Raw genomic sequence first — 107,270 nt, 5'->3', positions numbered from 1 at the left:
CAGCCCAGAAACACTACCCAGATAAAGGACCAACAGAAAGATATTTCTATTCCACAAAAGCCAATATAAGAAGGAGTTTATTCCACAGACACTGATATAAGGAAGAAAAAAATCTTACCGGGTGGGGTCTGTGCAGGTCTAGGAAACAGGCATCGATGTGGTAAATGACCAGCCCTTGCCTGCTGCTCTGACGGCCTTCCCTACCTCTCTGCACCCCTTGCTCACTGCGCCCCAGTAACCTAGACTTTCTTCCTATTCTCTGCACAGCCTTACTGGACTGTTATCTTGGACAATCCCCTGGAGGAGGGCATGGCCACCCACTCCAGTATTCTTGCCTGGAGAATCCCCATGGACAGAGGAGTCTGGCAGGCTACAAAATCCCTGGGGTTGCAAAGAGCCAGACACGACTGAGCGACTAAGCACAGCACATTCTTGTCCCTGGAATATCCTTCGCAAAGATGTTGTATGATTGGCTCTTTCATATCTTCCTAATTTAGCTTAACAGTCACTTCTTCAGTCACTTTCATATCTCGTGAAACCCACCTGCCCACCCCATCATTGCCTGAAATGATTTATCATTTACTCAACACATTCACTTGGAGAAATGGCAACCCACTCCAGTATTCTTGCCTAGACAATCCTGTGGACAGAGGAGCCTGGTGGGCTGCTGTCTATGTGATCGCATAGAGACACAATTGAAGCAATTTAGCAGCAGCAGCAGCAGTAACACATTCACTGAGCACCTTCAGGGGGCACTATCTTATGCATGTGAGCTACCTCAGGGTAGGAACAGACCTGCTCCTGGCCCCTTGGAGCTTACAGATCTCTCACCAAACCTGTTTACATATTTATGTCAGCCTCCCTGACTAGGCTATGACAGCAGAGACCTTGGTCAGCCTTCTTCACTGCTTTACCTAGTACACCATTGATGGTCAATCAGTATTTGTTGAATGAATAAGCAAATGTTCCTATTTTTTATTAGGGTACGCAGAATTAACATTTTAAATTCCTATCATTGAGATCAAGTTAATTCATTTACCATAAAAATGAGGCAAACAAGAAACCTAACATGGTAGCCACCGCTGCTGCTGCTAAGTCGCTTCAGTCATGTCCAACTCTGTGTGACCCCATAGACGGCAGCCCACCAGGCTCCCCCATCCCTGGGATTCTCCAGGCAAGAACACGGGAGTGGGTTTCCATTTCCTTCTCCAATGCGTGAAAGTGAAGTCGTTTAGCGTGTCCGACCCTCAGCGACTCCATGGACTGCAGCCTACTAGGCTCCTACATCCATGGGATTTTCCAGGCACGAGTACTGGATTAGGTTGCCATTGCCTTCTCTGAATATATAAAGCAAATTACGTATTACTTTATTCCTTTAGTGTTATAGCACCTTAACACAGTTAATGTTATAACCTCTGTGTTTACCACACAGTAAATCCCTACCTACAAATGAGTTCCATCCTGAGAATGCACTCATAAGGCCAATTTGTTCATAAGGCCAATTTGTTCATAAGGCCAACAATGTTAGCCTATTTACCCAACTAACAAAATGAGCTATATATGAAGTGTAATAGGGATATAATAATTTTCACACAAACAATATTCTAAAAAACAAACCGAAAATAATTTTCAATCTTACAGTATAACACCTTGAAAAGTACAGTAGTAGAGGACAACAGCTGGCATACAGGGACACATTCCCATCTTTGAAAGCTCACAATTTGAAGATTCGTATGTAGGGGACTCACTGTGTTTTATGTACAAATGTAATACATTGTTGGAGTAGGAAATGGCAACCCACTCCAGTGTTTTTGCTTGGGAAAGCCTGTGGATAGAGGAGCCCAGAGGGCTGCAGTCCATGGGGTCACAGAGAGTCAGACATGACTGAGCATACACAGGCACACAGATAATACATTATATCCTCAAGAACATCAAAATGACTTTATGAAAGTCAGAGTATAAACTTCTGGTTTCCGATCTTTCTGACTACTCAGCTTTCTCCTCTGTCTCTATGCACCAACCCCCAACATTTAGTTTCAAAGTGTTAGGTTTGCCTTTTGAACTGGTCTTGCTCCAAGTTCGTCTGATGCTGGTGGTCTTTGCTGGAGTGAGAGCTCCTTGGGGATGGTGGTGTCGGGGTTCCTCGGGGATAGTGTGCGGGTCACCCCAGCCCCCTCCTTGGTGGAGTACCTCAGAGAAGGGCAGCTGTGTTTCTTTCCTCTGCATCTTTCTTTCCTCTGCCCCCAAGCACCCTCTTCTGGTGGCGTGTCACCTCCTTTGGCTCCCCAGACAATCTCAGGGCTCCTCTCTTTTCTGTAACACATTCTCCTTCATGTGGAGTCATGAGAACCACTGGGAAACCTGTTGCCCTGCACCAGGCCACTGTCCCTTCAAACCAGCAGGCCAAGCCCCGCCACGTTCAGAATCTCTGAGAAATAGGCACCAGTCCTCCTGTTCGTGAGACCCTTGAACTCCAGCTGTCCCAAGACACACCCCAAGCTCTTCTAAGATCATCGCTGAGCAGGCTGTGCTTAGCTCGGCTGGGACAGTAAGTGCACCGCAGAGGGTGCAAGATTGGCAGCTCAACCAGTAGCCAACTGAGGGGAGAGCCAAGTGGATTCCCTTCAATGCCTTGGTGAACAAAATGATTTTGTGAAGAGGAGGAATAGGCTTCTTGACACAAGCCCTGCCCTCTCCCTGCCGCCTCTTCCCCAGATGGCCTCTGAAATACTTCACGGCCATGAAATACTTCTCCCTTCACCTACTTAGGGGCTTCCCTGATGGCTCAGCAGGTCAAGAATCCACCTGCCATACAGGAGACACAGGCGACGTGGGTTCAATCCCTGGGGTTGGGAAGATCCCCAGGATTAGGAAATGGCAACCCACTCCAGTATTCTTGCTTGGAAAATCCCAGGAACAGAGAAACCTGGTGGGCTACAGTCCATGGGGTTGCAAAGAATCGGACCTGACCCAGCGACGAAGCACGCAGCACTCAATCAATTCCTCTCTTGGTGGAAAAGGAGGCTGGAATGGTAAAGCCTAGTGATGGATGAGGAAGCAGCAGGCTCTGCAACCTCTTGGTTAACCCTACAAGGAGGTGTTATTAACCATTTTGGTAACTCTCTGTAGAATGCCCTTCCCCTAAGTACTGACTCTTAGCATCCCATTGGACAAGATAAATCCTACTCAGCGCCCTGTTATACTTTTTGGCGTTAAATCACACATGTAATTTTAACCCCATATTAAATGATTTATACACACAACCTCCCAGATATACAATATAAAGCCTTCTTTCTTTGGTTGTCTTGTTTGTTTCCTAGAAAGGGATTCTCAACAGGAGAATAGAGACAAACTTCAAATCTCCCATTGACCACAGTGACCAAAATACATGAGAGAAAAAGAAAGATTTAAGAGCTGTGGGCTGGAGACAATCTAGCGTGACAGTTGCTAAGGCAACCATCTGTCATCATTTCTGTCACTTAGCCTGTTCTGGTTCATGGTGACCAAACTAGGAACTGCTCTTCCAGATCTGATGATGAAAATATATATTAAGTCCCTGAGCTGATGGCAGCACTTCTTTGGCAGTTCAAGTTGTATTTAATGTTTGTTGACTGAAAAATTGAAGGTATGCACCTGATGGCTGTAGATGTGAAGATGAGAAATGACAAGAGGAACCTGCAGGAGAAAATATGTTCATCTGATACTGCTGATAGTTTGTATTTCAAAGGTAATAGAACCAATGATAAGTATCTTTTACAGCTTTTAATGATTGAAATAGAAAAAATAAACATAAAAAGAAATCACCTTTACAGTTATTTTATTTAAAAAACATATATAAAACGTTCATAATGCTTACTTTGGATCATTAATTTGGTAAGTGTAAAAGATTTGCAAGTTTGGTAATGTTTTCCATTTACTATGAGACATATTATTGTTCCTTCTACCTCTCAAGCCGTATTTTATGATCATTTTTTAAAATGGTTTTAATCTTAGATCTAACTGAAAGCATCATCAAAGAGTATGCATGTGGCCCTATGAGTTAATAATTGAATACTTCTCACATTTAAAGCAAATTAGCCAGGACTACCCTGGCAGTCCAGTGGTTAAGACTTCACCTTCCAAAGCAAGGGGTTTGGGTTTGACCCCTAGTCAGGGGAATGCCTCATGGCCAAAAAACCAAAACATAAAACAGAAGCAGTATTGTAACAAATTCAATGAAGACTTTAAAAAATGGCCCACATCCAAATATTAAAAAAAAAAAAGGAAATAGTCTTTAGAAAAGTATCCATTGGAGACAGGCCCAGGTGTGGGAAAAGACACATGTGTACACATGCGCCCTCGTGTGCACACACACGAGAGAGAGAGAGAGAGAGAGAGAGAGAGAGAGAGAGAATTCTACAACAGTGATGCAATCCAACAGATTTACACACACATACACACACACACACACACACGAAAGAGAGAGAGAGAGACTGTGTACACCAGCAAATCTCTTACTGGCAAATTTTACAACAGTGATGCAATCCAACAGATTTACACACACACACACACACACACACACGAAAGAGAAAGAGAGAGAGAGGGAGACTGTGTACACCAGCAAATCTCTTACTGGCAAATTTTACAACGATGATGCAATCCAACAGATTTATTACAAAGATTCACCAGGTAGTGACGAAAACCCACCATGGGCCAGGCCCTGGGCCAGGCAAGGCGCCAGTCACGACTTCCGGGTTTCAGTTGCAGATCACTGAGTAGATTAGAGACCTGAGAATTTAGCAGGTGGCTCCTCCCACCTCCTGGCCCCACCTCCCAGCATTTCCTCCTTTATACTCCCGCAGAGCCAAACTGCTCTGGTTCCCCAGATGTGTGGTTCTGCTTGGTAGCTCTGTACCTTCAGACGTGGCCTTCCTCCATACCGCACCCGCCTCTCCCCCGGAATGCTCAGCCCATCTAGAGCCGGCATGTGTCATGTCTTCTGGCTACTTGAAATCGTTTGAAAACCCTGCCTACATTCAAAGCATTTTCTAATAAGTGGGTCTTTCCTCTCTCTAAGACAGAAGCCAGAAAACCACCACGTTCCCAGCCCCTTTTCACAGGTCAGGGTTCAGGCACGTGACCCAGGCTCCAACCATCAGCTGCACCCAAAGGAGAAACTCACTGAGAAACAGGAGGCCGCGGACAGGGAGTGGCAGTGGCATATCAGGCAAAGCTGGGAAAGAAGATGCTCGCTTTGGAAAAGCAGTAGCAAGAAGGCCGAGGCCCTGACAGAGATGGATCACAGGGACAAACTATACCATCAGATGGGACAGTGGGACCAACTGTAACGTCTAGAGCTCTTAAGGAACTGCAGCATGGTTTCCACGGCTGACCTGCTCTGCAGTGGGTTTGAGGACTTGAAACAAGTCCTCGGGGAGTATCATCTCCCCATTCAGCTGTCAGGAGAGTCACCCAGAATCTTTTTAACTGGCTGCTATTTTGCTCTGTCGGAGAAGGCAATGGCACCCCACTCCAGTACTCTTGTCTGGAAAATCCCATGGATGGAGGAGCCTTGGAAGGCTGCTGGGGTGGGGTTGCTGAGGGTCGGACACGACTGAGCAACTTCACTTTCAGTTTTCACTTTCATGCATTGGAGAAGGAAATGGGCAACCCACTCCAGTGTTCTTGCCTGGAGAATCCCAGGGACGGGGGAGCCTGGTGGGCTGCCGTCTATGGGGTCGCACAGAGTTGGACATGACTGAAGCGACTTAGCAGCAGCATTTTGCTCTGTCAGCTAGAATTAGCTTCTGCTGACTGGAGGAGCCCTGAGTGCTACATCAGCAGACGTTTGTTCATCTTCTTAAAAAGGAGACTCTGCCTTTCAAAACATACCCCGATAGGGGGTCTCCTAGAGGCCTCCCCTGAGATTCTCTTTTCCATCTTTTATTCATGCCCTTCTCTGAGATGCCACACCACTCACACCCCTTTGCCGCACACCTTCCCTGAATTATAATTGTTTTTTCCTCTTCTGCTTGGACTGAGGGCTCTTTGAGGCTTGCCATTGTCTCTTTCTTTCTTAAATATTTGGAAAACCTGAATGAACTCTTTTGACTGACCCAATATTTATCAGCTGGTCCTTTTCAGAAGTTTACTGAAGCCTGTTTTAGACCGGTCATGGTAACTTCATTCTCTTCCCAATGTTTATGTTTGGGGTAGCATGACACCCGGGCCAATGAAATATAAGGAGAAGTTTGACAGAGGGCTTCTAGGAAAACATTTTTTTTTCTCTGATAAAAAGTTGGTATGGAGAATGCTTCCTGACTTTGGATATTGTGTGTGAAAATGTGATAGGGAGAGCTGTGGCAGCCATTTTGTGATCATGAAGAAAAGAAAAGACAAATATAGAAGTCGACCCAGATGCTTTTGAGCTGTTAAATTAACCAACCCTAGAACTTCCTATCTCTAGAAATATTTTTATATTCAAAGTAAATGTACTGACAGCTGAACATTCTATTACTTGTAGCCAAATGTGTACTAAAACATATATGAAAATATGATTTTTTTATATTATGGCATAGTATTTCCTCTTATTGATAACCCATTAATGTTTAACCATTTAGGGGCATTTCTCCTAATTCTTTGCTATAATAAATTATCTTTCATTTTTAACATATGTTTTACCAATTCAAACCTAAGGATCTTAAAACATGTACCTTAGCTGATTTTATTTTTGCTTGTACCATTAAAAAACTGCCAAGGAAAAGATAAATTAAAAAACTGTCCCCCTTTAAAACATTGCCCTAACAGTGCTTTCACAGGACACAAATTACCCTCCTTTACCACACTGATAGAAATCCAAACATATTAATTTCAAATACAGATTCTATCTAATTCAAAACAAATTTGAGGGTTTTCAATAAAAGTTACATCAGCAGCCAGAAATATTCAGTGGGAGTTAAAATTGTGTGATCAAAGCAGTTTCTTCTTTCTCATTAACAAAAGGTACCCTTGAATGAGAGATAATTTATGTTTCTGAATTATTTGCAGCATGGTATCAGGGCCCAAAGGCCTCAAGTGGTGAAATTATTTCTTCTTTTAGTATCATTAACTAGCACATTGTGAAATTCTGTTGAAACAGCAGAAGCTCCCTTTTCCATGCAGCCACTCTGTCTGTCCCCTCACCTCTGACCTGCGTCATACCTGCCCTCTCACCCCAGAGCCAGCTGCACTGATGTTCCTGGGTTATGCAATCCCAAGTGCTGCACACAGACGCCTGGAGCAAAGAGGTCAGTGCATTGACTTCTTTGCTGTTTTGAACCTGGATTTGAAATATCATTGGGTTGACCAACCTCTATGGAGAGCAGTGATGCATGACTATAACTTTCTTCTCAAGAGGCCAACAGGTCCCTGGGGAATAACCCTTAGGATGAAAACTTTCATGATTTAATGGCAGTCAGGTGATTTTTCAATCCTACTCTGAGCTCCTGCGAGATGTTAAACCTTTTCATATCTACATATGTCTCTATTCCTAAAGCAAAGATAGCATATAGGGCCACCAGTGTAAGAGGTGATTTTTAATAAAATATTATGAAGGGAGATATGATGGAACTCTTTCCAGGAGAAAGGGTTCCTGCAACCCTCTTGCTTTTCAGAGGAGGCCATCTGGGAGGTATTACTGTAGAGCATAGCAGTTAACAATATGAACTCTGAGTCCCGGCTCTCCTCTTAGTAACTGTACAACATCAGGTAAGTCACTTGACCCCTTTAGGCCTCAGTTTCTTCACCTGCATCATTTTCCAGGCCATGGGGATAGTAAGCAAGACAGCAAGTGGAGAAGAGAACAGGTGAGAGTTTGTGCAAAAAGGCAACTTTGTAGATGAGGGGTTAAAAACTTGCACAGAAGTTTCCTGATTGCTTCTTAGTTTACAGAATTGAGGCTGAGGGTTGTGAAGAAGAGGTGAGGGAGAGAAGAAATGTAAAAGCCTTGGGGAGAGTGATGAGAGTTAAGGCGCTGAAGCAAGACGATACAATGTCAGGAGACCCTGATCAAGAGTAGTAGTACGCCACCCCACACCCCCACATACTGGATTGCTACTGCACGCTCCCACAGCAGCGGGATTCAAAGGAGACCACGACGCTGTCATGTGATAGCTGAGGTTTAGAAAGGTTAAATGACTCACTAAAGGTCACTGAGATTTTAACACAGGTGGCCTTGCTCCAAGTCCAGGGCTCTTTCTAATCCGTAACAGGAGGTCTAAGTCTGCCTCTAGTTAGCGTCTTTGGGCCTCATATTTCTGGTTTGCAAAAGCCACCAGGCCAGGTGCCACGGAAAGTGCCAATCCTCCAGGACATTATACTGAAGGTTCTTCTTCTCACTGGTTATGCTACATGTCACTGGGCAAGTCGCTCAAATGCCCTGGCTTGTTTCTGTAATTAAATTAAGCTTCAGAAGCTTGAGTTCTAAAGTGCTGATTCTGCGAGATGACGATGGTTTTGTGCCACATTGAGAAGAGCCCCCATGCATATATCAGGAGGTCTGACACCCTCACAGCACTTCCTCACCATCCCCCACTCAGGTCTATTCAACTGGGCATTCATGTTTAAGCATTAACACGTATTCAGTCACTCAGTTGTATCCAACTCGTTGTGAACCCATGGACTGTAGCTCACCAGTCTCCTCTGTCCATGGGATTCTCCAGGCAAGAACACTTGGAGTGGGTTGCCATTTCCTCCCGCAGGGGATCTTCTGGATCCAGGGATCGAACCTGTCTGCTGAGCTGCAAGCGGATTCTTTACCCACTGAGTCACCTGGGAAGCCCTAACATAAGTCACTTCAAATACTTGTCACTGGCCTTCACCAAAAAAAAAAAAAAAAAAATCAGGCTTCCCAGGTGGCGCTAGTGGTAAAGAACCTGCCCGCCAATGCAAGCAAAGAGACATAAGAGAACCAATAAGAGACACAGGTTCAGTCCCTGGGTTAGGAAGATCCCCTGGAGAAGGAAATGGCAACCCACTCCAGTATTCTTGCCTGGAGAATCCCATGGACAGAGGAGCCTGGCTGGCTACAGTCCATAGGGTCACAAAGAGTCAGACACAACTGAAGCAACTTAACATTTAGGACGCAGTCACCAAAAATCACTTAAGTTACACCGGCAGTAGTCCAACACCACATTCAAACGGGGCAGAAAGTTGTAAAAGAAAAATGATAACACAGTTTAAAGAAGAAAACACGGTATAAGAAAGGAAAATGAATTCATGAGGTCTGAACCAAACCACCAAGACCATGACTGTTAATGGAACAGCTGTGAGTCACAGATCAACACCCTCCCAAATGAATGAGTCTTTGCCTGGGATACTAGAGAAAATTCCTCTACTCCTGGTGCGCAACAGAAACCTTGAACTGTGCTTTTCAATAAAATGCCAGAGAGGTGCAGAACTAGTCTATAATTCATTGTGCTTGGTCATGCGCTTAGTCGCTCAGTATTGTCCCACTCTTTGCGACCCCAGACTGTACCCGGCCAGGCTTCTCTGTCCATGGAATTCTCCAGGCAAGAACATTGGAGTGGGTTGCCATGCCCTCCTCCAGGGGATCTTCCCAACCTAGGGATGGAACCCAGGTCTCAGCATTGTAGGCGGATTCTTTATTGTCTGCGACACCCCTTGGAAACTATTCTTTAAAAGACAGAGTTACAGTTTCCATTGGTGGGTGTGCTTTTCCCAAATGTCTTCGGTGTAGATTTCCTCGCGGAATGCGGAATGAGAAATGTTTGGGGTTTTGTTTTTACCGGCAATAAGCGAATGTATTTTTCATTTCAGTACTTTGGTCCTCAATTATAAAATGAAGGCCTTGAGCCCCGAGTCCCAGCCAAGTCAACACCCTGCAGACTTCGGTCACTCGTCTAACTCCGGGCACCCCCAGCGCCCGCCCTGAGGTCGAGCTAGAGACGAGCCTACCGCGGGCCTCCGGGAACCGAGCGGGCAGAAAAGCGACGTGGAGGCCCCGACTCCCGGCCGGCCCTCCGGCCCCGCCAGCCCGGCCAGCCCCGCCCGCTCGCGGCCCCCGGCGGTCCCCGAGCCCGAGCGCGCCGCCGCACCGCGCCGACTTCCGCTTCCCCGGCGGGCGGGCGGGAGGCGCTGCAGCCCCGGGCCCGCGCCGCCCGCCCCGGCCGCAGGGGCGCTCCGGAGGCCCGCGGGCCGCCCGCCGGCGGCAGTCGGGCTCAGGAGGCGGGGCTGGAGGGCAGGGCCGCGGCAGACGTGGGTGTTAAGCGGCCACCCCCGCCGCCGAGCCAGAGCCGAGAGCGGGCGGCGGAGCGCGAGCAGGACGCGGTGGTGAGCGCAGCGCGGTCAGGCGCTCGCGGACTGCGGGGAACCTGCCGGGAGGGAGCGGGGAGCGGGCGGGCCTCGGCGCCCGGGCGGCGTGACCTTCCGGGGCGGCGGGGGTCCGGAGTCCCCGGGCCCACACGCGCCGCCCACGTGCCCGGGGATCCCGCGGGCGCCCCTGTCCCGCGCTCGGCCCTGGACTTCCCCGTAGACCCTCGGGCCCCGCGGCCTCCTGCGCGCCGCGGTCACCGCCCGGGAAAGCTTGTCCTCCTTTTCCCCCTAGTCGTGTCACCCAGCCTCCTGGCTCCGCGCGGCGCCGGGCAGGGCGGAGGCGCGGATGAATGGGAGACCCGGGCTGGTTGCTGGGTAGAGTCAGCGGACGTTTAGAGTCGGGAAGAAGCTGGAAGTCGTCTCCCTAAGCTACCCTTTGGGCAGACCGGGATCCCGAGGCCCCAAAGCGGGAGCTCCGGTGTCGGCTGCTAAGCGGCGAGACTGGTTTGCATCCTTGCGCCCGTGGGGCGCCCCTCTCTGGGCGCTCTGATGGCGGGCGGCCTCCCGTCACCCCAGCTTCGGCCTGAAGCTGGAATCTTCCCTAAGCTGTGATCTGGTTGGGGAAGGCGGGGGTCCTCGGATTCTCCCGAGCAAGAAATGAATTTCCCTGAGGAATGGGAAATGTACATGGTCTTCTGGAGTGGAACTCCGCGGTAGTTTGAAAGAAGGATAAAGGGACGCCGCAAGGTTCAGTTTTTCTGTTTCAGTTGGTACCGAAGGCTCATAAATCAGTCTAACTCAGGTTGGTCAGCCTTGCCGCCCTCCAACCATATGTCTTCCTCAAGCGAAAGCCATGCATAGTTTGAAACAGTTGCTCACATCTTCTGAGTTAATCTGTCAGTTCCCATCACCGTTAACAGTCCTAATAATACTACAAGTAGTTATGCGCAGGAGTTGATGTGTTTAAGTCGAACTTGCCTAAAAGGGTTAAATTCGCGTTGGTGACATAGTAACATCTGCTATGCCTCTAAGAGAAATGTACCGCCCTCCCCCACACAAATGAACCCCTTTGGATCGCCACCATCTGTGGCTCCTTTTCCCTCTAAAATGCAGGGTTCAGTGCTTTTTCTCCTTTTGACCAGATGGGGATACTCTGGAATTAAGTATTGGTTGATAAACACAGACCCAAAAGGTAAGACTTGAGTTGAATGCTGTCTGCCGCAGACTTGTTGTATGACCTTGGATGAACCATTGCCTTCCTCTGGCCTCAGTTTTTCCATTTGGAAAAGGAGGAGATTGGATTAGGACCCTGATATCCTTCTCTCACTACTGGATGGTCCCCGTCTTATCAACATTAGTCATTGTCACTGCCTCTCCAGGCCTATAGGTAACATAAAGTCGGTGGTTTTTATGTCTGAGTTAGTTGCTTTATAAAATGCTGTACTTTTGCTGTTGCTAGTTTTAAAACTTTTTTAAAAGGGAGATTCTTGGTGTCTGATCATTGACAACATACTTTAAGCTGTTGAAAAACTTCTTGGTGGCTAAAATTATTTTCTGCTGGTGATTAGCGTGAGGTTGGTATTCATGGATCATTCAGCCACCCACCCCCTCTGAGAGGTGGCCTGACTGGGTGTGGTGTCTTCGGTGTAATGGTTAAAAAGCGTTCCTTGTTATTTATACGTAAGAATATTCTGTTAAAGAACCACCTCTTCTTTTCTAGTCAATATTTATTTAAGTCAATTCCATAGCAACGGTTGATTTTTTTTGTTTATTTGTCTAAAGCTAGGAAAGTAGACTCTGATTTTCCCAAACTTCTAGACTCCAGCTCAAACCTACTGAATCAAGATCTCCAGGAGAGCGGCCTGGTTATTTGAATATTTAACAAGTGTCCCAGCTGACTCTTATCCAGCAAATTTGGGGGGGCAATGGACCAGGTGTTGCTACTGAAAACATGGTTAACACCAGGCGTTATCAACTTCACCTAGGAGCACGTCAGGCAGGCAGCGTTTCTGGTCCCTCTTGAAGCCAATCACATCAGAATCAGCCTTTTAATAAGGTCCCCAGTGTGATCTGTGTGCACGTTTATGTTAAGCTCTGGAGGGAAGTCTGATGACGGGACTGTTTGCTGCTAATGTTTTGTAGTTCTAAGAACTCCTGGTGCATATTCACAGTTTGTCATTGTGTTTGTCCAATGCGGCTATTTCTGATTGCTCTCAGATTATGATAGTATAGACAGAGACCTTGTATAGACAGGGACCTCCAGCTTTACGGGCCCAAGGGGCCCCCCTGCTGCTGGCAGAGAAGGCATTCAGACCCAGGCAGGTGTCAGTTGGCAGAGCTCCTAACTCATTCCTTTTCAGACCTCCTGTTTTGTGGCATTCTCTTAGAGTCTCAGGCTGCTGTCTGAATTTGGAACAGAGCTTACTGGATTGAGAGTTCAACCTAGGCCTCTGAAAAACTGGTTTGATGGGGCTTGTGATGTCTGCTTGGCTTGCTTGTTTGGCCTCTGTTTCTGAGAGTTTCAGAAAAGTTGGTTGAAGTGCCCCCACCTGTTGATGGAGCAGTGATACTCAGACAAGGTTTTCAATCTCTGTGCTTTTTATGGGGAGGTGGTGGGTGGGGAGAAGGGGAGGCTGATGACTGAGCTGCTCTGACCCCCTTAGACCCCTCCTCTGGAGCCACACAGAGCCAGTTTCCCAGTTCTGTGAGGTTCAAGCCCAGTAGCTGGGCAGCAGGCCTAGAGAAAGAGGGGCTGCAGAGGCCCGACTGATGGTGAGCTCTGGCTTCCTCCCAGGGATATGAGGTGCCCATCATAAGCTCCAGAGAGTCACCCTCCACAGAGCCCAGCAGAGGAGCGGGAGAATATGAAATCCAACCCTGCCATCCAAGCTGCCATTGACCTTACGGCTGGGGCCGCAGGTAAGGCCAGAGAAAACCCCGTTCTCTGATCCTCAAGTACCTTCTGTGAGTGAGATCCAGTGAGCACATTGCCTCTGTCACTCCAGGACCTTGTAATGAATACACTTAATGGGAATGTAATACTGTGTTGCAGGTACAGCAGAAGGTAGGCGTTACATATATACATACAATGGAATGTTCAGTCGCTCAGTCGTGTCCAACTCTTTGCGACCCTATGAATCGCAGCACGCCAGACCTCCCTGTCCATCACCAACTCCCAGAGTTTTCTCAAACTCATGTGCATCCAGTCGGTGATGCCATCCAGCCATCTCATCCTCTGTCGTCCCCTTCTCCTCCTGCCCCCAATCCCTCCCAGCATCAGAGTCTTTTCCAATGAGTCACCTCTTCGCATGAGGTGGCCAAAGTATTGGAGTTTCAGCTTCAGCATCAGTCCTTCCAATGAACACCCAGGACTGATCTCCTTTAGGATGGACTGGATGGATCTCCTTGCAGTCCAAGGGACTCTCAAGAGTCTTCTCCAGCACCACAGTTCAAAAGCATCAATTCTTTGTTGCTCAGCTTTCTTCACAGTCCAACTCTCACATCCATACATGACCACTGGAAAAACCATAGCCTTGACTAGATGGACCTTTGTTGGCAAAGTAATATCTCTGCTTTTCAATATTCTGTCTAGGTTGGTCATAACTTTACTTCCAAGGAGTAAGCGTCTTTTAATTTCATGGCTGCAATCACCATCTGCAGTGATTTTGGACCCCAAAAAATAAAGTCAGCCACTGTTTCCCCATCTATTTCCCATGAAGTGATGGGACCAGATGCCATGATCTTCGTTTTCTGAATGTTGAGCTTTAAGCCAACTTTTCCACTCTTCTCTTTCACTTTCATCAAGAGGCTCTTTAGTTCTTCTTCACTTTCTGCCATAAGGGTGGTGTCATCTGCATATCTGAGGTTATTGATATTTCCCCTGGCAATCTTGATTCCAGCTTGTGCTTCTTCCAGTCCAGCATTTCTCATGATGTACTCTGCATAGAAGTTAAATAAGCAGGGTGACAATATACACCCTTGACGTACTCCGTTTCCTATTTGGAACCAGTCTGTTGTTCCATGTCCAGTTCTAACTGTTGCTTCTTGACCTGCCTACAGGTTTCTCAAGAGGCAGGGCAGGTGGTCTGGTATTCCCATCTCTTTCAACAGTTTATTGTGATCCACATAGTCAAAGGCTTTGGCATAGTCAGTAGAGCAGAAATAGAGGTTTTTCTGGAATTCTCTTGCTTTTTTGATGATCCAGCAGATGTTGGCGATCTGACCTCTGGTTCCTCTGCCTTTCCTAGAACCAGCTTACTCAGCCGTAAAAAAGAACACGCTTGAGTGAGTCCTAAGGAGGCAGATAAACTAGAGCTTATTATACAGAGTGAAGTAAGTCAGAAAGATAAAAATATCATATATTAATGCATATATATACATACAGAATCTAGAAGGATGGTACTGATGAACAACATATTTGCAGGGCAGCAGTGGAGAAGTAGACAGAGAATAGACTTATGGACACAGTGAGGGAAGAAGAGGATGGGACACATTGAGGGAATAGCCTGGAAACATATGCATCATCATATGTGAAATAGCCAGCGGGAACTGGCTGTATGATGCAGGGAGCTCCACCCAGTGCTCCGTGACAGCCTTAGAGGGGTGGAAGAGAGTTTCAAGAGGCCGGGGACATATGTATGCCTGTGGCTGATTCATATTGATGTATAGCAGAAACCAACACAGTATTGTAGAGCTTTTATCCTCCAATTTAAAATGTTTTTTAATTGACAAAAATAAAAAGACAAAAAATAAGCCAACTAGGAGTCAGGGTAAAGGGTGGGAATGTCCCTGGTTCACAGCTGGAAGACTGTGAGATCACAGCTCAGAGCTGAAGCCACGTGTCCGTTGCCACGTGGCTGGGATACACAGGATTCTACTCCTAGCCTGGCAGTCTCGAGAGCCCTTGTGTGCAGAAGTAACGCTATACCATTTCTCCAGGAAAACCCCAGAGACTGTCCTTACTACCGCTGAGGAGAGAAAGGAAACCCTTAGAAATGTCTTCGGTAAATAAAACTGACTTTTGACTGTGTCTTAAAGCCCTGAAAGGAAGGGAGAGGCCCCAGGCCTGGCCGGGGAGTGGTGGGTGGGGTGGTGCCAGGGCAGACTCTGTCCCCCGCCCCCGGTGCCCCAACAACTCCCCTCCCAGGCACTGGCAAGTTCTCAGCCGCGCCTGCCACGCAGGCCACTCTTCAGAAAGGCCGCGTTTACTCAGTGAGAGGCAGATGACAGAATTCCAAGTGCCTGAGTGATGACTTGGTTCTTTGAATTCCTGAATGATTTTACGGCTGGAGAAGCGCGCTGGAATGCCCACCACTTCCCAGTGGAAACCCTGACTGCTCCTCCTCTCCCTCACCGATTCTTGTCACCGCTCCCTGGGGCGGAGAGGCCAGGGGAGTGGGTCTCCCCTCATCCTCTTATCTGGGGGGGCCCTCCCAGGTCAGCAGATGAAGGGCAATCAGAGGGCCGCCTGCTCTCAACCTGTCATCTTAATTGTGAGAAAGAAATCAGGGATTCAGGGAAGCTCAAAGTATTTTTCCCTGAACCAGACATTGGCCACAGTAGGCTCATGAGGAAGTCTGGAGACAGTATACGCTGCAGGCACTGATAAGAAGTGCAGGCAGGGGCGCTCCCAGGTCAGAGGCCACCGGGAGGGGAGGGAGTGGGGTGGGGTGGGGGAGGGGGGCACTAAGGGCTGCCTGGGTTCCGTCCCTCTCGCAAGCTGAGTGCCCTGGGATTGAGCCCCAGGCCCTCGCACTGTCCCTTCTCCATCCCTTTAACCCCTCCTCCGTGTCATTCCCTGGCAGAGGATGCTGCCCAGCTGCCTGCCTCTACCCTCCCGTGAAAACCTGTGCTCAGTTCGTGTCTCTGCAGTAGGAGTGCGTTTCATCCCATGGGGGAAGCTCAGCTTTTGGAATTCTGTGTCTTTTCAGTCTGTCAAAGGTGGAGGATCTGTTGTGATAGAATTAAAGCATTTTTGCTTTTCCTGGAAAGGACAGGCGTTTGAGTACTGCATTCATAACTGTATCTGCATTCATAACAGTAATCTGTAAAGATGTAAATTGCAACAGTATTGTCCGGAGTCTGGCTGTGTAAGGCATTCACCAGTACACGTGCTTGCCTTTTTTTTTTTTTAACGTGTATCAGGCCTGTGTAGTAATATTTAAAGATGTAAATTGCAACAAGATTGTCAGGAACCTGGCTGTGTAAGGCATTTGCCAGTACACCTGCTCTTTTACAGTGGTATTAACATGTATCCGGCCCTTATACACACTAGCATTTATTTTTTCTGCTAACTGTGGGTAGGTGTTCCTTCTTGCACTGCAAACCCAGGGTCGCCCCTCACTGATGTAATACCACTCTGGTTGTCTTGACATCTGAGGTCAGCAGGCTTCCTGGGTGCTAAGCCTGTGAGATACCAGGCGGAGGAGGTCCCTCGTGGTGACCTGAGAATTCCCCCTGTATGAATGGGAAGCAGCCATCCCATTTTTGACAGGTTTCAGCCTTTAAGTGATGGAGCTAGAAGGGCCTTTAGAGACCCTTGACCCTAATGCTCTTGTATGTGTAGAAAAGGGGCCCAGGGAGGGATAGTGGATTTGTTTAAGGCTGCACAGCTGTTAATAGAGGTGTAAACAAAGACAGGGTGAGGACCTTGGCTGCCTGGTGCCTTGCCCCGTTCTGTCATCTTTGTTCTGATGCTACACGGTGGCCAACAGTGTCCCCCAGAGGTGGGGATTCCTTTGGAGGCTTCACTGCCCCAGCTCTCTGGATGGGGAAACTGGTGGGCTTTGGGATTTTTCTGTTGCCAGGAGCAGAGGACCCCTAGTGCTTTGTAGATGTGGACCACCCACGGAAGCGATGTGTGTGAGAGCAGAGGCAGCCGTGGTTGGAGGTGATGTGGGTGTAGGATCTGCGTGTTCTTCTGTGTGTGTGTCTTCTAGACAAACCTCCTAACAAGCAGTGTTTCAGTCCAGCTCGTCTACCCTAAGGCACAGCTTCTGTGTCTGAAGCTGCTGTAGGAGCAATGCCAGGGAAAGATCGATAGGCCTAGGTAGCTGGTTGGGGAGGATTTGAAGGCAGTTGGTTAGGTAATTGGATAATTATTGAAATGAGGCAGCTTGGATCTCAAAAGTTAAATCCCCTTAAAGGGAAACCTTAGTGGCACGTGAAGGTTTAGCAGTTTAACAACTATCAATATAAAATGATGCTTTCTTTCCCCAGACTGCTCTGTTGCAATGTGCCTTGCTTAAGCAGTCAGGAAAGTGGCATTTTATTTTATTTTTTGGCATGTGGGATCCTAGTTCCCCAACCAGGGATGGAAGCCACACCACCTGTTGTAAATGGTGTTAGTCATTCAGTCTTGAGTGCCTGATTCTTTGTGACCCCCTGGGCTGTAGCCCACCAGGCTCCTCTGTCCATGGGATACTCCAGGCAAGAATACTGGAGTGGGTAGCTATGCCCTCCTCCAGGGGATCTTCCTGACCCAGGGATCAAACCCCAGTCTCCTGCATTGGCAGGCAGATTCTTTACCATCTGAGTTAGGACATTCTAACAACTGGACCACCAGGGAAGTCCCCAAAATGTGGCATTTTTAGATCATTGAGGTTTATTCTTTCAAATGCCACAATTAACAACAAACCAAAAGCGCTCTTTGGTTGGAATATTTTGAAAATGACACGCCTTTCTGCACCACTAAATGGAGCATTGACTGCCCCTAGTGGGTTGGAGGCTCTCCCTTCCGCATGGGTGGCCAGGTGGCCAGGTCCTTCCGGGTGAAGGCCTGCTTCTGCGTTTCCACCGTGGCCCTCCCCGAGCGCTGCCCATCACCACCATCACTGTCTCAGCCCTGGTGGATTTCCTCAACCGTTTGTCACCTGCTGGCTCTACTGTGTGGAGGACTGAAATCCACACCCGCAACCTTGAGAGGATGTAGGTTGCAACACGTCTCCTGCAGAGGAAAGTGCCGTGGTGACACCTACACGAAAGTGCAGAGAATGGGTCTCTTTCTTTTTGGGGGGCTTTGCTGGGTCTTTGTTGAAGCACACAGGCTTCTCTAGTTGTAACCTGTGGGCTTAGTTGCCCGACTAGGGATCAAATTGTGCCTTGGAATCTCAACCACTGGACCGCCAGGGAAGTCCCCCTTTTGTTTCTTTTTTTTTTTTCTTTTTAATGAACTTTTAAAAATTATTATTTTTTTTTTGATTGGAGGAACCCCCTCTTGTTTCTTATGGAGAGCAAGATGATCAGAGGTCTGAGCTCTAGGCAAATAGGGAAAGAGATAATTCCTGTAAATTATTCAAAGCTTCGTAGACCCAGCAGGTATGAGGACTGTCTTGGTCTTGGGTTAGTGCTGGTGTTCGGAATAGTTATCACCTCCTTGCGCAGGCCGGGATGAGTGCCGTGACTGTGTCATCCGTCCGAGCTTCCCTGGTGGCTCAGTGGTACAGAGTCCGCCTGCAATGCAGAAGAGGCAGAGATGAGGGTTCGATCCCTGGGTCAGGAAGATCCCCTGGAGGAGGAAATGGCAACCAACTCCAGTATTCTTGCCGGGAAAATCCCATGGATAGAGGAGCCTGGCAGACTACAGTCCACCGGGTTGCAAAAGAGGTGGACGTGGCTGAGTGACTAAACGACAGCCGCAAGTTACGTAGGAAGTTAGCTTGCATCAGTGGATCAAGGGAGAGAGTTGTAGGTAGCATTGGAAGTACATTAGCCTCCTACTTTCTCCCTGTTGGAGATGGAAACTGTTATAGATAAGCAGCAAATGGGTACTGTAGCAACCCAGATGTCTGCGCTGTTCAGGATGGTTGGGTGAAAATATGGAAAACTCCTGGTTAGGATAGGATTTTAATGCTCTGAATTAAATGCTTTATTCCATGTAGCCCCATCTAGGCTGTCAAGATTATGAACCCACTTTAAAAATTCTGACAGTCACCTTTTCTTTTGAAATGATTATTTTTGACATGGGTAGGATCTTATTTCATCCTAGCCCATCAGTACCTGGGAGGGAATGACTAATTACGGTAACATCTTATTAAATTATATTCCGCTAATTCAGGACTGGCGATGGTGGGGCAGGACAAAAGCAGAAACGTGTCATTGCTCTCCTAGAAGGGAGGAACAATGGTGACAGGGTCACGGAGACCATACCCGTGCTTGCTTAACAGTTCTGTTTTCAGACTCTTGGGTAAATGTTCATCTACCAATAATTGGGAGTTATTCCTAACAGCCCTCCCTCCATCTCTACTTTCCACAGCGTAGTTGAAGTAACTTATTATGTCAAAGTTGTGAAATTACATTTCTGAAGTACTTTGTGTCAGCCTTCTCCGGCTTTTTTGTTTTGTTTTGTTTTTAAATTGGAGGATAATTGCTTTACAGTGTTAGTTTCTTCTGTACAACAACATGAATCAGCCGTATATCCCTTCCCTCGTGAGTCCCCGTCCCACCCCTCTAGGCCATCACAGAGCACGAGCTGAGCTCCCAGCTATCAGCAGCTTCCCACCAGCTCTGTCTTTTACATATGGTGGTGTACAGACATACGTGCTGCCCTCGCAATTGGTCTCACCCTCCTGTGTCCGCAAGTCTCCATCTGTGTCTCTATTCCTGCCCTGCAAATAGGTTCATCGGTACCATTTTCCCAGAGTCCGTATATATACATTAATAGACATTATTTGTTTTTCTGGCTTTATCCACATCGCTGCAAACGACTCAGTTCCATTCCTTTTTGTGGCTGAGTGATATTCCATCACATATATGTACCACTTCTTGCTTATCCATTCCTCTGTCTATGGACATTAGGTTGCTTGCCTTCTCTTCAACTTTGCTGAGGCTTTAATAACCTCATCCAATGGTTGTGTGTCCTGGCACAGGTAGGGGACATCCTGGCCCAAGGGGAGGTGGAAGTGTTCACCAGGGACAGTTCCCCAAATGCTGACCCAGCCCAGGGTCTGGGGATATCACAGGGTTCATGTTGTTGTTCGGTCACTAAGTTGTGTCCAACCGTTTGTGACCCCATGAACTGCAGCACGCCAGGCTTCCCTATCCTTCACTATCTCCTGGAGTTTTCTCAAACTCATGTCTATGAGTCAGTGCTGCCATCCAACCATTTCATCCTTTGTTGCACGCTTCTCCTCTTGCCCTCACACTTTCCCCAGCATAAGGGTCTTTTCCAATGAGTTGCAGGGTTTATAAATCATTCTCTTCCTCACATCAGAGTTGTAATTGAATGCAGTTTAGATTTTGCTGTATTTAATACTCTTAACAGTATAAAAGCATATAAATATGTGTGCTAAGCTATAAAGAAAGGTAAGTGCAAAAGAATTGATGCTTTTGAACTGTGGTGTTGGAGAAGACTCTTGAGAGTCCCTTGGAGTGCAAGGAGATCCAACCAGTCCATTCTGAAGGAGATCAGCCCTGGGATTTCTTTGGAAGGAATGATGTTGAAGGTGAATCTCCAGTACTCTGGCCACCTCATGCGAAGAGCTGACTCATTGGAAAAGACCCTGATGCTGGGAAAGATTGAGGGCAGGAGGAGAAAGGGATGACAGAGGATGAGATGGTTGGATGGCATCACCAACTCAATGGACATGAGTTTGGGTAAACTCCGGGAGTTGGTGGTGGACAGGGAGGCCCGGTGTGCTGCAATTCATGGGGTCGCAAAAAGTCGGACACGACTGAGCAACTGAACTGAAGCAAGGTAGGTTTCAATCCAGCTCCTGTCTGAATACAAGTCATTGGAGTCCAGATAAGAGGTTTTCCCATAGGGGCAAACATTCAGCTCTTTGGGGACTAATTCGGCTCTTTGTTTTCCTTCTCTGTGGCCTAGTCTCCTGTTATTTTTCTGATAGTCATCAGGACCACTGGGCAACAGAGAGAGGAGTGATGAACTCTTTCCAGACCATTCCTCTCCCCTTCCTTTTATGTGGACGCACACACAGTTAACCCCTATCAATTAACCACTTGTGTAGCAACCGTAATGTTAGACCCTTATCCTAATCCTCATGCTATCCCAGTAGGGAACTGCGGCTCAGAAGTCACATGGCTTGTCCTGGATCTCATAGCAGAGTCAGGCTTCAACCCCGGGTGCCTCTGACCGATGCTCCTGAACACACATCCCACCTTCACATCAGTGGCTCTGATTGCTTAACACGCCCTTCTCCCCTGCTGAGTGTGAGCTCCTTCAGGGCTGGGCAGGGGACCCGGCACACAGGGAAACCCCTGGAAGTTTTACTGAACTGGGCTAGAAGGTCTTAGGGGGAGAAAAAGTCAAAAGGAGATGATGGAGAAGTTAGCCCGGGGGTGGGCTGCCTGGCCCTCATCTCCAAGGGTCCCCGGGGCTGCAGCCTGCCGTGAATCCATGGACTCGGGCTGGACGAGGACTCTGTCCTGGTTGCAGGGGGCACCGCGTGTGTCCTGACCGGGCAGCCATTCGACACCATGAAGGTGAAGATGCAGACGTTCCCCGACCTGTACCGGGGCCTCACCGATTGCTGCCTCAAGACCTACTCCCAGGTGGGCTTGCGGGGCTTCTACAAGGGCACCAGCCCGGCGCTCATCGCCAACATCGCCGAGAACTCCGTCCTCTTCATGTGCTACGGCTTCTGCCAGCAGGTGGTGCGGAAGGTGGTTGGACTGGACCGGCAGGCCAAGCTCAGGTGAGTTGAGCGCGCCGACCCTCTTTGTTTGAAAACCAGCACTTATTTGGTCAAGAACTTTAAGAGACCTTATTGGGAAGAACATTTCCTTTTTTTGTTTGTTTTAACATTAACCACTTTCTTGATTCTGAAGTGATCCATCACTGTCATAGGAAACTGGGCAAGCACATACATATGTGTTATGTAAAAGAGTTGCCCACAATCCACCACGGAGAACCAGCCACCCTCACCTTCGTCCCATTCTTCAGGAAGATGCTTTTCTTTCTTTTTTTTTAAGGATTATTTTTCTTTTCTTTTATTATTAGTATTATTTTTTGGTTCAGCTGGGTCTTCACTGCTATGCATGAGCTTTCTCGTTGCAGAGAGTGAGGGGGCTACTCTTCATTGCGGCACGCAGGCTTCTCGTTGCAGTAGCTTTATTATGGAACACAGGCTCCAGGCACATGGGCGTCAGTAATTGCGTGGACTCAGTGGTTGCAGCACACGGGCTTGGTTGCTCCATGGCATGTGAAATCTTCCTGGACCAGGGATTGAACCCGTGTCCCCTACCTTGGCAGGCATATTCCTATCCACTGTATCACCAGGGAAGTCCAGTTTTTTTCCTTTTGATTGGAGTATAGTTCATTTACAATGTTGTTTCAGCTGTACAGCAAAGTGAATCAGTTATACATATATCCATTCTTTTTCAAGACTATTTTCCCACATAGGTTGTTACAGAATATTGAGTAGAGTTCCCTGTGCTATATAGTAGGACCCTGTTGGTTATCTATTTCATATATAGTAGTATGTGTATGCTCATCCCAATCTCCTAATTTATCCTTCCTGCCACCATTTCCCCTTTAGTAATTAGAAGTTTGATTCTACGATCTGTGAGTCTGTTTCTGTTTTGTAAATAAGTTCATTGGTGCCATTTTTAAAAATTAGATTCCACCTGTAAGTGATATCATGTGATTTTCGGGGAACACGCTTTTCAAATGCTGCTTATGGGTGCCGCTTCTCGAGACGGAAGTGCAGAGCTTAAACCAGAGATCCGACTCGTGATCCGAGTTTTGGGTTCCACGTCATCAGGAAAATGCAGTCAAAGAGGTTTGAGGAGGAAGTTGGAATCTTAAGGAGGATCAGAGCATCTGAGAAGATGCAGGTGGGGGTATGTTTCCTGGGCCACGTGTGCCCCAAACATCAGACTTTGGCGTGTGCTTGGTCGTCTCTTGGGTATTTATTATACAGAGATGAAAGGAATTTGGAAAGCACTGGGACGTTAACCCTTAGCTCTTTTGAACATTGATTTATTTTATTTTATTATTGTTTTTTAAAATTTTCCTTTGGCTGTGTTGGGTCCTTGTTGCTGCGCACAGGCTTTCTGTAGTTGGGGCAAGTAGGGACTACTCTTTGTTGAAATGCACAGGCTTCTCATTGAGGCTGCTCTTGCAGAACATGGGTTCTCTGGCATGGGGGCTTCAGTAATTGCAGCTCCAGGGCTCTAGAGCACAGGCTCAGTAGTTGTGCTTAGTTACTCTTTGGCAGGTGGGATCCTCCCAGACGAGGGATCAAACCCACATCTCCTACCTTGGCAGGCAAATTCTCCACCAATGAACCACCCAGGGAAGCCCTCCTTGCCTTTTTTTTTTGGAACTTGGGGGACAGGGACCTGGTGCCTTTTTTCATTCTGCAGAGCAGTGTTGCTCATTACCGTTGAGCATATACTGCCTGAGAGCTTGTAAAGCTCTGACATGCATGCCATGCTTCCCTAGCCCTCACCCCGTGGTCCTGTGAGAGCATCCAGGCAGGCAGTGGTCTCTGTTTCATAGGCAGGGAAACTCTGGCACAGACACTGACACGGGCTAATATGTGATGCAGCCGGGACCCCGGCCATGTCTTCTGCACCCTTCAACCAGCACTCTTCCCATCAGACCACTGGCAGGCTCTGGAGTACTTTGTAGGAGGTCAGGTCCAGAGATAAGATTAATAGTTACGCAGATGCAGCAAAAGCAAAGACCTGCTTGTGGGCACCTGGTGAATTTCTGCAGGACTGCTGTAAATATTTGTCTGTTCTCAGTTTGAACACGTCCCTGAGTACTGTTCTCTTTCCATCCTTGGCCGGAAGGAGTCTGACACAGCAGGAATACACAGGTACATGTTTGTTGAATGGGTGACAAAAACAGTTGATTCTTACCAATCCCAGCCACACTGACTGCCACTTGAGCTCCAGGTCTAAATGTTTATACTGTGGGCACAGCCTGAGGCCTGTGTCCCTCACCTGTGCAAAAAGTATTTATTAGAAAGCCAAAGTCCACTGCAGATCCGACTTGGCCTTGAGCTGCCCTGTGTCAGCATGCTTGGGGTTCGTTCAGGCGTTACTGCCTCTTAGATTGAATAGCCGTCTGCATTTATCAGTGCCACCTTTGTTCCAGCAAGCTTGGCCAACCCTGGTCAATGACCCTAATTGACTACGGCCTGTCAGCAGGTTGACAGAGAGCCCCAGAGGGAGGCCAATTACAGATCTGCAGGCTAGCCAAGAGACAAACCATTTAAGCTTTGGTTTTGACAAACAAGCCAAGCAGGAGTGAAGTGGGAAGGCTGGAGGGGACAGTGTCTGGCAGTCCCCACCCCTAGAAAGCTGGGTGCCAGTGCAACTGTGGAGCTGGCTCTTCTGGTAATGCTCTGACATGTCAGTCTCTAAAAGGAAGGCCAGCATCTCCCTCCTAAAAGAGAGCCCGCTCCAAGTCAGCTCTTTTGAGGCCTGGGTGTGCAACAGGCTGGCTTGGCCCTGGGCACCCACTTCACAGTCACCTAAGGCACCAATGCCAGGCCACCAGAGGCAGGAAATCAAATTGGAGAGGGTAGACGGCCCTTGGCTTTGTGCAGGCACATGTCAAATATTCTGGGTTTGGTTCCAGATTGGTTTCCCAGTGCATATAAAGTTAAGTTTACACCATATTGTGGGGTTCCCTTGTCGCTCACCTGGTAAAGAATCCACCTGCAATGCAGCGTGGAGACCCGGGTTTGATTCCTGGATTGGGAAGATCCCCTGGAGGAGGGAAAGGCAATCTGTTAAGTATGCAATAGTATTATGCCTCAAAATCCAATGTACCTACCTTAATTTTAAAATGGTGGTTTAGTCACTAAGTCATGTCTGAGTCTTGTGACCCCATAGACTGTAGCCCACCAGGCTCCTCTGTCCATGGGATTTCCCAAAAAAGAATTCTGAGTGGATTGCCATTTCCTTCTCCAGGGATTCTTCCCAACACAGGGCTTGAACCTAGGTCTCCTGAATGTAGGTAAAACCTAGGAAGCCCAATTTTAAAATACTTCATTGCTAAAAAATACTAGCCATCATGTGACAACTTGGGATTGCCACAAACCTTTGATTTTAAAAAATGCAGTATCTTCAAAGTGCAGTAAGGTGAAGCACAGTAAAGTAAGCTTTGCCTGTAGTAATGTTTGACTCCAGTTTCTGCAACCATTAGTTTATTGTAACTTCTTTTTAATGGTTTCCAAAACACTATTTTTTAAATTTAATTTTTATTTTCTATTGGTGTATATTTTATTTACAATGTTATTAGTTTTAGGTGTACAGCTAAGTGATAATTAGATATATAGATATATAGATATATAAAACCATCTCCATTCTTTTTAAGGTTGTTTTCCCATGTAGATTAATATAGAATATTGAGCGGTGTTCCCTGTGCTATATAGTAGGCCCTTGTTGATTGACTGCAAGGAGATCAAACCGGTCAATCCTAAAGGAAATCAGTTCTGAGTATTCATTGGAAGGACTGATGCTGAAGTTGAAACTCCAGTACTTTGGCCACCTGATGCAAAGAAATGACTCACTGGAAAAGACCCTGATGCTGGGAAAGATTGAAGACAGGGAGAGACGGGGATGACAGAGGATGAGATGGTTGGATGGCATCACCAACTCGATGGGCATGAGTTTGAGCAAGCTCCAGAACTTGGTGATGGACAGGGAAGCCTGGCGTGCTGCAGTCCATGGGGTCGCAAAGAGTTGGACACGACTGAGCGACTGAACGGGCTTGATTATATATAGTAGTGTGTATATGTTAGTCCCAAACTCCTAATTTATTCCCATGTTTCCCCTTTGGTAACCTTAAGTTTGTTTTGGAAGTCTGTGAGTTTGTTTTTGTAAATAAGTTCATTTGTTTAATTTTTTTTAAGATTCCACATATAAATGATACTGTATGATATTTGTCTTTGATTTACTTCACTTAGTATGCTGATCTCTTGGTCCATTGACGTTGCTGCAAAAGGCATGATTTCATTGCTTTTTTATGGCTGCATAATATTCCATGTATGTATGTATCACATCTTCATTATCCATTCCTTTGCCAGTGGACGATTAGGTTGCTTCCATGTCTTGGCTGTTGTAAACAGTGCCTCAGTGAACACTGGGGTACGTGTATCTTTTCAAAGTATGGTTTTCTCTGGACATATGCCTAGAAGTGGGATTGCTGGATCATTTTCTATTTTTATTTCTAATTTTAGTTTTTTAGGAACCCTCACACCGTTCTCCACAGTGGTTGTACAAATTTACATTCCCACCAATGGTGTAAGCGGCTTTCCCTTTCTCCATACCCTCTCCAGCATTTGTCTGTAGGCTTTTTGATGATGGTTGTTCTGAGCAGTGTGAGGTGATACCTCATTATAGTTTTGATTTGCATTTCTCTAATAATTAGTGATGTGAAACATTTGCCATGTGCTTTTTGGCCATCTGTGTATCTTCCTTGGAGAAATGTCTGGATCTTCTGCCCATTTTTGGATTGGGTGGTTTTTTTGATTAGAGTTGCACAAGCTGTTTGTATATTTTTGGAGATAAATCCTTTGTTGGTTCCTTTGCTTGCAGATATTTTCTCCTATTCTGTGAGTTGTCTTTTTGTTTTCTTATGGTTTCCTGTGCTGTGCAAATGCTTTTAAGTACAATTAGGTCCCATTTGTTTATTTTTGTTTTTATTTTCATCACTCTGGAAGGCAGATTCAGAAAGATATTGCTGCAGTTTGTCAGTGTTCTGCCTGTTTCCCTCTGAGTTTTATAGCATCTGGTCTTGCGTTTAGATTTGTAATCCATTTTATTTTTGTGTGTGGTGTTAGAGAATGTTCTAATTTCATTCTTTTCCCTGTAGCTGTCCATTTTCCCCAGCACCACTTATTGAAGAGACTGTCTTTTCTCTATTGTATGTTTTTGTCTCCTTTGTCATAGATTAGTGACCACAGGTGTGTAGGTTTATCCCTGGACTTTCTGTCCTGTTATATTGATTCATATTGGGGTTTTTGTTTTTTTTTTTTTGCCAGTTTTTTGTTTGATTAGTGTAGCTTTGTAGTTGGAGAAGGCAATGGCAACCCACTCCAGTATTCTTAACTGGAGAATTCCATGAATGGAGGGGCGTGGTAGGCTGCAGTCCGTGAGGTCACTAAGAGTCAGACACGGCTGAGCGACTTCACTTTCACTTTTTCACTTTCACTTAGTTGCAGCATGTGGGATCTTCACTGCCGCTCACAGACTCTAGTCGTGACACGCAGGCTCCAGAGCACAGGTCTCTGTAGTTGCAGCTCCAGGGCTCAGTTGCCCTGCAGCATGTGGGATCTTAGTGCCCTGACCAGGGATCAAACTCATGTCCCCTGCATTGCAGGGAGGGTTCTTAACCACTGGACCACCAGGGAAGTCCCATGTTAAAAGCCGTTTAATCATTTTCAATTTCAGTACTTGTTACTGGTCTGTTCATATTTTCTATTTCGTCCTGGTTCAGTCTTGGAAGGTTGTACCTTTCTAAAATGGACTTTGTCCATTTCTTCTAGGTTGTCCATTTTGTTGGCATATGGTTGCTTGTAGTAGTCTCACTCTCTCTCTCATGGGCCTCCCTGGTGGCTCAGACAGTGAAAAGAATCCACCTGCAATGTGGGAGACCTGGGTTCGATCCCTGAGATGGGAAGATCCCAGGAGGAGGGCATGGCAACCCACTCCAGTATTCTTGCCTGGAGAATCCCCATGGACAGAGGAGCCCGGCAGGTACAGTCACAGAGAGTCAGACATGACTGAGTGACTAAACACAGTAGCCTCTTATGATCCTTTGTATTTCTGTAGTCTTGGTTGTAACTTCTCCTTTTTTATTTCTAACTTTATTGACTTGAGCGCTCTCCCATTTTTTCTTGATAAATCTGGCTAAGCTTTTAGTTTCATTGATCTTTTCTATTATTTTCTTCATCTCTTATTTATTTCTGCTCTGGTCTTTGGTTTTTTTCCTTTTACTAATGTTGAGTTTTATCTGTTCTTTTTCTGGTTGCTTTAGATGTCAGATTAAGATTTTTTTTTTTAGATTTTTCTTGTTTCCTGATGTAAGATTGTATTGCTATAAAATTCCCTCATAGAACTACTTTTGCTGAGTCCCATAGGTTTTGGATTGTTTTGTTTTCATTGTCATTTGTCTCTAGGAAATTTTTTTTTCAACTTATAAGATTGAAGTATAGTTGCTTTTCATATAGGTAATTTTGTATTGCCTCCTTGGTTTTTTCAGTGGTCCATTGGTTGCTTAGTAACATTGTTTAGTCTCCACATATTTGGTGTTTTTTGTTTTTTTTTAAACAGTTTTCTTGCGATTGATTTCCAATCTCATAGCATTGTGGCTGGAAAAGATGTTTGATATGACTTCAGTTTTATTAAATTTACCAAGGCTTGATTTGTGGCCCAGCATGTGACCTATCCTGGAGAATGTTCCATGTGCTCTTGAGAAGAATGTATACCGCTCCCTGAGGGAATGTTCTATGAATAGGAGTTAAGTCTGTTTGGTCTTACGTGTCATTTAAGACCTGTGTTTCCTTACTGATTTCCTGTTCTGATGACTGTCCTTTGATGTAAGTGGGTTGGTTTATTGTAACTTTAGGACAGCTGAATGTGGTGTGTCTGTTAGGCATTTACTTCTAGATGGGAGATGAATCATGAGGGGACCTTTCTACCTGGCAGGCTGCCCTGGGAGTTACCTTTGGGGTCTTCTGGAGGTCTGTGAGTTGCTCTAGTTGTCAGTGACAGCCTTTTGCTGGGATTTAACAGGTCAGCGTCATGACCACGTGTTGCTGTGAGCAGCTCAGTCCTTCAGCCCAGCTAAAGACTGTCCCCACACGCACCAGAGGCGCCCTCGTGACAGAACCCTGCCCTGCGGCTTGGAGACGGCCTCCTTTGCTCATGTCCATGAACCCTCAGGAGTCTTCCTGACAATTTGTTCTGCGTACTTTCCCCCATATTCTGGAACTCTTAGCGGGTTCCAGCTTCACAGCCCTGCTGGTGCCTCAGGCTGGTGGTGCTAAACCCATGTGAGATGAAGGATTCAGTGAATTCTTCTCTTTCTGTATTTGTGTGCATTCATTCCTCCATCTAGATTTCCAGCTTTGCCATCTGCCCTACAAGCATCCAGCTTGCTGACTCACACTGGCTGCCCCCGTCCTGTGGCACCACTATACCACACCCGTGCCCCTCTGTGGCTGAGCTCCAGGAGGTCATCAGCTGAGCTGGAAAGTCTTTTTGCAATGAGCAGCTTTTTGCTTCAAAGTTTATCCTGTGTTTTCATCAGTTCAGTCGCTCAGTCATGTCTGACTCTGCGACCCCATGGACTGCAGCAGGACTCCCTATCCATCACCAACTCCCAGAGTTTACTCAAACTCATGTCCATTGTGTTGGTGATGCCATCCAACCATCTCATCCTCTGTCATCCCCTTCTCCTCCCGCCTTCAATGTTTCCCAGCATCAGGGTCTTTTCCAATGAGTCAGCTCTTCGTATGCCCTGGTGGCTCAGACGGTAAAGTGCCTGCCTACAATGTGTTCAATCCCTGGATTGGGAAGATCTCCTGGAGAAGGAAATGGCAACCTACTCCAGTATTCTTGCCTGGAAAATCCCATGGACGGAGGAACCTGGTAGGCTACAGGCCAGGGGGTTGCAGAGAGTTAGACACAACTGAGCAACTTTACTTTTTTTTCTTTCTTTGCATCAGGTGGCCAAAGTATTGGAGTTTCAGCTTCAGCATTAGTCCTTCCAATGAAAATTCAGGACTGATTTCCTTTAGGATGGACTGGTTGGATCTCCTTGCAGTCCAAGTTCAGTTCAGTTGCTCAGTCATGTCCAGCTCTTTGTGACCCCATGAACTGCAGCATGACAGGCCTCCCTGTCCACCACCAACTCCCAGAGTTTACCCAAACTCATGTCCATTGAGTCAGTGATGCCATCCAACCATCTCATTCTCGGTCATCCCCTTCTCCTCCTGCCCTCAGTCTTTCCCAGCATCAGGGTCTTTTCCAGTGAGTCAGCTCTTTGTATCAGGTGACCAGAGTATTGGAGTTTCAGCTTCAACATCAGTCCTTCCAATGAACACCCAGGACTGATCTCCTTTAGGATGGACTGGTTGGATCTCCTTGCAGTCCAAGGGACTCTCAAGATTCTTCTCCAACACCACAGTTCAAAAGCATCAATTCTTTGGCGCTCAGCTTTCTTTATAGTCCAACTCTCACATCCATGCATAACTACTGGAAAAACCATAGCCTTGACTACAAGGACCTTTGTTGACAAAATAAAGTCTTTGTTTTTTAATATGCTGTCTAGGTTGGTCATAGCTTTCCTTCCAAGGAGTAAGCGTCTTTCAATTTCATGGCTGCAATCACCATCTGCCGTGATTTTGGAGCTCCCCCCACCCCCCAAAAAATATCTGACACTGTTTCCCCATCTACTTGCCATGAAGTGATGGGACCAGATGCCATGATCTTCGTTTTCTGAATGGTGAGCTTTAAGCCAACTTTTTCACTCTCCTCTTTCACTTTCATCAAGAGGCTCTTTAGTTCTTCTTCACTTTCTGCCATAAGGGTGGTGTCATCTGCATATCTGAGGTTATTGATATTTCTCCTGGCAATCTTGATTCCAGCTTGTGCTTCATCCAGTCCAGCGTTTCTCATGATGTACTCTGCATAGAAGTTAAATACGCAGGGTGACAATATACAGCCCTGACGTATTCCTTTTCCTATTTGGAGCCAGTGTCTTGTTCCATATCTAGTTCTAACTGTTGTTTCCTGACCTACACACAGATTTCTCAAGAGGCAGGTCAGGTGGTCTGGTATTCCCATCTCTTTCAGAATTTTCCACAGTTTATTGTGATCCACACAGTCAAAGGCTTTGGCATAGTCAGTAAAGCAGAAATAGATGTTTTTCTGGAACTCTCTTGCTTTTTCTGTGATCCAGCAGATGTTGGTAATTTGATCTCTGGTTCCTCTGCCTTTTCTAAAACCAGCTTGAATATCTGGAAGTTCATGGTTCACATATTGCTGAAGCCTGGCTTGGAGAATTTTGAGCATTACTTTACTATCATGTGAGATGAGTGCAATTGTGTGGTAGTTTGAGCATTCTTTGGCATTGCCTTTCTTTGGGATTGGAATGAAAACTGGCCTTTTCCAGTCCTGTGGCCACTGCTGAGTTTTCCAAATTTGCTGGCATATTGAGTGCAGCACTTTCACAGCATCATCTTTCGGGATTTGAAATAGCTCAACTGGAATTCCATCACCTCCAGTAGCTTTGTTCATAGTGATACTTCCTGAGGCCCACTTGACTTCACATTCCAGGATGTCTGGCTCTAGATGAGTGATCACACTATCATGATTATCTGGGTCATGAAGATCTTTTTTGTACAGTTCTTCTGTGTATTCTTGCCACCTCTTCTTAATATTTTCTGCTTCTGTTAGGTCCATACCATTTCTGTCCTTTATCGAGCCCATCTTTGCGTGAAATGTTCCCTTGGTAGCTCTAATTTTCTTGAAGAATTCTCTAGTCTTTCCCATTCTATTGTTTTCTTCTATCTCTTTGTATTGATTGCTGAGGAAGGCTTTCTTACCATACCTTGCTATTTTTTGGAACTCTGCATTCAAATAGGTATATCTTTCCTTTTCTCCTTTGCTTTTCCCTTCTCTTCTTTTCGCAGCTATTTGTAACGCCTCCTCAGACAGCCATTTTGCTTTTTTTTTTTTCCATATGGATGGTCTTGATCCCTGTACAATGTCATGAACCTCCGTCCATAGTTCATCAGGCACCCTGTCTATCAGATCTAGTCCCTTCAAGGGACTCTCAAGAGTCTTCTCCACCACCACAGTTCAAAAGCATCATTTCTTTGGCGCTCAGCTTTCTTTATAGTCCAACTCTCACATCCATACATGACTACTGGAAAAACCATAGCTTTGAATAGATGGACCTTTGTTGGCCAAGTAATGTCTCTGCTTTTTAATAAGCTGTCTAGGTTGGTCATAACTTTTCTTCCAAGGAGCAAGCGTCTTTTAATTTCATGGCTGCAGTCACCATCTGCAGTGATTTTGGAGCCCCCCAAAAATAAAGTCTGACACTGTTTCCACTGTTTCCCCCTCTATTTTCCATGAAGTGATGGGACCGGATGCCGTGATCTTAGTTTCATCTGTAGTAGTTACATTACACTTGCTGTTGCTCTGGCTGGATGCAGGGCATATAGGGATGGCCTTGAAAACTGGTTTTATTTAAAGCTCAGCAGCAAACACAGGGGAGTATTAATATGTGTTTGGGGTGGTGGGACCTTGGGGAATTTTTTCTTCCATATTTGGTTTCTCTGTGTCACTTTTTGTCTTAGTTCTGACTGCTAGAACAAAATACCCTGGACTGGGTGGTTTAAAAATAAACACTTGTTTCTCACGGTTCTGGAGGCTAGGAAGTCTAGGAATGAGGTAGGTGCTGGCTCATTTGGTTTCCAGCGAGGGCCGTCTCCTGGTTTGCAGAGGGACGCCTGCCTGACCTCTCCCATGGTGGAGAGAACACCAGCCTGCTCTCCAGTGTCTTCCACTAATCACATCAAGACCCCATCTCAAACTTATTACCCCCCAAAGACTTTCCTCCAGGTACTATCACACGGAGGGTGAAGGCTTCAACATTGGAATCTGGGGGTGGGGTCCAGGCCATAGCTCTATGACTAGTAAAAGAAGCATGGGTTTGCCATCAGAGAGACCTGGGTTTGAAGCCTAGTGTTGCCACTTAGCAGCTGCGTGACTGAGCACGTTGGCATCATCTCTTAAGCATCATTCTCCCCGGGAGTCAGGGTGCCGCTATCACCCCCACAGGGTGGGGGCTCCTCAGAGGAAGCCGGGTGGGCGCCTGGTGGGCGCTGAAGGAGCGTTCCTCTCCACTGTGCTCTCTCTGCTTTACCATCCGTGTAGGAGCATGCCCAGTGCCGAGTGAATGAATAACTGGCCGCCTGTGCTTGCATCCTTCCAGTGATCTGCAGAACGCAGCTGCCGGCTCCTTCGCCTCTGCCTTTGCTGCCCTGGTCCTCTGCCCCACGGAGCTGGTGAAGTGCCGGCTGCAGACCATGTACGAGATGGAGACGTCAGGAAAGATAGCCAAAAGCCAGAAGTAAGTGCTGCCCGTGTACAAATGCCGGGTCTCTGTTGCCTTGATGTAAGGAATATTTTTAAATTTTACATTATGCTATAATTACGAGGCAAAACAGTTTATCTACTCCATACACTCCCCACCACCACCCCTGCCCCGTGCCCACCAATCCGTGAATCATTTTCTGAATGGACAGTTTGGGATGGTTGGACCCACCACCCACCCAAGAATGTAGGCAAAAGACATTTTTTAACAATGATTTATTATTTTTCCTAATTGAAAATTTTTTTTGTTGTTGGGGGGAGGCTGTGCCATGAGGTGTGTGGGATCTTAGTGCCATGATCAGGGATCGAACCGGCACCCCCTGCATTGGAAGCGTGGAGTCTTAACCACTGAACCACCAGGGAAGTCCCTGTAGGCAAATATTTCATATCCTAAAAGTGGAGAAGCAGGGCTTCTACCTCATTTGGCCTGTGGAGAGCCTAAGGCATGACCTCCATATATACCTGGAAACACATAGCAGCAGCTTTGGAACTGAGGCTGAGCTTTCCTAGGTGCCGATTTGGATTCTGGGATAAACATTTGCTCACTCCCCAGTTTCACATCGGTGCTCATGCTGATCACACCAGATCCTGGTAGTAACTTCCTTTACCCCTTCCCTAATCCTTCAAGTGCCCCTGGAGAAGGGAACGGCTTCCCACTCCAGTATTCTTGCCTTGAGAATCCCATGGACAGAGAAGCCTGGTAGGCTACAATCCATGGGGTCACAGAGAGTCAGACATGACCTAGTGACTAAACAAGAAGAAGTCCTGTAAGTATACCTACAAAGGAACATTCATCAAACCCTCGTAAGCTTAGCGAGTCTTCAGTGCTTCAGTTATCCCGTGAATGTATGAATCATATACACTATTATTTATTATTTGAATTAAAAAGCAATTTATTATCCTTATTCATCCCAAAATTTGCTTATTTAACTAATGAAAGGTTTGGTCATGGATTTTGCTGAGGTTAACTCAAAAGCCAATAAATAAACTGCTGGGACAAACTGGTAGATAATCTGACCATATTCCGAGTCGTCAATTTCCTTCCAATGAAAATGGGGTTCATAATAGCACCATATTTCCTGCAGCCAAGAGATTCATTACAACCTATTTGAATCTATTGTTCATAGCCTAGAAGTTCAAAAGTCTTTAATGCTTTTTTTCATTGAAATACAGTGTACACACAGTAACAAACACACCCAGAAATCATAGGAAATCTTAAGTGTGCAGTTCCGCAAATAGTCACAAATGAACCTTTTTTGACAGTTGGTGCCCAGATGAATAGTGCATTAACAGCACCCAGAAAGTTGTCTCTTGAAAGTCGTTTAAAGTATTTTTTAAAAAGTAATTGTTAGATCCAAAGGACTCTGGTAGATGGACGCCCTGTACAAAAGAAAACATGTTTCAGGTACAGCAGTGCTCAGCCGGGAATATGGTAGCTGAGGGTTGAGACCTGGATTGGAACTAGGCTAACTGTGTTGAGTTGAATTACTTTGTGCGTCCATGCATCAGTTGCTCAATCGTGTCCAACCACTTGCGACCCTATGGACTGTACCCTGCCAGGCTCCTCTGTCCATGGGATTCTCCAGACAAGAACACTGGAATGGGCTGCCATGCCCTTCTCCAGGGGATCTTCCCCATCCAGGGATCGAACCTGCATCTCCTGTGTTTCCTGCATTAGCAGCCAGGTTCTTGACCTGCTGAGCCATCAGGGAAACCCTGGATTACATTACTTCTTCAGTATAGAAGGGGAGGGCACTGCAGGCAGGGACTGGCTAGTGGATAATGCCTGGGAAGGCAGACCATCAATAAAAGCAGGTGGCCTTGCTACCTGGGGCCTGATCCCTCTCTGGTCCAAGCCAGGTCACCTATTGAGAACACAGTGAGGAGTGAGGGGCTTGCCAAGCCGACAGGCTTGGTTTCTGGTGCTATCAGGAACAGGCCTGCCCACCCCAGACACCATCAGGAAGAAGAGCCTGCACAGAGTGCCGTGTTCTGGCTGCCTCAGGCCCTGATCTGCTTCAAGTAAACAATTCTTACACACCTGCCTCTGTAAGAACTGAATACTGGGTGCATCTAGCCTGACGTAGTTCAGCTCTTGGAATTTCTTTTGTTCTTGCCTTTAAGTAACATGTAAGGCTCCTTACTCACTTCCCTGGATGGAAGCAAAACAAAACTGTGAACACCTGAACAACCAGTTCACTCGAAATATACCCGCTCAAAAGAAAGGCTGAGACAGAAATCGAAGGCGGTAAGGCGACTCGGCACGAACAATGCTATTTTATTCTCGCTGAGTTTGGACAATCTCATTGTAGTTTCACTTACTCACTATTGAAAAAATGGGTGTAATTGACTCTTTTAGATCTTTGATAATGATTTCTAGAAATATATGCATTCATTTTAATAAAATATCTTTACATGGACTAGCTCAAGTGATGAAATAAACTTGTTATAAAATAATTGTATCTGAGAGACTTCTTTCCCACAGAAGCCTTTTAGGGCTGGAATTCTGGTAGCTCTGTTTGCAAAACGCGCTGCTTGGTGGTCAGAGCTCCATCAGGCCTACAGGATGGGTGTGAATGTTGTCCTAACTCTCTGTCACCCTGTGTCTCCACCCAGCACAGTCTGGTCTGTCGTGAAGACTGTCTTTAGGAAGGACGGCCCCTTGGGCTTCTACCATGGACTCTCAAGTACTTTACTTCGAGAAGTACCAGGCTACTTCTTGTTTTTTGGTGGCTATGAACTGAGCCGGTCATTTTTTGCCTCGGGGAGATCGAAAGACGAATTAGGTAAGCCTGTTGGTGAGGACCACAGGTGGGTTTGAAGTGTTGGCTTCCTGGTGGTGGTTCAGTTCAGTTCAGTCACTCAGTGGTGTCTGACTTTTTGCGACCCCATGAACCGCAGCACGCCAGGCCTCCCTGTCCATCACCAACTTCCGGAGTCTACCCAAACTCACATCCATTGAGTCGGTGATCCCATCCAGCCATCTCATCCTCTGTCGTCCCCTTCTCCTCCTGCCCTCAATCTTTCCCAGCATCAAAGAAGTGAAGTTGCTCAGTCATGCCCCACTCTTTGCGACCTCATGGACTGTAGCCCACCAGGCTCCTCTATCCATGGAATTTTCTAGGCAAGAGTACTAGAGTGGGTTGCCATTTCCTTCTCCAGGGGATCTTGCCAACCCAGGGATCGAACCTGGATCTCCCACATTGTGGGCAGATGCTTTACCGTCTGAGCCAGCAGGGATTCCCTTCCCAGCATCAGGCTCTTTTCAAATAAGTTAGCTCTTCGCATCTGGTGGCCAAAGTATCCGGGTGGTGGTGGTTGCTATGGAATCTATGCACAGCGCCCCCTTGTGGTGGGTCCGCCTGGCCCAAGGCGCCTCTGGATGCCAGGGAGTAACCGTGGTGGCAGGTGGTAACTAGCACCTTCCTCCCACCTAGGTAATTTCCTCAAGGCAGGGACTGCAGCAAGACTTCCCAAACTTATTTTACTGGAATACCATTTGTGCATTCTCTCTGGGTCCATTTAAAGGAAGATTGCAGACATCATTTTTCCTGGGGGAAATCACCTGTAAAGAATCTCTGAATAAGCTTAAACTTCGTAGTAAATCCTGATAGTGTTGTTGTTTTTATTTTTTCCCCCAAAGATTTTTTTTGATGTGGACCATTTTTTAAAAAATCCTTATTGAATTTGTTACAACATTGCTTGTTTTGTGTTTTGTTTTTTTTTGGCTGTGCAGCAAGCATGTAGGATCTTATCTCTCTGACCAGGGATCAAAGCCAAGCCCCTCTGCAACAGGAGGTGAAATCTTAACCACCGGACCACCAGGGAAGTCCCCTTGATAGATAATATTTTGAAAGCAATGAGAAGGGTCCTTCCTTCTCGTGTATCCTCATTAGTGGCTTGACCCAATGCTTGGCTCGTGGGTGATTACATTTTTTTTCTTAAACACCTCCATTCAGTGTTTTGGACCTGTTCTGAGGATCATCGTGCTCCCAGGCTTAACTGTCATGTTTAATAAGAAAACTTCAGATTTTCACGGTAAAGGGAGAATCAGGGCTGTAGGGTATTAATATATTAAAATACTTAAGAGAAAGTTGAAAAAGATGCAGCCTGTGTTTCCATGGCCTCTGTTCTTACTCCTCGTGGCAGGGTGTTGCCATGCTGCTGGGCCTGATGGTTCTGGTTAGAGGTGGGGGGCAGGCCTCTGGAGGACAGGGCAGGAGGGCCACAGTGACCAGCCTAAATCTGACCCTCCCTGGAGCTGCCCCTGCCCCTGGCATCATGAGGGATGCCCCCAGGCTATCACAAGGACCCTGTGCTCTTAGATCATTGCCCCAGAGAACTGTGCTCCGCAGCTTCCGCGCTGGTAATTACACCCACCTGCAGTCCCTGCTGCCCTGACCTCTGAAAATGTCACATCCCCTGTGCTCGAGACAAAATACCGTTTGCTCATTTTCTCCTCTAGGCCCTGTCCCTTTGATGTTAAGTGGTGGATTTGGTGGAATCTGCCTGTGGCTTGCTGTTTACCCAGTGGATTGTATCAAATCCAGGATTCAAGTTCTTTCCATGTCTGGAAAACAGGCGGGATTTATCGGAACCTTTATAAGCATCGTGAAAAATGAAGGTGAGTCTGCCATTGGCCGAACCAGAGGTGGTGTGTACAGAGAGCGGTCATTTCGCTGCTAGTCTTGCTGAGGTTGATCACATGGATAATGGCTCTCTTTCCCCCACCTCATAACCTTTTCTAACTGTGTATATAACCCACACTTGTGGATTTGTTTTCAAACCCCTTTCTTTAGGTTCTTTCATTATTCTCAAGAATGTTTCAAGTTCCTGACTCCTAACCTCTAGGCCAGGATTTTTTTTTCCAAATAGCCTAGAGGGAATTTTTAAAGTATACACTTTTGTCTAAGAGGACGGATGTTTCGAAGTTAGCACCACTTGTTCTAAGCAATATTATCAGAAGCTGAGCTCTAATGGAATTGCTAAGACATTTCAAATAGTGTGCATCCTTAATGCTGAGACTTCTGGAATGAGAAAGGCACTAGGCCATTTCGGAAGGTTATTTGCTATCAGGTTTTGGTTATACAGGAGGATGAAGACTTTTGAAAATAGCGGTTGTCGATTTTATGCGACTAGTGAGTAAAGACCTGTCCTTCTGGCATTCACTGTGCATCTTAAAACTTGGCGCATGCATGTCTTGAGAGCGAGCACAGTAAAGATGCAGAAACTGATTTAACCCCAGATAGAGCACAAGACGTCTATTACTAATAGCAACCCCGTTTGTTGTTTTAGTTGGCTGCACCGGGTCTCAGTTGCAGCATGTGAGATCCTCAGTCTTCATTGCGACATGCAGAATCTTTAGTTGCGGCATGTGGGATCTAGTTCTCTGACCAGGGATCAAACCTGGGCCCCCTGCAATGGGAGCAAGGCTAGCCATTAGACCACCAGGGAAGTCCCCAGTAACCCCTTTTCAATTTGCATTACACTTCGTAGTTTTACAAATTACTCACACTTCCTTTATCTGATTAGATCTTCAGAACCGCCTTGGGCAGTACTGATACTACTAGAAACCTGATACTGCTCAGATTTCTGACTTCATTCATGATCTTACTCCTGGTCCACTGCCTCATGGTCCTCACCCCCACGTGAAGCTGCAGATCCGCTGCCATCTGTGACTCTGGTTGCCTTCTGTCGGCCCATGTGGCCCCGCTCTGCCACATCCATCTACTAGGAGTTAACAGGCACGGGATTGGTGAATATTCGCCAGCTTTACTGGGAGACCTGCCCTTGCCCTTAGTTCCATTAGCCCAGGGAAACCTGCTCCATAACTGTTGGGTTTTAGCTCTATTGTCTGGATTTGTAAGTGTAAAAATATCCATGCTGTGTGGGGTCGTGGGATTTCTGCGAGAAGAGGGGGGGAGGATCTCAGTCTTCGATCACCCTTTTGTCTTCTAGGAGTCCCGGCCTTATATTCTGGACTGAAACCTACCTTGATTCGTGCATTCCCTGCCAATGGGGCCCTCTTCTTGGCCTATGAATACAGCAGGAAGTTGATGATGAACCAGTTCGAAGCATACTGAAGTGTTGCAGCGAACCTCGATCCAAGTGCAGGCATTTGAGGACTGCAGTTCATCTCAGGGTTTCAAAGAGTACAAGACCAACGTGGAGTTATTTTGATTTCATGCAAATTATTATTATTTTTTTTGTCTTCCATTCTTCTACCTTAAACTTTATAGAAGAGCCTCTATTTTATAGCATATAATTTCTGCCCATAATTGTATTGAAATAGAAAAATTGCTGCTCTTGTCCATGGTGGGACATGCAGGGTAGGTGGGCTGCTGGTCCGAGGTATACCTAATCTGGAGGGCTGAGTAGAACTATATCTAGGGTATTTGCATAAACCTGTATGTGTCCATGCAGTTTAGATGGTTATGTGTCATGAGTGAAGCACAGTGTAGCTCCATGTTTTATCTCAGATCGCATCAGAAAAAAAAAAAAACCTGAGGTAACCATGTTTCATGAGGATGGTTATACATGCGTAATCCATTCTAGATCTAGGGTCTCTTTTTTAAAAAAAATCTGCGTAGCACGTACACTATACTAAGTGGGTACAGTTTTTAAAACGTTTTCCTGTGGTGCTTGAAAACTTAAGATGTCCTTCTAGATTTTTAAAAAGGAGAATGTACCGCATACTGGTGTGGCTTTCACGTTCTCGACTGACGTTTCAGAGGAAGCATGCTGGATTCTCCTAGGATGCTCCTCTGTGAAAATAGTGCCAATCATCTTCCAGGTAGGACCACATTCTGCGCCCCGACATAGGGCTGGGTGTGGTCCGGAGCCTTTGAGAAGCATCACGGGGCCGGCTTCTCCCTCCTCTCCCAAGGGACTCCCCTTTGCTGGGCTTGAGCTAGAGGAAGGGGCTGAGGGGACGGCGCCGCTGCCGCCGCCGCCGTCGTGGTGCTGACAGCTGGTGGCTGACAGCTTCCTTGAGCTGCTTTCTGTCTCTGGGTCCTGGCCTGGGTGGGGTTCCAGGGATTCTATTGGACTCTCTTTCCCTTTTGGGCCATGCCCTCCTTTGCTTCCGCCAATCAGAAGCCCCTTCAGGGAGCCGACTGCGGAAGCCCAGAGAGGCCCTGGCTCTGCATCTGGGGGATAGGCTGCTCCTGGGCGAAGCGCTCTCCTCTCAAACATCCTTAGGACTTGCCCTCCCCATGAGGGGTGTTAGGTGAGCTGGGCTGAATTTTTGTCTCAGGATCCCTCACTCCTGGTCAGGCTTTTCCAGCATGAGAGCCTTTTGACGTGGGCCTCTGGCCGTCGTGAATTTCAGCGACGTGGTCTCTGGTGTGTGACTTGATTAATAAAATGACTTGTTTCATTGAACTATGCCGTTTGTCTGCACTACTCACGAACCCTAGTTCTTTGAGTTTCTACAGACTTGGGAGGGGCAGCTATTCTCTGTCGTCTGGTGTAAGGGAGCTGCCCCGTCCGGTCCCAGGACCACCCAGGGCTCTGATAAAAAGGTCTTAATCGGCCTCAGCGGCTGATGTGTTGTAACAGTCCTCAGCCGTATGTCTGTCCCTGTGGGAAACCTAGTTTCTGCAAGCTTTTTGTTCTCCCTGAAGCCTCTGTGGTGACTCTAGCCACCTGCTGGAAGCCAGGAGGTCAGGAAGGCAGGATGCTCAGCGTTGTGCCCAATGGGTTCGTGTTATGCCTGGTCTTGAAAAGCATTTTTCTACCTACCTTTTCTCCATATTTAAATGGTCAGTAGCTACTGAGTAGTGCTTCCTCTAGACAGGCCTGGACTGAAGCCAAAATAATAAAGGGGACTGGTTCCCCCAAGAAGAGGCTTATTCCAGAGCCCACTGGCAGTACTACTTCTCCTGTGTTGTCCTGCAAAGATGTAACTGAATTTCTTCAACAGAAACCGTCTGAGGCAAGTTAAGAGTGAATGGGAGTAAGGAATGGGAACTTAAGTCAGAATTGTGTTTTTGTTTGTTTCATTCTATTCGCTTAACTCATGGTTCAGGATTTAGGTACAGTTTGTACCATTTCAGATGTGTACTCCAGACAAAAATATAGTAGCTTGAAATACTATGTTTAAAGAAATTCTTGTGTTCTGTCATTAAATTATTTGCCTAATAGGTGACTATATGATTTAAGTACATACATGCAAAGAACCGTCAGGAATGCTTGAGTCATGTATGGTGATATTTCAAGGTGGTGGTTTTATTGCAATGAGCATTGTTCTTTGTCAACAAAATTCCTGATGTAAAACAACTACTGATAAAAATCCATGTTATCTATACACTGCAGTGATGAAACTTGGCCCACAAAAATTACTTTCCCTCCACCAGGCTGTGGATGTGATGTGATTGATTTGCCAGGATGCTATGCTATTTTTTAAAATAAACTTCTTGATACAAGTTTGGATAGTTCTGTTCCAGGTCAGTAAATTCTTTTTGGCCACACCACGCAGCTGGTGGGCTTTTAGTTCCCTGACCAGGGATTGAACCTGCGTCCCTTGCATTGGAAGCGTGGAGTCTAAATCACTGGACTGCCAGGGAAGTCCCTCCAGGTCAGTAAATCCTATTCAAGAAAACCAATATCGTTCTGATATTCTATAAATTTCTCAAGTTGTTTAACAAATTATTAGCACTGGGTTCTAGGAAAGCAGGCCTGCAGGTGGCCATGAGCAAGTTCTCTTTATGAGCAAAAGCAGTATTAGGTGACCGCTCACAGTTGCCAGAAATTTTGATGCACTTTGGAGGGTTAGGGGAGAAAAACCCCCAACTGTAATTGCCTCTATTTCAAAAATCAAGATTCTGAAAAATTGGGGTTTCCCAACTTTTGCCAGTATTAAAGCTAGATCTTACTCGCCTCACTTTTCACCTCATCCACCTAAGCCTGCCAGCTGATCTTCCTCCTGCAGATGACGGCTGCAGGAATTTCAAAAGAAATAACCTGTCCTTAAACATTTCTGTAACCCAAAGTACAGGGAATAATGGAGACATAATGTAGAAGGAATTTCAAAGCCTTTTCCTCCAAGATCGGTTCCTCCAAGGGGGCAGGGCATTGGGGGGAGGGAGAGGGGAGGATGACCATTTTTCTGGCTGGGCAGCTGCACCTTTGTGCAGGACCCTTTGTGGGCTGTTTTAAGGGGAAAAGAAGCACCTGCAGGGCCTTCCACGCCACCACGTGGCAGCTCAGAGGTCTCCTCCCATCTCTGCTTGGTTGGCACCCACCAGCCCTCCTCTGTAAACCGATGGTCTAGTCTCCCTCAAATACTGACTGGGGCTGCCAGCCTGGGTGGTCAGTGTGCTGTTCCGACACTGCTTCATCGGAGTGGTCTGCCCCAGCCCCCCAAACCTTATTTGTGGCTCAGATGGTAAAGAATCTACCTGCAATATGGGAGACCTGGATTCCAACCCTGGGTCGGGAAGATCCCCTGGAGGAAGGCATGGCAACCCACTCCAGTATTCCTGCCTAAGAATCCCCACGGACAGAGGAACCTGGCAGGGGGTCACCAAAAGGGGTCGACTTTTTGCATCCATGAGGTCACAAAAAGTCGGACGTGACTGACACACACTTTCACTTTTAGCAGTGTCAGGTTTTCCAGGAATGGGTGTTCTGTGTTTTAGCAGAGGCGCAGGTGCTCACGAGTGCTCCCTTTCATCTCCTGATAAATTCAACCTGGGCTAGATTGTTGAGAGCCTTGCCAATAAAAGGAAAATTGCTCAGATAATAAAGCCAGCGTAGAACTGCTTTCAAGAACGGTTAGGCAGTGAAGGTACTTAGAATAAAATAGCACCTGGTACATTGGAAGGACTGATGCTGAAGCTGAAACTCCCAATACTTTGGCCACCTGATGCGAATAGCTGACTCATTGGAAAAGACCCTGATTCTGGGAAAGATTGAGGGCAGGAGGAGAAGGGGACAACAGAGGATGAGATGGTTGGATGGCAACGCCAACTCAATGGACATGAGTTTGAGTAAACTCCGGGAATTGGTGATGGACAGGGAGGTGTGCTGTGGTTCGTGGGGTCACAAACAATCAGACACGACTGAGCAACTGAACTGAACCAAAGAGAAAATAGTGATTCCCTGTGGACACAGGGCTAACCAGTGTCTATAATGAAAACTTGACCTTACTTCAAAGTTTTCTAAGCTTGGGTGAAGCTGGTTGGGGGCAGGGGTGGTGGATTTAAAAATCTAGATTGCTCTAGGCAAACGTTCCCTTTGACTTCAGTAATGACGGACAAAAGCAGAGGTTACTGAAAATTCTTTTACCCTCCCTTGATGCCCTGTGTACAGTTAAAGGAAGCTTGCCGAAATCTGTGTGGTGCTTGGAGTGTGAAAAATTTTTTAAAAAAGCGATTATCCACTTCACTTCCCCTGTTGGGGATGGGAGGCTGCTGGTGTGAACTTTGAGTTTTAAAATAGTTTTTGCTGCCATTCTGATCATTGTTAACAGTTTGTAAGTCAAATAGAGGAAAGAAATTACCTTCTAACATCTGAAGTTACAGATGTAAAACAAAGCAAGGAATAAATACTTGTCCAGAAATACATAAGTAAATGAAACAAACCCACAGTATTAGGGGAAACTGCAGTCTTTAAATCTTATTTTGGTAGGAAAGTTTTATTTCTTCAAAGTTCTTAAAAGTGATAACTAATGTTCTGTGTACTGTTTCAAACTTAATACAGACGAAAACTGTGATGTATAGTCCTTCCAAAGAAAATACTGCCATTGACATTCTTGTATATATTTAATAGATTTCTCAAGAACATATGTACATGTCTATAAATATAAGCATATCAGCAAGGACATAGATTTAAAAGATAAATATGTAGCAAGGATTGGGAAGAACATGATTCTAGCCTAGAAGGGGAACTGTACTTAATCAGATACCAGGAGCAACTTAAATGTCATCAAAATATACCTCGACTGCAAACTCCTGACTGTAAGTTTTCCATGCTTTTATTTTATGGGGATTATCCAATTCACTTCTTGAAAGATAAAGCCTAGAAGAGAGAAAAAAAATTTTTTTTACATTTTATTTTAGGGCTAACAGAAAAACCATGCTGTAGGGCACCCTTGTTTTAAAGGCTCGCTGGCCACTATCAGTCTCAGCTCCTCTGCATCTAGTTAGCTTTCTAAGCTCACCTCTCTATTAAGAGACAAAGTATAATAACCTTGAGTCACAATGTGTCACTGATTCTTTTAATATTGCCTTTGGAATTAACATCTGTACTTAATAAATTGTTATGGGACAAATCAGACTGGATGTATATTAAAACCCAGTATAAACAAGTGTCTTTTTAAATTATGAAGTGGGCATTTTGGATGAATTAAGTCTTATAATACAAACAGCTTCACTCAGTAGTATAGAAATCTAAATGTTAAATCTTGAGGAACTATATAAAAGCGAGGAGAAACGTGATGGAACTTGTTGCCTCTCTAATACAACCATGGTGTCTTAAAGGAAAAAACTGTCCCTCAGCAAGAACCGCTTTGCAGAAGTAGCACAAAATGAAATTCCACCCAGATGTCGATTTTGAGGGATTTTGCTCATGAGTCAAAGTTTTCCATCTGTGAAACGGGGGCTTCCCTGGTGGGTCCGTAGTAAAGAATCTGCTGGCCAGTGCAGGAGACTTGGTCAGCCAGGAAATTTAACATTTTAGATTTCCATACTACTGGGTGTAGTATGGATGTAGGAATGAAGTTCAGATATGATAGGGGTTCTTTGGCATAATCTTCAAATCAGTAGATTATCCAATTATTAGAACATTTTTTATGGGAGACTATTCATAATTTTTTTAAGCTGTCTTCATCAGTACTTACTGTGGATTATAACTTTTGCCCTACATATAGAAGTGTAAAATAGAAGTGTGTCAGCCAGCTTTTAAACTAGCCAAAGCCTCCCTGGGTGATGCCTTACTATGGTGTAGAATATGATATTGGTTGGTCATCAGTAAATCAGCATGTACTGAGGACCTGCCATATTTGAGGTGCTAAACAGATTCATATTGAACTTTCACAGGAAGGACTTGTTACCAGTCAAGATCTGGTTACAGGATGTTTTATAGCAGTCCTACGGCACGGATCTTGAGGATAATGCATCAGTGGATCTCAAGAATAGCCCCATTTTAAAAAATAACCAGATCACAATAAATAAGGCAGTAAAAACGGGGATTTAAAAGAATTTTTGGTATCTATAAACTGGGTTTGAGTAATTAGCAAAAGACTTGTCAGGGACTTCCCTGGTGGCGCAGTGATTAAGAACCTGCCTTAAAATGCAGGTTCGATCTTTGGTCGGGGAACTAAGATCCCACACGCCACGGAGCAGTCCCACAGGTGGCAACTAAGCCTGTGTGCCACAGTTAAGACCCAACACAGCCAAGTAAGATAACTTTAAAATAAAGGCTTGTCATTACCCCTTACGTAGTCATTGGAGACTAAGCCGTTCCTACTGGATTATGCCACGGCCATACCTGTTATTTTGTATAAAAGACATATGGAACCAGAAGAAGAATGCACAGTTGTCGTAGTATTTAGGAAGAGCCTAAAAAGACATGGTTTAAAACAATGATTAGTTCTCAGTATCCATGTAACTGTGAAAAATAGTCATTCCAGAGGGATTAAAATTTCTTCCTTCATTTGTGTGTTCATCAAATAGTTGTAGTTATTAAAATGCAGCACTTCTAGTCAACATTATACTCAAGACACCTAGGAGGAGACTTTAAGAGATTACCATTCCTTTCTCTTGTCGTTTCCAGCAAAATTTTCAAGGAAATGTATTTTCTCTATGACAGATATTTATAAATTTAGACACTGGTATTTTAATCTGGTTTGGATAGTGCCAAACAGAAGCTACTAAGGACTATGCGGATTTCTGCCCCAGCGTATCATCCATTTTTACAAAGAACAGCTACATTAGATAATTAACCGCTATCGATAATGATGATAGAAATAGCTAGAATTTCCAAAACAGCTTTCATCTCATGGGCCTGAAAATCACAAAGGCCAGATGAAACCAACATCCCCACATTAGCACTTCTGCTTAGAGACCACTGATGAAGAGAACTCAGACTGGCTCCATTACTCAAGGGGAACTTTCCAAGTCACTTGCTTCAACACATTTACTGCTTCAAACTTAGTCAGTTCTCCCCCAACGGGGAGCAACCGGGGGATGAAGGAAATAAGCTTTAAATTGAGCAACACAGTTATCTGTTGGCAGTTTGGTTGATGATATTATAGGAAAATGAACTGGCAATTGAGGCTTAGAAGTTTACTATATACAGATTATTGCCATATACAGAATAATCAGACATTTGCTAACTGGTCAACATAATTATACCCTCATGATAATGTAATGACTGTGGCAGACATTATATTTCATAAATATTGGATTAAATATACTATTTTAAATGAATTATACATCAATTCCGAGGAAAGCAAAACCTCCCTCCCGTTAAAGTATTTTATAAGTTATGGGGAGAAATGTGTTTTAAAGATACAAAGCAAAAATATGATCACTGCTATGTAGTAAGATATACATTGTTTTGTTTTTAACATCCTGGTTTTTTTTATTTTTTTCTTACTCGAAAATGAACACATGCAAATTGTATAGAATTTAGAAAATAAGCAAAAAGGGTTTCCTTACATATTTTCTGATTTTAAAAAATTCTTTATATTAATCTGACTTGTTTTCTTCCCCTCCCCAACTTGGGGTTGACATTGCCTGTCATCTCGCTTAGTGGGAATTATAGTCAAGGAAATCCCAAATCGGAATCATTCACAAGACTAGATGAGATGAACAGCATAGGTTGTTTCTTGATTACTCACCGAAGAAGACAAAAATTTCACTTTTACCTCATCATACAGAGGTGGGCAGTTAGAGAGCAAGATGATTACTCTGTCTGTTTCAGCATCATGAAATATCTGGATGAACACATAGAATTCAGAATTATCAACCTGATAATGAGACAATGAAGTTCATGTTCACTTTATGCAGCTTCTAATATTTAATCAAGTACTCTTGTCATGTAGCTCAGTGACTACATGTATAAATAGTAATCTTTAAAGTTGCAGTACTGTGGTTTACATTTTTAATAGGCCAATGTGATGGAAGGTTATGGTGCAGCACTGTTGTAAAGTGTCCAGTTTTCCATTAGACTTCAACCAGGTTAACATTACGGTTGAATGTCTATCATCTGATTTTCCTATGTTGAGAATACATTAGAAGTTCAATTTTAAAGCTAGTATGCACATTCAAAAAGCAATGCCTAACGGGTCACATTTTATAAAAGATGTATTTGCTGATGGGATTATTGGCCTTGTCTGTAGCAAACAGTTAGATGGAATAACCAAGGATAGGCCAAATTTCTGGAATGAATGACTTTGATGCTATACTATTTCTTTGTTCTTGATACACCCTTGGGTGAGGATGGCACCCATAGTGGGAAAGGTCTGTGCTTGGTCCTGTGGAAAAAATTACAAAAGGAGGTGCAGACTCTGATGATGAGTTAAGCACGCAAGGAGCAATAGCAGAATGGCAGGTAATCACGTGTCAAGCTGGAAGATAAAGACTGAGGGTGCCATTGTGGGCTTCAGGGAGGTTAACAGGAGGTGAAGAATGAGAGTGCTTCCCTGAGGCGGCAGATGCTGAGCTGGGCATGGAAGGATGTGTGTCGGTGAAGAGGAGCACTGAGGCAGGATCAAGATGGTGGAGGAGGAGGGTGCCCAGCTCACCGGCCCCCACAGACACACCAAAACTACAGCTACCTATGGGACGACTCTGCGAATGACCTGAAGACTAGCAGGACAACTCTGCTACAACTGCAGATATGAAGAGAAATCCACGCTGAGACAGCAGGGCAGAGATGGGTGGTCTTAGGAGACCTGTACACCCGGCTTGACTACTACCCGCAAGTGGGTGGGTGCTCACCAAAGTGGAAGTTCTCCCTGTGGAGAGGAGGGGTTCGAGCCCCTCTCATCAGGCACCCCAGCTCTGGGGAAGATGAGCCCCCAGAACATCCGGTTCCAAAAACCAGTAGGGCTTATATCCAGGAGAGCAGGAGGGTGGTGGGAAATGAAACTCCTGCTCTTCTGACCAGAGACGTAATAATACGTCTTCTGCTACCCAGATGTTATTGATCAGAGACGTTTCAATATTCATTTACATGACAAATCACCGGCCACAGGCATTAGTTATCTGCAGAAATCCCCCAGTCGATAATGTGTTAAAGGCCACGTGCACAAACTCCCTCACGAGGAACCCCAGTGCGGAGGCTGTACTTCGAAAGGGGCCCTGGCCATATGTGAAGTACGTGTATAAACTTCAGGGTGAGTGCCACAGGGGCAGAAGCTTCCTCTGGAGAACAAAGTGCTGGCAGGCATCGTGTAAAAAATTCCCCCTCCACCTAGCTGGCCCAGGTGGCGGGTGCCACTTCAAGCGTCTGCCATCTACCTGGCTAGCACCATGCACCCCACCCCGGTGTTCTCTTGCAGACCCGCCCTGCCCCACGTGCTCACCCTAGGGGCCAGTCCTCCAAAGCACCTCCCACCCTAAGGGACCAAGCTCATCACAACTGTATCTGCAACTGTTGTGGCTGGGCGCCAAGCCAGCCACACTGAGGCCCTCCCTGCCCACCAGTGAACCTGCAGCAGGCCAGGCCTCATAGGCAGCCAGCCTGGGGGCCAGCGCCATCCACTCGTGTGTCTGCAGCAACAGTGGCGCTACACAACAGGTGGGCACATGCAGCCCACGCTAAAAACATCCCTGGCTCTGGTGACGAGCCAGGATTGCTCTTCTCAGTCCCATAGGAAACCCTCTACCTAAGTCCAATTCTTCAAAACCTGATGTCGGTGATCCACCTAATTCATAGAAACAAACTCAGAGTCAGGGAAAATGAGGAGATGGGAATATGTCCCAAATGAGAGAAAAAGACAAGACCTCAGAAAAAGAACCAACAAAATGGACATAAGGGATCAACCTGATAAAGTATTCAAAGTCATGCCCATAAGGAAATTCAGACTTGAAAGAAGAATGAACACAGTAAGAACTTCAAAAAGAGATATTAAAAAGAGCCAATTAGCGCTAAATACAATCACTGAAAGTAGCAATACTTATATCAGACAAAATAGACTTCAAAACAAAGGCCATAGAACAGCTATGTGTAAAAGAACATTTTCTAACACCCTGTACAAAAATAAACTCAGAATGGATTAAAATCTAAATGTAAGACCTGATACTATAAAACTCCTAGAGGAAAACACAGGCTGAACACTCTTTGATGTAAATTGTGGCAATAATTCTTTGCATTCCTTGGATCTGTCTCTTAAATGAAAGGAAACAAGCAAAAAGGAATGAATGGGACCTAATTAAACATACATGCTGCTGCTGCTGCTGGTGCTGTTGCTGCTGCTAATTCGCTTCAGTCGTGTCCGACTCTGTGCGACCCCATAGACGGCAGCCCACCAGGTTCCCCCGTCCCTGGGATTCTCCAGGCAAGAACACTGGAGTGGGTTGCCATTTCCTTCTCCAATGCATGAAAGTGAAAAGTGAAAGGGAAGTCGCTCAGTCGTATCCGACTCTTCGCGACCCCATGGACTGCAGCCTACCAGGCTCCTCCATCCATGGGATTTTCCAGGCAAGAGTACTGGAGTGGGGTGCCATTGCCTTCTCCGAACATACATGCTCTTGCACAGCAAAGCACACTATCAACAATACAGAGACAACCAAAACGGAAAAAATATTTGCAAATGATTTGACTGATAAAGTGTTAATATCCGAAATATATAAGCAGCTCCTGCAACATTAAACAAGAAACCAAAACAAGCAACCTAATTAAACAGTGGGCAGAAGATCTGAATAGACATTTTTCCAGCGGACATCCAGATGGCCAACAGGCACACGAAAAGATGCTCAACATTGTTAACTACCAGATAAATACAAACTAAAACCACAATGAGCTATCACCTCAAACCCATCAGAATGGCTATCATCAAGATGACAAACAACAAATGTTGGTGAGGACGTGGAGAAAAGTGAAACTTCAGAAACTGTTGGAAAAGTAAACTGATGCAGCCACTGTGCAAACAGTATGAAGATTTCTCAAAAAATAAATAAATAAATAAATAAATAAATAAAACTATGACCCAGCAATCTACTTCTTGGTATATATCTGGGGAAAAAAAAACATTAATTAAAAAAGATACATGCACCCCAATGTTCATAGCAGCATTATTTACAATTGCCAAGATATGGAAGCAGGTGATTTTCATGGGCATTGAAATTTCAGAATCAATACAATGACCAGGAAGAACAGGACATGGCTAAAAGTGACCAGAGGCATGAATTTAAAACTCTGATAGGTTTCGGGGAACATGCTTAGCATCTGTGGAAAAGTGAAGGGCAAAGCACCACTCTGAACCAAAAGTGTATTCTGGAAAACACCCTGAAAACAATATTGAACAATCAGTTTAACACCTGACTCACATCCAAACTCAGGGACACCAAGTTGGATGGTAACCAGAAAGCAACACGGCCTTTCCCTATGGTGATAAATGGTTTGGGGAGGTCAGTGTGCCGATTTGAGATTTAAAACAAACACCAGACTTTTCAGCTCACGTGCTTTCTCTTACCTTACAGTTTTTGGAAGCAGAACAGAAAAAGACAGTCTTTCGTTGCATTATTATTTGTACTTTTAGATCGTGTCCATTGCCTTTTCCAACACCTGAATGAAATTAAAGGTTTAGACCGGTTAGAGCAAAGATCAGAATGTCTAAAAATCAACAATATGAATTAGAGAAAAAATGAACCCAGCTAACACTGCGTTAATATTGAATCATTTGGGTCTTGCCTGGATTTTGTCTTTGAAAGACAAAGCTTCGATCCAATTCTGTTCCCCAAGGCAGAGTTTATAAGGCTGGAGGAAAAAAAAACAAAACCCCAAAACAAAAAGGACACAGTTCAGCTTCTAAGACTTAGAATCTTACTGCTCACCTACCTAGCCAAATTAAAAAAAAAAAAAATTAGGGAAGGGGACTTGAAACTTTTCTTATTGATGTGTAGCTTTCTTCAGACTTCCAATCATGATGTTTCTTAATAATAAACTAAAATTCCTCTTGCCCTAATTTAAGTCCAGTTTATGCAAAACACAGGATAGCTGTATCCAAACATTCCTACTGTGTTCATTATATATTTACAGACAAATGGTTTTTTGCCCCACTCTTGTTTTTCTAATTTAATTGACCCACTTATTTTAGTATTTCCTCAAAGAGTTGGTTTCTCAAACCTCCAATTAACTTTTCTTGCTTTTGTTTCAACCCTGCATATTTCACTTAAAGATGCACAGAACCAAAGGCATAGAACTAAAACAAATATTCTAACAAAGTCATTTATCGATCATTCTTGATTATTTTCTCATATTGTTTCATGTTCATTTAATTTTGTTCTCATTGACACTGAAATATTCATTTGTCATTAGGAGTCATGGCTTTGCCTCAGTTCTCTCTGTCATATCCAGTTGCAGAACTCGTTTCGACTAATATTAACTAGAATTCAGGAAATGCAGAGCTAAACATTAAGATATTTATCAAGGGACAAGGGCTTTGTTTGATGAGCTTGAATTCCCACACATTAAAAAGTTTTAAAATACTGTAAGTATATCACATGATTTAAAAATAAAATATAAAGAAGATGAGAAGAGTGTCCATTTCACCTATCTCCCACCTGTTTAGTTTGCCAGCCCCAATAGATAACTCCTATTAGATTCTGTTTTTATGTATGTATAATCAAATTTATTTTCTCCGAGTTTTATATGTTTTATATGTGTATATATATACAAACAGGGCTTCCCCGATGGCTCAGCACATGAAAGAATCCAATGCAGGGGACGCAGGAGATGTGGGTTTGATCCCTGTGTTGGGAAGATCCCTGAGAGAGGGAAAAGGGCAACCCACTCAAGGATTCTTGCCTGAAAAGTCCCGCAGAGGAGCCTGGTGGGCTACAGTCCAAAGTATCACAACGAGTTGGACATGACTGAGCAACTAAGCATCATACAAACATAAATAAATATATATATATTGTTTTACAGAAATTGTTGCATACCATAGCAGGGTCCTGTACTTGCACTTTTTCAACACGTCAAAAATCTTAACTTATTAAAAAAAAAAGTCAAATCTTGTAGCTGGTTCAAAGTACTGCATTCGCGAGCAGATAAGGAAAGATGAAATTAATTTACAAATAGATACCAAACAGGTCAATAAGCAATTGCATTCTACTAGACACAACTAATTTGCATTTCTATGCCTAAAAAGTTTGCATTATCATCATTTTTCTATGACTTAGAGTGGTAAAATAGCTTAAAGACCATGAGCGGTGAAGACAACCCTGGAGAAGCTACGAGCCTGGAGGAGACGCTGTCTGTTCCTTTTTCCCGACAGTCTCCCCACTCTCTCTCTGTTATGATCATAATCTCAAAGGAAGATTATTCTTTAGAGTTCTTACAGGTTTTTTCCCTTGTTCTTTCCTCTGATACTGCTACCTCCTCATTGTGTTTAACTTGCTCTGTCTCTATGAAATCAGGTGAATCAGTTACCTATCCTGGTCTTGAAGGCGTGTCCTTGTGTGGAAGCATCCCTACCCAGCCTAGGTGTGCCCGGTGGCTTTGGTGGGACAGCTGGACCGGAAGCGAGCATGGGTCCCATCTCCCCCCGAGATGCTCTGAGAGTCACCACCTTGGTGGGGGGTGGGGCTGGAGATGGAGAGGCTACAGCCAGAGCCAGGCGCAGCCCCGTGTGTGTGTGAATGAGTGAGATGGCAGTCTTCGCCTTGGTTTGGGACACATCAGGGGCTCAGGGCTTGTGTGCACGCATGCTAAGTCTCTTCAGTTGTGTCCAGCTCCTTGCGACTCCATGGACTGTAGTCCCTCAGGCTCCTCTGTCCATGGGATTCTCCAGGCCAGAACACTGGAGTGAGTTGTTTCCCTTCTCCAGGGGATCTTCCCAACCCAGGGATTGAACCCATGTCTCTTATGTCTCCTGCACTGGAGGAGTTCTTTACCACTAGTGCCCCAAGGGCTGGAGGCCACAATTCTATGCTGGTTTCACATTTTTTCCCTGGTGAGAGGCTGGGTCGGGCTAGAGACGTTGGTGCCTCACTTCTGGGCTGGTTTCTGTCTTACCAGCAATGTCAGTCACTGCCCCGGAGTAGCTTTGCTCCTCCTAAATGTGGGTAGCAACAGAGTGCTGGCCAAGGTTGCCTTCTCCCTGGTCAGTTTCCAGGCTGCTGCCTCGGTTGGGATGGTGTATTAGCCACCACTTTGCTCTTTAAGAGCAGGGCTCTCAGTGTTTCACAGCCTCCCCTCAGCCCCACTGGCTTTCAGACCTGCTAAGGGGATACAAAAGTGTGGCTGACACTTAGCTAATATAGAATCAGATGCATCTAAGCATTCCAGCATCATTTGTGTTCTGGTATGTGAGTTACCTCTCTACTAACATTTTCAATTCCAGAGACCACAGTGATTTGTTATTTTCAAGCTATACCATTCCACAAACAGACTGCAGATGCAGGATGACTATGTGTAATGATGTGGTGAGTCAGCCAATTTGAAGCTGACATTAGCGTTGCTTTAATAGGATTTAATAGTTTTTTAAAAAAACTGATTCTCAGGTAATGACTAAGGATAATTAAGTTAGTATTGAATTTTACATAGAATGGTAAATTGCAAATCAATAAAACCACTAATAAAAATAAAATATTAAAAAAAAACAACCAGCCAAGGGGACCCATCTTCCTGGTGCTAGACCATGAGTTGGGGTGCAGCTCAAATCCCTCACTCCTCCGGGAGAATCCCTAAGCCCATGACACCACCCCCCTCCTCTTCTGGGTCTCCCACCAAGGGTGCAGGTCTTAATCAGATTGCTTCTCCTCCCCGCCAGACTCCAGAATTGTTTTCTTTACAGACTTGGCTGTAGAAGAGCTTATCTACCCTGGGTTGCTCCACAAGTTGTATTTTTGACGCGTTCTTGGCAGGGGGTGGGAGCAGGTAAACTCAGCACCCTCCTACTCTGCCATCTTGATCTCCCGCATAGGAGAAAATTCTTATTCCAAATGAGGGCTGGTGTCCCTGAGTTTGGCCTGCTTATTTATGTGGGCGCAGCAAGAATTTTAGCATGCCAGGCATGCCTTCCTAAGTCGGCACTGCCAGCCAAGTCCCACACCATAAGAACAGCTGTGAAGGGCACAAGCTTCTGTCTGGAAGCCTCTATGAGGGGTCCCAAAGTAGACTTTTAAAATCCACTACTTTATGTCAGCCTGAGAAGTGAAGTGCAAGTTGCTTAGTCTTGTCCAACTCTTTGCGACCCCATGGACCATATAGTCCATGGAATTCTCCGGGCCAGAATACTGGAGTGGGTAGCCTTTCCCTTCTTCAGGGAATCTTCCCAACACAGGGATTGTACCCAGGTCTCCCATTCGACATGCGGATTCTTTACCACTGAGCCACCTGGGAAGCCCTGAGATGAGGAAACTAAACCCATAAATCTCTCCACCAGTTTTTGCCCTGCAGTGCTTATAAATTTGCATTAGTTCCAGATCTACACTTAACAGTTTTAAGAGTATCTCCACAGAGGTTAAGTAAAACTCAAAATATTAAGAACCGTCCACAGTCTTAGGACATGATATCAGACTGAGACAATTTATGAAATGCTAGAACTTATTAAAACCATTTTCAAGCTTAGCATTTTGAGAAATGATTCCTCTTCTCATGGTTCATGTTTGAGCAATGCATCAAAACTCCATCAGACTAAATGCCTATTTGCCTGTTTGGAATAGCTTCATACTCACAGAGGTGTGTGCAGATACTGTTACAGGCATACCTCAGGGATACTGTGGGTTTGTTTCCAGACCACTACAACAAAGCGAATATCGCAATAAAGCGAGTCACGTGAATTTTTTTTCTGTTTCCCAGTGCATATAAAAATGTATATTTACACTGTACTGTAGTCTATTTATGTCTAAAAAACACTACATACATTCGTTAAAAAAAGACTTGATTGCCAAATTGCTAAAAAATGGTAACCATCATCTGACAATGCAGAATTGTCACAAACCTTCGTTTTTGTTTTTTTTTTTAAAGCAACATCTGTGAAGTGAGATAAAGGAAAGCATGATAAAATGAGGTCTTCTCGGATTCTCATCATGCACCGAGAGGGCCCTGAGGGAGACGAGACACGCAGGTATAAACCAGGCTCTCATGCCGCCAACTTGGTTTTACAGCCGAGTTTAAAATTTCGAGAGAAAGCAATTGCTCCACCAGCCCCCTGTGTTGTCTCTCACACTGCAGAGAAGAGCAGTCTGGCTCTTTCTGCAGGGAACGATGCGGAGTGAACCACCCCTGTCCCCTCCTGCCCACGAGCCTGGCTTCACCCCAGGGAGGTCTGAGGGCAGCTGGCATTCCGAGCGAGACTCCACTCCAACCCTGTCCCTCATTCATCACACACACATGAGACGGTCAGAATGGACCTGTAAAGAACTCTGCAGTCCACAGAGCCTTCTCACGAACAGTTACTCCTTTATACACAGAGGCAGGCTTGTGCAGGGACAGGCTGGGTTTCCAGGGTCTGCCTGTGCAATGCTTGTTTGGAAATCTAGACCAAAATTGCCTATAGAACCCCTGCTGCTGGGTTGAAGTTTGTTTCTAGAAGCCAGAAACCCACGTGATCTGCTTGTGGTTGGCCCTCACAATTCCTCACCACCACTAGGAGGTGGTGGTGGTGACGTGAGGGTGTGTGGGTAGGGAGGGAGGAATATATAAATAATCTGAAAAAAAGCTTTTTCTATTTAATAATTGTAATTTTAACTATGCAATTTTTACATATATTTTGAAGGAGTCTCTTATTACTGAAGAATTGGATGAAGCATTAAAAAATGTCTAGAGAGTATTTTAGTGAAATGTCAGTCGCTCGGTCGTGTCCAGCTCTTTGTGACCCCGTGGACTGTAGCCCACGAGGCTCCTCTGTCCATGAGATTTTCCAGGCCAAGAATACTGGAGTGGGTTGCCATTTTCTCTTCCAGAGGATCTTCCCAACCCCGGGATCGAACCTGGGTCTCCTGCACTGCAGGCAGATACTTTACCATCTGAGCGTCCAAGGAAGCCCTGATACTGGGGGAAATTGCAGGCAAAAGGAGAAGAGGGTGGCAGAGGATGAGATGGTTGGATAGCATCATCAACTCAATGGGCATGGATTTGAGTGAACTCTGGGAGATGGTGAAGGACAGGGGAGCCCAACGTGCTGCAGTCTATGGGGTCCTGAAGAATTGGACGCGACATAGAGACTGAACAACAGCAACAGACAGGATTTTGTGTGACTCCTCAGGGGACTAAAAACACGGGGCTGTCTGAGTGGAGACTAGCACCCTGGCCCCACACCGCCCGGGAGACTCTAGCAACACCGGGTGCTCAAGCTGGTGATGCTTTCGGGGATCAGAGCCAGAAACGTCCCCTCCTGTCACACCCCTGGCAGTGGGGGAGCCCCATCCCTTCCACTGAGGGGTCTCCGTCTCCTGCCTCCCTGAGACCGTGCGGTGCAGGGAAGCCAGGCAGGTGAGAGAGAAATAGAACATGGGGCTTGACCTCTATTCCTCTCCCCCTCCTTCAAGTCCCAGAGATGAATGATCCGACCAGTCTCCCAGGGCGACGGCAGGTCCCTGCCTTTCTCCTTACATTCGTGAAGCAGGTACAGCCAGCTCTTTTGAAATTTAAAAGGATTTTTACTCCCAGTGAGAACTGGTAAGAGCCAGGGTACTGAGAGACAGGCCCCCAGAGACCAGGTGTCTCTGAACCCTTTTCCGTGTTCCTGTAGGTTCAGGGAAGGAAGACCCAAGTGCTGTCCTCTCCAGGAAACTTTCCAACGCTGCTGTCAGCTCTCCATTCACGTACATTCCTCTCCTTTGCTTACCACTCACGGGCTCCAGAGAAACATGAGCCGGGGGCCTGACCCAAAGTAGTTCTTGGGAGTTATTCGTAAGAAAAAAAAAGAATCATGGTAACAAAATGCATCTGCTGTTCAGGTATTTAAGACATCCTGATGGAGTTTCTGGGGAGAGAGGGCTATAGGAGAGGAGGGTGGGTAAAGGGAGAAACTTTTGATGGTGAGCAGAAAGTCGAAGAAAACCAGGTGATGAGGGGAGAAAAAAAAAAAAGGAGGATCTCTGAATGGAGAAGGAGAGAATGATCCAGGGATGTCTCTGCCAAGACAAACCCTGAGCCAGAGATGAGGTGTGAGAAAGAAGTGGTCTCCAGCCTCACGGGCCCGTACTCCCTTTAATCTCAGAGGTCCTTCTCTGAAAAGGATACTCTGGGCTGAGCCCAGAGCTGCAATGAGAATAGGAGAAAGGGAAGGGGGTGGGTGGAGCCCCTTAAACTGGGAAAGGAAAGGAGAGGACATCTGAGTGGTGGTAATGTGGCCACAGGGCTTCCCAGGTGGCTCAAGGGTGAAGAATTCTCCTGCCATTGCAGAAGACGTGGGTTCGATCCCTGGGTCGGGAAGATCCCCTGGAGAAGGAAATGGGAACCCACTCCAGTATTCTTGCCTGGGAAATCCCACAGACAGAGGAGCCTGGCGGGCTGCAGTCCACGGGGCCACGAAAGAGTCAGACATGACTCAGCAACTGAACGATAGTGACAATCTGGCCACAGCAGTACAGGGCTAATGGGCAATTCCAGGGGGAGGAACTGTCTGTGTATATAACTGTGAGAAAACCCTCCCAAACAGTAAGAACACTGGCCCTCCTGCCCATTTCTCCAATTACACATTCAGCACTTACCATGAATTGAATAAATCACGATTTTTTTGATTGTGAGTTTTTTTATTGGAGGAAGAGTCAAATTGTAGATATTTTTCACCATTGCAAAATATCCAACGAATCTGTTCTGCAAAACAACAGAGGTCTCAATTTCAATGGAGGTGAAAATTCTAAAGTCAGTATCCCCGATTTTTTTTAAGGAAAGTCATGGCTGAAGGAAACATTGACTGGGGGCCATTAGAGAAGGCACTGTCATCTCATGGCTGTATATCGACCTTAAGGGGGAAAATACTGAACTAAAAGCAATGCAGAACAAGAAAGGGGCCCGGTGTCCTGAGAGGCAGCTGGGACCAAGAGCAACTAACCAGAACCAACAAAATAGCTACGACAGCATCACAGCAAGATGCAGTTAACTGCAAATGTAAGAGGGTAGCTTTGTGGTGGCTGAGTTACAGGAAGGTTTGTGCCCTGCAGGGAGAAGGAGCAGCTCTTCGGATAAGAGAAGAGAAGATGTAAAAACTCAGGGGGAGGACCCCCCCCCACCCCAGGCCAGCAGCACATACGCATTCTTCTCCAGTCCCAGTCAGCAAGCAGTTCCCCACTGGCCATTTCCCCAGTCCCATTTTTGCAGCAAAGCCCTGCGGATTCTCTCAGCCTAGTCCTCCTATGGCAAGTCACTCACAAGCGCTCCGCTTGAGCTTTTCTTCTAGAAGTCGAACAGTTCTGGATGGAATCAGCTGGACTGAAAAGTTCACAGGCTCTTCCCCACTCGTTGGGAAATATTAGTAAAAATTAACCACCATGCTCTTCATTGGAAAGGGCCAGTCAAGCTCTTCAGTCAGGGATGGGTGAAATGTGTGTAGTGCATGGAATGACCCACAAAGCAGGGCCAGGAGGGGATGGTGTCTGAGAATTACTGCCACACACACGCCCGAGAGCCTCAACTACTGAAGCCCAAGGGCCTAGAGCCTGTGCTTTGCAGTAAAAGAGACCATCACAGCATGAAGCCCAGGCAACGCAGCTAGAGAGAGTCTGCACGCAGCAACGACCCAGAGCAGCCAAAAATTATTAAAAAAAAAAAAAAAAAGAAAGAAAGAAAACAAAACCAGGAAATAGGTGCCAGTCTTAACCTAATTACCCAGAGTGACCCCTTTTAAAGAAAGAACACTTACCTGAGAAGGAGTCTCTACTCCCTGAAACTTACTGCTAGTGGATTTGTCTGTTCGCCGTTCTCCAAAATAATACAGGCTGTCCTGTAAAAGAGGGGACAGTCCAGTCATGGGTCATCTGCACTTTCCTTTCCTGTAGAAGGCATTAGAAAGTTTCCAAGGACATGCGATTTCCTAAGGTCAGCGGTCTCTGGGCAGAGGCTACCCAAAATAACAGAACTAAGAAACACATCAAGGCCTACTCTCATTCAAAGATTCATAAAGACAGGGACTTTTAGAGCTGGAAAACTTCAGAGATAATCTGGTCCTTCTTCCTTTCTTACTATTTTACAAGAAGAAGATTAGGACCAAAAGAAAATCAAGTGACCTGCCATGGAGATGTATGTCACTGATCAGTCAAAGATAGCACAGGCCTGAACACTGGCCTCTGGCTCTATCCAGGGCTTCAGACCAATGGCTTTCAAACTTTTCTTTTCCTTTTTTCGGCCGCACACCACGTGGGATCTTAGTTCCCTGGCCAGGGATTGAACCTGTGCCGTCTGTGCTGGAAATGCGGCATCTTAACCACTGGACCATTAGGAAAGTCCTCAGACTTTTCACTTTCAAAGCTACAATCCACTTCCATAAACCTGGGAGATGCACACACACTCTCTCATGAACACACAACTGAAACGAAAGTTTCACAAAACAATACTCACCTTTTCTAATCTATCCCATCTTATAGGTAGATTTGGTTGCAAGTCACAACCCAATGAGTTGATTTCACAACTCACTGATAAACTCTGATCCACAGTGTGAAAAACACTGTCCTAGAGTATCCATTGTCCTAACCTGTGCGTCTCAAATTAGAAGCAAAGAGGAGGGTGGAATCAGAGCCCTGGACCCAGCGCATAACCCTCAGCTTCTCTTATCTGGGCGGCAGACCAAAAGAGGCCCAGAGATGCTGGGAGCATGCCCTTCTCCGTAAGATCACGGCAGAAAAAAGAGAATGAGATCCCTGCTTTAAGACACAGCAGCAGCCCATCCTGTCTTCTCAGAAATTCCCAGAGGGCACAGACCCCACAGCTATTGATTGTGCAAAGATAGTAATGTCCAGGGGAGCTTTTGTTCTGGGTTGGAAAATGAAGACTTTTACCTACTGAGCACTTCCAAGGATGTTCAAGGTCCTTTACAAAATTTCCCTAACCCATCTTCTTATTCTTGTGAGGAAAGCAGAAAGCCAGGAGTTGGTGGGATTCTATCAGAGCAGGGGTGGGTCTGGGGGTGGCATGTCAAGTTTCTGGATTGCTGAGGGTTTTTGTACTTGCATAACTCAATCTTACTCACTTCACATTAACCCTTCTTCTACTGGGTCCTGTCTTTAATCAAAATACTGACATGGTACTCATGATGAATGTGGGTGCATTAATTTTGATTTTTTAAAAAATATTGCGTTAGAAGATTATTGATCCTAATTACTGAGATTTTTGGCATTCTCTTAAATTTTGTGCCCAGGGTGAGCATCTCAGCAACTTTACCCTCATCCCAGCCCAGAGGAAGAGGCACTGAGGTCAGTTACCAACCAGTGCCAATTAAACAAGAAAGTATCCAAGCCAGGTGTTCTAAAACCACCTCTCCAATAACAATTCCATGAAGTACAGTGACTCAATGGACATGAGTTTGAGCAAACTCCGGGAGATAGTGAGGGACAGTGAAGACTGGCGTGAGGCAGTTCATGGGGTGCAAAGAGTCAGATACAACTTAGCGACTGAACAACGCACACACACCATGACTTAAGGAATCATCCTAATATCCTACCCATGAGCTTGCAAAGCTAGCAAACTCAATAAGCCTAAGACAGAGTTTATAGGAGCATCTTTCATACCTCCGCGGTGGCAAATATCTCACTGGCAAGGAGGTAGGCACAGATCATAGTTCCAGTTCTTCCTAGAAAAGAAGTTAGTCCATGAACCATTGTTCCTGAGGGCACTTGATATAAAACTACTCTCCAGAGTATTGAAAGAGCTCATTGTGGATTGATTTTTCTTTCATGCTACAAGTACAGGTTCCAAATATTTCAGTGCAGAGACAGCCGGAGCCGGGACACTGCTTGTTCTGAGGGTCTGCCTAGAGCTCTCCGTTGCTCTTGAATCATGACCCCTGGGGACTGCAGTAACAGCCTCTGCTCTAGGACTCTAAAGCTAAAGTGATGCTCACTGATCAAGAGCTAATTACACACCCTGTTTCTCTCCTAATGTAAATAAAAGAAGCTATAAAAGATAAAAGATGGACAGAACCCACACCACCACTTAGCATTCGTAATACCCACTCCTTCTATTTCAGTGTTATTGTGTTGTAAAGTATACGTTAAAATAGGAAGAACAGCGTAATAAGCCCGCATACACCTGTGCCCCAGAGTCCATAACGATTCATTGTTTTACTTGTTTCTTTTCTTCCCTCATCCTTCTCCCCCTCCTTCTTTCTATGCCCTTCCTGTAGCATCTTACTTTATTATTAACTAATTTTTATTGGGGTATAGTTGCTTTACAATGTAGTGTTAGCTTCTACTGCCCAGCAAAGTGACCCAGCAAAACGTACACATATAGCCCCCCTTTGGATTTCCCTCCATTTAGGTCACCACAGAGCATTAAGGAGAGTTGCTTGTGCCACACAGTAAGTTCCCGTCAGTTGTCTATTTTACACGTAGGATCAATAGTGTGTATATGTCAGTTCTCCCAGTTCCTCCCAATCCCACCCACCCTCACCCACCTTGTATCCGCACATTTGTTCTCTAGGTCCGTGCCTCTATTTTTGCTTTGCAAATAACCTCATCTACACCATTTCTAGATTCCACATATATGCTTTCATCCCTGTACCATTTTAAAGAAAACTTGATTTCATGTCATTTCAAGCTCAAAGTCTCATGCTTTTTGTCCAGGCACACAAAGTGTGAGCTGAAAAGTACGTTGCTTCTATTATTTCTACAATGACCTATGACTTTTGTCTTAGCTAGCGTATGCTGAACTTATTTTATGTAATTCCAAACTTAACCTTTTACCTTGAGATAGACTTTATTTTCTATTCTGTCCTTCAAAAAATGAATGTTTAAATTTATTTTCCAATCCATAGTTTGAAAAACACTACTCTAAGCCAATAACTTCCAAAGAAGGCTACTGACCATTAACAACCTGGCTCTCTCTAGGTTAACATTTCAAATTTGTTGGACATCTATGAGTCTCCACAACCCTTATATAGTCCCATTTGAAAAAAGAAAAACAAAACCAACTTTTGTAGATCCATGTCCTGGTGGCTATGTATAAGCACACACACTCTGCCATAGACGGAGATGCCGCCCTCTCCTCCAAGCAAGGAATCATTAAAATGCTTTACATTTGTTTTCAGTATTTCAACTTAAAACATAGGTGTATATTTACTCACTAAAATTTTGCTATGGACAAAAGTTTTACCCCTTTAAGTATGATGAAAAGAATCTACGAAAATATGTACCAGGTTTACCATATTAATGATGAAACGAATATAACATTCCTTCTAAAGCCAGGGACTAAACAAAATGTCACCATTGGCTGTTTCTATTTAACACTGTGCTACATGGCTCAGCCAGTGTTGTAAGGTAAGAAAAAGAAACAAAACGTATATGAATAAAAAAAGAAGAAACAAACTATTTGAAGACTAGAAAAATCCAAGTAACTCTATAGGCTAACTCCTAAAACTGATGACAAGCGTTCAGGAAGATACAAGGTCAACACTAAAAGAACAAACAAGCAAAGAAAACCCCCAACAAGCTCATGGCTAAATAAAGGATGTAGGTTGAAATCTTTAGAGTAATTCCTAAGGAATATAAAAAGAGTATATGACTTCCAAGCAAATGGTGGGAGTGGAAAGAAGCGAAAAATTCAATCAAAGTATCAGTAAAGATATAGAATATGTGAATAAAACAATGAACAAACAACCTAATGGGTACATATTGAACCCTGTTCAGAACAATGCATAATACACTTATTTTTCAAGTGCAGAGAAAACATTTGATAAATTTGACCAAATTCTGGGCCATAAAGCAGGTTTTAGAAAAGGCAGAGGAACCAGAGATCAAATTGACAACATCTGCTGGATCACCGAAGAAGCAAGAGAGTTTCAGAAAAACATCTATTTCTGCTTTGTTGACTATGCCAAAGCCTTTCACTGTGTGGATCACAATAAACTGTGGAAAATTCTGAAAGAGATGGGAATACCAGACCACCTGACCTGCCTCTTGAGAAACCTATATGCAGGTCAGGAAGCAACAATTAGAACTGGACATGGAACAATGGACTGGTTCCAAGTAGGAAAAGGAGTACATCAAGGCTGTATATTGTCACCCTGCTTATTTAACTTCTATGCAGAGTACATCATGAGAAACTCTGGGCTGGAGGAAGCACAAGCTGGTATCAAGATTGCCAGGAGAAGTATCAATAACCTCAGATATACAGATGACACCACTCTTATGGCAGAAAGTGAAGAACTAAAAAGCCTCTTGATGAAAGTGAAAGAGGAGAGTGAAAAAGTTGGCTTAAAGCTCAACATTCAGAAAACTAAGATCATGGCATCCGGTCCCATCACTTCATGGGAAATAGATGGGGAAACAGTGGCTGACCTTATTTTTCTGGGCTCCAAAATCACTGCAGATGGTGATTCAGGCATGAAATTAAAAGATGCTTACTCCTTGGAAGTAAAGTTATGACCAACCTAGACAGCATATTAAAAAGCAGAGGCATCAGTTTGTCAACAAAGGTCCATCTAGTCAAGGCTACGGTTTTTCCAGTGGTCATGTATGGATGTGAGAGTTGGACTGTGAAGAAGGTTGAGCGCCGAAGAATTGATGCTTTTGAATTGTGGTTGGACTTTTGAACTCCTTGGACTGCAAGGAGATCCAACCAGTCCATCCTAAAGGAGATCAGTCCTGGGTGTTCACTGGAAGGGCTGATGTTGAAGCTGAAACTCCAATACTTTGGCCAGCTGATGTGAAGAGCTGACTCATTGGAAAAGACCCTGATGCTGGGAAAGATTGAGGGCAGGAGGAGAAGGGGACGATGGACGATGAGATGGTTGGATGGCATCACCGACTCAATGGACATGGGTTTGGGTAGACTCTGGGAGTTGGTGATGGACAGGGAGGCCTGGCGTGCTGCGGTTCATGGGGTTGCAAAGAGCTAGACACGACTGAGCGACTGAACTGAACTGAAACAAATTTCAAAGAACTGAAAAAATACATATGTTCTCTTACCACAATGCAATATAGACAGAAATCAGTAACTAGAAGACAATTACAAAATCCTCATGTTTGAAAATATAGTATATTTCTATATAGCCCATGAGGCTAAAGAAACAAACACAATGGAAATTAGAAAATATTCTGAACTAAATAATAATGAGTACATATAAAAACTTGTGTGATGAAGCTTCACTAAAATCTTCATTAATTCTGATAACTTATCTGTAAATTCTTTTGCATTTTATTGCACAAGATTATATTGTGTGAAAATAAGGAACTATGTTTTTTCCTTTTCAATCTTTTTTTTCTTTAGCACTGGCTAGAACCTTTGGTACGGTGTTGAATTAGTAGTGATGATCACAGGCACCCTTGTTCTCCTACTCTCAAAGGAAAAGCTTTCAATAGCTCACCAATTACTTTAGCGGGCGTGTGTTTTTTACCACATTAAGGCATTCCTTTAATTTGCTAAGAGTTTTTATAATGAATGAATGTTGAATTTTATCAGAAACTTTTTCTGTATCTTTAAAATAATATGATTTTTTAGCTTTATTAATCTGGTTGATTACATGGATTGATAGTAAACTAACCTTGAATTCCTGGAATAGACACAATTTTGTTGTGCTGTAGTATTTTTTAATAAATTGCTGGTTTCTTAATATTTTCTTAAGAATTTTTCTATCCATGTCATGGGTAAGAGTAGCTTTAGTTTTCAGACTTTGGCTTCATAAACTAAAATTAAGTTGCACTTACTCTTTTTTTTCAGTCTTTGGATGAATTTGTGTAAGCTGACGTTTTTCCTCTCCTTCCTCTTTCCTTCTCTTCCTTCAGTCTTTTTATTTTTTAATCTAATTTATTTTTTAATTGGAGGAAAATTGCTTTACAGTGTTGTGTTGGTTTCTGTAGTGCAACAACTCAAATCAGCCATAATTATACATTCTTCCTTCACTCTTGAAGCTAATTTTTAAAAATGTCAACAGCAATTATTCCTGGTTCATAGCAGTACATATCTTGTTGATGTCCCTTATTAAATGTTTCAAATTTCTTTAGAAAAAGAGAAATAAAAAGAAGAAGGTCTTTACCTTTTCCTCCTTTACAGTGAACCACTATGATATTGTCCTTGTCTTGGGCCATCCACTCTCTCACTTCCATGGAGAACGCCACCATCTCACTGATTTCAAATGAAATATTTTTGGTTGAATTAAAATGCTTCCAAAGAAAACCAAGCCCTATGTATTTGACCCTCTTCTGTTAGTCAATTTGGCATCAAACATACCTCAGAGAGGGGACGTTGTGATCATCAATCAAGTATCGATGGACCCTATGATGGAAGTACTTAGGATCATAAGCTCTTTCACCTGAAATAAATGATGCATAGGTCATATCACTAACTCTAATTAACATAGCAAATGAGCAAGGTGTGAGTAAGTTATACTTTTTAGAGACTCCTTATCTACTTTTAAAAAGAGATTTCTGACTGGCTCCTGCTGCTCCAAAAGGGTCTCAGAAACATAAGTATAAGTACTTTCTCCATCTTGAGTAACATAAGCCCAAATTATTTGGTTTGTTTTACTTTTGGTTTGCCTTACTTTTAATTTTCTTTTTACAAACACCTTTTCATTTTGTTTTGCAGTATAGCCAATTAACAATGCTCTGATAGTTTCAGGTGAACAGCGAAGGGACTCAGCCATACATATACATGTACCCATTCTCTCCCAAACTCCCCTCCATCCAGGCTGCTATATAACGTTGAGCAGAGTTCCATGTTCGATACAGTAGGTCCTTCTTACTTGTAATTTTCTAGCAGGCTACTCATTACTTTATCATAGGGTTACATAAGGCAGAAGCAAATGTGGCCACCAGAATAAACATTTGCCTCCTGAAAAATATCCATTTACTGTATAGGAAGAGGTGAAACTGGAATATAATCTGTTTTCTACAAGGATTTTTTCCATCAGGGCCCTGGTCTCCTCACACCTCATCCCTAGTGGGTTAGAGCATGCAATTGTTGAATTGTCTTCCAAACACAAGCTGGCAGGAAAAACAGAAAAACTTTCCTAAACCTACCACCACAAGAGCTGACTCTTTCTAAAATGTCTCTGCCTCTAGTCTCCTGCCTCTCTCACAGGGTACATTGTGCTGTTGAGCTTTCTTTTCCTACTAAATAGGGCCAGCATAAGATGGAGATTTTAAAAAATTCACTTCCTACCACCAAATACTTATGATTAAATGAAACGTAAAAACTCAATCATCTTCTTGCATGCAGTGACCTGTTTTCTATCATAGGAGCAAAACATGGAGTCGTGTACATACTGCAGAGGTTATAGACTTGATAGTGGTTTGGGTGCTTCGTGTCCAGGAACCGCACAACTTCCTAAAAAAGATGGACACACATCTTATACATGCCCATGGTGCACCAACATAAACCTTTCCCTCCTACTAACCTAGAATGATTATTACCTTTCATTCACTTGTCCCTCACTTAGCACCTTTTAGGGGAGATTCAATGACTAAAATGCATTCCAAGTTATATCCAAACCCTTTGTGAGTTTTGAAATAGCCCACAAAGTTGTACTTTGATACTCGCATTAGCGTTTACTATAAATACAGATTGTTTAAAGCTACCAGATAAGGAAATTAGATGGTTAATGAGCTTTAAGGAATTGTAATTTGTTCTAAACTTTGTAAGGAAGTAAGTGAAGTCACTCAGGCGTGTCTGACTCTTTGCGACCCCGTGGACTGTAGCCGGCTCCTCCATCCATGGGATTCTCCAGGCAAGAGTACTGGAGTGGGTTGCCATTTCCTTCTCCAGGGAATCTTCCTGACCCAGGTATCAAACCCACATTGCAGGCAGACGCTTTAACCTCTGAGCCACCAGGGAAGCCTAAACTTTGTATGGAACCACAAAAGAATCCCAAAAGCCAATCTTCAGGAAGAAGAACAAAGCTAGAGCTTTATTGCTCCCTGATTTTATCATGCTCCCTGGTTTTAGACTATTAATACAAAGTTGAAGTCATCAGAACAGTGTGGTACTGGCGCAAAAACAGACACATAGATCAATGGAACAGAATTAAGGGCCCAGAAATAAAACCACAGATATATGAATAACTATGCAACTTAAAAAAAAAAGAAAAACAATTAAAAATGGGTAGAGGATCTTCTCTAGGGGATCTTCCTGAACCAGAGATCAAACCTGCATCATCTCTTAAGTCTCATGCATTGGCAGGTGGGTTCTTTACCACTAGCACCACCTGGGAAGCCCCATATGGATAATTAACTTATGATAAAGGAGCAAAGAATATACAGAAAGGATGGTCTCTTTAACATACAGTGCTGAGAAAACTAGACAGCCACATGCAGCCATTATCTCACATTACACACAAAAATTAACTCAAAAAGGACTAAAGACTTGAATGTAAGATGCAAAAACATAAAATTCCTAGAAGAAAAAATGGCTGGTAACTTCCCTGACATTGGTCTTAGCAATATTTTTGTGGATCTGACTCCAAAGGCAAGGGAAACAAGCCAATATAAACAAATGGGGCTACGTCAAACTAAAAAACTCCTGTACAGTGATAGAGACTATTACCAAAACAAAAAGGGAGTCTAACTGAATGGGTGAAGGTATCTGCAACTCATATATCCAGTGAAGGGTTAATATACAAAATTTAAGAACTATACAATTTAAAAATAAACAAAGTCTACAAGCAATAAATGCTGGAGAGGGTGTGGAGAAAAGGGAACCTTCTTCCACTGTTGGTGGGAATGCAAACAAGTACAGCCACTATAGAGAACATTGTGGAGATTCCTTAAAAAACTGGAAATAGAACTGCCACATGACCCAGCAATCCCACTGCTGGGCATACACACCAAGGAAACCAGAATTGAAAGAGACACGTGTACCCCAATGTTTATCATAGCACTGTTTATAATAGCCAGGACATGGAAGCAACCTAGATGCCCATCAGCAGATGAATGGATAAGAAAGTGTGGTACATATACACAATGGAGTGTTACTTGGCCATTAAAAAGAATACATTTGAATCAGTTCTAATGAGGTGGATGAAACTGGAGCCTATTATACAGAGTGAAGTAAGCCAGAAAGAAAAACACCAATACAGTATATTAACGCATCTATATGGAATTTAGAAAGATGGTAACGATAACCTTGTATGTGAGACAGCAAAAGAGACACAGATATATAGAACTGTCTTTTGGACTCTGTGGGAGAGGATGAGGGTGGGAAGATTTGGGAGAATGGAATTGAAACATGTATATTATCATATGTGAAACAAATCTCCAGTCCAAGTTCATTGCATGATATAGGGTGCTCGGGGCTGGTGCACTGGGATGACCCAGAGGGATGGAATGGGGAGGAATGTGGGAAGAGGGTTCAGGATGGGGAACATATGTACACCTGTGGCAGATTCATGTCAATGTATGGCAAAACCAATACAATACTGTAAAAAATATATAATAAAGTCAGTTAAGTAAAAAAAAAACAGGAAAAATTAAAAATAAAGAAAACAATAAAAAATAGGTAGAGGATCTGAACAGTTTTTCAAAGAAGATATACAGATGACCATCAAGCACATGAAAAAACGTTCAACATCACTAATCCATAGGGAAATGTGCATCATCAAGATATAACCTAACACCTGTTAGAATAGCTATTATCAAAAATAAGGAATAAAAATTGTTAAGAGAGGATGGAGAGAAAAGGGAATCCTTCAACACTATTGGTAGGACTGTAAATTGAAGTAACTTCCATGGAAAAAAGCATAGAGATTCCCCCCCCAAAATGAAGACTAGAACTACCATATGATCCCAGCTATTCCATTTATGGGTATATACCCAAAGAACACAAAAACACTAATTCCAAAAGATACATGCACCATTCACTGCAGCATTATTAACAATAGCCAAGATATGGAAACAACAAAAATGTCCATCGATGGATGAATAAAGATGTGATACACACAACCACACGTGTACACACACACACACACACACACACTCCTATTCAGTTATAAATGAAGTCCATCATTTGCAGCAACATGGATGGACCCTGCAAGCATTATGCTAAGTGAAATTGTCAGGCAGAGAAAGACAAACAGCATATGATTTCATTCACATGTGAATCTAAAAAAATAAAATGAACAAACAAAAGAGGATGAAACCAAGCATGGATACAGAGAACAGATTACCTGGTTACCAGAGGGGAAGGGGTTTGGGGTGTGCCTGAAATAAGCAACGAGGGTCAACTGTTATGGTGATAGATAGCAACTAGACTTGTGGCAGTGATCACTTTGTAGTGTATACAGATGTTGAATTATAATGTTGTACTCCTGAAATTTATTAGAAAGAGAGAAAGAGGAGAAAGAATAGGAGTGGAACAGAGGGAAGGAGGAAGTAGTAAGGGTTTGCCTGAGAGCACAGTCAGCAAAAGTTTTGACCAACTGATAGGATGATGAAGACGAAGATCACAGTGACTGACATCTGGATCAAAGGATTCCTCAGTAAGCCGTATAGAAAATAAACTTCCAAATGAAGATGGTCTGGAAGCTGACGGGCATGAGGTTAAAATAATACTCAAGTATGACAAAGAAAATGATGTCAGAGATGGCCAAGCAACTTCTAGGGACATGTTATGGCAAAAGAGACAGAAGAACCAGCTCCATCTAAAAATAAAGACAAAGCGGATGAAGAGGAAGAGAGTTAAACAACACCAACAGAAAAAAAAAATCAAGAAAAAGAATCTGATGATGCCTTAACTATAAATGAGTGACGGACAGCGCAGAAGCGTGGCCGAGAGGAGCTATCCCTTGCCGAAGGTCAGGGGCGCGACCACGGAAGAGCAGCCGAGAGGAGGCACCGCACGTCCTACCTCGGGGGGCCAAGAGGAGCTAGCCCACGACCGAGGTCAGGGGCGGCGGCCGGGAGGAGCAACCCCACGTCCAAGGTAAGGAGCAGCGGCTGCACTTTGCTGGAGCAGCCATGAAGAGATAACCCACGTCCAAGGTAAGAGAAACCCAAGAGAACTGGAAAAGGTCGGTTTTAATTCCAATCCCAAAGAAAGGCAATGCCAAAGAATGCTCAAACTACCGCACAATTGCCCTCATCTCACACTCTAGTAATGCTCAAAATTCTTCAAGCCAGGCTTCAGCAATAGGTAAACCGTGAACTTCCAGATGTTCAAGCTAGTTTCAGAAAAGGCAGAGGAACCAGAGATCAAATCGCCGACATCCTCTGGATCATGGAAAAAGCAAGAGAGTTCCAGAAAGACATCTATTTCTGCTTTATTGACTATGCCAAAGCCTTTCACTGTGTGGATCACAATAAACTGTGGAAGAAAGAGATGGGAATACCAGACCACCTGACCTGCCTCTTGAGAAACCTCTATGTAGGTCAGGAAGCAACAGTTAGAACTGGACATGGAACAACAGACTGATTCCAAATAGGAAAAGGAGTACGTCAAGACTGTATATTGTCACCCTGCTTATTTAACTTCTATGCAGAGTACATCTTGAGAAACGCTGGGCTGGATGAAGCACAAGCTGGAATCAAGATTGCCAAGAGAAATATCAATAACCTCAGATATGCAGATGACATTGATCTTATGGCAGAAAGTGAAGAGGAACTAAAAAGCCCCTTGATGAAAGTGAAAGAGGAGAGTAAAAAGTTGGCTTCAAGCTCAACATTCAGAAAACGAAGATCATGGCATCCAGACCCGTCACTTCATGGGAAATAGATGGGGAAACAGTGTCAGACTTTATTTTTGGGGGGCTCCAAAATCACTGCAGATGGTGATTGCAGCCATGAAATTAAAAGACACTTACTCCTTGGAAGAAAAGTTATGACCAACCTAGATAGCATATTCAAAAGCAGAGACATTACTTTCCCAACTAAGGTCCGTCTAGTCAAGGCTATGGTTTTTCCTGTGGTCATGTATGGATGTGAGAGTTGCACTGTGAAGAAGGCTGAGCACCAAAGAATTGATGCTTTTGAACTGTAGCGTTGGAGAAGACTCTTGAGAGTCCCTTGGACTGCAAGGAGATTCAACCAGTCCATCCTAAAGGTGATCAACCCTGGGATTTCTTTGGAAGGACTGATGCTAAAGCTGAAACTCCAGTACTTTGGCCACCTCATGCAAAGAGTTGACTCATTAGAAAAGACTCTGATGCTAGGAGGGATTGGGGGCAGGAGGAGAAGGGGACGACAGAGGATGAGATGGCTGGATGGCATCACTGACTCGATGGACGTGAATCTGAGTGAACTCCGGGAGTTGGTGATGGACAGGGAGGTCTGGCGTGCTGCGATTCATGGGGTCGCAAAGAGTCTGACGCGACTGAGCTGAACTAACTATAAATGAAGAGACTTCTGTGGAAAATAATCAATAGAAGAATCTCCTCTGTCTCAGGATGAAAAAGACTAAGATTCTGCAGATAGTGAGAATAGAGGCCCTACAAGTAGGATTCCAACTGTCATGAGATAGAAGAACTAGGAGGATCCAACGCCAGCAGAACTGGAGAGGCCCTCTCAGATCATCCACAGGAAATGGCTGTGAAGTCACAGAAGTCACCGATGAGCCGACGGAACAAGACTCTTTAGAGTCTTGCAGGAGACCACACTCAGTTCTAGTTTTACATTCTTTGAAATTTTTATGTAAACAAATGGAGTTTTAGTTTTACAAGAAAAGGAGGTCATAAAGTACTTCATGGGATAAATTCTGAAAGAGTTATTCATGTAGAAAACTATGAATATCAGCTCTATTGGGTCCTGCTTACTAAATACTTTTTGGAAGGTGGGAAAGGATCTGGTTAAATCAGCAACTTGTTTTTAGATTTTTTTAAGTTTAGAATTAAAGTGTTTAAACTGGAAAGTAATAATTACAGTCCTTAATTCTTTTGGAGAGTATTGTGTTCAGATAATACATATCCAAAAATCTTCCAGTCTTCTGACAGCTCTGGCAGTTTTTATATTTCAGTTGTAGTCACCATAGGGTAACCATAGTTACCACAGTCACATTTACCATATGAGTTAAAGTGCTTCATGGTAGTTATATACAATTTTTATTTATAATATAAATTACATATATGTTCATCTCTTACAGAAATACAAAAATAAAAAATTTTCTCCCTTAGAATAATATATGTATATTTATGTGTGAAAAAGTATAAGTGTTAGCTGTTCAGTCATGTCCAACTCTTTGGGACCTCATGGACTACAGCCTGCCAGACTCCTCTGTCCATGGAATTCTCCAGGCAAGAATACTGGAATGGATTGTCATGCCCTTCTCCAGGTAATCTTTCTAACCTGGGGATCGAACTGAGGTCTCCTGCATTGCAGGCAGATTCTTTACCATTTGAGCCACCAGGGAAGCGCATATTTATGTGTAACATATTATATGTTATACATATATGTAAGATCATGCATAGCATATAAAATAAATATGATATATATTATATATAACAGAACATTAGAAAGAACTATGTATAATTATATAATTTCATATTATATAATATATAAATTATAAATTTGTATATACTGATAGTATTACATATATTAATATATTCAGAATATATGTATATTTGTATATTATATAAATGACAATTATATAATATAAAAACTTATATAAGTTTATAATTTTATATTATATAGTATACATAATAAATCATATGTAAATATACATATATTATTATAAAGGGGGAACTGTTATATTTTTCTAATTCTATAAGAGTTGAAATGTATACTATATATGTAAATATAGGTGGAATATTAATGTTACATAAAATTGATATATATTTATATGTGATACATAATTATATACTATATAACATGATATATATTTAATATATTAATTTTATATATGTTAACATATATTTAGGAGATCCAACCAGTCCATCCTAAAGGAGATCAGTCCTGAGTGTTCATTGGAAGGACTGATGCTGAAGCTGAAACTCCAATACTTTGGCTACCTGATGCAAAGAACTCACTCATTGAAAAACAAAAACACCCTGATTCTGAGAAAGATTGAAGGCAGGAGGAGAAGGGTATGACAGAGGATGAGATGCTTGGATGTATTCACCGACTCAATGGACATGAGTTTGAGTGAACTCTGGGAGTTGGTGATGCACAGGGAGGCCTGGCATGCTGCAGTCCATGGGGTCACAAAGAGTTGGACACGACTGAGCACCAGAACTGAACTAAGTATATACTATAATGTATATTTTATTTAAATGGATATGATTTTAAGAGAAATATTATTTTAATATATCAATATATAATATACAACTGTATATTATCTAATTTATGATATACAGTATATATAATATATATTATATATCATTTACACACATTATTCTGAGGGGGAAATGCTGTGTTTTCTGTTTCTATAAGATACCATGCTGAAGCTGAAACTCCAATACTTTCGCCACCTGATGCGAAGAGTTGACTTGTTGGAAAAGACGCTGATGCTAGCAAAGATTGAAGGCAGGAGGAGAAGGGGATGACAGAGAACTAGATGGTTGGATGGCATCACCGACTTGATGGACAGAGTTTGAGCAAGCTCCAGGAGTTGGTGATGGACAGGGAGGTCTGGCGTGCTGCAGTCCATGGGGTTGCAAAGAGTCAGACATGACTGAGGGACTGAACTGAACTGATAAGATATGAATTGGATACTCTTTCTAGTTGGTAACAAAGGAGTAACATTTTTTAAGACAGATTCTCCTCTAAGTAATTTAAAATCTGATCCTTGTTAATGCTTGGAAACCTTAAGCCTGTTGAAATTATGAAGTTAAACACATTCTGAGAGATCTATTCAAACTAAAATTCTTTTTGTACACTTCTATGGTGAGAAAAAGACTTCATTATTTGTAAGAAAATGTGCTTTACCTTAGAAATAGTGTTCAAACATTAGCTTACTGTTTTGTAGAAGGAATATGCTTATGAAGCTGACATGAGATTGTTTCAGACAAACTGGGCAGGTTTACAGTTTTTGCTTGCTTTTCTGCACATTTGTGAATGTTATACATTTCTTTCTAACATATTCCAGAGTATGCAAATATTAATGTATGAAACACAAGTATACAGGAAAAATTAATAAATTACTTTGATGATGGACTTGAGCTAAATGACTGAATATCATATTCACAGATTTAAAGTTATGAGATGTGTACAACTTCTGCATTAAAATTACTGGCTGCAAAATTTATATCTATTTCTTCAGATGCACCTCTTGGTATTTAGAATTTTGAATTTTCTGAATTTTTAGAATGTGACGTGTTGGCTGCTTTTGTGAAGCAATGTATAATTGTATAATTTCTGTAAGTAAACTGGATGCTTGGGCTTCCAATCAATATTCCAGAAGCAATAAATATTAATGTTATGCTATTTAGAAAGAACTGTACTTTATATAATTATATGTACAACTATTATATTACTGTACCCACAATAATACTGGACAAATCTCACGGAATTTATTGTAAGCATAAAAAGCTACAGTATATGATTTTATTTATGTGAAATTTAAGAAAAAGTAGAACTAATCTGTTGTGACAGAAGTAAGAACAGGAATTACCTTCAGTATGTCAGGGTATTGACTGAAAAAGAGCAACAAGTGTTCCACATTTTGATAGGGGTGTTGGTTACCTGCATACATACCTATATATAATTTTAACCAAGATACACATTTAAGGTTAGTGCAATTTACAATCTTTGTTTGCCTCAAAGTATAAAAACATACCCACGTGTATATAGGTACACTGATATATAGACATACACACATATACATACATAATTACATTTTACTGAGATATAACAAATGGATATACACTAATGTGTACATATCCACAGGGCTTCCCAGGTGGCCCAGAGGGTAAAGAATCTGCCTGCAACACAGACGCATGTTCAGTCCCTGGGTCAAGAAGATCCCCTGGAGGAAGGCATGGCAACCCACTCTCGTATTCCTGTCTGGAGAATCCCAAGCACAGGGGAGCCCAGTGGGCTCTTCTCCATGGGGTTGCAAAGAGCTGGACATGACTGAAGCAACCGAGCATGCGTGCATACACATCCACACACATATGAAAACTTCTCAAACAATTACTTTTAACTAGAATTTCATAGTAAACATCATTTGATGTTTGAACTTAATTTATTTAACCTATAGAACCTGAAGCAGTATGTATCCACTGTAATTTAGGATCTCAACCTAAGAACAGACATTTTTAGTTAATTCTCCATCTTTCCCCCTATGACAGACCGTGAAAAATGGCCACAATTCCCCACAGATACAACAGAGATGGTATCTGTTGTCTGTCTGAATCTGAACTGGGTTTGTAGCTGGCTTGTCTAATAGAATGAGGTAGAAGCCACATTACGCTAGTTTGGCACCTGGGCCTTTGGAGGTTTGGCATTCTTTGGCTGGATAATAACGAGGTCCTTCCCACTGCTTTATGCGAACAAGCCTGAGCTAGCCTGTTGGAGAATGAGAACCAGATGGAGCTTCCAGGCATGCCATCTTAGACTAGCCAATCCTTAGATGCCCAGGTGCTGCCCACAGATGCATAAGTTAGCTCCGCCAAGATTAGTGAAGCCAATTCCTGATTGGCAGAGCCAGCCAGTTAAGCCCAACTCAGATTTACAAACCACATTATCACAAGCTAAGTCAATGTTTGCTGTTGGAAGTCACTGAAGTTTTGGGGTAATTCAACAATAAATTCATAAATTGTTAGGCAATTCACAGCAAAAGCTAACAGATAACAACCCATGATTATTATTATTTTTTTTAATCTGAAAGAGTACATTTTTAGGAGAGTACTGCTGTCTCTGGGCCAAGGTTATCTTATGACTCCAGAGTCTATGTTTGCTAAGAAATGTGAGCTTCTGTTAGATAAAAACCTTTACCTTAATGGGATTCCTGTAGAAAGACTGCTTTCCAGAAGATGGGAATGACATGGCAATAATACGCTCTGGAAGTCAAAACATTCACTATTACAAATGTTATAGGTGTGAAACAACATAGAAAACTCAATTTACATATAATCAGACTCCTTTTCCATAGAAAAGAATTTTCAGGATTGAGAATGACCAAAGAAAAAGCTAACTAACCCTCAGGATAATCAGCATAGCATATGAAAGTATTCACTATTTTGATCATTACACTTAATGTTTCCAAGACTCAAATGGTTCAAGACTTAAGCAACAGATTTGTCTGTTCAAATGGTTGAAGAATTAAGCAAAAACTTTAGTCTGGAGCACCCTCTATGGCTGGAATTGGTTTCTTAAATACCAAAGGAAAATGAGAGATCTGGGCTCCAACAACGTTAGGAACTCCTGCGGTGTTTCCCAGTGTTCCCTTGACTCAGAAACCTGAGACCTAAAAGCAATGACCTCATCGCTAGGGTTCCAGCGAGAGAAGAGGTTTCTCTGAAAACCTTGAGACCAAGGATAACTACTAACACTTAGTAAATTCTAAACCAAACAAATGGCTTCAGCTGAAAACCCATGCAACTTCCTATACTATAACCAAGTAGCCCTGACTGGAGATGAAAATTAAGAGTTTTCCATTGTCAGGGTTACACTCCAAATATGTCACTGCCATAGTGGCGTAAGTCTTCATGGACAAAGAATGCTTTGCAAGAACATGGCTTAGGGCAAAAACTAAACATATAATTACTCACACACGCGAAAAATATGATGTTAATACGGGCAATCAACAGATAAACTTCACAAACCAGTAACATAAGTGAGGTCTAAGTCAAATCCATCCTTCTTGTACCGCCGTTTGTTTCCTGAAACCTAAGAGTTTATAACAGTCATTCACTTGTAATATATAAACCAACATTTTAAAAAAGAAACAAAGAATATATAGATATCTCCACCCTAGACAGTATTTCCCAAAATACAAACATTTTTTTCTGAAAAGCATATTTCACCCACTTACCATCCTTCTGGTCAGCATTTCAAGATGTCTTTTTTGATAAGCCAGATGAAAAACTCTTATCAGAATGACAAGTCTTACAGGTCGTAAAACAATTCTCAACCTAACAATAAATTTAAAAGATCCAGTTTTGCTTTAGAAACAGAGGATTTTGTCAATATAGACTAAGTCTAGAGCAGCAGCTTCTTAACCAAGGGGCAATTTTACATACACCCTCCACCCCACCCCAGCTTCCCTCCTGCCCACCCAAGGCATATTTGGCAATGTTCAGAGACATTTCTAGTTGTCACAACAGCCTGTGGGTGAGGGTGCGGGGGGGGGGGGGTGTTGCTACTTGCATCTAGTGGGTAGAGGCTAAGGATGCTGGTCAATACCGATGCATAGGACAGCTCCCAATACTTGGACTTCCCTGGCAGTTCAGTGGTTAAGACTGTGTTTTCACTGCAAGGGAGCTCGGGTTCAACTCCTGGTTAGAGAACTAACCTACATGGTCAAAAGTTAAAAAAAAATTTTTTTTTAATTCAAAAATCAAAATATCAATAGTGCTGGGTTGAGAAAACTCTGGTTTAGAGAATTCCTGTTCATCTCTGTCACTCCCATGAGCAAAGGGGCTCACTAGAGCTGTGAACATGCATCACACAGGCAGCAGATTGAGTTACTTTCCAAGTGTGTCTCCTACTGTCAGGAGGAGACATGATGGCACAGAAGTGATGGTTTGGGTGAGTGCTTCTCTGACTCGAGCACACACACTGATTCAGGAGGTCGAGAGTGGGCCCTGACGTGGTACTGTTCTTGTATTTCTGATAAACTCTTCACTGATCCTGACATTGCCTGTCTAAGGACTACACTGGCTTTGGCTATTTTAAGAAAATCTCCAAAAGCTTATCATATTAAATTTTGTTGGGACCTGAATGAAAGTCCTTAGATGACAGAGTGCAAAAAGAGCAGTACACTATTTGACTCAGGAATAAGCCTAGTGAGTCACCCAACAGCCACATCCCAGAACACTTTTCTTCTTTTTCTTGCTGCCACAGTAGAAAGAAGAGGAGGAAAAAGAAAAAAGCCATTGGTCTCTCACACATTTTTGTTTGATCCCTAACAGTTCTAACTTCATCTCAGCTTACATTATGTCAGTTCAGTTCAGTTGTGTCCAACTCTTTGCGACCCCATGAATCGCAGCACGCCAGGCCTCCCTGTCCATCACCAACTCCCAGAGTTCATTCAGACTCATGTGCATCGAGTTGGTGATGCCATCCAGCCATCTCATCCTCTATCATCCCCTTCTCCTCCTGCCTCCAATCCCTCCCAGCATCAGGGTCTTTTCCAATGAGTCAACTCTTCTCATGAGGTGGCCAAAGTATTGGAGTTTCAGCTTTAGCATCAGTCCTTCCAATGAACACCCAGGACTGATCTCCTTTAGGATGGACTGGTTGGATCTCCTTGCAGTCCAAGGGACCCTCAAGAGTCTTCTCCAACACCACAGTTCAAAAGCATCAATTCTTCGGCACTCAGCTTTCTTCACAGTCCAACTCTCACATCCATACGTGACCACTGCCATAGCCTTGACTAGACAGACCTTGGTCGGCAAAGTAATGTCTCTGCTTTTGAATATGCTATCTAGGTTGGTCATAACTTTCCTTCCAAGGAGTAAGCGTCTTTTAATTTCATGGCTGCAATCACCATCTGCAGTGATTTTGGACCCCCAAAAATGAAGTCAGCCACTGTTTCCCCATCTATTTCCCATGAAGTGATGGGACCAGATGCCATGATCTTCGTTTTCTGAATGGTGAGCTTGAAGCCAACTTTTTCACTCTCCTGTTTCACTTTCATCAAGAGGCTTTTTAGTTCCTCTTCACTTTCTGCCATAAGGGTGGTGTCATCTGCATATCTGAGGTTATTGATATTTCCCCTGGCAATCTTGATACCAGCTTGTGCTTCTTCCAGCCCAGCATTTCTCATGATGTACTCTGCATAGAAGTTAAATAAGCAGGGTGACAATATACAGCCTTAACGTACTCCTTTTCCTATTTGGAACCAGTGTCTTGTTCCATGTCCAGTTCTAACTGTTGCTTCCTGACCTGCATATAGGTTTCTCAAGAGGCAGGTCAGGTGGTCTGGTATTCCCATCTCTTTCAGAATTTTCCACAGTTTATTGTGATCCACACAGTCAAAGGCTTTGGCATAGTCAATAAAGCAGAAATAGATGTTTTTCTGGAACTCTCTTGCCTTTTCTATGATCCAGCAGATGTTGGCGATTTGATCTCTGGTTCCTCTGCCTTTTTGAAAACCAGCTTGAACATCTGGAAGTTCGCGGTTCACATCATGTCAACTATACTTCAAAAATTCTACTTCTGTGCTGCCACCCAAGTCACCTGATTTTCTGTTCCATTTGTTCCTTTTTAGAGAATCATCATGGAAGTCACTCAAATTTTGCATTAACTCAAACCAGTCCTCTCTGGGTTACAGGAAAAACCCAGGAATTTCACATGTGAGAAATCTGTGGTTGACACACAAGTGGAAACTTAGTGGGAAGTTCAAGTTAGGACAAGAGGCAAGTCCCCAGTTTCTTTTTTTTGGAGGCACCATCTTCTTCATTCAGTGGAAGGTACTACCCTTTGCTGGCCCCTAAACACCACCATCCTTTTGTTTACAAGTATGTGGAAATTTATCTAAACATTTCATTTTGTAGCATATTTAGAAAGGAATCAACACATTTACAGTTTAAAAAAGATTACATAAAATGAAAGTCACAGATACTAGTTTTTTAAAAAGAAAAACTTTGAGAGACAAAGCATATGTTTCTTACCTGGGGAAAATTTTACCAAGTGTAAAGTCATAAAAAAGATAAGCAATATCAACCAGTAGAGTCACAATAATAATGGCAGCATCTAAGGAGTTAAATATATCAGAAAAATATGGTCGTATCCTATAATAAAAACAAACAAAAAGTGCAAGCTGATGCTTCCCCAAAGAAATCAGGATATTTTAAGAGGATAAATTTATTTGACTCATCCCCCCCCCCCACCGGCTTAATTCAGCTTTAATGAATGACTGAAAGTACATTGACCAGACTAAGAGAAAAAATATTCATACTCATTATTTTAGATTTACATATGACAAAAGCATCCATATTGCAAAGTAAATACAGTAAGAGGTATAACCAAACCCCTGAACAAGAGGCAAGCACTATCTTCACAACAGGTGGCAGAGAAAGATGAGATGGTGGGTTGAGCTATCAGGCAATGAAAGCTGAACATGTCACAGCTCTAGAAAAACGGACTGTGAAGAGGGCACAAGAGGAGCCTGTGAGAAGGAGACATGTCCACTGCTTTGGCCAGCAGACTCATCCCTGGCTTCGTACCCACAGTGGGATCCCAGTGGGCCGGTGAGGCCTCCTCTGGGCAGAGGGGAACTTCTGGTGTCTGCAACCCCCTCCCCAACACTGGCCCCTTCAGCCATGGGCAATGAGGCTCCAGAGAAAGCCTTTTGCAATGCTGGAGTAGCCTTTTTTAGGCTGGGGGTAACCTGGGAGTGGGCAACTGTCCTAAGCCCAGAGATCTGAGAGCAGAGGGCTCAGCTGGAGAGGACCAAATGTTCTGGTGAAGTGAGGCTGGGGAACTGAGTCCCTGACTTCACAGCAGTGCAGCTCCGAGGCTGCATTCCCACCTTCTCAGGAAGCCAGCGGCCAAGAAGGCCAGTTGCTGCCTCTCTCCTGAGCACTACCCCGTACTGGGATGTGTGTCCCTCAGCTCTTCGGGGACCTTACCACAAGTTTCTATTTCAGCTGAGGTAGGGACCTGTTCGTGATCTATGACCTGGTGTTTAATACACTGTCAGATGATGCTGGGAAAGATTGAAGGCTAAAAGGAGAAGGGGGTGGCAGGGGATAAGAGAGAGAGAGAGCATCACCGACTCAGTGGCCATGAATCTGAGCAAATTCCAGGAGATAGTGAAGGACAGAGAAGCCTGGCGTACTGAAGTCCATGGAGTCCCAAAGAGTCAGACGCGACTGAACAATGACAGCTTCTATTTACAGTCCACTCTTCATGAAGCTACCAATATTTATGCTTCATATATATATATATATGTGTGTATATATATATATATATATATATATATTCCTCTTAATAATATGCATGTAGACATACTAGCTGCTTGGTCCCGTTCTTCAAACCCTTTAGCTTTATCTGTTAAAGGAACCATCTAGAATACATGGTTTGGAGACTAGAGTGCCAGTTGCAACCATAATATTAAAGCAAAATCTAGTAGAAACTGGGATTTGGACTATCGTTTCTCTTGTTTCTCCATGCTTCAGAGAGATTTATTTTGACAAAGAGGGGCTTATTTGGTTGCACTGACCTTGGGGTTGCTAATTACTTGGGGATGCCTCTTATAGTACAAAATAGTTCTATGTGTTTTTAAAAAAACTAGTAAAACTTACCCTTCTATAAACACTCGAAGAGAAATATCCATTAAAAAAAATGAAGCAATAGCAAAAGAAATTGAACGAGATTCCAAAGAACTATGTACCGTGCCACTAAGGAAAATTACATCTTTGATGATGAGGGTCATGTCCACAAAGATCAGCAGGATTGCAAATATTCTATAACAAACAAACAGACTGAATAAGGATAAAGTGGTTTTTACACCGACAGACTAATTTCAGCCCAGTGATCTGATATCAAAATGTCATTATTTTGAATTAAACTGTTCGGTAGTGGGGAGAAATGCTCGGCTTTAGAGTCTCAAATTACTCTGAATGAAGTTATGGTTGCCTGGGGGGAAGGATGCTTTTGATCTGTGGTCTTGGAGAAGACTCTTGAGAGTCCCTTGGACTGCAAGGAGATCCAACTAGTCCATCCTAAATGAAATCAGTCCTGAATATTCATTGGAAGGACTGATGCTGAAGCTGAAATTCCAATACTTTGGCCACCTGATGCAAAGAACCAATTCATTGGAAAAGGCCCTGATGCTGGGAAAGATTGAAGGCAGGAGGAGAAGGGGAAGACAGAGGATGAGATGGCTGGGTGGCATCACTGACTGGATGAACATGAGTTTGAGCAAGTTTCGGGAGTTGGTGATGGACAGGGAAGCCTGGCATGCTACACTCCATGGGGTCGCAAAGAGTTGGACGTGACTGAGCAACTGAACTGAACTGAGGAGGTAGGATGGGGGAAAGGGAGAGTTAGGGAGTTTGGGATGGATACACACACACTGCTATGTTTAAAATGCATAACCAACAAAGACCTACTGTAAGCACAGGGAAGGCTGCTCAATGTTATGTGGCAGCTTGGATGGGAGGGAAGTTTGGGGGAAAATGAATACATGTATGTGTATGACTGAGTCCCTTCACTGTTCACCTGAAACTATCACAACATTGTTAATTGGTTATGCCCCAATACAAAATGCACCATTGTTAATTGGCTATGTGTGTATAAGTCACTTAAGTCGTGTTCAACTCTCCGCTATGCTGCAGACTGTAGCCTGCCAGGCTCCTCGGTCCATGGGATTCTCCAGGCAAGAATACTCGAGTGGGTTACCATGCCCTCCTTCAGAGGGATCCTTCTGACCCAGAGATGGAGCCTTCGTCTCTTACATCTCCTGCCTTGGCAGGCGTGTTCTTTACCACCTGTGCCACCTTGGAAGCCCTAATCAGCTATACTCCAGCACAAAATAAAAAATTTTAAAAAAAATGAAAACATTATTTCTATTTTCAAAAAATAAATAAATGACTCTGTTTTCACTCAATAGAAGCAGTCATTAGGAAAATAAATTTCCACTAAACCACTTCATGGTATTGTGCCCTTTTATAATAGACACATCAAACTAACACTCCAAGACAAAACAGGCAAACTACATTAAAATTACATGTCTCCACTTGTACACGCTTCAAATTTGAAACTGTCAGAAGCCTCCTACCAATTTCTCATAACAAATTAAACCTCATTAATCTTTATATTTTTATAGAATTTAGTAATAAAAAGTCAAGTGAAAACATGGCTAACATAAGCCCTTAAAAAAAAACACTTTGACCAGTAAGACTTATCATCAGTGAGATTACCAACAAATATGGGCTTCCTTGGTGTCTCAATGGTAAAGAAATCTGCCTGCCATACAGGAGACTCAAGATCAGTCCCTGAGTTGGCAAGACGCCATGGAGAAGGGAATGGCTACCCACTCCAGTATTCTTGCTTGGAGAATTACATAGAGCAGACTGTCGATTACATGTTAATGGATGGTTCTGGGCATGTAAGAAGGAATTCAATTCCATAAATACATACATGATTGAATTATAAAGAACCTCCTAAGCCTTTCTCTTATGTATGCTAAACCCATTGTCTATAAGTTGATTATACTATTTGTATAACCTGTGAAGATAATCTTCAAAGTACTTTTTCACAATTGTAATGCAAATTAAAATATTAGTACTTTAAAAGGAAGTAAGTATATTGTGTGAATCTGTAACACAATATGAAATCTTACTATCATGTAGAAATGAACCATCTAAGTAAAATGAATCCAGAATTAAGCAGTAATTCTAGATGAATATTTACTAAAACACTTCCCTTATAACTATAGAATTTTGAAATGCACATTTCATTATTTTTACTTTTACAGGTAGAAAAAAGACATGTTAATGCATTACTATTAGACTTGGGCAAATCCAATTTTTTAGCAATTCTTAATATTCAGCTTCAATTAAAATCCCAAGATAAATTAGATTGCATTAAATGGGGCACAAAGGTTATTTAGCAACATGTTGACAGTGGAAGTGCCTTTCCCCCTCCCAAATCTTTCACCATAAAAAATATTGATAATAAATGTAATACATCCTTAATTACTTCAGTCTCTAAAGTCTCACATACCTAAAAGTGAAGGATGATATAATTAAGTACACAATTCTCTTAATCTTGTTGCTGCAAATGGAAGTAAAAATAAGATGTCAGAAATTATTTTTCAGGAAATTTTTTTTCAAGTGTATCAGATTTCTAACTTGTAGTATGAATATAACCAACAAAGGCCTTTATATTAACAAATATAATTTTTAAAGTACCTAGAAATTGCCCAACAAAATGCTTATTAGTAACCATGGCCTTCGCTGGTGGCTCAGTGGCAGAGAACCTGCCTGCCAGTGCAGGAGACTCGTCGGGTTCAATCCCTGGGTCAGGAAGGAAATGGCAACTCACTCCAGTATTCTTGCCTGGGAAATCCCATGGACAGAGGAGTCTGGTGGGGCTACAGTCCATGGAGTCGCAAAGAATCAAACACGACTTAATAGGTGAGCACAAGGACACATAAAAATGTTTCCTGGTTTTTTCTTTTACTTTCCTATATAGAATATATGTGAATAAAGCACTAAATTTTGAATGTTCAACAATACTTCTCTTGACTGTAAAGCCCTAACCCCAACTTTACAGTAAGATTAAGCTTAGGGTCATCAACCAAAGCAACATAGCATGGAAACAGAAGGCAATGGTATAAGCTCAGTCTCCCATGAGTAAACTGTGGCATCCTGCACAAGTCATCAAACCATGGCCAGACCTGTTCTATAGCAATAGAATAAGGGACTTCAGGGAAGCTCTCCTCTTGTAATATTTATTTCTTGAAATAAGCCACCCCATGAATATGACAGTTAACACTAATGAGACTCACACTGGGGGTGGTAAGTGCACTATGGGGGTAAGGAATTTTAATAAGATGCACTTCAAAGGAGAAACACCCTAGAGGCCAGGCTCCTTCAGTTAGTAGGAGAAGGAGACACTTCTATAGCAGCAGCAGTTAGGCTTCATTTTATCACATGACAGCAGACAAGGCAACCATCGGGGAACAATTTCTTGCCCTGCTAAAGCCTCCCACATGAGAGCCCAATTCCACCCCCAGTAGGATTTGATCCCAAAGCAGTGCTCACAGTCTGTGCCCAAGACCAGAGAAGGGAGAGGATGGAGGCTGCACAGAACTGGGGCACTGGCAAAATGGGCCACAGATGGATGCTCTGAGGCTAAGCTGAGTGGTAAGATCTCTCCACTCCCTCTAATTTCTCCCTTCTCCATCAGCACTCATCTTCCCTACCCAAGCTTGGGGAGCAAAGGTTGATGTTATCTGAGACAACAAAATCAGAAAAGCTGAGGAGGAAAAGATGGAACTTAGGTTTTTAAAAAATGTTTTGGTTCTTTGTAAATTACATCATATGTGTGAAGTGTGCTGAACTCAAAAGGCTGGAAAAAGCAAATAAAACAGATTCTGGAAAGACTCAAAGTAAAGAATCTAATAGAGATGGATTTGAAAGTCATTGAACAAGATATAAATTTTTTTCAATAATGGGTTCATTCATTCAAGCAAACTCAGTGAGTGCCTACTATGTGCCATGACGCCATTGGAAGCACTGGAGATACAGCAATTAAAATGGACAAGATCTCCTTCCATCAGGATGTTTGCATTCTGTCTCATGCAGACAATATAATAAATATATTCCTGATATGTCACTAAGTAATAAGATTATTTCTAAAACAATGTAAGCATGATACCATACCCATAAACAAAAAATTTATAAGTCTGAAGAACCTAGAAGGGCATCTATTAAAAATTAGGGCTTCCCTGGTGGCTCAGATGGTTAAGCGTCTGCCTGCAATGCGGGAGACCCAGGTTTGATCCCTGGGTTGGGAAGATCTGTGGGAGAAGGAAGTGGCAACTCACTCCAGTATTCTTGCCTGGAGAATCCCATGGATGGAGGAGCCTGGTGGGCTACCGTCCACGGGGTCGCAAAGAGTCAGACACGACTGAGTGACTTCACTTTCACTTTAAAAATTAAGAATGCCTATTTATTACTTGTCTATATTTTCTGATTTTCCTAATAATTAATTTCTGCTGTTTGATTTTTGGTTTTTAGTGTAAAATGTATTTATGGTGCTTTAGCATTTTAAAAGCACTTACATATTATTCTACTTTTATTTTTAGAAGGTGGCAAGTGCAATAAGGATCATTAAATTAGGGCAAGGACAATGGAGGAAGGTACAGTCGTGATGCTGAGATAATGAGGTACTCACCTGGGAGAAAAGTAGATTCTTACATTTTAATACTTAATAGAAAAGAAATTCTGGGCAGATATTTTACTTCAATGTAGAAAATAAATTCAAAACAGATGAAATTTTGGAGAATATCTTAGAATCATAGGTAGAGACTTTCTGACACTTAAAGCATAAATAATAAAGAAAGGTATAGATACATTTGACTGTGTGAGGATTATAAACTTCTATGGAGTGAAAAATCTAGGCAAAATGGGAAAAGCTACTTGCCCTTTTTGTGATATGAAAGTGATATATTTAACTTTTCTATCCAATGGCAGTGATAAACACCCCAATTTTAAATGGGCAAAGGTAGATTGAAGACAATGAAATAAAAGTTCTATGAAAATAAGTATAAACAAAAACAATGTCAAATGAGCATTAGAACAAACATTCATTGACAATGAAGAGATCATTGAGCTAGTGTGGGAAGGGAGAAAAAGAGTACACTGCCTCTTCGTGTGGAAAAGCACACAGAAATCAATAGCCTCACAAACATTTCCCTTGACATAGAATTTCCACTAAGGAGAATTTTTATTTTAAAGAAATAAAATATACAGAGATTTGGTCTCAAAATTAGTCTTCATTTTTTGTAATAGTAAATGTCCTAAACAGCTTAAATGTCCAGAAATATCTGACAATTTAAATAAACAACAATTTAAACATTTACCATGAATTATTATACAGCTATCAAAAAGAAGATTGCAAGTTTAGAAATCAATAAATATATAATGGTGTAAATGCAAATGCATGGAAATATACTGATGATATATCACTAAGTAACAAGGTTATTTTTAAACAATGTATATCCATAAATAAATAATTCATAAGCCTAAAGAATCTTGAAGAGCATCTACTAAAAAATAAGAATGCCTATTTATGGGAGGATTTATTGCTTGTCTGTATTTTCTGATTTTCCTAAAAATTGACCTTTGTTGCTTTATTTTTAGTTTTTAGTATAAAATGTATTTATGGTGCTTCAGAGTTTTAAAAGCATTTACATTTGATTCTACTTTTATTTTTAGTGTTATTGTATGACACCCAGTAGATATTATAGATAACATTATTATTAGTTTACAGATAAATGATCTAAAATTTAAAGTGGCTTAATATTTCACCAAGTGTCCAGTGTATATGAAATGCCAAAGTGTGTTTGTGTTAGTCACTCAGTCATGTCTGACCCTTTGCCACCCCATGGACTGTAGCCCACCAGGTTCCTCTGTCCATGGGATTCTCCAAGCAAGAATACTGGAGTGGGTTGCCTGTCCCTTCTCCAGCAGATCTTCCCAACCCAGATATCGAACCTGGGTCTCCTGCATTACAGATGGATTCTTTACCAACTGAGCCATCAGGGAAGCCCATTTAGATACCACAGCCAAGCACCAATTCCAAGTCTTACTCCAAAATCGAGTATCCTCCCCCTAGCCTGAAACAGCAGTGTCTCTCACACAGGGACTATTGCAAATGCCACACAAATCTATAAAGAAACATGTGTCATTTAAAAACCAAACTAACACTTTCTGTTTGTAAAAAGAAGGAAATGCTTGTCTTGCTCAGTCTTCTCAAATTTTGCCCCAGTCCTAGGCAGCCTCATTGCAGAAAATATGTTAATACGCAGACACATCATTTAATTAAGTAGCAGAGTGAACTCTTCATTGATGGCCCATGATGAAAAGACATAGAAAAAGGAAATTCATGGGTATGTTGAAGAACTATTTGCATTCATGAGTCACCCCTTTATTTTTCATTTTATCTTTGTCTAGACACCAACAGATTGTACCAGTAACCAGTTAATTTCTTCCTTAGTGCTACTCACTTTCCACCACAAATTCGAGTTGGTGAGTGGTTAAATAACTGGCCAAGAGGAAGAAAAATCTCAATGAATAATTCTGAAGTCCGGACATATAGGATTTTTTAATTGTGGTATAATTGATTTACAACATTATATTACTTTCAGGGGTATAGCACAGTGATTAATAATTTTATAGATTGTATTCTATTTAAAGTCACTGCAAAATAATGGCTATATTTCCTTGTGCTATACAATATATCCTTGTTGCTTATTTTATACATAATAGCTTGGGGGAAAGGTCGAGTCAGACACGTGAGATTTTAAAAATGTGTCCTTGCAGTCAAGTACAGATGAAAAAATGCCTTCAGATGAGTGCAACAAGAAGTACTCTCATGAGATTACTCAGAAACAAGTCAAAATTAATAAAATCCCAGTGGACATGAAGAGGTCCTTAATCAGCAAAAAAACATTTGCTTTTGCCGTCAGTCCTATTTACTCTTAGACAAAATCAGTAAAACTAGGAATTAGAACATACCCAAATGGCAACCCACTCCTGTACTCTTGCCTGGAAAATTCCATGGACAGAGGAGCCTTGTAGGCTACAGTCCATGGGGTCACAAAGAGTCGGACACGACTGAGCGACTTCACTTCAACAAAAATGAGAAAGGAACACAACTGAAGAGTAAGTAGCGTTCTGGATCCTTGATTAAGAAATTTTGTAGGACAATTCATATCTACTGAGAATATGTCCACATTTAAAAACTAGAAGAATATTCCACTTATGAATATGTAGAAATATTTTTTCAAGCATGGTACTTATAGGCAAATTCAAATACTCTCTACCCTCTGTCCCAAACATTTTGCCATCTTGCCACAGTTTTCCTTTTCACCTCAGCATGAGCCCCATCTTCCAAAAGGTAAGAAATCCATCAACAGCTCCCTTCCTCCAAACTTCAAATGGACTTACTGTTGTGGATTGAGAAAGTCAATGTCTTCATCAGCATCACTAATCTTGGACAGCTGTTCTATTATACTTCAACCACCAACAAATGCAAAAATACATCATTAGAGACTTGCTGCTTGGAAGAGTGATGTGAAAAATCTACTTGAACAAAAAGAATTCCTTAAATCTAAAGGGTAGTCAACATGACTTAGCTCACTGGAAGACCCAATCTTACGGAAAGGAATGTAGAATTATTGTCTAGAAATTCTGTATTCCTAAGAATCCTTCCAAGACTGAATTTTGCAAATCTGTATTTCTCCCTCCGTCACTATAAGTCTGTATAAATCTCTGCCTTTCTCACTTTTTCTATATAGACTGAGAGATTAATACTCTCTAGAGAGCACTGGCCCAGGTAAATGATCTGAACAGTCTTGGATGGCACTGTCATTGAAATAGAAGCTATAACAGAGTAGTCAAAGACCATTGATGTCAATTTATTCAGGTCAATATAAAAGGTTAAAAATGAACCTAGCATCAAATGATTTAACTTTTTTGGCTGAAATTGGATACAGTTGCTCTAGAACTTAAAAACTGATTAAGCTCTAATATATTTATGTTACTTAGCCATTTGGAACCTGGGTCCCTGCACCACCTACTTTTCACATATGGATATCTTGTTTTCTCCTGGAATCAGGAGACTGCCTAAGATGGGGACTCTGACTAATTGGATTTCATGAATTTCACTGTCCTCCTTCCCCTTTCCCCCATTTGTATCTCACCTTTCATCGATGTCTCTCATATTACACAAGACAGAGCTAAAGGATTAAAATGGACAAAGTAAGACTCCATATGTTTTACAGATTTTTAAATACAAGTTAGCTATAATTACTCTGCAATTGATAGTCTAGTTATCTGAAAAATAGCATTTTAATCAGTTATTTAAAACCTGGTATTTCATTTTTCTGTAGAAATGAACATTATATATCAGTAATGAAAAATCCTAGTCATGTGGAAAAACTTAATACATCAAATGTATGTACTTTACTCCTGAACCCAATCCCCAAGGGTAACACCATTTTGTGATGAAATTTGCTTCAAAATTCACCTTTGGTGTGTAGGTACTCATCTCACTGTTTCTATCATTTTCTGCCTTCTCAAGTCCCTTCACTGTCCAGTAACCCCTCATGAATCATAGATGTCTTTCCTGCCCTTGAGATACGGTCAAGACAAGGCAGGGGCTCCCTCCAACGCAATGGTGGGTTTGGGTTACCAGCCTCACACAGAGGCAGAGCTCTGGAAGGACCTATGAGATACATATTTTTCCTGCTAAGGGCTCCCCTCTGCTCTCTGTCCACCAAGACCTTCTCCTGTCCTCTCCTGGCCCATGCATGGGCAATCTGATACTTTCCTCAGGGCTGTGGCTGCTCCTAAGAGTAAGAAAACAGACCAGCAGTAAGCACACTCCTTTTATGACCTGTTTATTTTCCCCCAAATAGATCCACAAAAGAAAGTAGCATGTTGAGGCTGGAAAAAAACAAACAAAAATCTTAGCTAAAGTGTCCTGTTAACTCTGTATTGCCAGTAGCTGCTTCTCAGCATAAATTTCACAAATCTCAATACCCACCCCTTACTCTTATCTATATATATATATCTCACCTTTCATTGAAGGACTCAGGATAAGTTACTTTTTTCACCTTGCTCTGGTCACAGCTAAAGGATCATAAATGCACACAGTAAGACTTTACATGTCTCCCTAGACTTATTTTTAAATGCAAATTAGCTACAGAAAGAATAGTAGACTTAGTCACTCAGTTTTGTCTGACTCTTTGCACCAATCCCATGGACTACAGACCACCAGGCTCCTCCATCCATGGCATTCTCCAGATAAGAATACTGGAGTGAGTTGCCATTTTTTTCTCCAGGGGATCTTCCCAACCCAGGGATCTGCAGATTACCTACAATTACTCTACAATTTGGGCTTCCCAGGTGGCCCAGTGGTAAAGAATCTGCCTGCTAGTGCAGAAGACCCGGGTTCAATCCCTGAGTCAGAAAGATCCCTGACAGGCTACAGTCCATGGGGTTGCAAAGACACACGCGCAGACACACACAGACACAGATACACACACACACTACAATTTAAAACCTAGTTGTCCCCAAAGTAACACTCTAATCAGTCATTTGAAACCTGTTAACCAGGCTTTATATGATTATAATGAAAATCTTGGTCCTGTGGGGAGAATGGATCAAGTTTATGGGCATTTCTTGACACCTGAGCCCCTTTAGGAGTACAACCTTCTCCTTGCTTCAAAATAAGTTTCTCTCCTTTCTTGGCCCACTTTAGTAGAGCTTCACACAGGCATTTGGATAGCTTCCTAGGGGGTTTGACTGCTCCTAAGAAAGAAAAGGGGCTTTCCTGGTGGGTCAGTAGTAAAGAATCCGCTCTCCAACGCAGGAGATACGGCTTCAATCTCCAATCCTTGAAGAAGGGAAAGGCTACCCACTGCAGTATTCTTGCCCGGAAAATCCCATGGACAGAGGCGCCTGGCAGGCCACAGTCCATGGGGTCGCAAAAGCGACACAACTTAGCGACAAAACAATGAGAGAGAAACAGATGATTAAGAAGCATCTCTGTTATGACCTGTTTCTCTTTTATCTGACAAGATTTTTTTTTTAAAGATAAGAAAGATATTTACACAGGCTACAGCGAAAAGATTTAGAAATAACATCAAAGGTGCTGTTATATCATGAATACTCCTAAAAATGAACCTCTCAAATAGCAACCTCTCTCCCCTTTCCTCTGTTTCTCTCTCTCCTGGGTGCTCTCTCTCTGCATTTATGTGTTTTTTTAAACACTTGTGTTTAAGTCTATCTTTGTTTCTATCTCACATTTCAGTGGTAGGTCCATCAGTGGTAGGTTTTCCTGCTGTCAATTCAGTCAAGGTAGTGCTGAAGGATTAAAAAGGCACATAGTCAGATGCCAAATAATTTTCCAGATTAAACCTTTTGTTTCAAATTAGTTTAAATTATTAGTTATTATTATTAGCTTTAACTTACAAACCAGATAACCCTTTAAAAACCAGTGTGTAAATCTATTATTTGAGGCCTGGTATGTTATTTCCCCAGAAATGAGGCTTTATGAAAAGTCACATATATTTAATAGGGTTTCCCTGATGGCTCAGCCGTAAAGAATCTGTCTACAGTGAAGGAGACAAGGGTTCAATCCCTGAGTCAGGAAGATCCCCTAGGGAAGGAACTAGCAACCCACTCCAGTATTCTTGCCTGGGAAATTCCATGGACAGAGGAGTCTGGCAGATTAAGTCCACGGGGTTGCAAGAGAGTTGGCCTCAGCAACTAAACAACAACGAATATCTTAAACCTCTTAAAAAGGTAACGACTCAAGATTTAAGTTCAGTTCTTTACTACTGAACCTGACCGAATGTATAACAGCCTTTAGGGGTGGAATTTATTTCACATTCATTTCGTAGGTACCCATCTTTCTTGACCAACCTAACTTCCTGACCATGTCTGTGTTCTGTAGGAAACATGCTGGTTTTTCCTGCCCCGAGATACGGTCAAGTAACCACAGGTCTGAGTCAGAGTCTCCATCCAAAGTGATCATGGGCTTGGATTTGCATTATCAGCCTCACGTGGTGGCTGAATCTGGAGGCTAAGGGACAGATCTGGGTCTATTAGCTCCATTTTTTTCTGTTAAGGCCACCTCTGCTTCCTGTCCACACTGTTATGCTCTTACTTACTAGTTAAAATTTACTATTATTCTCCTTGCTCTGGACAAGCTTTTCTCTTCCCCCGACCCACTCCAGCAGAGTTTCAGACATGGGCAATCTGATAGATAGTTTCCCAAGACTTTGCCTGCTAGTAACTGAGATGTTAAGACCAGGAGTAAGAAGACTCCATGTCTTGCGTCTCCTTTTCTACTTCATTTCAAAAGACAAAGAATAGGGACTTCCCTAGTCGTGCAGTGGATAAGAGTCTGCCTGCCAACACAGGGTACCTGGGTTCTACCCCTGGTCCAGGAAGATGGCACGTGTCTTGGAGCAGGTAAGCCCGTGAGTCACAACCACTGGAGCCCGCATGCCCTCGAGTCTGTGCTCTGCAATAAAAGCAGCCCCTGCAGTGAGAAGCCTGCGCACCACAAGGAGGAGGAGCTCTTGCTGGCAACAATTAGAGAAAGCCTGCAAGCAGCAGTAAAGACCCAGCACAGTCAAAAAATAAATAATTTTTTTTATAAAAGACAAAGAATATTCCACATAGAATCTCATCATGAGAGCACATCAGAAACAGTATCAAGGGAACTCTATACCCCCATGGGTGCTTCTAAGGGTGAGCATCGCAAATCTTAATCTCTCTGTGTTAAGAGAGATATATTATAATTAAGATATATTATGCATGTATGTGCATATGTGTGTACATATTATATATGTATTTATTGTATCTCACTTTGCCATTTGGAATCTTGCAGATGCTGCTCCTGTCAATTCAGTGAGGGCAGTGCTAAAGGATGAAAACCAGAGACAGTAAGATATCATATGACTTCCAGACTTTTACTTTTTTAGCTCAAATCTGCCACTGTTACTCTTGAACTTACTCTTAAACTGGCTGGCTCATAGGAAATATGCATATAAATCAGTTCCTTGGAATCTGATATCTCATTTTCCCTAGAAATGATTCTATATAGTTGGTAATAAATATTTTTGACCTATCAAAACAGTTAATGACTCACGAATAAGTGCATTTCTTTACTACTGAATCTAACCCAACGTACAGCAACCTTTTGGGGTGGCACTTCTTTCAAGTTCAACTTCAATTTGCAAGTATACATCCCTCCTCCTCCACATAATTTCCTGTTTCTTGAGTCCCTTCATCACCCTCTAACTCCCACCTATCATGGTTGTCTTTCCTGGCTCTCAGACACTGTAGATTAACTGCAGGCCTAAATCAGGGGCCCCTTCTATGTGATGTGGGTTTGGGTTTGGGGTACCAGCCTCACATGGTGAAAAGCTCTGGAGGGTCATGGACAAACTGGGTTCTATTAGCTCCATTCTTTTGCTGGAGATTCCTCTGCTCCCTGTCCACAACTAATTCCTCCTTACTTGAAAAAGTTTCTCTCCTCCCTTAACCCAGTCTCGTAGAGTGTCACTCATGGTAATCAAAGGTGAGAAACGTTAGAATTAAAAAGACCCCCTCTGGGACTTGCCTCGTGGTCCGCTGGTTAAGAATATGCCTGCCAATGCAGGGGACACAGGTTCAGTCCCTGATCTGGGACAGTTCCACATACTGCCAGGCAACTAAACCTGAGCACCGCAGCTACTGAACCCATGCACGCGAGAGCCCATGCTCCTCAACGAAAGAATCCACTTCAGTGAGAAGCCTGTGCACTGAAATGAAGAGTAGCCCCGCTCACCACAACCAGAGACAGACCCTTGCACAGCAACAAAGACCCAGTGCAGCCAAAAATAAACATAAAAATTTTTAAATGACCCCCTTTATGACCTGTCCATCTTTTTTCTACTTCAATTCAAAAGACAGGTGGGAGGGAGGTTTAAGAGCAAGGGGACATACGTATACCTATGGCTGATTCATGTTGATGTATGGCAGAAGCCAACACAATATGGTAAAGTAATTATTCTCCAATTAAAATTAAAAAACAAAATTTTTTTAAAGACAAAGAATGTTAGATATAGAATCTTACCATGAGAGAACTTCAGAAACAATATCAAGGGAACTCTGGGTTCCCGTGGATGCTCCTAAAGGTGAGCATCCAAATCTCAACCTCTCTGTATATGTGTATTATGAATGTATGTGTGTGTGCATATTACGTATTTACTCATCATGGCTCACTTTGCATTGGAGAGTACTTCAGAGGATGCTGTTGTCCATTTACTCGGGGAAATGCTAAAGGATTAAAAACAGACAAAATAAGATACCACAAGACTTGTAGACTGCAACCTCTTTAGTTCAGGTTGGCTATAATTGCCCTTGCACTTATAAACTGGATAACTCTTAGAAATTTAGAAAATTCACATGTAAATCAGTTATTTGGAATCTTATATCTCATTTTTCCTAGACATGATTCCATATACATTTGTAATAAATATATTTGACCTGTCAAAAAAGTTAATGACTCAAGAATTGGCTAGTAGTTACTAGGAGGAAGGATTCCTCTTATGACCTGCTCCTCTTTTATTCAACTAGATTCAAGAAAGATAGAAAGTTACCAATAGGTGTTACAGTGAGAAAATTTAATAACAATGTCAAAACACCTTGTCATAGATACTCCTAAGAATGAATTTGAAAATTTCACCTCTTTTTCTTCCATATTTGTGTTTATATATTTGTGTTTGTATTGGTAGAGTATATGTGTATACATGTACACATAAAATGTACTGATCTTTAAAATTCATTTATATTTCATGTTTCATTGGTGGCTTCCTCCTAGGTTTCTGATGTCCATTCATTCAGGGCAGTGCTAAAGGATTAAAAAGATACATGGTTCACAGTATTTGCAGGGCAGCAGTGGAGATGCAGACATACAGAACAGACTTGTGGACACAAGAGGGAAGGAGAGGGTGGGACAAATGGAGAGAATGGCATGGAAACATACGCACGACCATATGTAAAATAGCTAGCCAACGGGAACGTGCTGTATGACTCAGGAGCTCAAACCTGGTGCTGTGACTGATTCACGTATGACTGATCCACGTTGATGTATGACAGAAACCAACACAATATTGTAAAGCAATTAACCTTCAGTTAAAAAAAATAAAAAAAAAACTAAAAAAAAAGAATACATGGTTCACACACAACATGTAATTCTAGACTTCCTTTAACCATCATCATACTGTCTTGATTATCATAGCTTAATACTAAATTAAGTTGGCATTGTCAGTCCTCTGACTTTGCTCTTCAATATGTGGGGGCTATTCTGGGTCTTTTGCCTTCCCATTTTTTTTTTCTTTTTTTTTTTACTTTACAATACTGTATTGGTTTTTCCATACATTGACATGAATCTGCCATGGGTGTACATGAGTTCCCAACCCTGAACCCCCCTCCCACCACCCTCTCCATATCATCTCTCTGGGTCATCCCAGTGCACCAGCCCCAAGCATCCTGTATCCTATATCAAACCTAGACTGGCGATTCATTTCTTACATGGTAGTATACATGTTTCAACTTTAGAATCAGTTTGCTAATACCCCAAAAATAACTTTCTGGGATTTTGATTCAGATTGCATTGAATCTACAATTTGGAAGAATCAACATCTTTACAATATTGAGACTTCCTTTACAGAAGATGAAGTCTCTGCCATGCATTTAGTTAATTTCATTCATAAGAACTTATTTCTCCTCATATACATCTTGCACATTTTACTGGGTAAATATATATTTAGGTATAAATCTATTTGGGGGATTCTAATTTAAATGGTTCTCTGCTTTTAATTTCAAATTCCACTTGTTTGTTACTGGTATATGGGAGAGTAATCAGTTTTTGTATCAATATATTAAAGCAATTAGACAAGATTACAGGACACAAGCTTATTAGGCCCAGAAGTTTTTTTTTTTAATCAATTCTTTTGGATTTTTCTTCATAGACAATCATGTCATCTGTGAACAAAGACATTTGTTTCCATTCCATTGTGCATACTTTGATTCTTTCTCATTGCTCATTACTATAATTCTCCTTGGAATTTTGAGTATGATGTTAAAAAGGAGTGATGGGGCAGGGAGCATCCTTGCCTTGTACCTGTCTCTGCAGAAAAGTTTTAAGTTTCTCACCATCACATATGATGCTACCTGTAGAGATGGCTGGATGGCATCACTGACTCGACGGACGTGAGTCTGAGTGAACTCCGGGAGCCGGTGATGGACAGGCAGACCTGGCGTGCTGCGATTCATGGGGTCACAAAGAGTCGGACACGACTGAGCCACAGAGCAGAACTGTAGGGGTTTTGGAGAAGGCAATGGCACCCCACTCCAGTACTCTTGCCTGGAAAATCCCATGAATGGAAAAGCCTGGAAGGCTGCAGTCCATGGGGTCGCTGAGGATTGGACACGACTGAGCGACTTCACTTTCACTTTCATGCATTGGAGAAGGAAATGGCAACCCGCTCCAATGTTCTTGCCCAGAGAATCCCAGGGATGGGGGAGCCTGGTGGGCTGCCGTCTATGGGGTCGCACAGAGTTGGACATGACTGAAGTGACTTAGCAGCAGCAGAAGTAGGGGGTTTATGGCTGGTTGTTTTTTTTTTTTAATCAAGTTGAAAACATTCCTCTCTATTCCTAGTTTGCTGAGTTTTTTTTTTTTTTTTAATCATGAGTGTTAGATTTTGTCAAATGCTTTTTCTGCATCAATCATTTTCTTTTCAGCCTGTTGATGTGATGGATTACATTGACTGACTTTCAAATGTTGAACCAGCCTTGTCCATCCAAGTCCCACTTGGTCTGGGTATAAAATTTTTTATATACATTGTAGGATTCAACTTGGCAACATTTTGTTTAGGATTTTTGCCTCTTATGTCCTATGCTTTTTTTTTTTTTTTTTTTGTAATGTTCTTACCTGGTTTTGGTAATGCTGACTTTAGACAATGAGTTAAATTTTCCCTCTGTGCTTCTACTTTCTGGAACAGTTTAAAAAACTGACATCATTTCTTCCTTGAATGTCTGGTGGAATTGACCAGTGAAGCCATCTAGGCCTAGGGTGTGTTATGGAAGGTTTAGTCACTGATTCAATTTCTTTAACAGATTCAGGCCTATTCAGGATGATCTTTGTATGAGCTTTGGTAATATCTTTTAAAGCATTATTCCATTTCATGTAAGTTATCAACTTTGTGGGCTTGGAGTTGTTCATAATATTCCTTTATTATCCTTTCAATGTCCTGTGATCAGTCATGATCATCTTCATTTCTGACAACAGCAATTTGTGTCTTCTGTCTCTTGTTTCTGTTAGTTTGGCCAAAGAGATACAAATTTTATTGCTTTTCAAAGAACCAGCTTTTGGCTTTGTTGATATTCTCTATTGCTTTTTTGATTCCAGTCTCATTGATTTCTGTTCTTTTATTATCTCCTTCTGCTTTTTTTAGGTTTATACTGGTCTTCTTTGTTCAGAAGGAGAAGGGGATGACGGAGGATGAGATGGCTGGATGGCATCACTGACTTGATGGATGTGAGTCTAGGTGAAGTCCAGGAATTGGTGATGGACAGAGAGGCCTGGCGTGCTGTGATTCATGAGGTCGCAAAGAGTCAGATATGACTGAGCAACTGAACCAAACCGAACCAAACTTCACTGTGGTCTGACAGCAAATATTGTGTGATTCCTCTTCTTTTAAATTTGCTAAGGTGGGTTTCATGTCCCAGAATGTGATCTATACTGGGGACCGTTTCATGTGAGCTTAAGCAGAATATATTGAGTTGGCAAAAAAAAATTGTTCAGGCTTTTCCATAGGCTGTTATGGAAAAATCTGAATGAACTTCTGGGCCAACCCAACATTCTCTGCTCTTGTTAAACGAGCTATTCTATAAATGTCAATTAGATGCAGTTGACTGAAGGTGCTGTTCAGTGCCACTATCTTTATTCTCCATAGTTATCTCTCTTCTTCTTGCCTCAGCATAAGAATGAAGCATCTCCCCAATGATGATATCCACCAACAATTCCTGCCCTTCAAAACTTCACACTGACTTATTCCTATGAATTACCAAACTTAGGGGCTTCCCTGGTGGCTCAGATGGCAAAGATTCTGCCCACAATGTGGGAGACCAAGGTTTGACTGTTGAGTTGAGAAGATCCCCTGGAGAAGGGAATGGCAACCCACACCAGTATTCTTGCCCAGAGAATTCCATGGACAGAGGAGCCTGGCAAGTCCACGGGGTCACAAAGGATTGGACACAAGTAACTAACACTTTCACGGAAGTTAACATCTTCATTACCACCATCAAGAAGAATTGTTCTATTTTACTTTAAATACCAATAGATAGAGAAACATCTCATTAAAGATAGTCTACATGGAATAGTGATATAATGAATTTATCTGAATAACGATTCCTCCAATCTAAAATACATAGTAAACATAACTTACTGAAATTCCTATCTTTATAGAAAGAATTCTAGATCATTGTCCAGAAAATTCTTCATTGCCATGGATAATCCCAAGACTAAATGTCTCCACCCCATCCTCCTGGACCCCTCACCCCTCAATAAATACCTCACCTTTCATAGATGGTATCATCATGGGTTCCTGATGTCAGTTCAGCTGAGTTATCTCTAAGGAATTAAAAGCATACCATCAAACTCGAAATGACTTCATAGAGTTAACTAGCTACAAATAGTCTTCAATTTGTAAACTGGTTTTTAACTCTAAAGATCTGTTTGAAATTTAGTTATTTGGCAATCAGTATTTCAATTTTCACTACAAACAGGGCTTTATTATAGTTGTAATGAGAACTTAGGGCTGTCTAAGCAGCCTGGCAAAGTACAATTCTTTACCTCTAAACCTAACACTATGTCTAACTGCATCAAGGCTGCGTTTACTTAAAATTCAACTTCACTGTGCAGGTCTACTATCTTCCAGCCCCTTCTAAGTTCCTGATTATCAAGTCCCTCCCCTGTATCCTTACTTTTCTCGTATCCTGTAGTCCTTTCCTCAGTTTGGATTAAAGAGCTACAAGCCTGGGGCAGGGACTCTCCATCATGACGGTGGGTTTACAGTTGGGACACCAGGTTTAGATGGGAGCAGAGCCCTGGAGGGTGAGGGCTAGAGCCGAGATCTATTAGGGTTTGCTCCTTTCTGCCTCCTTCCTCCTCTCCTGGCGCTCTGTAGCAGAGTCTCTCACACACACTCTTATAGTTTCCCAGGAGTTTTGGCTACTAGTGAATCAGGGTCACAAATTAGACTGTGAGTAAGGATTCTCCCACTTATGATCTCTTTTTTCCCATCTAGACCCCTAAATAAAGTTACTTATAAGAATATCCAGTCTTTTATGAAAAGAAACCTTCCTTGGCCATCAACACTCCCAATACCTTTTCACCACCCACATCACGCACCTCTTGTCAGCGCTGTCAGAGGGAACTAAAGAGGCATCCATAACTCTGCCAAAGAGTGAAAACAACATACAAAAATATAAAGTCAGGGAAGGCAATTAGTTTCTTCTTTCCAGTAGAATTTCAGAACATGAAATGTAAAATCATGAATATGGAAAAAATTGAAGAAAGAGTTTCAGGGTACAGCACTGGACTTCTTGAGACCACATCTGGGCTATGTGTGTTTGTGAATATACTGGAAAGAGAAGGAAAGAAGGGAGGTGTAGCATTAATTATTAAACCTTTCTTCCCTATTTCTCAAACCATTCACACACTTGGGAATCAATTTGGGAAACGAGAAAGAGCTGACAGTGTAGGAATGGGGAGATGGATCCAGTTGATAACTAGTAAAGGGATACAGGAAAAAATAAAAGAAAATGCCAGAATGACAAATATTCCAATGGCAAGGACTTGTCCTTGGTCACCATTTGGTAGAGAAGAAAGGTAAGTAGGTAAGTAGGTCAAGGATGGCCTACATAAAACTTTAATTTTTTTTTTCTGACATGGAAGTAGAGCATATTTATAATGATTCCTTTTTATTCTTCTCTGAATTATTCCAAAAACACACCTGGTTATATTATCCAAAATCAAGACTTCCCACCACCAAATCACTGGCTTTATTAATTTAATCTCTCTACAACTGAAGTTCCTCATGTGTAAAGTAAGACACATGAAAATGCACTTTGCATCCATCAACTTCAGAAAATAGTATTGAATAGTCACCATTTCACAAATAGCGGGTTTTAGGCAGCCTACCTTCTTCAAATGTCATGCCCCCAAAACTCAGTATATATTTTAAATTTCAAAAACACCTCAAGATTCTAAAGTAATAACACTTCCATAATTCCCTGGGAAATGCTGGGTTTCTATCCAAGATGAGAAATAGCCCAAAACTACTGATACCAAAGTCAAATGAAAGTATGGATTCCAAGAAATAACACAAACCCTGGAAGGCTAAGAAGTACCTTAGCTGGTGGACAGACAGGGGCAGTCTGGAGTAGCCAGGTGGGAGGGGAAATTTTAAGTTCAGTTCATGCCTTTCCCTTGAGTTGCTTGGAGACAATAAATGCTTTCTCGGAAACCAGTAGCAATTACCCGGATGTTGTTAATATAAAACGAGGGTAGCAGGGCTTTCCTGGTGGTCAAGTGGTTAAGAATCCACCTGCCAATGCAGGGGACACAGGTTTGATCCCTGGTCTGGGAAGATCCTACATGCCTCGGGGCAACTAAGCCTGTGCTCCGCAGCTACTGATCCTGCACTCTGCAGCCTAAGAAGCTGCTGCAGTGAGAAACCTGCACACAGCTAGGTAAAAACGGTCCCCCCGCCCCCGCTCACTTCAGCTAGAGAAAGCTGGAGTGCAGCAAGGAGACTCAGCGCAGCCATAAATAAATAGGCAAAAGTGTTAAGAAGAAAAATCAAAAGAGGGTAACATTAGGTTAGGTGATGGAAACAGGGAGGGGCCGAAGAGCAATACTTCATCCTCCCCTCCACCTCCCTCCCATCTCCTAAGCTCCAAATGACAACCTAGGGTGACTACCTTCTCCAAAGTTTCCTTGCCCAGAGCTTAAAGGTGACAGTATGAATTGATGCTTTCAAATTGTTGTGCTGGAGAAGACTCTTGAGAATTCCTTGGACAGCAAGGAGATCCAACCAAACAATCCTAAAGGAAATCAACCCTGAACATTCATTGGAAGGACTGAGGCTGAAGCTGAAGCTCCAATACTTGGGCCACATGGTGTAAAGAGCTGACTCAATGGAAAAGACCCTGATGCTGGGCAAGACTGAAGGCAAAAGGAGAAGGGGTCAGCAGAGGATGAGATGGTTCGATAGCATCCTTGACTCAATGGACATGAATTTGAGCAAACTCTAGGAAGATTCCAGACGCCACAGAGCAACTAAGCCCATGTGCCGCAACTATTGAGCCTGTGCCTCAAAGCCTGTGCTCTGCAACAAGAGAAGCCATTGCAATGAGAAGCCCATGCTCTGCTGCTAGAGAGCAGCCCCTGCTCCCTGAAACTAGAGAAAGCCCGCACAGCAACAAAGACCCCGTGCAGTCAAAAATAAAATCATTAAATAAAAGAAAGAGAAAACCCAAGAGGAAATGTTAAGTGTAAATGTAGAATTGTTGGATATAAAGAATCCATTCATGGGATATTAAGTAGTTTGGGTACATGTCAAAAGCAAAATAGAGTTGGAAAGTGAGATTGAGAAACTCCCAGAAAATAGTAGAAAAGAACAAACAGAATGTCAATGGGTTATGTTCTTAGCCTCCGTATCTAACGTCTGGAATACAGACATCTGAGAATGAGAAAACACGGAAAAGAAAAGGCTGAGAAAAAATAAAGATAAATTTCCCCCAAATTATGCCAAGAAATTATCTTTCGCCTTACATTTTTCTTCAAATGTACAATCCAGGGATTTAATCAATTATAGAACATTTTCATCCCCACAATGAGATCGCTTATGTTCACTTATGATTAATCCTGTTCCCACCCCTAGCCAACTGTGAATCTATTTTGTCTCCATAGATTTGTCTTTCCTAGACATTTCATATAAGCGGAATCACACAATATACGGTCTCTTGTATCTGACTTCATTTCACTTCACAAAATGTTTGAGGCTCACCCATGACATAACATGGATGTAGTCTACTCCTTGTAATTGCTGAATTGTAATCCCAATGTTCACTTTACAAATATTTAAATGATATTTACTAAAAAGTGCCAAGCATTATGCTGATACTTCCCAAATACTACCGCAATTGGACCTCAATACATCTTTTGATATAGTTACTATTCTTCATGGATAGTTACAATTCATGGATATCAAAAATTTGTGTATTTCCAACATCCATTAAGCTGATTGGAAAATCTCACTAATAAAAACGCATTCACAGGAATTAGCAATATTTCAGGTTTTCACGGAGATAGAACAACTGAAGCCCTTGTTGTGGCCGTCCTTGGAAATGTTCACCACCCTAGACCGAAATTCCTCCAGTAAGGCAACCAGTCACCCCTAGAGAAGTTTACAGGGGCTATGACTGCCACGTGTATGTTATTACTGGTACACTGCTTAAGCTGTGGTATTTTTAAGGAAAATACAGACATACAACAAGGTCTTTAAATTTGCCAAGTCATTTGCATACAGTTTACATTTATTATAAAAGAAGGTACAGGTATATTCCCTATTCTATTAAGGGCTGAGAATTATGCTTAAAATTCAGCAAATTTGAATCTTATCACTTACTTATTTTCTGGATGCATGAGCCAGGCATTTAAAGAATTCTTCTTTACTCCCTGCATGGTTTGTTTCACGGTTGAATTTAATCTACAGTTAATCTAAGAAAAGCAAAAGCACACATCCATTATATATTTGATATGTTTAAAACACATATGATATCCCCCAAATTGGGAAGAAAGTCACACATAGGACTTACTAGGTAAGGATCAGCATTTCTGAAGTCTTGAGTCCACAAATACAAAATCTGCAATACTGTGCAGTTTTATATATCCTGTGAGACAAGCATTGTGCATTTGCCCTTAGAATTTTAGCTCAAAAGATAGAGGGAAACATTTTGTGTGTGTGTTCAATAAAATTTAAGTTTAGCTCAAGCACAGTTCAGTTCAGTCGCTCAGTCATATCTGACTCTTTGCGACCCCATGGACTACAGCATGTCAGGCTTCCCTGTCTATCCCAAACTCCCAGAGCTTTCTCAAACTCATGTCCATCCAGTCAGTAATGCCATCCAACCATCTCATCCTCTGTCGTCCCCTTCTCCTTCTGCCTTCAATCGTTCCCAGCATCAGGATCTTTTCCAATGAGTCAGTTCTTTGCATCAGGTGGCCAAAGGACTGGAGCTCAAGCACAGGACTCTAAAAAAAAATACCCACTTGCTACCTGGGACCCAGAAAGTGAAACAAAACCATTTCAAACCAATTTTACATCAGAGTGACTTATATTTCCATCCTAGAATATTCTCTGTAGAATAAATCACAGTAATGAGAAAGCAAAAAAATGGGAACCTCAGCATTTCACAGGGCAGATTTCAGGCACAAAAACTGCAAGTCGCAGAATAAAAGCCACTGCCAAGTATTAATACATCCCCAAGTTAACAAGCAGTAACATTGTGTCCACCTGAGGCAAGCAGAAATGTGCCACAAGCCCCTCAATTCTGGGCAAGGAGAGAAAAATAAACAAACAGAACAGAAATTTTCCCCCACAACAGACCAATTTGCCCATCAATGTTGACTTTGAGGCTTGGGGTCCAGCCATCTGAATTCCAAACTTTTGAGGGACACTAGCTCATGCACAGTGGGAGTATGGAGCCCAAAGTTTGGACTCTGTGGCCCCGAGAGCCCAGATGGCCATGGGAAAGCCAGCCTGGTTCTGGGGGGCCGCACCCCTCCCTGCTGGCATGGCATCTGCTTACCTGCAGGCGAGGCTGTTTTAGTGGAGGCGGTGCGTCTTGGACGGAGCTGGGGCTGCGGGGCGGTGGGGTGCATTTTGTGACTTGGGTACTTTTCCTAAGCAGGAGCGAACTTTACTCAGATCCTGGTAGCAATTTCTCTCCTGCTGCCTTTCAGGATAATGCCTCCCTCCCCGCATCCTTTTTCCCATTCTTTCCTATTTTTTGATGTCCCCAGATCAAGTGTGGTAAGTCCAATCTCAGCCCAATTCCTGGCCAGCCACAAAGTTACTGTTAGCTGCTCCTACAGAAGCCTAGTGCCCCTACTCCCTCCACGCCCATGACCCCTGAGGGTGAGATAGGGGGGCTCTGCAAATGCCCTGGGAGGGGAGATGAATGATAATTAGTGTTCCCCACAGCTAAGCACAAGGCAACCCTTCCTGTCAGCGGGCCCAAAGACCCCCATCCTGACCCTTCTCCCAATCCTTCCTCTTCCCCCCACCCTCCATCTGTCCCTGTAAAATGTTCTATTCCTCTTACTCTGTGAGGGTGAAAGGGCAACATTAGCTACATAAAGGGCAGAGGGTGTGATGGGACGTCCTCAGCCAGAGGCCTTCACCCTAGGTCTTTACCTGCTGCTGCTAACAAGGCAGTACTAGAATAAGAACCCTGTGTCCATGGCAACCCTAGACAACAGATTCCAGGTGGTCCTGAGATGGAGTAGAGTGAGGAATACAATGAACTTGGTTCCAGGCGGCAGTGACTTAAAAAGAGACTTTTCCTTAAAGATGGGTGTAGGGATACGAAGATAAAAGATCCCAGGATAAGCATCTCAGAACCCATCTTCTCTCCTGTTACTTTCCCTTTTGCATCTAATGAAGGGGCTCCTTCTTCCATATTCTGATTCTGAAGATTATATTGAGATTTTGGCTTCCCCACAGGTTGGAGAGAATGACCAGTGAGCTGAATATTTTCTGGTTAATATTAACTTTAAGTAAAATAGATTGATATAGGAATGAGGAGCACAAAAATTCATTTTAGTCAAGCTATCAATTTATAAGATTGAAAAGAAGCAGTCAAATATTAGTTATAAATTAAAACTATACCCATTTTCCTGGTAGAGTAAATCTGAAAGGTGTAAATGAATACCAAACAAATGAAAAAAATGTGGAAAAAAAGCTTTTACATTTCAGGTGTTTTTTTTTTTTTTTTTTTTTGCCACCCAACTTGTGGGATCTTAGTTCCCCAACCAGGGATTGAACCCAGGCCATGGAAGAGAAAGTACCAAGTCCTAACTGGTGGATTGCCAGTGAATTTCTGGAAAAAAAAAACAAAAAAAAAAGTTTTTAAAACAGTGAAACATTAGCAATTTTGTATGGAAATTACAATATAAAAAGTACCCCCAAAAGAAGAATAAAGATCAGTTTGACAGTCTGTGTTGGTACATATTATGAAGCTGTAAGTGGTCAGTTGAGATAGAAAAAGAGATTAAAGTCATATTAATTTAGTAGTATATCTATAAAGCACTTTGCAGGTTACAAAAATAAAACATGGTCACTGACTTCAGTGTCAGATTGACGACCTTAAGGCCAGACCTTCTGAAATATGTCAGAGCATCCTACTTCCTGTGAGAAAGACCTGCCCTAAAGAAAACTCGACCAGAGCCTCATCTGACCTTGAAGAACAGTAACACAACCCCAGCCCGTCCAGCTTTTCCGTCTCACATAAGAGAATGGAAAAAAAACTAAGAAACCCTTCTGAAGATCACAGCCCTTGTTTATGTCTTAATTTTTTTGTTGTTCAAAACTAGACTTTTAAAATAAATGTAATAACTAAAAATCAGATTTCCCCTTTTCTCTAGGGTTTATTGCTGTTGTTTGTTGTTAAGTGACTTTTCTGAACTCTGTTCTTTGTACAGTATGACCACTGAAGTCAGCTTGGTCAGCTAGTAATTAGAGATTCCCTCAGGTGCCCAGAACCAGTAAGTCTCTCAGTGGTTACCATTCCAGAAAGAAAAAATGGCTCCAGGCGCCATCTTGTCTCTCTCTCTCTCTCGGCTCCTTGTACTTAGACCTCTGGGGCCGTCTTCTCCCTTCTATGCTGCCTGCTCCTCCTCTCTACCCTCACTTCCCCACACTAATTCTTGCTTAATTTTGCTTTTTCTCTTAAACTCTCCCCCATCTCCCTTTTCCTCCGAACTTTTCAGAACCCATCCCTATAAAATTAGGCCTACTGAGGATCCAGAAACCAAACCCTTAATTTCTTCTGCTCTCTGCACTAAAGCTGAACTTTGAGCTATAGTCATAGATTTTTCCCCCCCACAGTAACCCAAAGAATCTCACAGACTTACAGAGGAATTTTTTGTTACTCAAATTTAGCAACCTGGTATCTCTGACTTTTACCAGCTAGTTCATATGCTTCTTGGCTAAGG

At 43.0% G+C, this 107,270-nt stretch overlaps 2 protein-coding genes across 2 annotated transcripts; one reads left to right on the top strand and one right to left on the bottom strand.

Annotated features, from left to right (window-relative positions):
* The first annotated feature begins 9,842 nt into the window (after positions 1–9,842).
* SLC25A15 (solute carrier family 25 member 15) lies at positions 9,843–41,801 on the top strand. The gene is made up of 7 exons (XM_069601479.1): positions 9,843–10,308; positions 13,085–13,209; positions 21,683–21,941; positions 33,215–33,352; positions 35,992–36,161; positions 37,841–37,999; positions 39,334–41,801. Exons 2-7 carry the CDS (start codon positions 13,155–13,157, stop codon positions 39,456–39,458), a joined length of 906 nt encoding a protein of 301 aa, XP_069457580.1. The 5' UTR covers positions 9,843–10,308; positions 13,085–13,154; the 3' UTR covers positions 39,459–41,801.
* A 2,321-nt stretch (positions 41,802–44,122) lies between these two features.
* On the bottom strand, positions 44,123–77,577 carry LOC138446537 (phosphatidylinositol 3,4,5-trisphosphate 3-phosphatase TPTE2-like). The gene is made up of 13 exons (XM_069601478.1): positions 77,548–77,577; positions 77,339–77,402; positions 76,509–76,573; positions 66,918–66,978; positions 65,881–65,962; positions 65,687–65,775; positions 61,224–61,285; positions 59,363–59,443; positions 58,212–58,317; positions 51,023–51,114; positions 47,222–47,317; positions 45,868–45,938; positions 44,123–44,397 (listed from the first exon to the last, which is right to left on the bottom strand). The coding sequence occupies exons 1-13, from the start codon at positions 77,563–77,565 to the stop codon at positions 44,295–44,297; spliced, it is 990 nt and encodes a 329-aa protein (XP_069457579.1). The 5' UTR covers positions 77,566–77,577; the 3' UTR covers positions 44,123–44,294.
* Between the last annotated feature and the right edge of the window lie 29,693 nt (positions 77,578–107,270).

The sequence above is a fragment of the Ovis canadensis genome, chromosome 10 (assembly GCF_042477335.2).
Source record: "Ovis canadensis isolate MfBH-ARS-UI-01 breed Bighorn chromosome 10, ARS-UI_OviCan_v2, whole genome shotgun sequence".
Classification (NCBI taxonomy): Eukaryota; Metazoa; Chordata; class Mammalia; order Artiodactyla; family Bovidae; genus Ovis; species Ovis canadensis.
The sequence above is the reverse complement of the archived record's forward strand: the minus strand, read 5'-3'. Positions and strand labels throughout refer to the sequence as shown.

What these genes read in the sequence shown, in the direction of transcription:
- LOC138446537 (XM_069601478.1), bottom strand. An exon ending in TCACTGTAAAGGAGGAAAAG is followed by an intron (nt 61,286 to 65,686) that starts GTAAAGACCTTC and finishes CTTCTTTTCTAG; the next exon opens with GAAGAACTGGAACTATGATC. An exon ending in CTGCTTCCAAAAACTGTAAG is followed by an intron (nt 47,318 to 51,022) that starts GTAAGAGAAAGC and finishes GTGTTCATCCAG; the next exon opens with ATATTTCATGATGCTGAAAC.
- SLC25A15 (XM_069601479.1), top strand. Translation starts at nt 13,155, where the DNA reads ATGAAATCCAACCCTGCCATCCAAGCTGCCATTGACCTTACGGCTGGG. An exon ending in GACCGGCAGGCCAAGCTCAG is followed by an intron (nt 21,942 to 33,214) that starts GTGAGTTGAGCG and finishes GCATCCTTCCAG; the next exon opens with TGATCTGCAGAACGCAGCTG. An exon ending in AAGATAGCCAAAAGCCAGAA is followed by an intron (nt 33,353 to 35,991) that starts GTAAGTGCTGCC and finishes GTCTCCACCCAG; the next exon opens with CACAGTCTGGTCTGTCGTGA.